The sequence below is a fragment of the Daldinia loculata genome (genome assembly GCF_022478755.1).
Source record: "Daldinia loculata strain CBS 113971 unplaced genomic scaffold F4817scaffold_15, whole genome shotgun sequence".
In the NCBI taxonomy this organism is placed as follows: domain Eukaryota; kingdom Fungi; phylum Ascomycota; class Sordariomycetes; order Xylariales; family Hypoxylaceae; genus Daldinia; species Daldinia loculata.
In genome coordinates this window covers 66-111,538 of record NW_026054869.1, presented here as the reverse complement: position 1 = coordinate 111,538, position 111,473 = coordinate 66, and the positions used below count along the sequence as shown (strand labels likewise).

Sequence of the window (111,473 nt, the reverse complement as noted above, 5' to 3'; positions counted from 1 at the left end):
TGTACATTTCTAGGCGAAAGACGAAAGGGGGAAAGAAAAAAAGAAAAAACCTCTGGAAGAACGAAAAGACTGGACAAGTTAGAGGGAGTAGGATATCGCTCGCACATCACGGCCGTCCACCCACGGCGGTGAGTCCGTCGTCAGTGTCGGCAATCACCCCTTTATCTCCATCTGCGGACTATCCTACATAGTCTCTTGTCTAGGCTCCCGGCCGCCTAGGCTTTTGTAAGAGTAAGTGACGTGACGCCACACACCCCTGGATCTTGTATTGATACGAAGCTGCACCTGCGTATGCGAAGTGGTGTTTGTACAACCTTACCGGCACCGCCGTACATTTTGATAATTTTTTTACCCTTCTTATGCCTCTGGGCGACGAATCTGTTGCTGACTACGTAACCTCACCCTTTTTAGGACTACGAGAATGGCTGATTACACATACGACCAACGGCGATATGGCCCGGCCTCGAATAATCAGCGAGATGCCGCATTCTCCAACATTTTCGGTTCCGCCCCCCCTCCAGGACGAACCGGGACTATGACCTCGTCGTCGCAAGGCTACACGCCGAACGTGCAGCCGCAAGAGGGTAGAACCCAGACTATGTCGTCCGTGTCGAGCATGCAGCATGATATGCAGCGACGGCCCCCTCCACGACCCCAACAGCAAATGGGCTATGAAGACACTGGCCGAACTAGAACTATGGATACGAGTATGGCCAATGGTTACTACCAAAGTCAGCGAAACCCTTCTGGAGGTTATCCCCCGATGCCAGGGCAGTATGGAAGACAGCCGCTTCCAGGACCGAATCAAAGGCCTTATCCTGGCCCTCCGCCCCAAGGACAGCCTCGATTCGACTCGAGGGGACCTGCCCCGTCTGGATATCCTCCGCGAAACCCAGCTCCCCGAATGTACCAGGGAGGACCGGGGGCTGCCCCTGCTATGCGTGATGACCCGTATAGATCTCAGTCTCTCGCCAGCATGCCACGGCAGCCGGCATATCAGTCGTCGCCCGCCCCCTATCAAAACCAACCGAATAATTTCCGGGCTCCTCCGCAGACTACAATGTCGTCTCGCACAACCGCACAAGGTCGAGTAGTCCCCGAGCGCCATGACGATCGATCGATGTCGATGACTGGCTATCCTCCCGATCGTGATGCTCATCAGATGATGAGCGGCCGAGTGATTCCCAACCGTATGAGGGCACCTTCGAACGAGGCTCCGGCAATGAATGGGAATGCGGGCGGATACCCCACGTTCAACGGATACACATCTGCGCCGGGTACTGCAACGAGGACAATGAGCATGGCATCTTCGACTGTTGCCGGAGACCACAGTCGCACCATGTCAATGGCTAGTACCATTGTCCCTGAGACTTCCGAGCAAGCTCGACAACAGCTTCAGCAGCAGACACAGCCGACACGGCAGCTAGTTCACCGGCCATCCCTATCGAAATCAATTGAGGGTGAACGACCTCCTACCGCTAAGATCCGGCCGCCGTTGGTTTACCCTGCCCTTCTCTCTCGAGTCGCCGAATGTTTCCGCCAAAAGATAATCACGGGCGATCGGACGAAGAACGAGTTGACGTACAAGAATGCTTTTAGCGGTTCTGAGGCCGTCGACGTCCTGTCGTATATCATTAGAACTACAGATAGAAACCTGGCGTTGCTCCTTGGTCGAGCTCTTGATGCGCAGAAGTTTTTTCACGATGTTACTTATGAGCACCGATTACGAGACTCGTCGTCTGAGATGTATCAATTTAGGGAGACTCTTATGGATGAGCCAGAAGAGAAGCACCCGGTCAATGGTGTATTCGTCTTGCTCTCCGAATGTTATTCTCCGACATGCACAAGGGACCAGCTCTGCTATTCGATCGCCTGCCCACGAAGATTAGAACAGGTGTCTCGACTTAACCTCAAGCCACAGGTTGGCCTCAGGAAAGACCAGGACGCTACTATCAACGACGATGCGGACCAGACAGACGAACAGAAGCTCTGGATTAACACCGTCCCCAAGGAGATTGCTGAGAGTGTCGGTGACAGGGAAAAGAAGAGGCAAGAAGTTATTTCCGAAATTTGCTATACCGAAAGAGACTTCGTCAAAGATCTCGAATATCTTAGAGATTTCTGGATTTTGCCGTTGCGCTCGAAGGGTTCGCCTATTCCCGCTGCAAGGAGGGAAAAGGTTGTGCAGAATATTTTCAGCAACATTATCGATCATCCTAGCATTCACTCTGTTAGTTCCAGATTTGCCAAGGCTTTGACAGAGAGGCAACAAAAGCACCCTGTAGTCAAGAACCTCGGTGATATCTTCCTGGAAATCGTTCCTCAGTTCGAGCCGTTCATCTTGTACGGTTCGAAGCAACTTGAAGCCAAGTTCGAGTTCGAAAACGAGCGATCGAGCAACCCCTATTTTGCCAAATTCGTCGAGGAGATCGAAAGGAGAAAAGAGTCGAGGAAGTTGGAGTTGAACGGTTACTTGACTAAACCCACAACACGTCTTGCTCGTTATCCCCTGCTCCTCGAGAACGTCTTGAAATATACGGAAGATGGCAGCCCCGACAAGGAGGATATTCCGAAAGTTCTTGTTACGATTCGTGACTTGCTGAGCAGAGTCAATGCCGAGTCTGGTAAAGCTGAAAACCGGTTTAACCTACGCCGCCTACACGAGCAACTGAAGTTCCGCCCTGCTGATCGTGTCGACCTTAAGTTGACAGAAGACGGCCGCGAACTAGTATTCAAGACCCAGTTCAAAAAGTCACCTACAGATCCTACGGATATCACGGCTTTCTTGTTCGACCATGCTGTTCTCCTGGTGCGGATAAAGCAAGTTGGCAAGGGCGAAGAAGTGAAAGCCTATAGGAGAGTAAGTAATTGGCTATCTCTAATGTGTCAGAATTTAGTGGCTAATCTTAACCATCTAGCCAATCCCGCTAGAGCTACTCTCCATTAAAGAGATGGACGAAGTCATTCCTCAGGCGGGAATAAAACGAGCGTCCTCGAATTTACCTTTCCGCGGCAAAGATTCCGATAAGAAGTCTACGGAAGGTTGGCCTATCACCTTCCGACATCTAGGCAAAAATTACTACGAGCAAGTTTTGTACGCATCGAATCAGACAGCCAGGAAAAAGTGGCTCGAGTTCATCGACTCAGCTCAACAGCGTCTCCGAGCACGAGCCGACTTCTTCAACGTTAACACCCTCTCTTCCAATTTCTTCCAAGCTGGCAACCTTGTCAACGCTGTGACGCCTTTCGGTAAGGAGTGCATGATACGCCGGATGTTTGACCTTTGCTAACTAGACTAACAGATGGTGGTCGTAAACTAATCATCGGCACTGATCATGGCATCTACGTGGCTGATCGTAAGGCTAAAGACCAGGTGCCTAAGCGTGTCATCGAAGCGCAGCACGTCACGCAGGTTGATGTATTAGAAGAGTATGGTCTCTTACTAGTCTTATCGAACAAGACATTATCGTCATACTCGCTCGCAGCGTTGGATCCTAACGAGCCAGCACTTGCGAAGAGGCCTAAGAAGATCCAAAGCAACTGTAATTTCTTCAAAACAGGTATCTGTCTAGGTAGGCATCTGGTCTGTTGCGTCAAGTCTAGTGCACTTTCGACTACGATCAAGGTGTACGAGCCAAATGACTCGATGAGTAAGGGCAAGAAGCAGAAGGGGTTCGGCAAGATGTTCAACGCCGGTCAGGATGAGTTGAAGGCGTTTAAGGAGTTTTACATCCCAACAGAATCGTCTTCGGTTCATTTCCTAAAGAGTAAGCTCTGCGTGGCATGCGCGAGAGGGTTCGAAGTCGTCTCTCTCGAAACGCTTGAAACGCAGTCGTTGCTAGACCAGGCCGATACGTCGCTGGACTTCGTCGCAAGGAAGGAAGGTGTGAAACCGATCCATATAGAACGGCTCAACGGAGAATTCCTTCTCAACTACTCTGAGTTCTCGTTCTTCGTCAACCGGAACGGTTGGAGAGCGAGACCGGAATGGCGTATTGATTGGGAGGGAACGCCACAAGCATTCGCACTATCTTACCCGTGGATTTTGGCGTTCGAACCAAATTTCATTGAGCTCAGGAACATTGAAAGTGGAGCGGTCCATATCGTCCCACATAAGAACATCCGGATGCTACACAGTAGTACACATGAGGTGAGTTACAACTGGGTTAGTTTAATGAGGTACGAAATTACTAACTCCTATGTAGATCCTGTTCGCCTACGAAGATGAAGCCGGCGGCGACGTGGTCGCGGCTCTCGACTTCTGGAAAAATAATCGGAAGTCTGAGATGCTCGCGCCTTGATCTCTGTTTCCGTACTATACCTATTAATCAAGACCTTAAAGCAGGCGAAATGCCTGCTCGTAAGCCATGCCTAGCTCTCATCTGATCATTTGGGGTTTCAGCTCGGCCCGGACCGTGTAGGACCAGGGGATACTGGATAAGCATGCGAATTCATATATGCGGCCGGGGGTTTGTCTCGTCTATCTGGCCAGCATATTTCATTTTCCTTTCTACCTCATTTTTGAGAATGTCTTCAGTAGCGAGGAAATAGTTTTTAATTGTGCCTTAAGCTTCCGGATTACAGGTCGGCTGCGGACTTTGGATTTTGCTGGGGCCCTTAGCAACTAACTCTCTAACTTGTACTTAGAGGTGAAGAAGAATCCGGAAGGGGGGGCTCGTTATATGCCACAGTCTGCGCTGCGTTAGGTGAAGTTGAAGTTACGACAAGTAATAGCGAGCAGCTTGTCGTAACATAAGAAAGAAAGAGGAGGAAAGACAGAAGAGGCGACTCGGGACGTTCGCCTAGGATTGTGAAGGGAGAGGGAGAGGGAGGATGTGCCTAGAAACTACCTAGTAGGAAATCCCTACCGTAATCACAACAAGACTCGAAGACTATGGACCCAACCCCAAGGCTTAGGAAGACGGTGCTACTACCTCTTTCGCTCGTGTTCTAGATCTGTGCTCGCGGAGTTGTTCGTGTTTGGTCCTACCTAAGTGTAAAGCTTGCAAGGCTGGATTCCTTGCTTTGGCCTACTGACTAACTGGGGTTTCTTAATTGTCCAACTATGTCTTGCTCCCTATCCGAGAGGTGTGCCTAGGGAATGTTTATCCACGGACTCGAAATCGAAATTGGTCTAGTTGATTTCCTGACTCGAGTGCCAACCAGGCCACCGGAGACTGGACTAGAAACTATCTGCCGGGAACGGCGGGCTAAGATAGGTAGGTGTCTAGTATTTCATATATAGGTAGGTAGTTCAAGCGGCAGAGGCCCGACGATGATGTTGGTCTACGGGAGGCGAGTTCCGAGGATCACGCTATAGAAACGTCGATCTTGAGCTTAAGCTTGACGAGGTTCAAGTCTTAAGGTTTAGCAGAAGGTTAAGGGATGGATACCCATAACTTATTTTATTATTATCTCTTTACCGCTGATATACTGTAAGAGATATGTACGTAGTGACGGGGTGAGACACGAATTTTTGTGGATTAGTGTTTTGGGCTTTGCTTCACATGCTTGGATGGTTGGTGGTTTGGTGGTATGGTGGCATACACGCGTCTCACCGAGTCAAAACTGTCTTTCGCCTCGGTAACGCAAGCCGGCACCGCAGGCATTCCCTCATCCGGCCGGTATGCGGCAGTAGTAGTGTACTAGTTAGTTTCGCAATCTATTAGGTATCTGTCTACATACCTCCTCTTCGACTTACCTATACCGTAGGTATTACAGAGATGAGATTTAAGTTTTTCTGATCTGGAGAGCCTCGTACGTTGTCTGATATCGATGTTGTGTCGCTCCGGTGCTTCTCACCCGTCGTCCAAGATCTGGGTCTAGAATCGTGGTGCAGGAGATATATGATTTTTGAAGATTATGCTAAATTAGGTCGATGGGTTGCAATAGGTACGATGCAACGCGGGAATCGCTGGACTTGTAGGTATAGGCCAGGTACGTGTGTGTATTAGGTATGTATGCACTTGATGTAAGTAAGTAATGCATGTATAGCTACCTACACATATACCTACTTATAGAAGAGCCGTTGAAACTCTGCCTTTCGATTGCAACCGCCGCATTGGGTCTACTTATCTGAGTTTTCTGCCGTGCCTACTACTCTGATGACTACTTGGAGGGGCGTCCCGGCATATAAGGGGATAGAAGCTTATCTTGACATATTAGAGCGGCATTGTATTCGATGGTACGATGTTACTCCTGACATCATCGTTAGGTTGGCCGAAGACTTCTCCTCCTAAATCGCAAGCTACGGTGTTCTAGAACATCTTTCGGGGAATTTCCTTCCAGACCGAGTAATGCAATAGTTGCCAGCAAGAATTCATTAGTTGGTTTGGTGTTTACCGTGTTACATATATGTAAATATATATAGGTGTATATGTATATATATATATATATATGTGTGTGTGTGTGTGTGTGTGTGTGTGTGTGTGTGTGTGTGTGTGTGTGTGTGTATAAGTGCTTCGAGTACGTGCGCTGATCGTGCGACGAGCCGGTATGAGATGGCGATACGGGGCTAAATCTAAATACTCCGAGAGCTCGCGTGGTGAAACCGGGCAGAACGAAACGGTTGCTTGCGGCATTCGCGCCTAGCCGTCGAATAGGTTACCTCCTGGGAGTTATTTCTTTCCAGAAGATAAATGATGAGACGAACTGGTCGTGCGAGGGAAAAGGCCTAATCCGTAGAATATGAATGCACCTACGTATAAGTATGAGTACCTAATATATACCTACATATATAGTCATATATATAGTCATATACACGTATATGTCCTTAATAGTACAACATAACCAGCTTTCCCAGCTAGGCCTGCTTGGCTGCGTTATCGGCCTAGCTCTTCTACACCGTCAGTACCTAAAGCTACTCACTCCCACTGCCCTTGCATAAAGTAAATAGTAGTACAACAATGGCCACTCGCTCGTATAGTTATAGAAAAGCAAGCTTGGCAAGCAAGCGTACCTAACATAAGGTGCCGAGCTGTCGGAGCCTTTCGCGCTAACGTGCGTACATAGTACGAAGGGGCAAGAGGAATATGGACTCGTCCAGAAACCCGGAAAGGACTAGCTGGTGGAGCTACGCCCCTAAGCCCCCCAGATTTTGACTTCGACGGGACAGGGTCCGTTTGGATCGGGGGGAGAGCTCGTGTTAGTGTACTGTTGTGCAACTCTCTAGGGAAGAGCTGAGGCAAACCATCACGATCGGAGCCACCGGGGTTTGAACTAACTAGCTAGCTACCTAGCTATCTATCTATCTGATATCTATTACTTATTATATACATCTAGTATCTAGGTATTATATGTGACCTTATCTCGCGCGGTTAGCTTGTCCGGTTATAAGAAGGGGCTTCTTCTCTCCCACGTCAGAAGCTTTATGCTCCATAGAAGTTTTCTTCTTCTTCACATGCCAGATATCAGAAACTTAACTTTACTTAAACATTTTCAAGTTGTAATTGAATATTGAATACAGACAGTACTTCACCTAGACGACTCTAGAATCCATCGAGTTAGCTCTTCATATACACATCTCTTGACTTCAACACACACACACACACTTCTCGAACTTCATCTAGTGCTGGAATATTGAACATAAAAAACCGATCAAAATGCATTGCTATTGTGCAAACTACTATGTTAGTAGTTCTCGATATTTTCTCTTGTTGAAAAATAACGTCGTCATTGACAACCGAAATAGGGATCGGTCAATTGCCAGAACAAAGTCACCCATTTCGGCCAGCGATGTAAACTCTGCACAGTACGTCTTTGATCCACATATCTAAGCCATCCAATGCCCTGTCTAGACCATTTTCTAACTTGGAGGTTGAAAAAAAATAGGTATTGAACGAAGGCCACCCGGCAAAGGAAGACCTATTCAAGATAACGTCCAACGACTACGCATATGACAGCGAAGCCGCAGACGAGGACGACTCGAGTCCAGAAGAACACGGACACGAGCGGACGATGGATCATAGCAAGAGCTCCTCGAAGTGAAGTGAAGCGAGGCGAATCAGATCGATCGAACTACATTAAGACGCTTTGACGCGGTGTTACGATAGGCGGAAACGAATACGAAATTTCCAATCATCAGACTAGAACTGGGATCAACGGGGAAAAAAACAAAACTAATAACTTCGAGAAAAACAGGAGAGAGAGAGCAATGGCTGAGCCGTGCTCTTCTCTTCGCTGCGTCGACGACGGGTAATAGAAGCCGAGCACAGGGACTGCACAGAGACACGCGCAGCGGTGACGGCGCTCCGAACAGGGCAGCTGTTCTCGAATGTCTCAAATCCTTCCTTACGATAGTACGGGGCTGGGTGTCATGGGCGTTTTGGGTTGTACGGGTGAACATACATACGTACATACATGCATGTACTAGGTTGGGCAGACAGATCAGGACGGAATTTTCGATGGAGGAGATCGGGGGGAAAATGACTTGGGTCGTTCTAATGAGATTCCACCATCGCTTCTTTTTTTCTTCTTCTTCTTCTCTGCGCTGTCTTAGACTACCTGGCTCAGGTCGGAGTTTTGCGATTCACATGTGTTGTGACGTGAGCTGTGTACCGAAGGTAAGGTATGTGCTATGTTAAGGTATATATGTGTATATGTACGGATTATGTGTATGTGTATATGTGCGCGCGTGAGGATTGGCGCTGGGATGGTGGAGGTTTGGTGCTACGGGTGGTGGGTGGGACGGAGGTCTTGTGTAAGCGCGTCATGGTAAGTATTGTGTAAGCGATGATGACATGGTGTCTCGGCTAGGATGACGATGGAGATTTGGATAGTCCATGAGCTTCGAATATGTCCGCGTCGGGGTCGAGATTCAGGGGTGATGCAGGTACCATACCAATATTAATACTAATACTCATCTCTACGCGTGAACATGATTCGCATTAGGTTACCCAATCTTAACAAATATACATACATACTTCATACATACACTGGTATTATCTTGAACATATCTCACCTCATACGCCAATATACTATAGACCCCCAGAGTGGCGACTCAGCTCCAACCGCCATGTTTCACCAGCAATTCCTGTGATCAGCAGCCACCAGCATTTAGCTGCAGTCTCACTCACTCACTTATGACCTTGCAGATGCCAGTCGAACACCTTCCTAAACAGCTCCCCGCCATTCTTCTCCACAGTCTCCCCGTGGCACGGCACAATGATTTCGGGTTCCCAGGCGGCGATCCTCCGCACGCTCTCGTTGAAGCCCGCGCGATCTCCCCCCGCGTTGCTGAGCATGTACCATAGGACCCGCTTTAGCCCCTTTGCTTCCCCCGCCGTGCTGTTGACAGATACGAACATCCGATTTAATAAGCCGTGCGAACTCTTCTCCGCCTCGGGAACCCGTGAGTACTGCTCGATGGCGGGGAGGTTGAATAGCAAGTCCGCTTGTATTAGCGCGCGGTCTGGCTTGTAGAATAGCACGACTTCCTTGTTCGGGTGCGCGTCTACAAACTCGACCTCGAAGTCTGCTGCGAACTCGTCGCTGACGCCAGCGGCGTCGCGCTTATTCGACGCGTCCCACGTGAAAGCAAAGGGTTCGTGTCCGATGCGCGGGTCGTCCTTTACTTTCTCGCGCTTCTCCTGCAGACCCTTGGGTCCGAGAAGTTTGGCGTCGGGATATGCGCGCGCCCACTCGGACAGGAATATGTGGTGCTCCATGTCCCCCGCGATGATGTACCCGACGCGGCCGCCTAGCTCGGCGACTTTGGCTTGCGTCTCGGGGGTCAGGGCTACGGGGGAGTAGACTGCTAGGGTGCCGGAGGTGAGGCGTACTGGGATTGGTTAGGATATTTTAGGCTCGGAGCCGGAGTTGGAGATTTGCTTACTTATGGTGCCGCGACCGCCGATGCGGAAGATGCCGACTCGTGCGAATGGTACGGAGACGGTCACGATGTTAGGCGTGATGTTCCGGATGACGGCTACCTCGCTCGGGTTGGAGGGGACTAGTTTGGAAGACATGGTGAGAGAACGTGTGAGTTGTGTTTGTCCTGGTTGTATTCTCGTTTGTGGGTATGGGATCTTATGAGTGCTTAAGCGGAATGTATTATTGTGTTTAGTGTTGGCTATTGTTAGATAACCTCTAGATATTAACTCTTGGTGACGTCGTGGAACTTGTGTGACAAAGAATGTTTGTCTTGATGGTGGTTTACTTATAGCAATTGAACCGAGAGTGGGTTTTAATGTCCTCAGCCGAGGTTGATAAATACTCATTCTTATACGAAGTAAACTGGTGACATTACCTAGGCATTAATGAGTATTTGGAATTCAACCATATGATACCATTTGTACATACCTAGATATAGATATATGCAAATACTCGTGATTAATCTTAGGTGTTACTAATAAGGGTCACCGACGTACAGTTGACATCATGCCCTCGACAGTGTGAAGTATGGTTAAGTCGTAGTATAAATCACGATATGCACTGTACAAATTAACTTCGCCGATGGGGTGGATTCTTTTTAATTTTGAGACTTAATTCCAAATTCCAAATCAGTTCCAATATTATGCCCAAACACGATTCATTTGTCAGCTCACATCTTCACTATTCAAAAGAATACGATATACCTATCTTCTAAAAAGTGACATATAACCGGATCAAGTATTTTACGCCGAAGATAGCAAGATGAAATAAATCAAATTAAACCTCATTCATACACCGTCCATCCCGTAGTTCTAACTTAACAAATGAGCCTCGGTTTAACTCTTTAACATCACAAGTACCTAATCCCGACTAATCTTCCAACTACTAACACAAACCCCTTATAGTAAACTCCCCCTTTCATTTCCCATGAACAACTTTCCCGTCAAAAACGCAATGATGAACTCCCACAGCAGAGCCCACGACGGCCGCCTGAAGCAAAGTGCAGGCTGCTGCATCGTATTGACGTAGAAAGCTCTCTGCAGCGGCGCATTCGCCGACTTCCAAATCGCCAGCTCCCGCGCATGCGCCAGCCACATCAAACACGTCAAAAACAGGACGCCCAGGTTCACAATCGCCACCACGTTCCACCTGTCGCGCCAGAACAGCCCTCTCAGTCCCTCCCATCCGTCCCGCCACATCGCGCGCCGGGTTTCGGCCACGACTCGCTTCTCTGTCGCGACGTGGGTTTCGGCTTCCGCGCGCGCGATGGCGGCTCGAGCCTGGGCGCGCAGGGCAGCGGCTTCGGCTTCGGCGCGCGCGGTGGCAGCAGCAGCGGCGGCGGCGGCTTCGGTCCGGGCGGCTTCGGCGGCGGCGGTGGTTGCGGCGGCTGCCCGGCTGGCTGCCGCCTGTACGTCGCGGGCGCGTTGTGCGCCCTCGGCGAATTCGGGGATCACGTCTTCGAACCAGGCGACCTCCTTGGTGATGATGTTGATGATGCCGTTCATGCGCTCGATCTCGCGCTCGACGCCGACGACGCGGCGCCTGGCGAGCGCCGTCTCCGGGCCGTTCGGGTTGCGGCTGATATCCTCGTTCATGCGGGCCAGGCGTTCCGCGTACTGATCACGCATCTTGTGGTTCACCTCGAGCTCCCTCTCGAACATGCCTTGTATCTTTTGGCTTCGCGCGCCGATCCTCTCGGCTAGCTCCTCCCAGAACGCGGCGAGGGCCGAGCTAAAGTCGTTGGTGCTGCCCTGCTTCTCCGCGAAGTCGGCGGCGAGCTTCTTGATGCGGGCTGCGTGCTCGGCGATCAGGGCGCGCGTTTCGCGCTCGTGATCCGCGGTTTTGGCGAGTGCTTCTTTCTTGAAGTTTCTCAGCGCTTCTTCCAGCTGGGCGCGGGCTTCTTGCTCGGCTTTGAGGTCTTTTTCCGCTTGGGCGAGGAGCCGGCGAAGTTCGTCGGTCTCGTCTGACGATGGGTTCTTCTTTAGGTTTTCTTCTGCTTCGGCAAGAAGGCGGCGAAGTTCGTTGACGTCGTCTTCCGATGGCCTTTTCTTCAGATCTTCTTCTGCTTCAGCAAGGAGACGGCGCAGTTCATCAATCTCGTCTTCTGATGGTTTGTTCTTGAGATCTTCTTTTGCTTCAGCAAGAAGGCGACGCAACTCGTTGATCTCGTCTTCCGATGGTTTATTCTTGAGGTCTTCTTGTGCTTCAGCAAGGAGACGGCGCAGTTCATTGATCTCGTCTTCCGATGGCTTATTCCTGAGACTTTCTTGTGCTTCGGCAAGGAGACGGCGTAGTTCATTAATTTCGTCTTCCGATAGCTGCTTGTCCAGTTCGTCATCTGCATCAGCAAGGAGTTCGCGGAGTTCATCAATCTCGTCTTTCGATGGTCTATTCTTGAGATCTTCTTGTGCTTCAGCAAGAAGGCGACGCAGATCATTAATTTCGTCTTCCGATGGCTTATTCTTGAGTCTTTCTTGTGCTTCGGCAAGAAGGCGACGCAGTTCGTTGATGTCGTCTTCTGATGGTTTTTGTTCCAGATCTTCTTCTGCTTGCTTTAGATCTTCTTCTGCTTTAGCAAGGAGGCGGCGGAGTTCGTCAGTCTCATCTGCTGGTAGGTTCTTCTTAAGGTCTTCTAGCGCCTGTTCGAGCTCTCGCTCGAGTTTTTCGATATGCCTTCCGAGTTCGGCTTTCTCTTTCTCGCACTCCTTGACTGCGGCGTCAAGTTCGGCTGCCGGGACGACCGTCGGGGTGGTTGGTTTGCTCCCAGGGCCTCGCTGAAGCCTCTTGATCTCAGCATTTGCCCTGTTAAGTTCGTCCTCGACCTTCTTGAGCTCGTGCCCCTTGGCTTTGACTTGGGATTGGAGCTCCCTCTCGCGTTTTGCGAGGGTATTTGCTTGGTCCTCGAACGGCCTGAGGCGAGTGGCTTCCTTGTTGAGTTCATCGATCTTAGTATTGGCCTTCTTGAAGTGTGCCTCGAGGTCGTCGCGCTCTTTTTGGGCCTGCTTGAAGTGTGCTTCGAGGTTGTCACGCTCTTTTTGGGCCTGGTTGAATTGTGCCTCGAGGTCGTCACGCTCTTTTTGGGCTTGGTTGAATTGTGCCTCAAGGTGGTCGCGTTCTTTTTGGGCCTGGTTGAATTGTGCCTCGAGGTCGTCGCGCTCTTTTTGGGCCTGCTTGAACTGTGCTTCGAGGTTGTCACGCTCTTTTTGGGCCTGGTTAAACTGTGCCTCGAGGTGGTCGCGTTCTTTTTGGGCTTGGTTGAACTGTGCCTCGAGGTGGTCGCGTTCTTTTTGGGCCTGCTTGAACTGTGCCTCGAGGTCGTCACGCTCTTTTTGGGCTTGGTTGAATTGTTCCTCAAGGTCGTCGCGCTCTTTTTGGGCTTGGTTGAACTGTGCCTCGAGGTGGTCGCGTTCTTTTTGGGCCTGGTTAAACTGTGCCTCGAGGTTGTCGCGCTCTTTTTGGGCCTGCTTGACTTCTGTTCGTATACCGGACAATTCCCCGTGCAGTTCCACAATTTGCTCTTCAAGTTCCGCGATACGTTCTTTGGCTGCCGAGGCCTCGAGTTCATTGCCTAGGTTATCTGTTCCCCTCTCGGACGCCTCCGACGCACTCCTTATACTCCTGACACTTCCGCTCCTGAGTCTGGTAAATTCGGCTACTTTTGTCTCGAGCGTCGCTATTATTCTTTCTCTCTCTTCTAACGTGCTCCGGATACGTTTCTCTTTCTGGGCATATTCAGCAGCCCTTTCTTCAGCGTGACCCTGCTCCCTGAGGGCGATGTTTAGGGATCTTTCTAAACCTTTCAACCGCTGCGCCGCTTGCTGGTGTAGATTTTTTTGTGTTTTCCCCCAGTTCATTTCTTGTTTCAAGTCGTGATCTTTTATCCGGATTAGTTCCTTCGCTCGCTTGAGATCCTTGTCGACAGCCTTCTTTTCCTCGGCCAGTCTTTTAAATTCTTTATCTAGTTCGGAATCTTCTTTCTCTTTTCGTTTTAGGAACTTTCTATTCTCGCTCTTTAGATCCTTTACCTGTATTTTCAAATCCTCGACTTCCTCACCCTTAACAAGACCTTCATGTTCAACCTCTATTAACTGCCTTTGGTGCCCTTCTCTCACTTTGGTCATTATACCGTCATATTTCTCCTCAACACCATCCAATTCGGCGTTCACTGCCTTAAGGGCCTCTTCAGCTTTCTGATTCTCAACTACCATGAATTTGTAATTATCTTCAGCGGTTCTTAAAGATTCTTCCAGAGCTTTGAGTCGCGACTCAACCAAGTCGGGTACCAGGCTATTCAACAACTCGTGTATGATGCTCTCGACTTTGTCTTTATCGAAATCGTTATTAAAACTAACTGCTTTATCCTCCTCAAGCAGTTTTTCGTGTAGCCGTTCAGCAACATCTTTGAGGGCTGCGCTCCACGGATGTCCGGCTACTTGCGCCATGACGATGCTATGTGATGTTCTCAAAACAACAAAATAGGAAACTTACGGGTGCACATGGCGGGGTGGAAAGCTTGCCCGAGTTTAGCAGGACTTTTGTTCGTATTGCGACACAAAGAAGGCAGCATTAAAAGTCTGCGTCCGGCGGTGTTGTGTATTATGGCTTTGTCTACGTTTCCATGCGGATTTCCATGCGGATTTCTATGTGGATTCAAGTGCTTAAAAGTTTGTTAAGTTATCAGCGCATAACATTGGGTAGAATATATCGTCCCTTGAACTCGACCTCCAGTCTTTTCTCAAATCCGGTATATTTCTTTCACGTCATTATTAGGCTACCGAAAACGGAGGACAAACCCTTTCTATCAAGGACGTAGTATGTATAAGCAGCATAGCCAAAAGATCCTCCAGTCTTAAAGGCCCAGAATGGTATATTTTATCTCGTAGTTTGCCCCGAATTGGATCAAATCCCTTTATAAGTATCACATGGATTATATATCTAGCGAATCGCGTGATTTCTACCAGCCCTGTTCACTCTATTCAAACCTGTCGAATTTATTTGTGATATTAAGCAAGTCAGGTGGCATAATTGCATATCACCTAGTCAACTCTTGTGACGATTTGCGCCTTGTTCGTTACCGTTCAAACCGTGGGTCCCTCTCATCGGTGGTAGCTACCTATTCATAGGATAGGAATGAAGTAGTCAAGTGCCTAGAAAATTAGTTGTATTGTTGAAGATATGTATAAGTTCTTAGTTTGTAATTTCTTTACTCGTAGCTTCTAGAATTGTCTGTCCTTATGAAGGCTGTCAATGGTATTGATGATCGGAGAGTGGGTAGTATCTATACCACTGCCATATGATTTTACGCGACATCACGCCAGTCTGAACTGCATATAAATGGCCTAGCTCATATTTTAGGTGGCTATCAGCGTCTTGGAAAATATTCGCTTCTTGCTATATATATATAAATAATAGCGAGAGGAATACAATCACTGGATTCTACCGGGAACATCGACATTGGGAATATATACACAAAACGCCATCCATGATTTAATAAAGCAACTCACTTGGAACGAATAACCTATTACTTAGGCCCGTTCCTCTCAGCGGCTAACCCGATGTGCTTCGAGTGTAGCTCCTCGACGGCAGGTATGATCAAACTTTCAATCTCCATTTCGGGTTCGCCCTCCGGCAGCGTCGCCGGATCTAACGGCTTATTTTCTCCACTCTTTTGGTCTGATGCGCCGATCAATTCCTCGACGCCGCTCAATGTCTTCTTGCGCCGGTTGATGGGGACGCGAATCCACTTATCCTCTTGGTTGGGCGCTACGAAGACGACCTCCCACTTCCGCGTCGACAGCAGGTTCCCGATAACGAGGTGGTGCTGATACCGCTCGAGTGAGTACTTGGCCTTGTGGACGAGGATCGCTGGGTTGGTCTCTAGCTTGAACGAGACAATCATACCCTCGGGCGCCCAGCCGTCTACGAGATTTTTGAGGAATTTAGGCACAGGATCTAGGTCGACGATAAGACGCTTGCTCCGCGGCACGGCTGGTGATGAGTCAAAGTTGTCGAACGCTTCCTCTTCTTGGTTCGACGAATCCCTAGGCTCCTTTGTGACTGTCGTCGGTTCTTGTTTCTCGAGCATGTCTGTGGCGTCTGTGCTTTGAATCTTGTGTTCCGACATGCGTTCTTCCGGTACAAAGAAATCGCTTACCGCCGCAGCTAGATATAATAGGCCGTTAGGACCCAGCGGGCGCATGAGCTGTGCTACTGCGCGTAGCTCGTGCAAATAATCGGTGATAGTAACGAACGGGAGCATCAGTAGGAGGTTCTGTCGCTTAGCAGCGTTGTACTTGCGTAGCACACGCAGCATCTTGTCTTGGTGCGCCGGGTTCGCGACGACACTGCCATCTGGGTCCTCGTGCAGGAAGTCTAGGAAGCAGTCTGTGGAATGACTATAGTGCCGACTGTATGGGAGTAAACTGAACTGTCTATGCATGAAAATAACAGCATATCCAGACTCTAGAAAATACTCGGCCGATGTGGCACCTCTTGTTCCGGCGCTGAAGTTATCAATAAAGCGTACTGTTTGCTTTTCGAGAGGCACGGTAGTCCCGCCCGAGGTGACGAGAACGACCCGTCTGTTCGCCGCCGCGTGTTGATTTATAAATGATTCAGCGGCCGCAACATGCTGCGGTAAAGCCTTGGGGGGTGGGTTAGAGCTGAAGTAGGCATTTTCAACCACTTGGTCTGATGAAGCGGATGTGCTAGTAGTGTTGCTCGACATGGTGTCCTGACTTGAAGTGGAGGATATAGATGGCGACCTAGTAGAAAAGCGAGATTCTGATAGATTAAATGCGAGACTTAAAGGATGTGATAAATCTTGTTCTTTTCTAAGTGAGAAAGTGTGCTGGAGATCTAAGTCTAAGGTCTGTGACGCCATTGTGTTAGTGAGAATAGGATCGATCATGGTGAAGTGATGCAGCAATGAAGCGAACCGTCAACGTATAGGTTGATGGATGAATATATGTAGAATATATGTACCTAGGTAAGTAGAGTACCTAAGACATACATGTAGAGGCCGCGGGCTCTTGTGATAAGAATATGGGAGCTAGTTACTGGACAGGGGACACAATCGTAGTATGCATGTGCTACCGAAGCTGGCGCGGCATGGGGTGACTGATACATGTAGTAATCGCCGGCACTCCGGGTGATTTAGACGAGGTGAGACCGAAACCTCGGCCCCCGGCTCCCCCCCGGGTTAGCCGTGCGGAGGGCCACTTGTCCGGCTCGACATTGTATTAATAGAAAGGGAAGCAACGTAAAGCATACAAAGAGTGCACTACACCCGCTTACGGATTAAATTATAAACCTATAAGCCTATATCATGAGTAAATAGAGATAGACTTACTATAGGAATAACCTCGTGGCTGAACAGCCAGAACGAGTTTTATCGGTAATGTAGAAATTGCCGCAAAAATCGGTTGAGGGTTTTTGGTGAGATAAGACTTGTTAATTAGGTACGTATCTGGGATGATATTTCGGAGATAGATATGCACGATCATGCAGCTACATAAATATAGTAAGCTCCAGCTAGCCGGCTCGGATGAGAGATGATAATTGTATAGTCGTATAGTTGTATGGGTGTATGGGTCGTCAACAAGTCAACCATCAACCATCAACTTCGTCTTCGCCGCTGACGTGAGTGAATTCTGTGGGGTTATGCATCGGATGAAGGGAGATCAACGTCGAAGCTTAGACCCCAAGAGAGAGGAATGGAGTTTCGTGCGGAGATCCCTGCAGCTCTTTTCTTTTTCTTTTTCTTTTTTCTTTTTCTTTTTCTTTTTAGGTACGAAGTACATCCTTGCTAAACGCTATTACATGACGAACCATGTTCAACCTTATTCTATTATTATGTCCTTTCAATTATATGTACCTAGGTACCTATACGTGGGTATATGCCCGTATGTATGAACTTGTGGTCCTTTCCATCCTACGCTCCACTTCACATGTTAGATTAGGTACCTCATATCAATATATTTTTTCTCAACATTCACTTATATGCAAGTACACTAACCCTAGTACAGTAAATACTCGATATAACGAATCGCAAAAAACATGGGTTCAAATTCGTTATATACTGAATTCGCTATTAAGCAGAAAAGATACATTGATGATGTACCTCCCAAAAAGGTAAAGTGCTTAGGCACGGGCTTACAATTATAAGCTTAAGCGAAATTAAGCAAAACTTTTCCTAAAATAGCTAAATGCTAAGCTAAAAAAGGTATAACCTCACATTTTATATAACGAATTTGGTGGTGACTAATCACCAAAACTAACGAATTTCGTTATATAAAAAAATTCGTTAAAATACATACAAATTCTTAAAAACATAGGATCAAATTCGTTATATCCTAAATTCGCTATGTAGTAGATTCGTTATATCGAGTGTTTACTGTATATCGCTTCAACCCTGTCGCTTTATTTCCGTCTCCTGTTTTTCTCTATCTACCTTAGGTATGTATAGAGATACCCGTAATTATGAATCCTCGAGTCCAGCGATCGCCTGTGATCGCCTGTCTAAGACTACCTCTTAGATGTTCTAATATGACCTTACCCATTAACCTTTAATCCTTAGAAACCCCCTTCGCAGCGGAGATACGTACATGTATAGACAAAAACACGGGAAACCCCAAGTATCTGCCAAAATACATACAATGTTCATGAACCAATTTCTCTAATAATCCCATAACTTTTCCGGTTCCTCTCTATGTTTATGTTGTGCCGTACCCCAAAATTCTATTCCCAAAACCGGCCGGATACCTGATACCGAGGAATTTATTTCGAGGTACTCAGCCCTTCATGCCACCCAAGGTGATAGAAAACCTTAGATGGCCAAACTCGCCTTAGCTAGAAGTTAGCGGAAAGTGACCATCCCACTTTCTCCGCCCTAGCCGCGTACATAGCGACGACAGAAATAACCTGGGTAAGCCCCGTAAATACGATAAGACCCCAGTAGTTACCATCGGCAGCCTTGACGATGGAACCTGCAACGGGAAGGCCGAGTAGGACAGCAATAGAAACAATAGTGTAACAGGTAGCATAATATCTACCGTAGTTCTGCGTTTGGCATAACTTTCCCACGCAGACTGGAGTAATGCTAATGTTATTGCCCGTCGAAAAACCAAACATGACGGCAAATATGACGAGCCCCGGAGTCGTGTGGCCAAACGGCAACCAAACGACATAACACGCAAATATTGTGGCGCAAAGAGAGATCATATTTGTGTTGAAGGCACCGATTTTATCCGCCCACCACCCGGGTAATGCACGCCCAAACACCGACGCCGCATTGAGAATAGGCAAAATCTGGAAGGAAAAGCTTTCACTAAAGCCGTTCGCGAGTGCGTAACTCGAGATGTAGGCGAGCGGGATAAGAAGCCCGAACTCCAGGAAGAAAACGCTGATGGTAAGGAGCAAAAAAGACTTTTCCTTTAGAATACGAAAGTCCGGATGCGGGCTTGCGTTGTGAGCCGGAGGCAACCGCCTCTTAACTAAAAGACCGGCAAAAGTAAGTAGGAAAAGGCAAATAAAACCTAGGATGCGGATTGTCCATCCCCATCCCACCCTGTCGAAGAGACTTTGCATTATCAGTGGAAAAATTACGCCGCCCAGTCCACCGCCGGTACTTGCGAGCCCGGAGGCAAACCCACGGCGCTCATTAAAAAAGTGCCCAATGGCTGTGAGACACGGAGTGAATAGAAATGATGTTGCTATTCCATTAAGGATGCCCCAGCTGAGCATAAAATGCCAATATTCTACACAAAGTTAGCATGAATACTCTTTCTATAAAGTAAGATGGAAAGAAAAGGGGGCAACATACCTGTACAGATGCTCAGCAGCATAACACTTGCGACAACAATTATACCGCCTGGCCCAACTAGCCATCTAGGCCCGTATTTGTCAAAAAGCGGTCCGATATACACGCCGCAGAGAAAACACAATGCTGTATATAAAGAAAAAATCCACCCAACGATACCCTCATCGTAGTTGGAGAGCTGGTGCGTTGCAACGTACGTCTGAAGCGTTGCAATGCTGTTCATCAGCCCCAACGAGGCAAGAAGACCACACCATGATCCAAAGACGACAATCCATGCCTCTAACCCTCCTTCTGGATATGTTTCATCCCCGAGGAGGGTCTCACGCCCGGTGTTAGTATTGGTCTTGTCGACGGCCTGCCCGTAACCCTGTGCAAACAAATCAGGCTTCTGGTTTGCGTCGAAGTATCCTTGATCCTTTTCAAGGTAAGTTGAACCAGGGGTTTCTGTGGCAGGGGTCTGTTGTGGAAACTGTTCGGCTTTTTCTATATCTTCCATTGCGCCGCCGAGTCTATCTTATATATAAGCAAGACTGGTGTTATCGAGTGGTATTGAAAATCATTAAGAATCCTGATTTTTTTTTTATAGTTGGGTACGCCTACAAGCTTTTTTATAGTAGCTACAGCTACAAATTGTTCGGGACCCAAATGTTGGCACATTTTAACATCGATGACTATCTAGATCCACATTAGCGTTCGATCTCGACCGAAGGCCAGGAATATCAAGGTTACCATCCGTGCTCGGAGGCAACAGACCGCACTTTTCCAACCCCGCCAGAACCCACTTTGGCCAGTCGTCGAGCGGCAAGGTGTGAAAGACGTGATATCGCACTCTTTTTGCATATAGATTACGTCTCGAAAATTCGTACTACACAGCCGCTAGAGATCCATTCCCATTCACCTCCACAAAACCTTTAAACTACCGGTCTACCCCTGGCTAGAGTGATACCCAATGCTCCAGACTTAGGTATCTAGAACCAACAGACCTTTTGATAAGCTATATTTCTTACCAGGAATCGGTCTCTGGCTGCAGGCACCAGCGACGAAGGGACGGCACGTCCCTCCTTCAGGAAGCAGGGGAACACTACCTAGGTTGGATTTAGCCAAAGTGTAACAACCAAGCTCTGCACTTTATCAGCTTTAGCTAGGAACCGCCGCACTTTCAACTAATAGGAATGGACCCGACTCTAACGGCCACCCGCGAGAATAAGTTAGATGGTTATTGAATTTCGATAGGCTCAATCTTGATCGTCTTCCACTTCCTCCATCGAAACTTTCTGGGGCCCTGTCGTCGTTGTGAGTTCTGACGCGTCATTTTGGGCTGGAGTAGTTTTGAGGTAGCCTTCTTTCTCCAAACGGTCTGCTTCTTCAGGCTCCATTAGACCACCGTGGCCTTTGCTCTTTTCCATCTTCATCCGAACTGCCGTGGGCACGAATGCGCTAACGGCTTCCTTACGCAAATCGCGTACTATTGGTTTCGATTCATATACCGTCTTAGATTCTACCGGCGCGGTTGGCGGCGGTTGCTTGTCTTGACCGCCCAGCGGTGTATCGTTTGCATTTCGTGCCGCCCTGCGTTTCGCATACCATTTGTCTAATATCTCCTTCGGAATTGGCGGCGGCGTGTCTCGTGGCATAGGGATACTTTTGACATCGTCTGGCACGTCGCTATCGCTGCTTAGGCCGTCATCGCCGCCTCTTCTTCGCTTGCCTAGCACATTATTGTTCCCTTGACCGTCGCCTCTAAAGCCACCACTACGGCCAAAAGATGGCGCCTTGTCGCCCAGTGCTTCCCTAGCTTTATTAACTGCTTTCAGGTCGCGTTCCAACCCTTCTAGTACCGATTCTTCGTGCTTAGTGAGTTTGCCGCCGCTAGAGGTAATCTTCTTCAGGTCGTCGATCTGCTTCTGTAACCTCTCGGGGTTTCGCTTTGCGAGCTTCTCATTTCGGCGGGCGGCGGCTTCTGCCTTGCCTACGAGTAGACTGTTAGTAGGTGTTCAATATCGTCGTCGAACGTCATGATAGCGATACGTAATTACCTTTCTTGAGCGCTTTGGCCTTGTCAGCTTTGCGCTGAGCTTGCACTGGGTTGAAATTCTTCTCCTTCGGCATGGTAGTCAAATAACAAGGTATATACAGCTACTGCAAGAGATTGATGGTCGTTAGAAACTGCGTTGCACTTCAACATAAATCGTGTGGAAACGCGCCGTTGGGGACAGGGAACATTGAAGTAGGTACGTAGGTAGTTATGAAATATGGGTTCTTGCAGGATATTTGAGCCTTGTGCAGCGCTATTGCATCACATCAATGCACAGTGTGATACTCGAGCAATTTAAACGGTATCACTATTCCCCATTGATGATAAGACGAGCCGGACGATAAGCAGATAAAGTTGACAGGGGATAGCGCCAGGGCAGCCGGGTCTATTCTAGCTTGAGGTTAGGTGCATACGGTACGTACATACTGGGTAACCAACCGTGGCACGTAGCAGCCGTAGCAAGGGAAGGGGAGATCTCAGCAACCAGGTGCGTACAACAGAAAGCTTAGGCGTTTCGTAGTCTAGCGGCTGCCGGGGTGACAATGTTGACTTTTGACTTTACATATCTCGATTTACATAATTTGAATCTATTATTGTGTCTATTATTATTGTTCCCCAAGAATTCAAGACCCCGCCATCCTCTCATTGCAGCCCAATTGCGAACATATCCCACATATCCCACCTTTCATTCTTCCAACCGGCATGTAATAAAAACAAGCATCATTTGGTTGCTAGTGATCAACCATCGTGCATGGAGTTTGGATCTTTCTTCTTGCATCTTGCATAATCCCTCGAACGAGAATTGGTCTTATACTTTATCAATTAGATCCATCTTCATCTTTCTGCCAATTGCTCCCATAGCGAGCCCCTCTCTTACCCCGGGCTTCGTGTTTATTCGATCGTCCTTCGACGCTCCAACGCTTCAACGCTTCAACGCCAGAAATTACTATAGCCTTCTTCATCGGTGTCTTCAGCTATGGCAAGCTTCCTTTCCACCATGTTTCCCTCTCCAGGCCCAAAAGACGCAAAGTCACCCGTTTCAGACCTTCCAGGCACGCCGACCAAGAACACATTCATCACTCCCATATCAACACCTCAGGGTAGCCCGAGCAAGAAGACGATACCTCCAGGAGCCAACGAACTTCCTACTACATTCGATGCATTGAAACTCAACCCAGTTTCTCTCGATAGCCCTGTTAGATTTGGGAGACCTCAGAATGGAGCTAGCCCTCTATCGCCGGCCAAAAGCAACATCCAACCAGCTGATGATGGATACCTTCCGACTGCATCCCCCACTGTGGATAACAGCATCGTTCATAAGACTGGGGAGCCCGCGGGAACTCCCTTAAAGAAGCAGGGACAGGAGAACACGCCACCGTCTAGAATCCCGGTGCGAGACTCCGTCTATCAGCACAACCAAGCTGCAATATCGCGTGCAGAACTCTACCAGCTCCGAGGCACTCGGCCAATAACGCCTACGACTAAGAGATTTAACACCTCTCGCGGTCTTACTCCTGAAGAAATGGAGCTTCTGAAGAAGCCCAACGTTCGCCGTCTAGTTAACGTCACGCAACTGTGTAAGACCATCTTGCCTAGTTAACCATGTTTCCACTACTGACTGCTTGAAGACTTCCTAGACTACTACTTCGACCTGCTCACTTATGTCGGCGCCAGACAGTCACGGCTAAACGCCTTTAAGGCTGAGGTACCAGCGCCTCCGGAAACTGACCAAGAAGAGTACAATCAGTTGTGGCAAAGGTACACCGGCAGAGAGCGAGCAAATCTCCGCAAGCGTCGTATACGCCTTCGACAGGGTGACTTCCAAATCCTGACCCAGGTTGGTCAAGGAGGCTACGGGCAAGTGTTCTTGGCCCAGAAAAAGGATACCAAGGAGGTGTGCGCCTTGAAAGTCATGAGCAAGAAGTTGCTCTTCAAGCTGGACGAGATCCGCCATGTCCTCACGGAAAGAGATATCCTTACCACTGCCAACAGCGAGTGGCTCGTCCGCCTCTTGTACTCGTTCCAAGACGACAAGAATATCTATCTTGCCATGGAATACGTACCTGGTGGAGACTTTAGAACTCTCCTCAACAACACCGGCGTCTTATCCAACCGTCATGCTCGCTTCTATATCGCCGAGATGTTCTGCTCCGTGGATGCACTTCACAAGCTGGGCTATATTCACCGAGATTTGAAACCAGAAAACTTCCTTATTGATTCTACGGGCCACGTCAAACTAACCGACTTCGGCTTGGCGGCTGGCAATGTTGCATCTTCAAAGATCAATTCGATGCGTATCAGACTCGAGAAGGCTTCCGAGACAACTGTACCGTTTGGTAAAGCTATGGATAAACGAACCGTGGCAGAGCGCCGAGAGGGTTATCAAACCATGCGTGAGAGGGACACGAATTATGCGAAATCCATAGTAGGATCACCAGATTACATGGCTCCGGAGGTACTCCGCGGCGAGGAGTACGACTACACTGTCGACTATTGGAGCCTGGGATGCATGCTATTCGAAGCCCTCACCGGATTTCCTCCCTTCGCAGGTTCTACGGCCGATGAGACGTGGCATAATCTGAAGCATTGGAAAGAAGTGCTTAAGCGACCGGTCTGGGAGGATCCGAACTATTTCTTAAGTACCCGTACCTGGAACTTCATCACTACGTAAGTTTTGTGCGAGTATTACAGTGAAAAAATAAGGCTAACCAGCTCTAGGTGTATCAATTCGAGATCCAAGCGGTTTTCCAATATTAAGGATATCTTCGAGCATCATTATTTTGCCGAAGTAGATTGGAACACGCTGAGAGAGTCGAAAGCCCCGTTTGTACCCGAGCTGGATTCGGAGACGGACGCCGGGTACTTCGATGATTTCACCAATGAAGCTGATATGGCCAAGTACAAAGAAGTCCACGATAAACAACAGGCTCTTGAAACCATGGCCGATCGAGAAGAGCAGATGGGCAAGGGCCTCTTCGTTGGATTTACGTTCCGTCATCGAAAACCTACCACGGAGGACGGCAGCCCACGGAAGCGGATCCAGACTGACGAGACGTTTGGCACGATGCTCTAGGGTAGGCGTCCGCTGTCTAAATTCAAGAGGCAGTGACCTGCCTCGTTTTAGGTTGACAGTTTTGTTGTTCGCCGCCACATGATATCCACATGATTTGATGGCGATGGGTAGTTTTTAGACAATACCCAAGATATCGTCACACGATAACGTGGTTAATGCCACATTTTCTTTGTTTTTCGGTCAGTGGCTCCTCGAGGAGCTATTTATTGATTCCAAGAAGGGCGTTTTCAGGTTTTATGCATATTGTGTTAGGAGTTTTATTGAGGGGGTTTAATGGAGGGTATACGCGTCTAATCCCAGCACGGTTTGTTCCGAGGGAAGCCATAGGGCTTCGACGTCGAGAGGCAGGGGAGTAGCACCAGTCGTGTACAACAGTGTCGCAATAGACTGGTTTTATTTCAGCCTCAGGTATAGCCTACTATGTACCATCTTTGGTGCCCTGTTAAATTTTCTGTCCCGATGAGCATATGCTTACGTCTTCAATATTGAAACGTCGAAGTTGATCGGCAGACTACACGTCAGTCATCGATATGGACATTCCAGGCTTTCTATAATGAAGAAGAAGCTTGCTTTCAGGTGCGTAAAAGCTCGATTTTACAATACTGTTTGTTACCTAATCCAAATTCAAGTCGGGCTTTGAAAGAGAAAATATTCGGCATGAAATAAATAAGGTTAAATCTTGTCTAAAAATACAAGAGAGCAGTAAGCAAAGAAACTCGCGTGATTTCGGTACCGGAAAGCTGCCAGACTTGCCCATTTGAGGACTACCAGACCACCGAGATCACCGCTAATTGGTCATAAGTATGCTTCACCAAGCTCTCGGACGTCCCCAATGCTTAACCCCGCGCAAACAAGCCTCCATTTACAAGGCACAACCTGGCACTGACGAAGCTTAATAGTACCTACTTAGCCACCTAGTTCCCGGTAGAGGAGAGTGAATGATCGAATGTGTCCACGGTTGATCTAGGATCGTACTATGTATACCGTCATGCTATGTGAACTAGGTGTGGGAAAGTCGATCGACAAGTTGCCTTGCATTCAGTTGCCTTAGACACAGATTGGCTACTCCTCACGGCGATATACTGCGTGTCGGTAGGCCGAGCATGGGCGATTACGACTCCTACGGTACCGGCAAGCCTGAAGCTAATACATAGGTATAGCCAGCCCAGCTTACGCGACCTACATAGTACGTACGTCGTGGCTCTTGTCGGACGGCATATCCCGAGCCGGTCCTCCACCAACCACGTTCACGCTGTCTTCCCCAGATATGGTCGTACATAGACGCCATGTATCTATTCTCTTCTCTCGCGGGCGGCGAGCTGCTGCGTGGACGCGCGGCTTCAGCTGGGCTCACGCGTGTAGGATCTGCAACTAGGGAGAAAGGTCTTCTGGAAGCTTACATGTCCCGCCGCGAAACTCAGCCCGAACTTGTCCTAACCTTATTTTTTTCTTCTTTTTTGCATCTCTTTCCTTTTTCCCATCTCCGCCCCCGAGCTAAGGTTTGTAGGTATGTATGTAGTAGCCGAGCCAATGTTCGCAAGTGCGTACTTGGAGAGGAGAGGAGATGATCACACGTGCCGAAAATTAAGGGTACTTGGACAGCAAGCAAGCAAGCAGACAGACAAAGATTGGTAGGCGAAGGCGAAGGGGAGGGCGATGACGAACGGTCTTCGCAGCCCTGGTGTTGGACACGCTCGTCTTGGTTACGTGATGGCCCTTGACATACATGACACAAAAGTCTCGACTGCTGATCCATCCGGCCTTTGTTCGGCTACCTAGAGCTAGCTACCTACCGGGGAGAGAAGCATATAAGTATATGCTCTCGTGTTTTTTTCCTCGACTCTGTATGCTTTCTTCGGTTCTTCCTATCTCCACGTGTGCTCGAAGGCTTCCTGGCATCTTAGAGTAAACACTGTTGGTCTTGGAATATAGAAAGTAGATATACATTCGTTCGTACATACATACATACATACCGCTTATACGAGTCCGCTTGGGGAAGATGAAGACATCAACCGTCGCCATCGTCTTGGCACCTGCGGCCGCTTCTGCGCAGTGGTGGAGAGGCGCTCCGGGTTGTGCTGTGAGTTCTTCTCTTTCTACTCTCTTGCCTGCTCCTCTAGTCCGCCTGCTCACTATACCCCTTCCCTCCTACTGTATACGCCCTCCCTACTTTACCCATTCCCTATCTAACTACACTCCTTCATGTGCTATTCAGCCCAACCCACTAACATTCCCCCCCTAAAGCAATCTTGTCTCTCCACTGCCTGGTCTAGCTCCACCGCCACCGTAACCAGCGACTGGCCCGCGCAGTCCGAGTACTGCGACTCGGACCACGGCAGCAGCATCAACTCGTGTATCAGCAGCGCGTGCGCCACGTCATCCTCCTCCACCGCCTTCGAGTCCTACACCTCGCTCTCCAGCTCCCTGTGCTCCCGGTACTCTGAGTGTACGTCCGCCGGTAGCACTGGCGTCCGCACAGTCACGTACTCGGGCGGACCCGTCACCTGGGCTGCGCCAGGAGGCTGGGGCGGCGGCGCAAAGGCGTTTGGCGGCCCCTTTGGCAACGACAACGGGCCCCCGAACGCGTCGGCTATTTCGTCCGCGGTCGACTCGTATAAACAGTATTGGAGCGAGTGGGCGTCGGCCTTCCAGTCGTCGCGCACGTGGACCGGTGGCGTGGCTACCGTCACGGGCTGCACGTTCGACGGTTCCCCGTGGTATGTAGGGCCTGGATGTGGTTGGAACGGGGTAGGCGGGTTTAACGGTTGGGTTGGTTGGGGATCGGGCTGGAGCTGGGGACCGACGACTACGGAAACAGTCACATTTACGACTACTGATACCGCCGGCGCTACGATAACTGGGACGGGACTCGCGGCTGTGGCGCTGGCCGTGAGCGGTACGCTGACTACGTCTACGACGCTGGGGACGCCAACGGCGACGGTGGGCACAGAGAGCGGTGCGGCGCCGGTGGGGATGGGACCGGGTGCTGAGGGCTCGGTTGTTACGGGTATGATGGGGATTGCGCTAGGGGCGATATTGGTTGTTGCTGGTATGCTATGAGGGAACTTATCTTTATCTATATACCTCTTGCTGGATATAGGGGCTAGGTTTGCTTAGATTGGTCTTCAGAAGGCATGTCTACGTGAGCTTCATTCCTTTCGGATTGATGAGGGAAATGAGATGGCGTCTTGGGTATACGAATGGAGTTTTGCTACTTTGATAGGTATAATACAAAATGAGGCGTTTAATGTATGGAGCTACTTATAATGCGATAGGAAGAAAAATGATTAATGATTACCTACGCTTAGACTACGTGAGAGTGGTCAGTTTAATGTGGAATTAAGTATATCGATTTCTTCTGTAGTGGTTTTTCATTACTAGAGATCTAAGAAAAGGGGAAGAAGTATGTAGAACACAACGCATGATATTGTTGGCTTTGCTACCTACGGTACGCTACGCTACGCCTAATTCTCATCATCTGATGGGAACAGAATACTCGTCCCAACCGTATTCGTCGATACAGGCGAAATTTCCGGTCCTTTTGCCTCACCACTGCCGTTGACAGGCCAGTCTTCTTCTTCTTCTTCTTCTCCCACCGTGTAGATCGTATCCCTGTTCGATCGAGAGTTAGATTGTCCCGCGGGTGTGCTAGGCGGCAACAGCTGCATTCCCGCTTCTCCTATTCCTTCTCCGCTCGTTTCCTGTCCAGTTCCTACTAAGCCTTCTTGTCGAGAATCCTGAAAATCCCTCTGCGTTCGCGGTATCGTAGGGGAGTCCTTCAGCGGTGGCGCTAGTGTTCCCGAATCCTGGCCCGCTGGCCCCACGAGCCCAAGGGGTAATGCCGTAGGCAATGCGGCGGCGCGAGTACCCTCTTTCTTCTTGCTATCATCATGCTGGCCAAGACTAGCCTTTACCCTCGACGCGGGCGTAGGAGTGAAGTGCACCGAGTCAAGAGCCCGCTGCTGCTGCTGTCGTCGAGGCGGCGTAGGGGGCAGCGGTATAGAAGGAGGTCCGCTGGCCGGTGGCTGGAACGTCGTAGATACCTTGCGCCTGTGCCAAGCACGATCACCAAGGGTGGCTTCGGGACGGGCAGCCGGTGTTGGGCTCGACACGCTGGGCTTGGCGTTGAAATCGAAATTGAACTGGCCGGTGGATGCTGCCGACGGCGTCAGGGGTTTCAGGGGATTTCCTCGCCACTGGACTGACGAACTTGTTGCGGATGGAGGCGGGCTGGATGGCGAGGGGGTCGCTACTGGCACAGAAGGGCCGCCGCGGACTTCGTCCATTAGTTTGTTGTACAGGGTGTCACTTTCAGAGGTTGGCAATGAAGCTGTCGTGAGACGCGCGGAGTGGTCAGGATGACGGAGACGGGTGCCGGACTCGAGAGCGGGTGTGGAGGGCATGAAGTATGCGCCGTCTGTTGATGCGCCGGTACTTAAGTCTTCATCCCTTTTACCATATCCACGTCCATAGCCGTCCCCGGCGACAGGTCCGGTTCCTTTGTTCAGATCATGAAGTTGATGTCCCGTAGTATCGATCGCGCTTGGGACTGGTCGTCGCGGGGGTTGCTTGTCATTGTCCTCGTGCTGCTCCTCAGGTATAACTATAACCTCTTTACGTGCGGCCTCCTGGAGCTTCTTCCGCTTATAGGCTCGGACACATAGAACTATGAACGCTGCTAGGATGATGGCGCTCGAGACACTACCTGTTATCGCGGCTATGGTAGGCCCGGTGGTTGGCGCATCAGGAGGATCTGATGGCGTTGAAGATGGAAGAAGTGATGACGAGGGTATGATTGCCTTCCCTGATGTCTCCTGTGAATCTCCTATGGTTTCGGTTCCTGTAGGCTCTAGGCCATCTGTAGCTTTGAGAGCCGCACTCGTATCGACAGTGGAAGATAGTGAAGTTCCTGTAGGGGTGTTCCCGCTCTCGTCTCCTTTCTCATCGCTCTGGCTGCTATCCTGGGTTTTGGCATGACTTGTAACCTTGTCGCTCTCGCTAGCAAGAATGAGAGTATATACGGCGACCGTATCCGCTCCTCCACATGATAGCCCTGAATCGCCGGTACAAGGCATGTTGCAATCCCCAAGAGTAAGTTTACGAGCTTCTGCCACAAGTTTCAATCCGCAGAAGCACTCTCTGGTACCCGATTCATTAGTATCACGTATAGGTACAGGTAGAATAGCTTGGAGATTGCTAGTAACGCAGCAGGGTATGATCGTTTACCTTCCATTACTCAGTCCAACAAGTCCATAATGATCAGAAGTCTTCTTTGGCGGGTCCAACTCGTCACAACCTTCAAGGCAAGCCCGTATCGTGAACTGGTCATCAGGCACCGTAGTGAGGACTACATAGTCCCCTTCTTTTCCGAAAAGATTTCCTTCCCGGTTGCCGGCTCCGGCCCCGGCCCCGGCCCCGGCCCCTCGTCCGTAGCACCCTAATAACGAATACATCGAATCTGGTGGTGCTGCAGCAGGGTTGTATGCTATTGTTGTTGTGATCGTGATAGTTAAGTGGACGATGGGTGGACCTAGTATTCCCAGTTCTGAAGTGCTTCCACCTGTCCATTCATTGTCACATCTTGATTGAAAGAGTAGACCAGTCCATAACAAAGTTTGAAGGCAGGTCCGCTTAAAATTAAAGTCTGCCGAGACTATCGCCAACATCGTCCTGACGATGTATGTTTATTTTGCAATGAGCCATTATGCCTAAGTGCCCAAGTAGAGCAGCATATTCCATAAGTTCCCGTCAGTCCCCATCGCCGTTGAGTTGACCCATACACAAAGGGACCGTTGACAACACTAAGTCGAACAAAGAGCCTTGCCTCGCTTGCGGCTTTGTGAGGCCATTTTGATCAATTGAGAAAGCCATTTCTCATCAGCAGGATTAAGCCTCATAGCTTAAGAGTTCCAATCTTCACCAATCTTACCACAGGAGTGAAACTCTTATTCGGTGGCTCTCAAAGCTAATAGCATGGAGGAAACAGTATCAACAAGAGGATCTAAGACGGAACGACAAAGATGGATGGCTTAGCAGCTTTATGAGATTGAATAAGGCTTAGGACACGCAGATGTCCGTGTTCACATTCCTCAAGATAAGGCAGAGATTGCGTGATAGGGGGAGATAAGAATAGATCGACAAGAGGGAGAGACTCTTGCTGAGACCCCTACCGCTTCGAGCAATCTGGCGGTCGAGTTGTCATAGATATCTCTATCTAGATCTACCCCAGATACGCCGCCAACTATACTCATGCATATGTGTGTCTACCCCAGATACGTATGTCAGATATCCAAGGACAAGATAGATTCAATCATGGCTGATGTTTCTCAAGCTCAGATAGGAGCTGGGATTTACTTTTTTGGTGGAGCAGGACCTTGATGGCGCAATTAGACGACATTCTGACTTGGATTTGCGACTTATTATGTAACAAAATGCCCAGTAGCTCTTGTGACATGTTACCTAAAACAATATAAATTCTATGCCTATCCCATCTAGCTGAAAGCTAAGACTCTGAAGCTCTGTGCTATCTGGTGAACTTCTAGAGTAATGTAGAGTAACAATAGAGGGCTGTATAACCCCTGGTCACCTGCCTCATTCGAACGCCCATCAGAGATAGGCAAATGTGGTCACTTACAAGATACTCAAGGAGGAGGACTCAGATCTACCGTCTATATCTTTTAGGAGGCCCCCATTTCGTCAGACAAACGTGTTCGACCTCTCACGCATTAAGCTTACCAACAGCTCTCATTGCCAATGCCGTGGACGATAAGGGAAAGTCGTATACAAGTTGGAGTTCGCTGTCGCATTATTTACACGCCCGCGATGATTGGTCAATGGTTCGACTATTTGGCGCGGGGTCTTACTTGAGGGATCAGCGTTTGCGGTGACGCTCGAAGGAACGACAAACATCACCCGCTCGAAGCCACTCCATGCTTGTCTGACGAGAAGCAGGAGATGATGGGTAGCACGACATCATTCTTACGCGGGAGATCACTCAAATAGTAGCCAGATGACCTCACCATCAACCGGGCGCTTTTTCTTCCCTTAACCCCATCTTGATTCCTCGCTGCTACTTGAACTCGACATCACCTTTGCCTCCCCCCCCCGCGCCTAGTGGACCAGCTGACGACCCTGCCGCGTCTCTCCCCCTTGGGAAACCCCCACGCCGAGTCATTTCGTTTATTGGACGACCCCGGTCTAGCTACGAAGCTGTCGGCGGCTAGAATGGGAAACCGAGGCCGGCTACACGAGGGAAGAAAAATTGAAAGAAGGAAAAGAAATTTTCCAAAACCCGGAAAGGATGCCTGTTCACGTGGTTTTTGGCCTTTTGTGTGCCTATCCGTCTCGGTCAAATACTTCAATGCCTGTTCTGCTTGCATTGGGTGTTTGCCAACACTAACCAGTTCTAGACTGTTCAAAAATCGGGCCGCCTGTTCGTCTTTTGCCTCTGGAAATATCTTCAAGTCGGCTGTCGAACTTCCGAGCGCAGCCGCGGGGACATCCCCTAGGATTTACAACGCCTCGGGCCGGGAGTAGGAAATGCCAAACCCGGGGGAGGGAGGACGAAATCCAGAAGGCGGTCGATTTAGTACCACCGAGATCACCGGGAGGGACCTAGAACCTAACCTCTTAACCTAGCAGTTCGGTACCGGATTCTAGTATGTAAGTGCTGAAGTGCGGTTGTTGGTAGTTTGGCACGAAGTCTCGCTGAAATACAGAGTATTGATTGGTGGTAAGCACTCGGTCTTTCTCAACTGTACTATTGGTTCTACGCCTCCATCGTACTGTATTTGTAAATCATCCCTGTGTTCAAGAGTCCAACAGCTCGGTAAGACTAGACTCTCTTAGGTGTGACTTATTTACAGCTGGGTATAGCACAAGCTTAGTTAATATAATGTCATCATACTCCTCACCTTAAGTAACCTCTACTATGTATGTAACAGCCCACGATGACCTATTTCGGTAGTGCAGCCGAAGCAGAGGGCCTGGATAGGCTCAACTTTACCTTCGCGGCAACTACCGGCCCTAGTCTGGACCAAAGAACCAGTGGAATCGATTTTGATTACATCAGGTGTGTTATACATACCATGCGGTATACTACATAACTGATAAGGCCCCCCTGGGAACGAAGCCGTCATTAGCAATTGAGGCTATTTTGGACAGTCGACCCACTCCGCCGGGTTTTCAGGGTCCTAGCAAGTTCACGAACTTATGAGATGCAGGACCTGCCTGGTCTAGTGTAGTTGCTCCTTGAAGCACTCCGTGATATTGCGCTACGACAAACGTGGCGATCCCGAATTGCAAGTTGCGACGGTCGCATATTGGGAGAGAAACACTTGTACGGATTATACGACCTGCCTTATGAGAGTTGCAGACAAAAAGGGAAATATATGAGAAGCCGACTTCGAAAGCTTCTGTTACAGCGAATCTGCATGATTCCAGACGCAGCCAAGTCGTCGAATGAGAGACATTGAATAGACATCAAATATATTAATAAGGATATGCGATAGTCGTTATAATAGGCGCTATATTTATGGTCCCATCTTACTTACACCGGGGATGTAGGTGGAGGGTATTGGTACTATGTATGTAATTTCAAGGATTTGACATGTGACAGAGTTCTGGTCCTCAATATGCATCTCGACTTGCCGTTGGGCGTCTAGACAGGGAAGTGACACGACGCGGTAGCTCATATCCCACACTTTAACGATAAAAGCTGTTATGCATGTATATATTGCAGTAGGAATTTAATTCACCTACGAGTGTCCGGGTTCCAAGTTCCTGCTGTTGCGCAAGAGAAGGCGGCGATCTACGCCTTGGTCTTGCAACGCTGAAGATTCCAGGCTCGATCCTAATCTGATTCTGAGATGATGACTGGCTACCCTACCAGCTAGCCCACTACCAGCCTCTTCTTCAGGTGACGGACGAACTTGACCAATGCAGCTAACGATCAACTGAGGGGTGTCCCGGCCCACTACCACGCGAACGAAAAGTAACCGTTAGACCTTAGCGGCTTCACTAAAGGACTTAGCCATGACAATAATGGCTAGCGAGTTAGCGGATGGTTTCGTCATTATCGTTCCAAACGACGGGGAGCCGGAACCATCCTCCAAAGAGGCTTGTGTGAGAGGAAAGCCGCGAGGCTGAGTGAGTGTTCTTTTCTGCCGTGTTGGTTAGGCCGTTATTTATCGAAAATGGGCAGCATTGAAGTTAAGAGAAAAAGAAAAAAAATTGAAAAAGAGGGCAGTACCAATGGGACATCAGATATGGCCATGGTATAAGAGAGACGCAGGTTCATACGAGATCTGTTGACCAAAAATAGAATGAATGCTGCTGGTATGGTGGAGTTCGTAATTCAACTACATAGTATGGTAGCGGACGGCTATTAAGCAACTCCAGTAGTGTATGTACTGAAGCAACTCATGGTCAGTAGTGGTGTACCGCGAGCTTGTCAGCTTTAGATGATCCATTAGCCACGGTCTCTCGCTTGCTGTCTCCTACCACACTTGGTGAAAGAGAGGCTTGAGTGGGGATTAAATGGCCTGTGGGCTGGGCCCTTGCTTGACTTGTCTTGCGACATCTTGTCAGGGTTCGTACAAAAAGTGTGGGGGTTCGTTCATCTGGTCCATGTAAGACTAGTGTAGTGTATTTGACCCTTGTTCTTCTAACCCTTGGTCCTTGGCTCGACCCTTGGCTTGGACCGCATTGCGCGTCCCGCGTACCCTTTACTTTACCGGTACAGAGCACAGCTCTCATCCGTTGCGAACCCTTTCCCACATCTGCAAAACTGTCGAGGTGCAAAGATGCTGTGACTGACCTGGTCCCTTCGACATCGGAACTCGCTGGCCCGGTTCTAGATCGCAAGCTTAATCCCCTCTTAAGGCTCCGAGTCCGACTACATATCGGACCATAGTATAGGCTAGTGTTCAATCTTGTGCTAGAAATCTTCCGTTTCACGTAGATACCAACGAAGGATTTTTTATTTTGTTTTACCAGGACACTTCCAAGTATCGCGGAGACGAGACGAAGGAATATTTGATGTTGTCCATGTGATCTTTTCGTCTTTTACCGTGTGAGCTATCACTCTCAACAATGGGAACCCCCACCTCGGTGAAATTCTCGCTTCTCGACGGGATGACGACCTGTCTCCCTAAAGACGACGTTGCTGTAATACATCCCGCGGCGGGCGTTGGAAAGTGTTGGACCTAGCGGACCGAGGGGACGTCGGTTACTTAAGTTAGAACGTCTAGAGCTGCCCATGTAGTTTGAAGAGCCCGCTAGGTTAAATAAATACATTGAGAATCAATTCGCGCCATCTATGCTTGCTTCTATGCTGCTTGGTCATCCTGAGGCTGGTGACACAACCTCATGCACAGTTCTTTGCCGTCGAATTGGAAAATGGGACACCTTTCCAAGTTACCCTCCTACATTATTAATGGACAAAGCCAACACCATCAATGGATGACAGTACGCTTTTAGAAATGAGCTTTGCAATTGCGGCTTCGGAGCTCAAGCTTGCTAGCCGCCCATAGGCCATGGCAAGTATGAGTGAGACAAGAGTTGCTATCCCCATCCCCGTGTCTTTGTGAGTATAACGCTCGAGTCTCTAAGCCGTCCGTAGGACATCTTCTTACCGGCTTTTCCCGAGACCCATAAAGACTCCTTACCAAGTGAGCATAGCGTCGATACTAGCCTACCTGTAGGGTCCGAGTACCTACAACTCACTAGGATGTTAAACACTATTTAATGGAGATGTTACTTGAAACAGTTAATAAGTATTATACTATTTCATTTGTATGGCAAAGTACAAAGCTCTTAGAAGATTCTGGCTTAATCTTTACTTAAACCGGTAATTTTAGATGATAAAAGTCTTTCCGAAACACGAGATGCGTATCTTGCCATAATATTTCGAGTGTCCTGATACCTCGCTCTTTTCAGTAACATCTCCACTAAATAGCATTGAAGATCCTGGTGAGTTGTAGTGTAGGTAGGTATTAAGAATATCTGAGCCGCGAGGCAGCGAAAGCATATGAAGCTTTTAATTCGAGTCTAACGAGTTTAACTAACTAGCACCTGAGCAGCGTTGTTTCTTTCCCGCCGCTCCACAAATCGGCGTTAGACCGGACGATACTCTCACGATAGGTATATCACGATCCGAACGAGGACCATCCTTACCTTATTTCTTTAGCGCTACAACGTCCATGCAGATTGAAGTTACCAAAGGGTCGACTAAAACTGACTGATCTTACATTTTCATCTTGGATGTTGACGTACCTGACGTCTTAGCAGCGCTCGTCACTTAACCAAAGCAGATATATACATACTTCCGATGTAGGTATTGATCGTATGGGACGGTCCGCTTCGATGCTGGTGGTAAACTGTACCGGATATTTTGCTACTGTGTGTACAATGTTAACTGTTAACATGACTTGAGGGACGCTGCAGACTGCAGTTGGACAATGAACGATGAAGAGAGAAAAAGAGAGGGGCGCGGTCGCAAGCTGGAGGAAAGCGAAGGTCGGAAGTATTTGGTACGCGGCGAATACCTTGACGCAGCACTGCAGCTGCTAAATGTAACATAATTGTACCTAGCACGGCCGGGATGTACAATACGGAAAATCATGGCTTGGGGATCTTTCCATGGACCGACGCACAAGTCACGGTCACAATTCTTTTTTTTTTTTTTTCTTCTTCAATTTTGCCTGTATGTTTCCCCCGGCGTATAACTAGCATTATTTTTACAATTCTTACATACCTAATATACCTCTACATGTACGTAGTGGCCCTCGTTACTCGTGTCATCAGTTAATGGGCAGTCCTTTACGTGCGGGTAATTGCACCAACTTGATCTGTCTTAATGTTAGTATTGGTACTTGGGGTACATGTAGGGCTACTAATATATTTGGATAGAGCCCTGTGTAAGGGTATGCCTGGTACCACAGTAGTGTACAGCACTTTAAATACCCACATATAATCCGTACATACGTACCTGTTGGTACCCTACAGATATGTACATAGGTACCTATGTACCTAACATATGTAATCGCCTAACCTTGTCGCATAACCCATAACCACCTGGGCAAGCTTTTCTATGCAGCAATGTAACTCGACAATGTCTCTCAAATCGTCTAAATGCAGACTTTCTACAACTCCCCCCAAGACCCCACGCCTGATCCGGAATATAGACATCAAGAATTATAACATATCATAACCATCGTAATTAATAAATCACAGGAGAGAGTTTTCAAACGCAAAGACTTGAAATACTTGAAATAGTAACCACCTTCAAATAATACCCCCACTAGTCGAGGTCTCTTCTTCTTTTTAATTTCGGTGCAGATCCACCCCTCGTCAGAACTCGCTTCGGCTGCATAAGAGCTTTTGGGGTCTTATGTGCGGAGGTAGTCGAAGGAATCCCTCGAGCTCCAATTGTCCTTGTGGGATTGGTCCAGGATCAGCCATCAAGAATCATCAATCCCAAGCCCTCCCAAGCCCTCCCAAGCCTTCCTAACACAACAAAGCCGCAGAAGCACCCGTTGCCCACTGGGGTCGCTGGAACCGTGGATCGCCGGGTCCCATGGATGCTAGCACCGGAATCATTCCAAGCCTAGCCTAGCCCAGTAGTAGCTCTGCTGTATTCTGCTGCTGCAACGAGAGAGAAAAACCCAGGCCCTACCTGTCCTGCCTGTCCAAGTGTGGTCCCCCCCTTCGTTCAAGGAATTACCAGCATCTGCATTTGCACTTGCATCCACCTCCATTACAAAGTCTGAGGGTGCACCCACACCCATGTCACCTAGGCAAAGCCGAACCAAACTGCCTGATGAGTGACCATCCAATCCACCCAACCCGCTCTGTGGAATTGTAAAGGGCAATGCGACAGTGAACTGCCCGAGTTGCTATTGTTGTCGTTGCTTTGCTCTGCTGTAGTAGCTGTCGCTCTTACTACCACTCCTCCGCCCTCCACAAACCTCTACCGGGAGGTGCTATACTTCACGCTTCTCCAATCTTACAAGGACGAGAGAGGTCGAACGAGCTAGCTAGGAAGGGAGAGAAAAAAAAAATAACTAATTGCGCCCTCAACCTGCAAGTTTAGCGCTGGGCTTCTACCGTTTCCATTTTATCTCTGTTCGCTATCCTCAAAGGCGCTAGGACCCGGGGGCACAAACTTTAGGATATAGTGTTCGGCTTGTGAAGGAACTTGGGCTGACAGTCCAAACCTTGGAACGTGGGGAAACTTGGAAAGTGATCCGTAATACGTACGAAATCACTTCTCCAACGACCCCGTACAAAAAAAAGAAACAGAATCCTCGACCCGAATTTCTTTTTTTTCTTCCCTTTTCGGCCCCTCTACGACATGGCCGCCAGCACAGTGTCGCCTATAGCGACCTCGAGTCCCTCGACAGCCATGAATCCCACCACGACAGAGCATGACTTTCGCTTCCCGCGAAGGCCCTTTGAGTCGGCCGCCGAATCGGCCCAGACGAGTAAGAGGAATACCGACGAGAGCAGTCCTGGTGACTTGCGCATACATGAGCTTAACTTAGATTTTACAAAACCAGACACCCACCCGACAATATTCGATTTTCTACAATCCTCGACATCCCCGAGTCTTCAGAATGGAACAACCGGAAACGACGAGAGTTTAGAGCAGCTGCAGCGAGACGATCCGCTCGCAACGCAAGTTTGGAGGTTCTTTCGTAACACGAAGCAGAGCTTACCCAACCAGGAGCGCATGGAAAATTTAACGTGGCGCATGATGCACTTGAATCTACAGAAAATACGGCGGGAAGATGCTCGGTATGTTGGTTGTTGTATAGTGTTGTGTAGGCGCATCGCGACTCTAACAGTCTCTACAGTCGCACCGCTTCTTACGAGACCGACAACACCGCGATGAACATTGCCAATGCTCCCAGTGGTATCGCACAACTTCGAAAGACGTCAGATCAGAACGTTGTACATACGGATCCCATGAATCTTGACGATTTTATATTTTCCGAGGGCGTCGCGACTCCGGCCGGATTCACAGCGACGCCTTCTCCAGACGCGAGCAAACAAGAGGCGGAGAAGGTGGCTCACACCACGGCCGCTGCTATCCCTATCAAATCCCGCAAAACACCCTCGCAGCATTTCGTCCCCCAGTCGGTTCCTGTCCCTGCTCATCAGAGAAATCAGGATGAGTTTGCCTACGTCACTCGGCACCATCGGAAAACCAGTATCGACGAGAGACGAGTGAGTAAAGCTGAGGCGCCTTTGTTTGCTGTACTAAAACAAAACATAATACCCAATCCCTTTACTTCTCACCTTGATTTACTGCGGAATTCCTATTCTCGTGCGGCAAATATATAGAGAGAGCTAATGATAATGTGATAGACTCGAAACTTGAAGCGTCCTGCTAATTTTTCCCCTCACGTCTCTGCTCTTAACAGCAATAATTATGTCTCTAACGAGATGGATGCCGATTCTGATCTCCACGAATACTCCTTAGACAACTCTCATACAAACGGCAATACCCATATACCTCACCATCCAAGTGTTCCCTTTCCTCTTGACACCTTCCCCGTGGAGAACGACCCTATCATTACTTCAGCAGGACCTTTCCAGCAGGGGTTTTCGTTCTCGCCATCGTCATCGCCAATGGTTCCTCACGGCCCCTTTTCAAACTTCTATAACCCTCACGGTGTTGCGTCCAACTCAGTCAATGGCGCAGACTACTATTCCCCACCGGGATCTGCGTATCAGTCGGCTGTTTCTACACCACATCCTATGGTAGAAAATGAGAACTTGTTTTTCGGGTCGATGGATATGCGCCATCAACGAGCACCAAACTTCCGTCCAGGACCGGCGGGGTCTATGAGGGGTCAGATGAACCAGCAATTTATGCACCAACATAACGGTAACTCTATGTTTCCACCAACCACTACCGGAGCAGATTCAAATGCCTCGTTTACGCAAACCCTTAATTTCGGTCATGTCGATCCAAGCCAAGTCTTTCAGCCGGACCACCCAGTTCGTTCTCCAGGTGTTGGCATGGCACATGAGAATATGTTTAACTTCGGTGCTGATTCCGATAACGAAGATGAGGAGGGTGGTGCGTTCGCTGATCGTAACATGGGTATTCAATTTTCACCTGAAAACGAATCAGGGATGGACATGGGCAATCAAAATTCTATGGGATGGGATGCTTCTTTGCCTGGTCAATTTAGCACACAAGCAGCTCGTTATCCTGGTGGACCGCCTCGAAAGCAAGTCACTATCGGAGGCACGACAACGGATTATTTAGAATCGGGTGATTGGGACGGCCAAGGCAGCCTACCGCGGTCCCAGTCGTTTCGATCGGCCAGCGACAGGCGTCAGAAGATCCCTCGTACAGCTTCGACGCCAAACGCCAACATGGGTGGCCGTGGGAATCCGTTCGACAAATTAGCTCAGTCGAACCCGAATTCTCCGCCAGCAGACGTGTCAGGTAATGTCTCGGGCTTCTCTTCCGTGGCACCCAGTCGACCTACTTCCCCGCCTGGTTCCAAACACGGGTCCACGAGCAACCTGCAAGCTGCCGCGGGAGGGCAGGGAGATGGAAGCACGCCTACTACTTGTACTAACTGTTTTACACAAACTACACCGCTGTGGCGTCGAAACCCAGAAGGCCAGCCCCTGTGTAACGCTTGCGGTCTGTTTTTGAAGCTCCACGGAGTCGTGAGGCCTCTAAGTCTAAAGACCGACGTTATTAAGAAACGCAACCGTGGATCTGGCACGAGCCTTCCTGTTGGCGGAACGAGCACGAGATCTAAGAAGAATACTGGCAACGCGGCAGGGACTGCCTCTGGACCCGCCTCCCGAAAAAATTCGACGTTAGCTATCTCTGCCACGAACAGCGCAACGCAGGTGACTACGCCACCATCGGTGACAAACAGAGCCGGCAGCGTCAACGAGGGCGAAAGTCCTGCAAGCGGCGCTGGCGGTTCCGGTGGTAACACGGCAGGAAGTACGCCAACTAGTTATGCGGGCTCTGCTACTGGTGCGGTGGGCGGCAAAGGTGTTGTGCCAATTGCAGCAGCTCCACCAAAGAATGCACCAGGACCGGGTGCCGCCTCACTCCCGCGAAATATCGGCGCCAACGGTTCTTCCAAGCGTCAGCGCCGTAGTAGTAAAAGCACTGGGCCAAATGAGTCATCTAACGGTATGGATGTCGACAGCCCTGAGAATTCGACAGGCTCGAATGAAGCAGCTCGTTCCATTAGTTCTTCGAGCGGATTCACTAGCATGTCGAACCCAGGAAACCTGGGTCTTGCCAACGGTTTTGGCATGTCTCAAAGACCGATGATGGGACACAGCATGACCGGAATGTCCGGGGGCTCTACTGGTGTAATGAACTCCGGATCTGGAAACGGCCCTCAAGAATGGGAGTGGTTGACTATGAGTCTCTAATCTTATTTTACCCCGAAGGATTCTGGTATGTACGTCTGTACTAGGTACTATTTACGACACAGTTCTGGGATTCCCGATTTACGCATCTGCTCAAGCGCTCTCGCTTGGATTCTGCATGGAGGTTTTCTGGCTTCGACTAATCGTGTCTGACCTAAGGAGCGAATGGCTGGACCGGTTTATTGTGAACAATGGCTCGGCTAAACTCTCTACGGCATGGATGACGAATTTTCACGACATCACATATACGGCGGCGTTGGATTCTCTAATTTTTATGACGGAGCGACCATTACTTTTTTATATACCACCACACACCCGACACTTTCGCCAGTTCTGCACATGGCTTACTGCTGCGGTATCGGGTTCTTGGCCGCTCACATAATTATACACCCAAACATTGAGATTGATTTTTTCCATCCACATGGTCCAAAGGCTACGTGCCGGGAGGAATTTATATCACAATGCTATATCACGAATTCGATAGCAATTCCACCTCAGTTTGGATTACTTAACTCTATACACTTACGAAGAATTTGCACTTGGTTCCTCTTGGCACCCGTCTACTACCTTTAATACCTTAGGTACGCAACAGGATCCTACTCGCAATACCACAAGATTCTAAACGAAACTTGGTTACGGGACATGCCGCGGCAGTTTATTAGTACGACAGCCATTTAGGACAACCCTTTACTTTGCGAGGAAGTGGTTCGGTCGGATGTGCCACGAATTTTGCGCTGTATTTTCTTTGCCTTGGTGGCTAGGACTCGGATAAGGGGTCTGTAGATACGGGATTGATACCATTGTTGTTTCTAGACAGGCACGCAGGTCACCTACGGACCTAGGAAGCATAGGGGAGGATCATGGCCACCAGACCTAGCTTTATTAAGCTACCCGTATGGACGAGTGAGCAGACTAGCAGACAGATGGATGGGGTACAAGGACAGGTCAGGAGTCAGTTGTGCTACTTCGTGGTTTAATGACGACGCTATAAGATAAGGGCATCTGAGGCGCCCACACTCTACCACCCCAATTCCTATGAAGCAGATCTTCAACCCTTTGCGGACACAATGCTGCTATTACGAATGTCTGCTCGCTTGTATAGGTAGATGCTAGGATAGAGGAAGAATATAATAAGACTAAAGCCATGTACAAAAGAACCCTATTTTTGCTAGGACCTAAGAGGCTACAACTCTTTCCTGCCTAGCACTAGGACTTGCAACGCTACAGGCAGGTGGACAGGTAAGTAGGCAGACACTGATGCTCCCTGTCCCGGCCCCGGTCCCGGTCACCCCATACCCATTGTCAGAGATGTGTATGTACGTATTTTACCCGGCAAGAAATGAAAAAGAGGGAGGCCTTGGCGTATAGTTACCTCGAGATGTACGTCGAATATCATAGGTACATCTGCATATTCCTTTCATACATCTCTCCCTTTGCTAGCTAAAATACCTCCTTGGGCATATAAATCCAGGTTTGGGGCAGAATGTATTAGGATTAGGAACTATAAGACGTGCCCCTGTTCTTCCCGGCCCGGCTTGTTTGTCAGGTAACGGGTACCTTAGGTACCTAAACAAGCTAGGTTATGTTAAGTTAGATATAGGGGTTCTTGGGGAGGTAAGGGATACTTAAGTGGTGTTGGGCATTCCATGCATGGCTTGGTTTGGTCTTTGTTCTTTCTTAGAGATCAAAGCTTGGTTAGGGGGGATAGCTGTTTCTCTGCTTTTCTTTGTTTACTTCGTCCTTGGTGCTTAAGAGGCTCAAGCCGATGGTAAGCTGGATTCGTGTCGAGGGGGTGAGGGAAGGATATTCTTAGCTCGGCTTGTCTGTCTGCCGGGCTTGTAGGCTAGTGTAGCTGAAGTGTATGTAGTTTGCTGTCTGTTTAAGGTGTTTGCATGTGATATCGAGGATAGCTAGGGCGAGTACCTTTTAGTACTTGCAGCTTTGCTATTTTTATCCGTGTTAGGTTTTTGTTCGTTTCTACGTGTTATTGGAATCTTAGAGTTGTGATTATTCGAAGCCAGGCAATATGTTTAAGGGTATTCAAGTATAATAATACGAAGGCAGAACTATTACTAGTACGTATCTAGTTAAGGGGAAATATTAACACGATTATTTAATACGGAGTATCATCACGTCTATCAAGGGGCATTTCTAAGAGTAGGGTTCCTTTATACTTGAATGATCTACTAAGTCGCTTGCTAACATTCTGATATAGTTAGAATCTTGCCGAGTGGTAAAGAAGTTTGATATGCCTAGACCTAGGTCTAATTGGAGCACATATATCAAAATGTTGCTTATTGCCTCAAGCCTATTTCTCAAGTATAACATCTAGGTTAACTAGGGTATCATCATAGGACTTATATGTCCTAGAGGAATTACCTTAGCTTATATACCCAGGTGCAGATAAGCTTGAAGGAAGCATGATAACTTGTTCTTAAGTTAAACATAATAATAATACCACCACAATATCAACCAAGGCTAATATTTGGGCAGAAGTGGAAGAGTCAGACATATCTCTAAGATCCCAGTGAGCATGTCAATAGCTAAACCTGTAAATATTCATCTTCTTTCTAGAGATAGTTGTCTTCATACATGTTTACCATGTCTGGTACCTGTTAGCTCTATAGCGGTAGAGCACACCAGGGGAAAGTATCCCGAATAAGTACTAGTATTCTATACGTATATAAAGGAAGTAGGAGTCTAAATAGACGACGAAGGGGAGAAATCACCAAATTTCCTCAGTCCCGCCTCTAGGCTAAAGGGGTATTTAAAAGACTCGGTGTCGGACACTGTTGGCCGGGATAAGACATCAGTAATCGTGTAATATAAAGATGTTATTTGCTAATAGATAAGTGGCTATTTTACATATCTCGGCATGCTTTCGTTATAAAGCATACCACGGTCATATGGCATCTAGAAGGAAGGCCTGTATCGCATTCATGACAATATCCTTTTATCTTATTTCGTAGAAAACCGTTGGCAGCCAACTCGATGGTCATATATTTCATTACTAGGCTGTTCATACGTTAAGGGTATGACAATCCAGAGAAAAATAATAGATACAGCTAGCATGATTTACGTCCGCCAGTATATCCTAGTAATACGTATAGACAATCACAATCACTTTTACCAACAACGAGCTTTGCAGAGAAAATTACTGTCCCCTGTATTTCTGCCTTTTCCAGGCGATACCTGCGTAAGTACAGACGAGAGGCCTGTGGGTAATGACCAAGACCAAGCCAGAACGATGATGCCGTATGACTCCCTAACGAAAGATGCAAATCCGTATGCATCCGTAACCTCCGTTTCATCCATTCACTTCCGATCATAATAGAGCAGAGTGTGCTTGCCTGCCATACGTAAAAGAGGTGGACGCTCAGAGCTAGACCCTGTCGAATGTCTGCTCGTCCATCGCCTTCCGAATCCTCCCGAGTACGACACGGGCTGCCCTCAAGAGGGTGGGCGCTGCGTTGCGCTTATGTGCCAGGGTTGGGGTTCATCTACTAAGGTGTTAGTATAGAATCCAGATGGATCTGGTTTGGAAAAAGATGCGCACCTTTCGCTTGCCACCAGTCAGGGTGACGTTGACGAAACGGCGGGTGTATGTGAGTCTCTTCTTGGCGCGGCCCTTAGGGGTCTTGGGCTTCTCTTGCTTCTCGACCTGTTTTAATGTTGTTAGTTTCCCGTACTACTTTATCCTTGATGATCATGTCTAAAGCAAGTGCGTATTCGATGAAAGAAGCGCGCGCATTAGGATAGCAGACGATGTAGTCCCTCTTCGGAAGGTTCGGTTGACGTGGTATTTTCGACAAAGCAAGTGGCAAATTGTAGATTATTTTGCTGCGAGTCGCTAGATATTCGAATAATCGGTTACGGTTGACGACACGAATTGCTTAAATCGTACGCGCGCTCCTTGATCGCTGATCGCAAGGATGGAATTTTCGGAATACTGGATGAACTAACCTTAGGGGTCTGAGACTTGACCTTACCTGCAAGATATTGTCAGTATATTTCCATCTCGCATCATAAATAACATGCATCAGCATTTCAATCGGAATAACGTACCGGCACGGGCGAGAGATCCGTGAACTTTTCCCATCTTGAAAGATTGTGCTGTAGATTGTTTGGAAGTCGATGAAGTTGGTAAGAGTGGAAGAAATGGGTCGATGTGGGCGGGTTTTGCTGATGAATTCGCAAGTCTTGGCACTCAGAATGATGTTGTGAGGGTTTGGAGTGGAAAGAGTCACACCGAACTGAGTCTGGCTTCGTCAAAATTTCCATAAAGGGCTAAGTAAACCCTGGTCATGTGACTACGCCTTAGCTGCATCTCCGAAAGCCCCGCGTCAAATCAAAGTTTATTGCATAACCCGGATGAGGCAAGATTCCGCGGGTATTTATCGGTACAGCGGTATTGTAGATTTTAGCGGGGATAGGTAAGTTCAGGTAAGTTCAGGTACCCTGTCTAGTTCAAGTGCGACTAATCGCATTAAGGTAAGCCCCAGACGGCAAGTGACCCACTCGACGCATCATTTCACATGGGATCGTTTGACTTCAGACCGGTGACCGGCCACTCTGCCACTGGCCTCATCTTCATCCCGTTTGATGAGCTCTGGGACAGACCGCTAAACGCCATCAAACAGACGGTATGGAAATGTAATTTCAGCTCTAACTTTAATATCTTGTAACCTTGGAGCTTTATAACTAAACTTAAAAACATCCTCTTTCCTTGTACTCTAACGCCCTACCCGTCCTTGCCGAAGTCTAGCTGCACGGCCCCTACGCACTTATACGTACACACTCTTTCGCAATGAGGTTCCTACGTAGCTTGCCTTTCGTCTCTCTAGCTGCGCGTTCCTGCGTAGCGGAACCTACCTCGGAGCCGCAGTACATCCTCAGCAACCCTCCCGCCTCGGAATCAAATTATCGGATTCCGACTTCGTATGAGTCTGCCGTGCTCGGTCGACGCATCCTAGCTCTTACTCCACTTGGCACTCTCGCCACAGTCTTCCCGGACTCGTCCCGCGGACGCCAGCCAGATGGCCTCGGCGGCGTGCCTCTCGGACTGATGGAGTACGTAGCGGATTGTGAGGAGGAGGGCAACCCTACCATCCTGGCTATTAAGATCGGGACTACCTTCAGGAATGTGGACAGCGGTTCCAACATCAGTCTAGCCCAGGAATGGACTCCCCCATACCCACCAGACAAGCGCATCAAATCCACCTTCTTCGACTGGCTGTTTGGACGTGATGCCGACACCAAGGACAGAGTGCCGTACAGCGCTGTCAATCTTCCGCGTTACAGCCTGCTGGGCTATATAGAGAAGATTGATTCGGCTGATGCTAAGGCATTGTCATCGTGCTTCGTAGATACGCATCCCGACAGCAAGTACTGGCTCCCCGGGAATGAGATTCACGAGTCCGAGTTCGTGAGACTTGTCGTTACGCAAATCTACTGGATTGGTGGCTTTGGCGACAGAGCCTATATCGGCTGGATCCCTGTCGATGAGTGGAAGAATGTCACCAGGAAGGAGTGGGAAAGTGTGAGACTACCTGGTGAGAAGAAGGGCTGGGACGAATGGAGCACTTCGGATCTATGAGTACTGGCTGCTCATATGCAGAACATGTCTGCGCAGCTTCTGTTTTCAATACCATCCGACAGTTATGTCCATTGATTTGGTAAGCGATGAGTTTGGGATATGAGTTAGGATCTTGATGGTACTATGGTAGTAGTTACATGTCCATACGCATATTTGAGTGAAAAGAATAGTAAATAATATTGATACCGCTGAAGAAGAAAAATCCCACTAAATGATATTAGACAACTCTGTGGAACTTCGTTCTTGTAACCAGAATCTATCTTTTTTGCAGCGAGTTTTCCCGTTACTGACATCAGTTAATTTCGTGGTTGAGCCTGTAATTTTCTCGTAAGAGCGCACATGTCGCATTTGAAGTACATACTTAATGTTGGTTTTCTAGGTAAAAAGGTATAATAAGATACAGCGATCCGTTATTTATTTATACTGGAAGTGCGCGAATACTAGTGCCCATCACTAGTACGAAAGACCAAAAAACCACCACAAAAAGTTTTTGACAAGAGTGGGACTTGAACCCACGCGGATTGCTCCATGAGGATTTTGGAATTAAGGTGACCTTAACCTCACGCCATAACCAACTCGGCCATCTTGCCTTGGTGGACAGGTTCGTATTAGGGTCTAATGAATAAACCGTGGATTCTAGGAATGCCCTCAATTCTTGTGGAATCTATCGTACAGGATCACAGTCCCAGGTAGGTTCGCCTCATTAGGTACCTAGTTAAATAAAATAAAATCATTACTGAAAGGAGTACGATGCGCCTACTATTTGTGATTGACTGTCCGTGAAGTTATACGCTTAGTATCAAACTAGAGTAGAGTCTACAAACGTGAGAGTAAAATGCAAATAATTTGACAGTTATTGGTTATGAGCCAGCATGCTTAGCACAGGGTTGGAAAACACAAGATCGGATTTTGCGAAGGACTTTTTAGAATCTCTATTATGCTATGTAACTATGTCTATGTGTCCCTAGGATAATGAAGAGAGTCTTTAAGGTGAAATTAGATATTAGAACCCATGGTAATGAGAATTGGCTATGATACGTTATATCCAAGCTTCAGTCTGCTATAATGTATGTATCAAGGCGGCTCAAATACGACATTAAAAATACTCATGAGGAAGCGCCATTAAACCTCCAGCAAAAGCGATGGCCACGCCTAGCGACCATCAACCGTTTTTTGGCTGGCGAGGCTTTGGCCGTCCTTTAGGCTCGTACCATTATCGCCATTAGGAGGACTCACCTCGGTTACCGGGCCTTCTAAGTCACGCCCATACCCGTTCGCCTCAAACAGCCCTTCTATGTAGGCAAAAATCGACTGTAAGCCCTCTGGGCCTTGAATGGAGTCAATCATAGATTTGCGGATGTCTGCGATGGCTTGTCTTAAAGCCTCAACATTACCACCCCCTGGCGGCGAGTGTTGGAGGCTGATCAAAATGCTGTCCGCGGCAAGGAACGCAACGTCTGCCGCGTACCGAAAGAACTTGATGGCCCAGTCCTTACCTAGGCACAACTCGATCTGGTTGAATAAGGTCTCAAGATGGACACGATGCCTCCATTTCCAGACGATAGATGGGAGACTATGCCACGTCTCGGGGTAATTGAATGCGCCGAAAGTATAGAGGTCACTGATTAACTTCTTGAACATCTCTACGGTAAACATCTCTGGGGGCGCATCGTAAACCGCCGAGAGGGCATCGCGGACGCCGCAGAGGTCGGCCAACTGACATTCTGTACATTGGATATCGACATCCCTATATCTCTCCTCGAAGAAGCCTGTAGGGCTGAAATAGTAGAGCACGATACTAGGAAGAAGGTCATCTGTTATGAATGCTTCGCAGTCCTCACAGATTCTGGGGAGAGTTACACTCAACTCAGACACGCTTATGTTGGAATTCTCCATGATGGAATGTAATGATGTTTACGTTCGTGGATGGTAATATCGTTAGAAAATTATTTGAATAAGATCCAAGTTTGAGCTCATTCATATGGATAAGGGGAGAGGGATATTTTATTTAGTATTTATACTTGACTCTAACCAAACAATGTCTTCTTACCTATTAAACAACCTTGTCCTCCTAATGAAAGCCTATATTTCAGCATCATTGTTCGGCGGTGAACAATATTGAAAAGAACGAACTAGGTTATTGTAGAGCCGGGTCATCTTTGTATGGACGTCGAACGAACAATATGGCTGGCTTAGGGTACCTATTTCATTGTATCTTACATAGCATTCCATTATCGCCATTGGTACTTTTATATGGTAATAAGATAAAGATGCGCCTGCGCCTGCGCCAAACTCCGGCCAATCAACGACTTCTTTCAATCCGATTTGGGGAATATTCACCCAAGCAATTCCACTCTATTGTTGAACACCCACCCATTTCGTCTGTCACCTAACCTGGAATGATCTACTACGAAATCCATAATATATGTACTAGATGCCAATAGCTGAACTAGTCAAAGATTTTATTACTGACCACTAGATAATGGTAAGCCCTGATGTTCACCTTGGTTGCAAATACGCCTACGCCCAAAAAACAAGCTAAGATTGCGACCACTAACGATGTTTGACAATATTTCTATTTCCTATCCATATTGTACATATAGACTACATGCTCACTAATATCCCGTTACCGAGATCCAGCCAACCTCCACGCCCTTAATGGTAGAGTTTGCAGTACCAGAACCCTCTTTCTGATATACAGAGTGAAAGTCAACACTCCTACGATGACGCAGAGGACGTTCACAATATAAAATCCGTCATGTAGGGTCTCGCACGTACCACCGCCGTGCTCGCATCGCTCTCTCTCGGCTTGAACGGCGCAGGAGAACTCTTGCGTTACAAGCGGCCCCCTGAGCGCCGAGCTATCAAGCTTCTGTGTCGAGGGACGGCATGTGGCCTGTGTAAAGGTATCCACTAGACCTAAGACGAAATATCTAGGGAATGTACCACCAAGATTGGAAACCCTGATATTGAATGTTAGCTAAGATTGACTGTGATTTGGGACATAGTACTTACGTAGCAAGCAAGGTCATATAAGTTCCGCCGATTACAGGATCGGCAACCCGAGCGTGGAATGCAGAAACAGCAACGAACATGATGGTTGAAGTAAACGTCGAGAAGACGTGCTCGCCAATGACGAGAAGAAGATACCAAGGCTGGACGCCACCAGCTGGGAAAACACTGACGGTGACCTGAGCAAAGATAGCAGCGATCAGTCGACCCACGAAGCCCCAGCACCAGAGGCGCATGGGTGTATACTCCTGAGACCACTTGCCGGCATAATAACCCAGGCCTATCTCGAAAGGAAAGTCAATGAGGACCGTCAGCGCCAGATTTTCTTTGCCAAATCCCTTTTCTAGCAACTTAAGGTTCGTCACGGCATCGTTGGCTTGAAATCCGATCTTCGAAATGAGATGGACGATAATTATGGTCTGGATATTCCGTAGCTTCAAGACATCCCACATGATCTTGTAAACATCCCAGATACCATCCTCATTCCTTGTCTTTTCTTCCTTCTTGAGAAGCGCAAGTCCAATGGTGATTGCAATGTAAGCCCAGCCCCAGAAGGTCAAGTAGCCCCCTAGGCTTAAGAGGCCCTCCTCTGACGGCACGGAGCGGAAATAGCGGTTGGCAAAATCGCTAGAATTAAAGGCCAGGAAGACGGTGTAAGATAGGAACTGGCCGGCTGTTAGACCGACCGTCTGCGCCGTCGAAGCGTAAGAAACGTTTCCCGGCGTCAGCAGAGTGAGGGCCCACCCATCAACGGCGATGTCCTGAGTCGCGCACATAAAAACCAGAAAGAACCACCAACCCGTAAAATTCCAGATGCTCGGGCCGCCTGGCTTACCTGTCGTGGCCATCAAACCCTCAATCATGGACCCAAGGTATAACATGCTGAATCCAGATATCAACTGAATTGGAAGAATCCAGCTTTTTCTCCTTCCGACTTTGGGACTCCATACTGCATCTACTATCGGGCTCCAGAACAATTTTAACGAGTACGGATATGATGCCAAGCTGAAGACACCGATTTCTCCAAACGAGAGATGCTCTTTGAGAAGGAATGGTACCGATCCACTCGCAAGACCCATAGGGACACCTTGTAAGAAATATAGCAGCACAAGTAACATAAAATTCCTCTGATCTTGCACGGGAAGCTCCCAGAATCCATGATTGTTCACTGAGGGCGTTTTCGGAATATTATCGTCGAGGGAGAATGATTCACGGCCTATGAGGTTTGCCGCGACCTGACCTGACTCTTGCGGCGGGGCGGTTTTCCGCCGCAGCTCTATATTGCTCATGTCGCCGTTCGAGTGACCATTTATGCGACCGCTCGTCGAGACCGAAAGCTTATCTCGTTTCTGAGATTTCGACCGTCGAGTTTCGACACCCATTCGTACTTTAGCGCGGGGCAGTGGGAGTGTTCGGTTGCTTAAAGCTAGCGGTTGTATTCTTGTCAAATCTCTAGTGATACAGTAGAACGATAAATGGCTGGTAGTAGAAGAAGCGTCGTTGGACTTGTACAAGTATGTTAATTATATGGTTCTCGTATATGATTTGTGGAAAGTCTTTGATCTTGTCGAATAAGTCAACAATAAAAATAAAATAGAAACCGTGGCCTTTTTAGGATCGCGTTGGAACGTGGCGAAGTGGACCCTGAATTAAAAATAAGACGAGTAACGAGTGGTTAGAATGATGGTAGAAGTCGAGAAAGCGCCAAACCCCAGATATGATTATTCCCCGGTTAGTCCATCATGGCTAAATAGTATTGCGGCTTCTTGGAGCACAGATGCAGGGAAATATGTGGACGTGTCCAAATGAAGCTGAAGCTGAAGCTTTGACCCAATGGAGTGGGAAGGAAAAGTAAATCCCTGATCGAAATGACTAATCATCATAACTAGTCTAGAAGTGCCCCACCCAGATCTAGATCTCCCCACTCATGTGCTTTATCTTCTTATCTTATCGCTATCCCCATTTACTAACACGCGTCGGCGCGTCTTCACTGAATGTTAAATTAACAGTAATGTCGGCAATTCATAATATCTATAGTAGCATCATCTTCAATCTTATATCTTATAAACAAGCATGGCTTCCGAGGAACCACAATCACAAGAACTGTCCATTGCAGAGAAGTTGGACAATGAGATTGCAACTTTGAGAGCTCAAGGTAACTGTTCATTCAGTATTATTGTCTTATGATATATGAAGTTAATGCTAATACCTTCTAGTGGAATCACTAAAACGAGATCTCAAGTTGCAAACTGCTACTTTAATAACATCAGACTCGACGCTTCAGATATTGCAAGCTGATTTAACGAAGAAATCAGGTTCAAAAAGGTCAAATGACAGCTCTAGGCTTCAGGAGCTGTTGACAAGAGTTGACGAGCAAAATGCCCATAAACAGCAATGTCTCTACCGAACATGTGCTTCTATCACGACTTTTAAAGTGCGCGACCCGGATCCTAATGCAGTAGACGGGGGTAATGTTTTGGGTTTACGATTCGAAGTCATGTCCAAGTCTCGGTTCCTTCGACCTTATTATGTTATGCTAAACCGGCCCTACCCGAATTCCCGGTTTCTGCGTGTCCACCGGCATACCGTTCCCCAGTGCATACCACTTTCTGGATTAACGGCTCGGTATCTCCCTCCACCAGCAGCCAGCGACGACGACAGCGATATGCCAAAGAGGCAAGATTTGTCGAGCTTCGTGCGGGGGTTAAGGCGGGAGCTGGTTCGCTACCACAATCGTACAGCCGTTATCGGGGATCTACGGAGCATGGCAGGTTTAGAGAGTAAGAAGGGGAAGGCTAAAGAGTTGGAGGTTCCAATCACCGATATCAGCGCGGCTGACGCACAAGCAAAGCAAATCCGTGTCGAATGGAGCGATGGGCGCTCGGGACGGCTGGTAATGGATGACGACGGCGACATCTTGAAGATGGTCGTACAGGGCGAGGATGGACAGGACCGAGAAACTATGAGACAATTTCTAGGCGGGAGCCTCCGCGTCGAAGATGTCGTCAAACAACTTGAAAGTGCATGAGCCTGCATGGTCAAGATTAAAGCGACAAGCCACACAGCCTTCCTAAATGTGACAGGTCATCTATACCTTACCAGTCAATATATTACCGGCGGTATAAACTTAGTCACAAGCTTACGACAAAATACCTCGGGTGCCACAACAGTTTCGACCAATCTCGGGTTACCGAACTCAAGACGGATCTCCACAAACAGATTAACCCATGGGGTAGTATTGGGCAATATGAAGATAACGTTACAAAAGAAACCCCCCCTAATGTGAGGACGGACTTCAATAGTAGTCGTTATATCTAATCAGAATCGGTAAGACCTTAAGGGTATGGTTGTGCGTGCCTAACAAGTTAATGCATGCGATCGCCAAGGTCAGAGATGCAAACGTTTATCGGCCCTCGATCCTTGGTCTTTAATCTTCTAATGTTCCAGAAGGTCGATTCTATATCTTTGGGTGCACGACGATAGCCTCATTCTAACCCCCACATTAATACTATAGGGAGCATTCTTGGTCGGATTAGGTAACCCTACCACTTATATAAGATATATAGTAGTTGGGTTTAATCATACGGTTGAGTTTATTCCTCGGTATACATTCGGTTATTCGGTCAAGCCCGGTTTCTAAAGGCAGCGTAGCGCAATTAAACAGTGTATACAACAGTAGTAAATTATATCTTTATACTACTACTAAATACCCGTTCAACAGTTTCCAGGACTAGCTATGCCGTGATGCAAGATAACAAATAAAAACACGTGTGTTTAGCAGTGACTGTAATTAGGGCAACTCTCCAGAGCCTTGTCCCGTACGTCTTGGCCGTGATCGCATACGCTATTAGTTGGGCTTCGCCGCACTTCGGTCCTGGTCCTCCTAAGGGCTGGAAATCCTACTTCGTACGGTTGTAAGGCTCCAAGAGTGGTTTATCCTCTATCTACAGTAGTAGAAACCCCTGGCAAGTACCAATCATAACCCGAGTTTCACTCTTTTCAGCTATAAAGAGCGTATGCAGGTATCTTATGATACTAGTATTTCTTGCATATATTACTTCGAAAATTACCTTAGAGAAATAAGCTGTAAGGCTATTCGCTATCCTCGTAAAATCGCTCGGCTCGTAAAATACAGAAAGATAAGTATCTTACTCTTTGCCATCTCTTTTAAGTCCATCGTTCTCTTTGAAGTTAGCCATCTATATGATTATTCGTCTGCTTCTTCTCCGATACTCAGGTATCTAGGCACATAAAGTAAATTTGATACTATTTTATCTAAGGCTGTTGTGCTTTTTCGTCACTATGGCGGAAGAGGGGAATAGCAGTTTCTCTCGAAATCATATTTCAGGACAGGCCAACAAGTCCCTGTCCCGACCTGCTCATGCGCTAACTTGTGGGCAACTCATTCTTGAGCTGGGCGCTGATGGCGTGAATGGCTTGTCAAGCAATGTCGCAGGGCAACGCCTAGATGAACTCGGGAGGAATGAGCTTGGTAATAAGCTTAGTGAATATGGCGTGTCTGTGTGGAAAATCATAGTTGCGCAAATTGTGAACGCGATGACCATGGTATAATAACCCTTATGACTTTTCACGCGAAGGGATCACTAGTGCTAAACTTTTTCGAGGTACTTATACTGGCAATGGCTATCAGTTACGGTATCAAGGCATATATTGAAGGCGCCGTCATTACTGTGGTCATACTCCTTAACATCATCGTCGGATTTTTACAGGAGTATTCCGCCGGAAAGACGTTGGACTCTCTTCGCTCTCTTAGCTCACCTACTGCTCATGTCGTACGCGACGGGGATACTAAGGTTATCCCTACTGCTGAAGTTGTCATAGGTGATCTAGTTGAATTGAAGACTGGTGATACTGTTCCGGCTGACATCCGGTAGGTTGATCCCAAAGGGAGTCGTCTCCGTAATAGTTACTGATTTAAACCTTAGGGTCATCGAAGCCTTCAACTTCGAAACAAACGAAGCGCTTCTGACAGGGGAGTCATTTCCAGTCCGTAAGGACGAAAACTCTACGTTTGATGATGCTACAGGGCCTGGAGACAGACTAAATATTGCCTTTAGCTCTTCAACGGTGACGAAAGGCCGGGCCAAAGGTATAGTTTTTGCTACTGGGGCTTACACTGAGGTCGGTGCTATTGCTACGGCGATTGGACAAAATGGTTCAAAAATACGACCCGTCAAACGGAACCCTGATGGCTCCGCCAGGCTTCACCATTACCTGGAGGCCTATACATTAACATTCATAGATGCCGTTGGCAGCTTTTTGGGTCTCAATGTAGGAACACCACTCCAACAGAAGCTATCAAAGCTGGCAATCCTCCTCTTCGGTATCGCTATCTTGTGCGCCATAATCGTTCTAGCGGTTAACGGATTCGTCTCTCGACAAGAAGTAATCATATTCGCAGTTGCTACTGGTTTATCGATGATTCCCGCTTCATTGGTTGTCGTGCTAACTATCACTATGGCCGCTGGAACAAAGCGTATGGTAGAGCGGCATGTCATAGTACGGAATCTCAAGTCCCTAGAAGCTTTGGGCGCCGTAACCGATATATGTTCCGACAAGACTGGAACATTGACTCAAGGCAAGATGGTAGCCAGACGAGCGTGGATTCCTGCCATCGGCACTTATACCGTTGAGACGTCTTCGGAGCCTTTTAACCCTACAACTGGTATGATACTACTCGATACGCACCAGCCGTGGCAGATTAACGTCAGAGAAGACGAGCTTGAGACCAGCTTAGCTGAACAACCTTTTCAATTACTAAAAAGCAGCAAGCAGGCATTGTTTGATTTTTTATGTGTTGCATCTCTCGCTAACCTTGCTACTATCTCTCTAAAGAATGGAGTATGGCACGCGCGAGGCGACCCAACCGAGATCGCAATTCAAGTTTTTGCCTCGCGCTTCGATTGGAACAGGCTCAAGCTCACCCAAGGTAAAAATGCAGAGTGGACTGAAATCACTGAACTGCCTTTCGACTCCGAAATCAAGCGCATGTCCACCATCTTCAGAAACAGTCAGACTAAGCAGCTCTCCGTTTTTACCAAAGGCGCTGTTGAGCGAGTCATAGCTATCTGTACGAAATATTGCGAACACGATGACCAAGACGCAATCGATATAGATGAGAGACTCCGTGCTAACGTCATGAAGAATACGGAAGCTCTTGCTAGCACTGGCCTACGGGTTCTGGCGCTCGCGAGCAAGACATTCCAAGGTCCCCTGGAAAAGGGGGACGAGGCAAACCGGACAGACGTAGAATCAAACCTGATATTTCGCGGTTTGATCGGCCTATACGATCCACCACGACCCGAATCGGCTCCCGCAGTTCTTAGCTGTCACAAAGCAGGTATATCGGTACACATGCTGACCGGCGACCACCCCGAAACGGCAAAAGCCATTGCTCTAGAAGTCGGCATACTTCCCAGTCGTATGGAGCGATTCAGATCAGACGTCGCAGAATCAATGGCAATGACTGCCAGCCAATTCGACTCGTTGACAGACGACCAAGTCGACAAGCTCCCTGTTCTTCCCCTAGTCATTTCCCGATGCGCTCCGAACACCAAAGTCCGGATGATCGAGGCGCTCCACAGACGCAAGAGGTTCTGCGCCATGGTAAGTTAGGAACCACACACCCACCACTCCCATCATCAACTTGATAATGCCTCTCTTTCTCGACTAACACCCAACAGACCGGCGACGGCGTAAACGACTCGCCCTCCCTCCGCCGCGCCGACGTCGGCATCGCAATGGGCCTATCCGGCAGCGACGTAGCCAAGGAAGCGTCCGACGTCGTACTATCGGACGACAACTTCGCAAGCATAGTCGCCGCGGTCGAGGAGGGCCGGCGCATCTTCGACAACATCCAGAAATTCGTGCTGCACGTGCTCGCCGAGAACATCGCGCAGGCCGGCACCCTGCTCGTGGGGCTAGCCTTCAAAGACGAGCACGGGCTGTCCGTGTTCCCGCTCGCGCCTGTCGAGATCGTCTGGATCATCATGGCGACTTCCGGCATGCCGGATATGGGGCTGGGCTTCGAGCGCGCGGTCAAGGATATTATGAACAGGCCCCCGCAGAGCTTGAAGACTGGGATCTTTGATACCGAGTTTTTGGTTGATATGGTCGTTTACGGGTTGTGGATCACGGCTCTTTGCCTGTCGAGCTTTGTCCTTGTTGTGTACCGGTTTGGCGGCGGGAACCTGGGCAGAGGCTGCAACGAGGCGTATAACAATAGTTGCGACACCGTGTTCCGCGCACGCGCGACTACGTTTGCATGTCTTACCTGGTTTGCGTTGTTCCTGGCCTGGGAAATGATAGATCGTCGAAGGTCTTTCTTCTCGACGCAACGGCCCCAGCCCGGCAACTCCAGCAAGTCCTGCACTATAGCGAGATGGGTTCGCGATATCAGCCAGAACAAGTTCCTCTTCTGGGCCATTGTCATCGGCTTCGTGACGCTGTTCCCAACGCTGTACGTGCCGGGCCTCAACACCATCGTATTCAAGCACGTTGGTATCTCGTGGGAGTGGGTCGTGGTATTCGTTAGCTCAGTGTTATTCTTCGGTGGCGTCGAGGGCTGGAAGTGGGGGAAAAGGGTCTACTTCCGGCGCGCGGCTTTTTCCAACAAGAAGGGGGCGGCGATGGCCTGGAAGGATATGGACGTCGAGCAGCGCGCTTTCGCGGAGTATCTCGATTTTTCATCGGGCGGTAATGAGGTTTACAATGACGAAGAGTGGGTGAATATAGCAGCAAATTCGACAACTCAGTTAATACCTTAGCATCTGAAAAGGGGTTGTGGTAGCTGTGAAGATTGGTTGAAAAGTGATGTGCCTGGGAGGATATAACACAACGAACGGATTTAGTCTGGGCTTGCTGAGATAAAGCGGCAAGCGGTCGAGTCCGTACGGTTATTTGGCCTAACTTAACTCATCGAACTCGCTGGGGTAGGGTTGGGGGACGTTAGTGATTGGTAAAAGGGGGGGAATTCCCACATGGTATAGGATAAGGGATCGAGGTTGGGGGTAGCGAGATGTCGAGGGGTTAGTGAGCATAATAAGGGCATGGGAAATTTATTAACAGCTTTACCGTTAGTTATTGAAATTTTGGCTCTATTGAAAGAGATACAACAGTCATTACCAAGTTCGAAACAAGGGGTGGACGACTCCGCGGGATGAGACGCGAAGTATACTACCAGTCATAATCGCTCCTTTAGCTTGTAATAGACTATTTGAAATCTTTGACATACAGCTATCACCGTCGAGATCCCCTGAGTCCAGTATATTAATATCGATAGATGTTCTCAGATACGTCCCACAGGGGAAGTCCAATGTTCGTAACTAAGCGTACCGTGCTCATCGTCGTGATATTTCATCCACTGCTCTACCTAGCAATTTGACTATCTTAAGCGATGTAATGTATTTCGTATAGAGCTGTTTTACAATATAACAATGTGACGTGAACGGGACACAACGCAATAGCATACGATTTTCTTCAACTTAGGATTGACTCATCGGATTAAATACAGTAGATCGAGTATATTTTATCCATTCACCCCTTTAATCATATATCAAATCATCGACACATTCTAACTAGTATCGCCACCCGTTTCCACCTCCCAACTAAATCGATGGCGCCTTCGATACCGAACCCCGTTCTATATCTGAGTCCTTCCCGCTGCCTGAGCTGCCACTCACGGCTGGTGTCTCGATGCCCTCTACACTAGGAAGGTTTTGATGAAGCATATGGTGCTAGTAATTATCGTATAATTAGATTTCGTGGACTAATTACGATAAGGAAAGAGGGTGGTAGTTTGGCCAGACTTACCTCAATATTGATCTTGGGTCCCTTAAACCACTTGTGAGCATCCACGAAGAACCATATGAGGATGAACAACATCGGTGCACCCTAATACAAAAATCAGCACCGATTCCAAGCTTCTTCTCCGTCTGTATTTTTGAATCCCAGCTAGTAAATTTGGCATCATTTTAAGTGAGCCTAAGGGGGGCGAGGAACTCACATAAACAAGCGCAGTCCAATTCATCTCGTCCAAGGTCAAATTCTCACCGCGCACACTGGGGAAGCACAGGATAGGCAGCATAACCAGAACGAAACAGCAGGCGGCGATACCCGAGGGTAGACTCAGGGGGCCGAGATGCCAGGGCCCACGGCGGAAGCGGTTTCCAACGATCGCGATCTTGAGGAAAATAGGCGTCGCGAAGGCGACGTATGCTGCGATGGCACCGATACTAAAAATGGCATCGATAGCCGCTCCCCCGAAAATCAGCAGTACCAATAGGATCCCGATCGACGTATTAAACCAAACCGCATTCACCGGAGTCAACGTGTATCGGTTAACTTGCTTTAGCGGTCGGCTCACTACGCCGAAGCAGTCATCCCGTGCGTACGCGAAGCATACGCGCGACGCAGCTACCATACATCCCTGCCCCATCATGTAAGCGCATACGATGGTCATAGAAAGGACAGCCAGTGCCACATTTTGCGGTAGGATTTGGATTAGGTACGCCGCGAACGGTTGTTCCTAGAAAGTTTAGTATAAGCGACGTATTCGCGTATAAGTCCTTACCAAATCGCTATCCAAGACTGCTCCCACATCCTTAATCGTATACGCAATAATGGCGTTCAATACGAAGCCAAGAATCGATCCCGACCCGGCGGTCATGACGATAGACCTTGGCGTAGCGACGGCCGCATTTGAGCATTCTTCGGAGAGGTGGAAGCTAGCGTCGTAGCCGGACATTGTCCATATAATCGACAGGAACGACATCAGGACGGCAACACCATCGGGCCAGTCCGTGCTATTTTGGATTCCCCACGCAAACTCGTTCGGTTGGAACTTGGGATCGCCCATCGCCGCGGTTGGGATGATTATGATGGTAATCAGAAGGCAGAGGAGGTTGATGGTCGTACCAACGGAGTTAAAATTCGCAATCCACAGCGTCGGCATGCTGCTGATACAGGCGTGGGTCAGCATGATTAATACGGTCAGGAGAAATGTCTGGTAGTTCTCTGGTTTATATTCGGGGTTCACTATCGACGCCGCGGCCAGGATCATAGCAGCTTGAAAATAGGTAAGGGGTTAATTTCTATAACCCAGAAGCGAGCGCAAAAGATCGCGACTCACCACATCCATAATCGACACTCGGCGCTCCTGTGACCTGAACGAACCAGTTGCTCCAGCCAGTTATCCAAGCAGCGAAAGGGCCGTACTTAGGGCCAGCCAGCACCGCTGCCGCATAATAGAGACCGCCAGAAGTTGGCATACTGCTCGCCAACTCTGCCATCGAAGCAGCAACCTATGGGAAGAGGTCAATTCTGGTCACGCTACAAGATTAACTAGGCAAGCGCTTACACATAGAATGAAGAAGACCGACAATAACCAACCCCAAGTATTCGCCGCCGGCCCGGCTACATGATATCATCAGCTCTTTATTGCCTTTACCGACGTCTTTGGGTGTTATATCCCAGGAAGCAGCTCACCATAGCCGAGTCCGTACCACATAGTGGTAGCAATGCTCGGTAACAATCCCATCACGGCGAAGCTAACAGCAAAAGTCGTCCAGGCCGAGAATTCGCGCTTGAATTCCTGCTTATAACCGAGCGCCGCGAGCGCAGCCTCATCTTCTGACATCTCTGCGATGTGATCTGGCATATCTCCCTCGGCGAACACGGTTGTGACGGCCGGGGGTTCTGATGCCCGACGGTGCCCTTCGCTTGCTGTCATTTTGAATTTGAGGAGGTCGCCACCCAGCTCTTATATATAAGATGTTCGTCGCGCGGTTATCATAGGCTAGCAATTCCCTAGTTGAGATAGACAGGACAGTCGCAATTGTTAAGATAGCGATTTAAGTACTCAATGTTCACTCAACGAGCCCGGATTGATAGTTGAGAATTTGCTAAGAGAACCATGACAGGCCACTTTCAACAGAGCTGAAAGGGAAATGTGTAACGTCGCGCAAAGTTGACGCAGCCATGTTTATGTACTGTAATGATGATCCTGATACCTAGATACCTGTTAGTCAAGATTTTTTATCTGCTTTATCTCTGCATGCTACGGGCTGGCTGGGCGTTGGAGTACCTACCCTGGCCTGCCTATCTGCTGCGTATCATTCGTGGGGTACAGAAGCTTTGTGTCGAGCTGGATCTTCGGAGCTGATATGCATATCGCATCGCCTATTCGCCGACAGCAATGGGAGACCGAGTACAAGTCCAGCCACAATCAACGTACCTAGTACCGAAGCATCGCTCTCCTGCCGATAAGGGATTTGTACGTCAGAAGGATCTGCTCCAGGGGTTGTCTTATGTATTGATAACCCTAGAACAAAATTCATACTACCTACTTCCAGTAGTGCTAAGATAAGTGAAATGCAATCGGTACAATGATGTTATAATTGAGCTTGAGTCAAGGCACACTCGGTGATCTAAGGAAACCTTACAATGCATTCGTAAATGAGATACCTTGTAGGTATGTAGGTGAGGCTTGATTCAGGGCCGAGTGATTGATCAAATCTAGAGCTTAGCTAGAGAAAGTAAGTGCTCATCCATCCATCTTATCTATCCGTAATGTATAACTACTTGATAGATCCAAAGTGTCGAGCCAATTTGGACCTAATGTCTGTGTGATTTCGGGGTTGATTAACAACAAATTTTTGGCGTTGTGATGGGACCATTTAAGAAAATTTTCCTATCAGACACCCAGTAGTTAATATGTGTATACCCGGCGACAACGGGATAAACTGAGACTGGATTCATTCTTTAATCATTAGACTGACCTGAAACGCCAAACTCGTATTGCTGATTTTGCCGTTGTAGAAACGGAGGCCTCTAATGAAATCGCGGGCCTTCACACGACGGTAGGTTGTGAGACGATTGCGTAGATATATATAACCCGAATCTTTAGAGGCGACTCTTCCAGTTCTAGTTCGATGTCTAGTAGAGGCTTGGTTTTCGGCAGACGGTTGAACAATGCGAGAGTTTTGGCTATTCTTCACCGGAAGGTTCTCTCCATTCAAATTATCATCTTTGATTTTGCTTTCTTTTGTTTTGCTTGTGGTTGTATCTGAGCCGACATGTTGGCCTTCGTACGTGGTGGGTCGAGCATTGGCGAGTCTAAGAAGGGGATTTGCCGGATTGTCGTGTTCCTAACCTGGGGGTACATCTGCTGCTGCTCCCCCATATTCTTCGTTCAGCCAACACATCTTATCGTCTTGCCGAGGCTCGAATTCAGCCATTGATAACTAATCGTCAAAAGAGCTTGCTACTTGGTCTTCGACGTTGCCTTGGTCTTCCATGCCTATGGTGAAGAATGGTTTACTTCAATGCAATAAACTGAGTGGCGTATAGGTGTATACTTGTGAAGCAATGTATTCAGACATGTATGCCAGAAGATGTATGTTGGAAAGTGTGAGAGAACGAGTACCTAATGATGTATATGTGTATTTGCATTGGGCCAGCTTGGTTAAGTTTTCTGCAAGGTCCACCGGAAAAGGCTTGACTGAAGGAGCTGTCCTTTAAAGTTTAAGCTGCCTAGGTACCTACCTAGGTATGAATTATTAAGAATTAGGTATTAGGTAATATAAAATTGTAAACTTCTATTCATTAGAAGTTCAATAATCCGCTAGCAGCTGCAACTTGCCGGTGTAACTGCACCTTACATAGTATAATCAGGCACAGCATCGTACCTGTGGTTGCTATAGTTGCTATGATTGGCTAACAAAGTTAGGGGTAACGTAGATGCGGTAGGTGAAAGCTCTATTTGAATTCCCGAATAGCGATGGTCACCGCATGATGAGATAAGGTAAGACGTTACTCTTGTCTGATAATACGCAGATCTGAATTGGACAGGCTCGGAGATCCGAGCTCGAGTATACAGTTCTTCTGAGTTCAACTCATTCCGTCTTTTGTTAAGGTGTTCATGACTTCGTGTTTGTGTGTATGTAATGTAGGGCTGCACGTAGCACTGGTCGGCTGAAAGGGGTTGTTGGTGGGGGATATTGAGCTGTCTGTCGCGTTATCGATTCTTGTGACTACTTTGATGTACATTATCATTAAGCTCATGACCCTATCACTGCAAGCTCTTTAGCCATACCTATAAGTACCTAAAGTGGTATAGACATGGCCATCCCTTTTATTAATCTGTTCTAATTTTCCTTTAATGCGAGCCTTCGTAGATTAAAAATAAAAGAGCCTTAGCTTAAGATGGGCGATTGCTAATACGATTTGAGTTTAGACCCTTAAACGCCCAAGACCCAAGGTGGCATGAAGATCAGATATGTACATGTACATCTAGATACACGTACACCTTATGACGCAAGTTTACATGTTAGGCTGTTCCCCTATTGGCACCTAGTGCCTTGAATGACGGAACAATAAGAGATACTCCATACATACAAGAGGTATGTAGTTGACCTCCCAAATAGTCCAATGTAACAACAATTGTCTCATGAATTCCTCTTATTATTATTTATATAAGTATTTAATTTCTTCATTTTCGACAGGGTTGCAGGGGTAGAGTTTATAATTATCACTAGGCTAGTGGAGTTATATTGCCATTTAGGTACCTTAGGTACCTACATGTATTTAAGATAACGTTCCTGATAGGCACCCAGCAGATCCGCCTGAACGGTACAACGATACATGCCTAAATCATTACTACCGTAATTTTCTTTTCTTAGCAGGGAACGACACGACGCAGCCTTTAAACAATACACCTCACCTCGTCAACTCAACCGTCTACGCTACGGCCAACTTAAGCCAACTCGGCTCCAACACCCGCACCACATAGTACATCTATCACACATTCAAAACTTCGAATCGATTACTCATGCAAAGCTAATTTCTTCTTCGTTGTCACACCATATATTCGGTGTTCCGACCTTAATCCCCCTTTCCCGTGCTGACTAGGCTTCTTGCGCACCGCCGGGCGCTATGAATGCCATACAGCAGAGATGTCGTCCGAAGCACCAAGTTTTGGTTCTCAAGTGCTATCCTAGCACTACAAAGGGGGCTGTCGATGTTAAACCGAACTCAAGCGAACTAAGTTATCTTTTGTTCTATGCCACGTCGCGACGATCCAAGATCCAGAAGGTTGGCCAATTTCTCGAGAAAAAGACAGCTAGCGATGTGTGGAGGGTGCGCATTGGGTAAGTTCACCGCCCCCATTACAGTACAACACGAATAACTTTCATTTCCCTTGATTTGGATATAGATGTACCTAATTCATCGAATTATCTATAATTGACCATTTATTTAGAAATGTCCAAGTCACCCTGCAGATTCTAGCTGCTCTAATCGAGAAAGCCCCCAAAGATCTCCCCCTATTCGCACAGAACGTACTGAAGATTTTGGACCTCGTTCTTCGATCCGATGATATCACTATGGTCGAGGCGTCGCTGCCTACATTTCGAACTTTCTGCGAACACCACGATGTCTCGTCGCTTATTGCCGACCAAGCTTACCTCCACCAGTACGAGCAAGTCGTACGCGCTTATGCCGCATTCGCGTCAACTCGAAAGGTTCCTGGTAAAGGCACACCCAGCAAACCTGTTGCCCTGAGATGGAGAAATGCAGGCTTAGAAGCAATCAAAAGCGTTGCCGAATCCGAGGCGTTGTCATCCGTTGCTGGACGTCAGCTCGACGTTATAGTGCCTATGATTCTGGAGAACCTGTGGACCGACGATGAAGAGTTCCTTAGTATACTATCGCAGCGTGTCGAGGTAGAAGAGAAGGATGATTCCAATGCCCTGCTACGACGGAGAACTAGTATTTCCACTATCAAGACAGCAGATACTGGGGGCGATGCGAACCCCATAGCCATTTCGGGCACATCTGTTGATATCGACAAGCTCGCCGAAGAAGACATCGGTGTTGTAGCTATGCAGTGCCTGAAGCAGATATTTGTTATACCCAACAGAGCACAGATAAATGGGGCGACTACGGGGTTGCTACGATTCATCAGAGAGCGTGTTCAGCAGAAGGAGTCGGTGATAGTGCAATCTGAAGATGGCAGTGGACGTTACCATGGTTGGGCAATCAAAATCTTTGAGCTTGCAACAAGATGGGCCCCGGTGCAGGACCGTTATGTTATTATGATTACTACCACTGATACGCTCCTACGAACCCCACCGACCGAGGAGAACATGGCGGATCAAATCGTACTTACCGCCATTGTCGGATCTCTATTAAGCTCTGACATCAACTTGATTGGATTAAGTGTTATGGATGTGCTTTCGGGTTTGATACAGCATATGAAGAGAGTCTTGAAACACTCAGCGAGCTCAAGGGGAAGCGGCGGTTCTTCAGGAGATGAGAAACCCCCTTCGGTTATCGATCTCTCCCTGCACATCTCAGTACCATACAGAGAACTATTGACTCGGATTCAGCAGTCGATTGGTAATCTGGCTACTCATGTTTACTACGCGGACCAGATTTCCGACATGATTTCTACTATTCTCTTGAGACTTAAACCTCATCCGAGTACGGCGGCGAACGCGACACCGGCCCCGGAAAAGACGGAAGCTTTACCTGGAGTTTCTGCCGGAAATATTTCGGACGATCAGTCTCATCTGGACAGTTACTTCGCGTTAGATCTGGCTAAGACCACTGCTCTCCGAGCTATCAAATCTATCCTCCTTGTTGCTAATCCGAAGACAAAGGTTAGCGGAAACGTCAGCCTAACGAGAAATAAGGTTCCTATACATGTATGGGAGGGTACGCACTGGCTTCTGCGCGATCCAGATGGACAAGTCCGAAAGGCATATGTTGATGCTCTTGGCACCTGGCTCGACCGAGAAACGACGAGTTCCGACTTAGAAGCACGGGACGACTTAGGCCGGAAACCACGAGCAAACAATCGAGAGATGCCATCAGGTAGTGTTGCTCGTCGAGCTGTTTCGAGTGCCTCGAATCGGGATAAACCTGCTAGAGCTGCCCGGTCCCGCTTCTTACAGCTTCTTCATCTTGCTATTTATGATAGTGCTCTGCAGTTCGTGGAGGATCAGGCGGATATTACTCTTCTCCACGTCTTGTTGACTAAATTGGTTAATAAACTCGGTGTCAATGCTGCCAGGTACGGTCTTCCAATGGTTTTTCGGCTCCAGGAAGATATTTTAGAGGCAGAAACGCCAGCAGCGAAATTTCACCTTGGATGCCTCTGCCATGGCTATTTCTGGGCCTTGAGTGAATATTTCGAGTTTCAAGCATCACCAGTCGGCCGCGCGATCCATAATGAAATCGTTCGGAGGAGAAGCAAGCATTTCTGGATTGAAGGTGTCCACGTTCCGACACCATCACTGGAGGTTTTAGAAACGCCTGGTTCGCCTAAATCGCAATCAAAAGTGCCTACACGCGAGGTAGAGTCAGAAGCGTTGCTGCCCTTCGACGACCGTATTGGGATAGTAGACTGTATTTGCGCGAGCTATAAGGAGAGAACTATCTCCCCTCCCACCAGTCCCTCTACATCACCTGGTCGCGTATTCTCGCACCCAATCCTGGGCTCTACCCTGAGCAACATTCCACCGGCCGACGATGAGCGTGAGTTACCCAATAAGTTCAGAGAGGAAATGCTGGCGGAATGGAATCGAGAGGCCGTCGTCATTGCACTCCAGGCGGAGAGTAAGTCCGCTTCTCTAAGCGGGTCCAAAACCGGGACAACTGCTACCAAGGGAAACCATCTTACTGTTAACGGACCCTCGTCTAACGGCTACGCGGCTAGCAGACCAGAATCTGCTTATGCTCGCCAGAACAACTTGCGGCCTACTTCACATGCTAGTCATATCGCTGCTTTACGGAACTCTAGTGTACAGAGCCACGGCTCCGGGAGGACTGCTTCTGGTCGAGGCTTCGTCGCTTCTGTTGATCAGCTCAAATCGGTGTTAACCGGAGATCCAGTTCGGCCAGCCACGTTCCAGACATTACAAGAAGACGGCGACAGCAGCGATAGTATGGCGAGCTACGAGTTCACACCATCGGAGCTTTCGTTCAATCCAAACCAGGCAGATGGCGTCGATACCAATGACGCAGTCCTTACACGTTTGCGATCGAAATCCCGGGAGCGAAAGGCGTCTGGAGACTCGGGAGGCCCTCTGACTTCTCATCCTACGGAAGGCGAAGCCGAGGATGAGGGCGTGCCGCCAGTGCCGCCGCTACCGGCATCATTAGTGGGGAAGTCGCCTCCACCTGAGATCAACCTTGAACGTATTGCTAAGGTCTCAAGCCAAGACCATGCCGTCAAGATTCCTCAAAGGAATATTAGGAGCCGAGGGGGAGATAGCATCCTTTCGAGTAATTTTTCAAACGCCGGGGCTGCCAGCATGGATTTACAAGCGATGCTCAAGGGCATCGACAGCAAGTCGAAGCAAAACACTCTTGGAAATTTAACGAAGCCCCCTTACTAACAGTCTACACTGTACTAGTGCTCATATGTACTTTCTTAACTACCTATATTTAGATTTAGTGGAAACAAAAAGATGGAAGTTGACTCGTAATGATACCCTCGGGGTAGAGGGTAGTTTGTCCGGATGAGGTGTTGTATACTATTAACGCCGGGGAATATTACACAGAAGGGTTGACAGCATGAAAAGAGGAGGAAAAGGGCAATAATGAAAAAGACTACTGCGCGGGGCAACTCTATCTAAGATAAACACATGCTTGTATATATTATACGTCCGTTTGTACTTGCGTCGGCCTTTCGTTTTTAGCATGGTTGATGATTTTAGTTTCTTGAGGGGTTTATTGGCCATCTGTTAGCGATAGAAAGAAGGAGCATATCAATTTAAAAGCAAAAAACGTAGACCAAAAGTTGACGATACGTTTGTCTATCATAGGTGTTAATTTATACTATTTAATACTATAGATGCCTAGGTGCATTTTTTATACTACAAGAGGCGGACTGTACTGTACAATACAGATGTACAGTACAGTACAGTACAGTACAGTTTAGAGCGTGCTATTCTGGTTCTGATTGGTCAACTGAATGTCCAGGATATTAAGCTGTTGCATAATCGATAACAGACTCCAATGCTCAAATTTATACGGCAAATTCCACTCCTCGAAGTTAACCGCAACTTCCAATTCATAAACGTGAAAACAAATATATTCAAGATGAAGCCGCCTACCCGAATAGCGCTGCAATCGGCGATACGCCAACACTTACAATCTACACACCCCACTCCAACAACCCTTCCCTTAATAATAATAACACACCAACGTCATATCCACATCACTCCCAACGCACCCGCCACAGTCTCGCCAATCCACGGCACCGGACCACCGCCCGAACCCCCCGTCCCCGCCGCCGACAGCGCCAGTTCCCGGCTCGAGCGCCGCCGGAAACATGCCGAGCTCCTCGAGAAAGCTCGAGAGATCCGGCAATCCGAATCCGCGCCGAGAGCATCCGCGAAGAAGACTAAGGAAACTGCGCGGCGCAAGAGGTTCTGGAAAGATGTACATGTGCACGAAGTCGACGGGGCCTGGGAGGTCCATCTAGATAAACGACCGCTGCGCAGACCAAATACCAAGGACATCGTTAGACTGCCCCTGAGCAAACCCTTGCTCGCGAACGCCCTGGCTATAGAGTGGGACATGCTAGTTTCCGTGCAGCAGACGACGCGGCAACACCTTATCCCGCTGACGAGCCTCGTGTGTCGCGCGCTGGATATCGCGGACGACGATGCGGCGCAGTCGGGGCGCGAGAGTCTTCGCGAGGGGATTGCGAAAATGCTGTTAAGGTACCTCGATACGGACTCCTTGCTGTGCTGGGCGCCGCCGCCGAGACCTCATGATTCGCTGGCTGAGGGCGCGGATACCCTGCGCGACGTACAGAAGCGCGCGGCGGAGGAGGTCGTCGGATACTTGACCAGCCGCGTGTGGCCGGGCATCACGATCGAGCCGGTGCTCGACGGCGAGAGCATCATGCCGCGCAGCCACCCGGAGATCACGCGGCAGGTCGTGCAGGGGTGGATGGCGGGGCTCAGCGCGTGGGAGCTCGCGGGGCTGGAGCGCGCTGCGTTGGCCGGAAAGGGGTTGCTAGGTGCGGTGAGATTACTAGTCGAGTGGAGCGAGGGGCCGGTCGGTGGTGCGAGCTCCGGGGAGAAGAAATTCGGTGTTGAGGAAGCGGCTAGGCTGGCGAGTATAGAGGTTGATTGGCAGACGGGGCGTTGGGGCGAGGTGGAGGATACGCATGATGTGGAGAAGGAGGATCTTAGGCGGCAGTTGGGGAGTACGGTGTTGCTTGTGACGGGGACGGGGAGGAAGTAGGTAGGTACCTAGTCTGGTTGGAGGTGAAGAGAGGATTAGATATATATTATTATAAATGTATATTACCGCCCAATGATGCTCTTCGTCTTACACCTCGTGAGGGCATCCGGCAGTTTGTTTAATTCAAATCTACCTAGGTTAGGTAGAGAGAGACCTTGAGGTTTTATGAAATATCAGGCTGGTAGTTCATCTCCTGGAGTCGAATCACCAAATAGCTAACCATTGATAGGGCAGATAGAGAGAATCTCTTGTATAAGATGATTATCTATAAGGTGGTTATTATACCTTCTAAACTGGTTGACAACTACACCAAAGCTCACATATCAAAGCTTAACTTAACTCCCCCTTTTACCCTCCAATGTCTAATATATACATATTAGACATATCTAAATTTCTTGGGTTGACAGCTGCTTTACGCTCTTACATAGTATTCCGCGGTACTTCTAAGTATAAAGCAGCACCTACGATTGTCAGCTGATTGTAGCAGCGTAAGTATAAGGTAGGTACCCATACATAAGGCACGGGTTCGGAGTTACCTATTCTTACACACCATCTCAGCCACCGGAGAAGTGTTCTAGTTAGCGCCCATATTTTTTCCTCTAACATCATTGGAGGGTCTCGATTATATTACCATGAAATATTACATGACTAGGAGATACGTTTCTATGTTACGCAGGTATTCTGATGAATTTCTTGTTCCGCCGTGGGGGGGAATACGCCTTACCGTCTCCTAAATCCCCAAGCTGACAATTATATCAGGGGGGTTGATCCTTACGGTCCGGTGTATGTTATTCTTGTTTCGGCACCAATGAGAGTGTTCCTAGATTCTGATTTTGACGCTTCGCCCGTGAATCGTAAGTCCGTGACGGTACAATTAAACCCCAGCTTAAGCATGTTGAAGTCTATACTAAGATTTATGATTTATCTACTATCCAGTAAGTCGTTCCAATATCTCGATTACCTGGTATATATTAACTACGTCTTCCTACTATTTCAACTTAAATTCAACAATGATCCTTCGTATTATTAAACATCCCTGTTTTCCTCATTCCTATATTAATAGCCTGTAACTTCAACTACAACAATGCCAGGCCAACCACCATCACGAGAACTCTTCGTCTTCAACGAAGGCAAGACTTTCATCGCAAATATAGCAGTCCGTACTGACGGTACCCTTCTTTTGAGTACATTCGAGAACGGTCGTCTATACTCGCTGGATCCACGTGCCGCTACGCCAAAAGTCGAACTAGTCGCTGAGTTCCCCGGCGCCAATGCAATAAGCAGCGTTGTCGCAAATTCACCTGACGTCTTCACTGTCACCGGTGGTGATCATAGGCCATATCGGTATGCATTGGGGACAATGAAGGTGTACACCGTTTCCTTCCAGCGGCCCGGCCAGCCTGCGGTTGTGAAGACGGTAGCGGAGGTACCTGACACCGAGATGCTCAACGGAATTGCTTCTCTCCCCTCTAAACCTCACGTAGTCTTGAGCGCCGACTCGGTCAGGGGCCGAATCTTTCGCATCGACACTATCACTGGCGCTGTAGATGTTGCATTTTCCGACCCAGCCCTGGAGCTAGACGAAGCAGTTCCGATAGGTGTTAACGGAATTAGAATCTTCGGGCCACACCTTTACTTTGTAAACTCCGCCAAAGGATATTTCGGTCGTATCCCCATTGGGCCGGACGGCAGCAAAACGGGAGATGTCGAGATCATTGCTCGCACACCCGAAGCGATAAGCCAGAGCAGTGCTTATGACGACTTTGGTATAGCAGAACCCGCCGGTGGGAATCCCACGGCCTACGTCACTGCCCATACGAATAAGATTTATTCCATTGACCTGGTGACTGGCGAGCAGAAGCTTTTCTTCGGCGGAGGAGACAGCACTGCTCTCAAACGCCCGACGAGCGTTGCTGTGGCCAAGGATGGCAAGAGTATTTACGTTACTACCGCAGGGTTCGAAACTCTAGGCGGATCTGCTAAGGGGCAGGTTGTAGAGATTCCAATCTAGTGAACGTTGGAGATGATAGGGGACTAAATTGGAGATTATTACTATCCTGAATACTTGTGAACATTAGGTACTTAGCTTACGTTTCAATAACAAACCCAGATTAAGATATCCATTCTTAGAATATCGCTTGCGCGTTCGGTGGTGACGATACACCACCAGGCATATTAATAGGCATAGAGGTGAAGAAAAAAGACCACCGATTCAGTTCCTTACATATCTCAGAAAGCCTCTCCAGGTCAAACAATTCGCCTAAATAAAAGCGTTAGCTAGCTAGTTTTCTCACAAGTAAGTCTCAAACTTACCAATAGGCATGCCCCATCCAGCAAGAAGAATATCGTGAAGAAACATATCACCTTGTGGAGGATATACTTCCCACGATAAAGCGTCGCCAGCCACAGCAGCGAATCCAGTATCCCATAGCCATTTTAGCACTTCCGGTGTTGCCTCTACTCCTGCATGCTTCGGTGAAAGTGACGAAGAGTAGGCCATCTTAGCTGCCATGTCCATTTTGTCCTCCCATTCTCTAATAACACCGATTCGTACAAGTAATATGTCCCCTCTCTCGAACACAATGTTGTGTTCATAGGCTATGTCATGGATATCCTGGAGCTTGATGGTATGATTAGAGAACGTAGAGTACTGGATGCCTTTCTTCTGTGCCCACGACACATAATCTATCAGCACACCGCGGCCGGTGATACCCTCGCGGGCCCAATGCTGGGTACCTATGCGATCATTCGATCTGTCGAGTATTTCCTCCTTGGTCGTTCCGCCGTAAAATACACGTTCCCGCTGATCATCTTCGCCGGGTGGCTTGGCGCTCCAATGGCGTAGACCATCCCACTGACTGCTTTGCTCTGTGATTTACGTTAGAGTAGGTGCAAATTATAGGTAGCAATTATCAACACCGCACTTACGGGGATTCATCGTGTAGATATCATCGAAAGCGACGCCACCTAAAATCGGTGTTATTTGATGGTCGAAAGGAGCTCTTCCGATATTTGGATACTCCAATTTCCTGACGTCCCAATTCAACCCGATACGCCGGCCTGTTCGGATTTCCCGAGCTGCCGCGTTACGGACACGTTCTTCCGTCAGTAGAATAAGTCGCCCGAGGCCCTCCTCGTGGCTACCCGGCTTCCCAACCCATACTCGTTTAGGATCTGGAAGCTCGTCGAACTTTAGATCCATAAGGGATCTATGTTCAGTCATCTTGGTAGGTATTTTGCGGATATGCCTAAGGAACTTTGCGGAATATAGTTCAAAAGGTAGTTTGAATATGAGACGTGCATGTATATAATATATAAGGCTGCTTTGTATTCAGCTTCTGTTGACATTATTGCGTAAGTGTCTCAGATCGGCGTTTCCCACACGACGCGATAGGCCAAACGTCGTGCGTCAGGCAAATAATGCCGTCAACTGCAGAAAACAGAAGCGGGCCTCTACGGGAGCTTGCTGGTCGAATCGAGCGATAAGCAACTAGAAAAGCTTCCGAGACCTCTTGTGCATGAGTAAAGGTTGCGATCGGCAGTCACAATATATGTTGCAACGGTATTGGGGGGTCTGAGTAACACGACACTGCCCAATGACGTTCGTTTTTTGATGTCATGCTGACCATGAGGCTTATGCGAGTTAAGGAGACGTAAGTTCTCCAATATCTATCCCGTTCACATAAACTGATATATATAATGTCTAATAAACTTGTCTCGCAACGGGATCACTACTATTGACAACAACTGAATTCGTTTCCTCTAGGTGCTAGAAATGTCTGGGGTGAATCTCGAAGAACCTAGGTATGATTTATCTTATAAACAGGATACTCTACTGGCTAGTACTCGAGTTGTGTCATATCTTTCTCTTATCGACTAACTATAGCAAAGTCATATATACTATAGAGCTAGTGCTTAGATATCGAGATATACACAGTATATTAGCTTAGATAAAAATAGCATGTCCTCTCTAACTTGACTGTATGGGACTAATCAAGGTGAATGCAGCTTCTATTAGGATTTTCACTAGACTTGTTTGAAATTTCATAGTGAAAACCGTAGCAGATGACTCTATACTTCCCGTTCTTATCGTATTTCCCCAGCTGGGGCGTGAAAGCTCCTTGTTGGGTTTCCTAACTAGAAGGGAGATCCAAATTGTGTTGCTGTATAGAATTATCAATGACCAACTCTTAATCGTAAAAGCTTCTATAGTATTGCTAAGGGATCCATGATATATTTTTCAGCTATCACATAGTCTCCACATCGGCATATATGTTTACCTACTACTCATGTACTTTCGTCTACATTGGGTATTCTATAACGTAACGCATGTATTCATATCTGCACTAAAAGGATGCCTGTCGACAGTGTTGTAAATGAATCCCGTGTTCTCACAACTCTACGTACGGCTATGGCAAACTAAGACTAAAATAAAAAGTAGTATATTGAGGCCGTCGGCGCTATCGGATCCAAAGGACAGGGCTAAGTCGGATTTGTCTAAGGATCTACTTTTTACAATTGTCCCTTGCATAATTATTTTTCGGTGCTGACATTGGTCCGACTTCGTATAGAAAAGTCCCCGAGGCCTGCGCGGCACAACGATCACCAATGACTACTTACTTTAGAAGCAAATTTTACTATTTATATCAAAGGACGTATATTCGAAGTGCTAGTTTGAAATCATTATCGCCTCTCTATTTTGTAACAGGGTCCCCAAGTTCGCATTACCCTTACGTAGGTAGGACCTAGGTATCCAATAGTCACTAAACTAGAGAACAAAGAATATCTTTAAAACCTAAACCAAAAAAATGCCACCGCAACTCATCTTCGGCACCGCCGGCTTCGGCATGGACAAGACGGAGTTTCACGACGCAGAATCCGTCAAGGCTACACTCGCTACGGTCCGGAGCGTCGGGATCCAGCGTCTAGACACAGCAGCGCGGTACCCGCCGCTAAACCCGGGGCGGTCGGAGGAACTGCTCGGCGAAGCGCGGGAGCTAAGCCGCGACTTCGCAATCGATACGAAGGTGTACACAGATACGCGAACAGACGGCAGCGGGGACCTGACGCGCGATACTATTAGGAAGTCGGTTGAGGTCAGCTTGCAGAGGCTGAAGATGGACACGGAGAAGGGGGAGAGTATTAATGTACTGCACGTGCACCGCGCGGACCCGGCAACGCCGCTTGAGGAGCAAATTAAAGCGTTTAACGAGCAGATTGAGTTGGGACATTGCAAGGCCGTAAGTCCTCTTCTTTATTCTCTCTATCACCGTCTCCTTTTCCACACTTTACATATAAGACAAGAACTAACCCTCCCAGTGGGGCGTATCCAACGTGCCCCCCTCCACCCTCTCGCAAATCCTCTCCCTCTGCGACGAGCACAACTGGCGCAAACCAGCCTGCTACCAAGGGGAATACAGCCTAGTCTCCCGCGGCGCCGAGACCAAGCTCCTCCCGATCCTGCGCGCCCACGGCATCCGGTTCAACGCCTTCCGCTCCGCTGCCTCGGGACTACTAACCGGCAACGCGGTGCGCGGACACGTACAAGGAACACGCTTCGCACCCGACAACCCGCTAGGCGGCGCCATGCAGCGGGTCTTCGGGGCGCCGGATCTACAGGACGCGGTGCGGGAGTTCGACGCCGGGGTTCGGGCGAAGGGGCTGACGCCCCTGGAAGTTGCGATTCGCTGGGCTGTGCACCATTCCGCGCTAGGGGAGGAGGATGGTGTGGTGTTGGGGGCGAGCCGGACGGCGCAGGTTGTCGAGACGGTGGAGTTTGCGCGGAAGGGCCCGTTGGCGGATGATTTGGTGAGGTTGGCGGAGGAGCTGTGGGATGCGGTAAAGGAGACTAGGGGGGAGATCATTTAAGTAATTGATTGGTAAGTACCAGAAACGATTATATGAAAACTGAATGTTCAAAATCGTTATTGACTGGCTTAGTCGGCTGCATCCTGGTTGAATAGGGTTGCGTACGACCAGCTGGTTCTACAAGAAATACCCAATACCAAAATCCCACCATCTCTTCTACCGTAAAAAAGGTTACCCCTTCTAATGCGCCGGGTCTGTGCCGCCTATGCCTTAGGCTCGGGCAGTTTCATTATATATAGTATATGTACACGTTGAAGTAGCCAGGATTGATTCAAGGACGAGCAAATGTTTTCATGCTTCCTTCGTATCTTCAATTGCCACGGCCGCCCCTAGTTTGCCGTCTACATTAGCGGCACCATTTTCTCCGGCCCGCTTCCTTAAGACGTTCTCGATGAAGGCCTCGCCAGCTTTGTAACTACTCCTGACCAATGGTCCACTGGCCACGTATAGGAAGCCCATATCGAGGGCACGCTGCCGCCACATCTCGAACTCCTCGGGCGTGACGTACTTCTCGACCTGAAGGTGGCGCTTCGTCGGTCGCATGTATTGGCCAAAAGTCACCACGTCCACGTTGGCCTTCCGTAGCTGCTCTAGCGCGTCCATGATCTCGTGCTCCTGCTCGCCTAGCCCCAGCATCATACTCGTCTTTGTGATGATGCCATTTTGACCCCGGACCTTCTTCACGTGCTCGAGCACCTTAAGACTTGTCTTGAACGTAGCGCGACGGTCCCGCACGTACGGCGTGAGACCCTCAACGGTTTCAACGTTATGCGCATACACGTCCAGCCCGCTCTCGGCCACAACGGCCACCGAGTCCAGATCACCCCAGAAGTCACTCGTCAGTGCTTCCACGAGTAGACTCGGCTTTTTGGCCTTGATCTTGCGTATCGTCTCGGCGAAGTGGTGCGACCCACCGTCGGGCATGTCGTCTCGGTTGACACTCGTCAGCACCACATAGCCTAGGCCCCACCGAGCTAGGGCCTCAGCAGTGTGCTCGGGCTCATGGGGATCGAGCGGCGGGGGAGCACGGTTGGTCTTGACAGAGCAAAAGCGGCAGCCGCGCGTGCACGTGTCTCCCATCAGCATGATGGTGGCGGTGGCGGCATTCTTATTGCTACCGCCCCAGCACTCCGAGATATTCGGACAGCGGGCTTCCTCGCACACCGTGTGTAAGCCTAGCCCGCGTAGGTCCGACTTAATCTTCTTATAGTTATCGTTGCCGGCAGGGATCGGCGTCTTGAGCCACTCGGGTAGCCGGGTGATGGTGCGCCGGTTCGACGCGGGCCCGACCTCGGCGGTACGCAGCTGATACGCATCGCTAGCAGCTAAAGTAGTTGAAGACGAGCTAGATATAAACTCGTCTAAAGAGGCGACTGTCGTGTTCTTGAAGTATGTCGGACGGCGTGCTGGCTTGTCGGACGAGGAGAGAACTGGCTCTGGTGTATTTGTTGGGACAGTGGCGTAAGAGCGAGATGAATTTCGAGAAGCGTTTGAGATAGCACGCTGGACAGGCGCCCGGAGGCGGTTCAGCGAGGCCGATGAAGATGCCATGGTCAACCAGTAACTACGTCGGCCACGAGAAACTTCACAGGGCCAGTGTGGCGGATAGGTAGGAAATAGTTTGTTTGAGATAAAATCGAGGGACGATATCGATTGATTACAATTGCAATCCCCAACTTTTAGGTGCCCCGCTATTGGCTGCAAATCCACTGATCGGTTAGTACCGGAGGTTTTTGCCGCTTGTTCTTTATCGGCGGTTGCAGCTGGCATCAACTGAGACATCCGTCCTCCAATCACCAATGTCGTCATTTACAGATTAGGAAGGCCTAGGTGAACATACCGGGAACCTTGCTAGTATAACAAGATATAGTAGGTAAGTGCTCTGCAGTGAGGAATTATGAGATGTGTGTAGATATAAAATTATTGGCTAAAGAGACTTTAAAAAGCAGCACCTAGATATTCTTTTCTTCAGGCTCTAAGATACTTCAGCTCATAGCAAAAGACTTATACCAAAATATGTTCCATGTATAAACACTTCAGCGAAATACCCAGCCCAAACATATTAAACAACTATCAAACCAAGTTATATAGTTACTAGAAAGGCTAACCGATTAATATCTCGTTGTGATTATAAAAGTATATGAATATCCTACGCAAAACATTGTTTACATTGGCGGCAGGATATTAAAGCACACGTTAGTTTGCTTTGCTAGCAAACTTGGCCCTTTCGGAAATATTAAAATACCTTAACTGTTTAGAAAAAAAAGAGCAGGCCGGTTTATTTTATTTTACAAATAGAGATAATTAGCGTATATAACACAAGCTTAGCTAACAGTGAGAATGGTATCGTAACTGGTTGAGCACTAATTACCCCCTTTACTACGTTGCGAAATATATGCACAAACCCTTGAACGCATACAAACTAGTATATACAAATAACAATAGGTCAACAACTGCTCAATAATACATTCATATCACATATACAAAGCATAATGACATAGTGGCTTCAAAAATTTTATTGAGCTAGCTTTTACGAATATTTTCTCTTTCGCGCAACGTACTAAGCCAGCAGCCCCTTTTTCCTTTTCCAAGGACCGGAGGGAAATCCTGAAGCGACGAAATGGAAAGCGCAACATTTTTAGTTTGGTAAAATGAAGGTCAAAGATCAGCAGACCTCTCACATATAGTGAGTATATGATAGTTATTTACAGATATAACCATATCCTCCTCGTCCGCAATTCCACCTCAGGCCGTTCTCGCTCGGCGAGAGTTCAACAACGGGGTATCTCAAGACAATACGGAGGCAGAAGAATGTAAAAAAAGATAAAAAGCAAAGGGTATGAAGGTGCCTCCGTTGGCTCCTATCTCGTGGCTCATAACCGAACTCCGCGATAGAATATAGAAAAATGGGTATTGTTTTTGAAGTGAAGATGCAAGTCCAGCCAGCAACACACTCTCGATACCAAACAGGCTCTCTCATTCCCAGCCCAACGTCCAAACGGCGGTTAGAAACATGTAAGGTCTTGCAGATTTATGACCAGCCCCGAGACCGACAAGGGGTATCGGAAGGTTGTGAATTCGTGATAAATGTATGAGATGAGAAGGATAAGGTCAGGTCCTTCGGGGTCTGCAAGTCCATTCACCCGGGAAGAGAAAGGCGCGATATAACGGTGATAGTAATCGATGATCCGAGAGCGTGCGATGTAACATGCTCGCCGAGGACGCATGTTGCCGGTTCATTGATACATTAAGGGGGGTTTACGAAGGATATAAAACGGCACCAAACGCTCAACACCAGAAGAAAGGTCGAGGAGAGGTGACGAGGGGAAATGGTATTTCATTCATGATGAATGGCTGGAACTGGCGGAATACGCAAAAGTCAAGGCATCAAGACATCGTGGTTGGTTGTTGACGAATGCCATTTCGCGGACTATTGCCTTGTCGCGTATAGTGTGTAGCCAGATAGTGCTGAAAACGAGGAATGCTGATTTTTGACAAAAGAAATGAAGTAGATGACGCTCGTATCGAATAGGTTTAATTTTTGTTTTTGTCGTACCCCCTTGCCGCTCCTCGGCCAAGTTGCGCAACACGGCGCAACTTACATCAGCGCGGCGACAACAATACCAGCCAGCCCCGCAAGCGCAACATGGGCAGAGCCAAGCGATGCGCCGCTGTTGTTGTTATCGATGGTAGGGCTGACTGTCGGCGCAACAGTTGTAGGCGTACCATCAGAGCCAGTCGTTGTCGTCGCAAGAGCGATACTAGAGGAAGAGTGAAAAGAAGAAGAAATGGTGCCGGTAGGCTGGTAGACGGAAGTCGAGTTTGCGCTGAAGATACTTGAGGTGGCAACAACCTTCTGAATAGTGATGTACTTTGTCATCGTCATGGTAGACGTGGTAGTAGAAGTGTCTGCTACCGCCAACAAAGGCAGCAGCGCAGTTGCGACAATCGTTGAGATCTGCATTTTGATATCCGTTGGGTAGAAGATTTGTATCTGTAAAAGCTGATCTTAGAATGTGATAACTCTACTTTTCAAATCGCTTTCGACTATTCGGTGCGTTTCTCGTTATAAATTCGTAGATACTGATATGATGTGTGTGTGATTCAAAGAAGGATAGTTGAATACTCGGTACTCAAGGTCGGTTGGGACTTATTCCTCGTAATGTCGTGAGATGGACTCTGCCAACGAAGCCCTGTGAGTTAAAGAATGAACGTGCGGGAGAAGTGAGTTTACGAAGAGGGTGAGGGTATCAGGTCGTTTAATGAAGGAGTGAGGAAAAAGGGTGTGGTCAGAGGAAAGCGGGCGGGAAGCCACGATCGTTCTGTCATTCTAGGGACCCTTGTTGCGCAAATGGTAAGATCAATGGCGATAGAGAATCAAAGCAGGGTACAAATTAGTGTTGCACCTATTTCTTGCGCTAGTCTCCGCTAAGTCGGCAAGGGGCCCCTGGGGATACAAGGCCAGCAAAGCGTCAATATGCACCAATCATCAATAGCGGTTGATCCCCATTATGTATTCTCTATTGCCTTGTCTACCTTTTGTGAATGTATTTGGTTGCTACGCATACGCATGCCAAAGAATACACGCAAAGGAATTGTGAGTTTAGATAAATAATCTTTATATTGTTTAAAGCTACATTTACTAGGAGTTTAGACATAGCTAGAACTAAGGGATTTATGCCCGAGTATATACCTTCTGATACTAAATATATTAGAGACAAATTCAATAAGAGGCGTAAGGGAACGTGTTGTACAATGCCTTAGTTAGGTACTTAAGTACTTCCATAGGTACCTAAGGTAGTCACAACCAAAATCTCACTTGTGATGGATTGCGGATCGCATCCTCCGATTGCACAGGGCAACGGAAATTACATAGGTACATTAGCAAACGGAAATATGGCTCGCTTGGATAACGCAAGGCTAATTAGCAAGTGCCCCTACCCAGTACCATTCTTTAGTTATGCGGCCCTTGTAGTTAGTCCATCACTCAAAGAAGTAGGGAACTACCAACGTCTATGCCCAATTCGGGTTGCCCATTTTTTTTTGGCTTTGGGCTATTGTAGACTGAATAGGTACATGCATGTACATGATGCATATGAGTACCTATGTACCTATTAAGTCAACTACAATATTGTCGAAAATATTTGATATATAGGTTCTGTGGATGTGGTGTTTAGAATCTTTTAACGATGGTTATTTTGAGATGATTCTTCCTTTAACTTAGGTACATACTACGCTCCTCGCGTTAGACAAACCATTATTCCCTCATAGCTACCTCTTAAACTAAATTGTACTGCAGCGTCGTCTAACAGATCCCACTTACATCCAATCCTCCATCGTTCGTGGGGTCTTCATAAAATTTACTAAGATTGCATAATTTCTGCCCGACTAGGGTCCACGCGAGATGTGTGTCAGGTTAGGTCTGATTGGTTGTAGTGATTGGTACCTGCAGCTTTAGGTTCTCTTTGTTCCTGACTAAACCCAAATGAGAAAATTCTGTCAAAATTCCAATTTTCCCCCAGACTGGTCCGAGTGGTTCCATCTTCTCCAAGAGACACTATTCAATGGTTTTGAGATTTCTGCGGAGAAGATCTGCCCTGGATATCTCTTCCAGTTATCTATCTAAATTATCTAAATTGATCTTACGGAATACTCTTGGCTACTTTGGGATCTAATAAATATTATATTCCGTACCCAACTCCGAACCTCGACGTGGAAACGCCCACGGCAATCATAATCAGGGCGCGGAAGATAACAAACGTAGGGATGTAGAGCTTGCTAAGTACCTAACATAGTAGTGTACTATCACGGTCCTTGTGTGCGATCGTCGCGTCCTATAGTTTACATAGTTCGGGTCAAGCCCAACATCTAGTAAGCCGTAGCGCATCGACATGTGTCGCGAACAACAATGCACCACGTCGGCTTTGGATCATCACTATGAGATGCACTTGAACTTTGAACCGTTTGCATCCCGGTCGCGACCGGTATACATGGAACCTATCATAGGGTTCCACGCGGTGCATCCTGTGGGACCTCCGACCAAGAATAGCGGTGTCGGTGGTCATCATGGAGCTGAGGTTTTTTTCCCTTTTTTTTTGTTTTTTTTTTTTTTTGTTTTTTTTTGTCTCCAGGCCTGCTCTACCCCTTACTCCTGTACACCGACACAAACTCATCCGTCTCGGTGATTTTTGAGCTGTCCCATTTACGTAAGCCCGAAAGGACCCCTTGGCACCAGTCTCACCATCGAAACCACTAGGGTAGCCCTAGCAATTCATTTTCACGACAACCTCAAAGCATGTCCTATAGCTAACGATTTATTTCCCTCTACCACAGCATTCTCAGGGGCTAAAGCTCCATAGCTACCGTGTTCGCCTACACTTTTGGCAGCGCGATTTTGCTAGATGGAGCCACCATCCACTTAACAATTGAAGAGCCTCAGAAGCATGAATAATCCCTGTGAGACGACAACCGTTTCCGGTCTCTAGGTCGTAAAACTCGCCCACCCGAAAAGAAATTATTGAGAAATTTAATGCAACACTACAAACAAACCATTGCATGGATAATGGCGCGGTATAAGTGATATATATTTGCGTGAATTACAGCTCTCCTAATAATGGCCCCTATGCGAGGCTTGCCGATTTCAAATCTTCATTTGTTATTTGTTCTACGAAAAAGTGGAATTAGACCGATCGTCGCAGGGTAACAGCCTTATTGTCGAACTGCTGATCTATTGCATCAGCTTGTCGCAGATCATCGTCATCTTCGGAATGTAGGCTGAACTTAGCCGCATGCTTCTATTAACGATAGCTCATTATATTTTCAAATACATATGGCTACGGATACGTTCAAAGCGCATGTAGGCGTTCAAAACTTTGTGCCAATGATGCTTATTATTAAAGAAGCCTTAGTTTATCTTAGAAGTTCCTATTGCCTATAGCACTAATAGCCAATCTACAACTACCATGGCGTCTAGTACGGCTAGTAGAGAGACGCCGGCTATATCCTTACTCTTCCCGGAAACCACCTTTAAGACGACGTGGTGCTCTGAGATAAAACTTATGGTGTCGACAGGGCAAAACAGTCGCTAGGACCGCGAGCGAAGATTATCTCAGGAGACATCTACTTGCTTTCCAGAGCTGGGTATCAAAATGGCTTTGGCCTTCTTTCTGCATTGTTTCTGATGAAGAGCAATATTCGCAGGATACCCTAAAGATGGCGGATCTTGAGCTATTAGGTTTGCGACTACCAAAGGAACCATAGGCCATCATACTAGACTGTTTACCAGACTGTCATATCTGCAACGAGACATACCGGCGGCGCTTATCACGCGCATACTTGCTTCGGTTAACCTCAAACCCATGCGGATTGTTACCTTATCATCTCGTCCTAGCCGACGGGGGCCATGCTAAAGTCATAAGTCCCTAGTGAGAGTGTGGAATGAACAAGCGTTCTCTATGAGTCGAGGACTACTTACTCATTATGTTCGATACGAACACCCGGTGTGGTTTTGCAAGTCATCTATATGAAGCAATCCCAAAAACGTTATAGAAACTTGCAAGTGAAGCTTCCCGTCAGGTGAGGAAAGGGATATACCGATAGCACCATACGATTGCTCCCATGTCTATCTCTGGGTTATTCTCAATCATGAATGTTAATCTTGGTATTTGTCTTTTTAATCCTCTGCTATATGACCCAAATCCATTAAGCACTGCCATTGTTTATTAGCAAACATCTCGACCGGCCATAATGTGAATACAAATCGCGAAGAATTATTTAAGCATAAGCTTCCATAAATTATGTCAGAAAAGGCATTTCGATGCAGCCACCCGCGAGGCCACCAATTACCGTCGAGTATGTTCAACATTCAGGAGGGGAAATGGTTACCATTATGCAGGTGATCGATCATGAAATTCGACTGATGACAGACAAGAGGAGTAACCTAATGATATTTCACCTAATAAGAACATAAAGCAATATCGCTGGAAAGGGAAATTGTACGTTGACTCTTGGAGGAATTTTGACTTCTCAGCAAACGTGAGCCCAGACATGGCGCTTCCTGCTAAAATCCGCGCCGAAAGCATTGCAGCTCTACACTTTCTTCATCCTATTCCTGTCCAGCCGTTATCCAATCCAGTGACGAGCATTCAATGTCGGAGAGAAGATTATACCTTATCTTTCGAAAAGGAGCGCAGCCTTTGTAGTACACTCGCTTTTCTTGCGTATGCAAAGGATGATAGTAACAATATCCCAGCAATATGCCTGGAAGAGGGTATTGGCGCCGCATATTTGAACGTTCTGCTTGCCATAAACAAATTCGAGCACGATGGAGGAAACCAGGTTCTTGAGAGATTGAAGACGGAATTTGAGAGGATTTTCTCTCTCCTCGCTCATGCGGACGGTACTAAGTCTAAGTCAACGACTTATATCTTATTTTATTAACTAATACGTTGGGCCAGATACCACATTGGGCGTGGAGAATGATATATTCAGAGCCATCGTTTCTATGTGTTCAGCTCGGATCCTTTACCGGTTAAGCCTTGTTCGAAATCACAAAAAAAGTCAAAAGCGGTCAATTAAAGAAGGCCTCCAAATTACATTGGAATATCTCAAACAGAACGCAATCCGCAAACACGATCCTTCATCTCCTCTGTACTCATTCATCGACAGAGCAAGAGATGTAATAAGGCTCATCGATTCTTGGGACAGGCATCAGATGCAGCCTGAGTTAGAGGAACTGGTTGATAGTATTCGCCACCTCCGGCAAGTTAGGGACTTCTATGTTTTCATCAACAGCATACCCGACCGAGACATGGAGTCGAACTCGAAGGCTCGTCTCATAAACACGATAAGTAAAGTCGCGCGATACCGTGAGGCAGCGAGGTTGCTATACCGTACAGCTAAAAAGATCCCTCTTGTTCGGAATATGCGTCTCGTTATTATTCAGTTACCCCAAAAGGTGTTCGATAAAGATTTAGGCAGTGGCTATACGTCGAATCTTAGAGATGCTATCCCACTAATCGGCAAGCTTAAGAAGAAAAATTATCTGGAGCAAGTCTGTCATTTGTTAAATACCACCAAGGAACAAGCAAATAAACGATTTATTGAACAAACACGGAGGACTTTGCAGGAAGCGAGGATCCATGCCGAAATCCAGCTTCTTTATTACTGCGAGTTCTATATGTCGCCTAATGCACACATGCCTCGAGTCGTGTGCTCAAGCAAGGATGCCTGTTGGCTATGCAACGAGTTTATTCTCATGTATGAGAAGATCCACACACCTAGATGTCATGGAAAGCTGTATCCCGGGTGGCGACTACCGACATCGTGCGGGCCCAAGTATCATGATTTGGCAAGGAGATTTAATATGCAGCTTCAGGGCCATGTTAAGAACGGCCTGGAGAGATTATTTGCGAAACGGGAGAGGACTGTGTATCTTGATCCGAACGAGAGCACCTTACTCACATTACCTTGGTCGTCCTCGACATTGCCCACTCTGACATCTTCTCCTTTAGACGCATCAGAAACTTCAAATACCGTGAACAAGGATCCGCAAAAGATTTCACTTCCTTCCGAAGAAGCATCAACTCATATGTCTGTACTGGCCGATAATCAGGAAAGCAAGAAAACGCCAGTAGAGGCGGAAGAAATAGCACACGAGGATTCTTCCCATTTCAGCAGAGAAAACAGTAGCGTTCTGGAAAGCCCAGGAAAAATAAGCACATCAGTGGCTTCAAGCCTTTTAGAGAGCAATTTGACACTCGAGCTAGGTAAGGTCAGGTCAAAACAAGTTGAGATCGGAAAGACTTCTTCACTATACAAAGCAGGTCCCTTAGAAGTACAGATCGAATATGCCGAGAATTCAAACCCAGAGTCGCGAGGTGGACACCAGAAGAAACTCTCATATGCTGTAGAATGGTTGGCACCTGAGGAGGTCGAGAGGCTGCGAAATGGACGAGAGGGTCTTATTATTGACGCAGGGTCACTTGAAGGTGAGATAGAACATAGTACGGATAGAGATGGGTGTGTGTACATTTCTAACGGCGGTGCCGTGGTGAAAATATTCATGCAACCAGTAGCTATGGAGTAATGGCGTTAAATATCTAGATGGCAGCCAGGCTATGATTTTCCCGATCACAAAGCCAGATATCTAAGGAATACTTGGAAGTAATATGGAAGGGTAGGTAATTGTGCCTAAGATTTCACGCCTCTTGGGGCGTATGGCGTTGGCTTCGATTTAATTGATTCCGGCTCGAGAGGCTGGTAAGGAAAGTGAGCATAGCTATAATCTAGAATTTATAATGCATATAACAGGCACCTAATATAAAAAGCCGTATAATCCACAACTATGAATTATCCACTCGGTACCGAAGCTCTAGTACATACCCTATTAAGTAGGTGATGGAGAGACCCCTGTCCCAACTTCGTAGAGCCTAGTGTACTGACGTAGCATTGGTGGTCTAATTGATAGGTAAATAGGAGATGTTGGTGTCGATGTTGGAGTTGACGTACATCCAACATATTAACGGCCAGCGGTCCACCCAGCAAACCCAACAGCAGAAAGCAAGCCGGAACTCACAAGGCGGAAAGCTGCCTTACGAGGATTCCCCTCCTTCCACACGACATAGCTATCAACCAGTCCCGCATAGGCGCCCAGGACGGCGAGGATGGTATCGCACGCGACTAGTTCGCGGCGAAAGTAAAGAGTATACATGCAGATGCCGAAGGAAGTGGTGCGGGCGTTGTTGATAAGCATCACTGCAGCAGCGGCGGGCGTGCTGGCAATGCGATCTGGCAGGCCGAACTCGAGCATGGCGGCTCGCGCGTCTAGAAATGACCACATCCCGCCAAAGGTCATGACGGTCGCTGTGAAGAGTGCGGGGATATGGCGCGGCTCGAAGTGCTCAAACATCGTGATGAGTTGGAGATAACTTAGGTGCGTTTACAGTATAGCTTGGTGTTTCGATAACGAGCCTAGTAAGAAGATGTTCTCTGGTTTCTCTGTTTGTTGGTTGTTGTTATGTTGAAGATGCCAATGTTTAAGGAGGGATGGTTAGTATAGCAATATATACCAAGTCACTACTAATCATCCCTGTTTGGGGGCCAAAAAGGACATATGAACCAACTAACGTGAAGAAGAGCTGGATGAATAATTGAGTGCCAGACAATGACATTAACCTCCAAACCTACCTCCTATTAATCCATTTCTAGTAATAAGACTGAGACCTTACTACCTGTTAGATCGCCAATTCGCCAAGATGTTTTTCTGGACATCCAGCGATCCTCTGGATGCGGTCATGTAATGTCCACTGGCTACCTAGCTAAGCTTCACGTCACAGTCTCAGGGGGCTCCATTCTGTATCGATGCCCCCAAGAAACGATACTGGGTTGTCTTATCACGGAGTCATATCGAGGAAGTAGTTGCAGTGAGAAAGCTCCTCTAATCTAAGTATACTATAAGGAGCGTTAACTACCTGGATAAAAAATAAATAGGGAACTGAAGGGGCAACGTTGATCAGGATGCTGTGCAACTATCTTTACGATATCCCCCCTGGTCTGTAGAGCTGTCGCCTACTTAATATCTTTATTTCCTTCGTTAAAGAATTGTGCAATCCAAACTCGTTTCTATGCGATTCAGAAGCCCCAAGTCGAGTTTATAGAGCGAAACACGGAATCCATCAAAGCTGGTGTCTCTATAGTTGAACATACCCTCATACTCCTCTGATACACTCCTTCTACTAGAAATTACCGCCCAGTAAGACTTCGAAAAGGATTAGTGCGCTGATTCGTTACACTTAGTTTAGTTTGTAAATTACTAGCTAGCTGGTTGAATTTTGGCGATATTGTATATAACACTTTGGAGCCCGTGGTTACACGAAGTGTTGAAGAGTGAGACTACATAGAGCTAGGATATGATATACCGGAGCACGTGAGCATGCGAGTTCCTGATCATTAATAGACCATAACATCACTCAATCCTAGGCTGATATAATTGGTATACTAAGACTGTGTCCAATTAATCATAGACAACTCCCCTTATACGAAGCCGTGTGATATGCAACGAGCTGTCCACGAAACTACTGCCTTGTGGTACGAATCTGTCTACCTAATATAACGCCAGTGGTAAGCTTCGTCCTAGAAGCTATTCCACCATATCAATACTAAATACTGCTTCTACAGTCTATCTACCTTGCCCTTTATAATCAAGAAGAGTATACCCAGCCATTGAAAAACAAACCCAAAAACATAATTAGGGTGAGAATCCTTTGATAAGTCTGGCGGTAGGCTTTTCCCCACTATGGACATTTTCATAAAGGAGTCAACCCGACTAAATCTAGTTAAATGTAGTTTGTCTCATATTATAATAAACTCAACACCATCACCGAGTAACCGATGGCGACCACCAATGAGCACCCGGCGGAAAGCCTTAAACCAATTCCATCTCAAAGACGGCACGAAAGTAGAAGTTGGCTAGCGTATCTATTCCCGTCTCGTAGTCATGAACTCGGCTCCAATCTATCATGCATATCCCGAAGAATTCCACGACCTACAGTTTCTCCAGCCCGAAATACTTAAGAAGTCTCTATCTGAGATCCCGCCGCACAACTTCAAGATACCTGAAGGTCAAAATCCATCGCAGTTTACCGATAGGTCGGGTTTGTCCATATGGGGAGCTATACGCATGCATACATCCTGTCCTCCATCCTCCATCTGCATCCCTCCGTTAACGCATCCCCTATACGTAATACCCTCGCACCCCATTGGCCCGGCTCGAGGGTAGTTAGCCAACAATAACCGGGTCCTAATGTATACGGCTAGATGGACCCTACGTGCAGCCGCTTTTCAGTTTTCCAGCATTTAGTGCGATCCACCTTGATGTCTCTTCGGTACTACGGAACTAGGTGATTGGTCGCTGATCCGAATATACACTATATATAAAATCTACTACAGTACTATGTAAGGGTGAGGATAACTAGGCCTCGGTTAACAACGGCAGATGGACATATGGAATATTCGGCTTACCGAGGAAAATTCTTCGGTGCCGACTTAGCTACCACGAATGGCGTTAACAAACAAACATATGTCCACAAAACCCCATCTTAAGGGGGGAAATAGCGAAACAGCTCTATTGCTAGTATAGAGTCAAATCTATGTACGCGTATATCTGATCTAGCATCTAGTCGTCTAGACTAATCCCCCCAAAATCCAACGCTATATTCCCAGTCCCCCTATACTCCTCCCACCCGTTAAATCTAGCCCAGTTAAATGGAGCCAGGCGTATCGCGCTCGTGTAGTTGAATAATTCACACCCACCAGTGTCTGCCGTCCCAATGATGATGATGATGTTGGTATAACCAACCAACTATTTGCATGCAAAAGACCTTATCGCTGTTGAATGGTTCTCTCCCGAAAACGCCTTGTGCCTAGAAGAGTTGGTGAAACTCCGTGTCGCTCTGACCCCGACTCTACCATGTGTTGAAGACCCGTGTATCCGCCGTGCGCCTTTTTCCTCTCCATGATGTTGAAAACTGGATATCATCTATGCGTTGTGCCGGAAAGATGCTGCTAGGAAAATCATTTACGTAGTGTCCTCGACTGGCGGACAGGTGCAGAAGAGGTTTAAGTCGCCGTATGCTAGGTACTATAGTTAGCATATATGGTTTTAAACCTTAGATGAATGTAATATGTGCAGCAACTTACTGTCGTCTACCCTCGTGACACTCGGCCAGAACTTCTTCTCCTTAAGCCACGGCAGAGGGTACGCCGCCTTCTCTCGTGAGTAGGATCTCTCCCATTTGCTACCTTCACCGCCGTCGCCCGCAATTAGGTCCTGCATGGTGTGTGGCGACATCTTCAAAACATTGCCTTCACGTGGGGCCTTGCCCTCTTCAATCTCCCGGATCTCTCCGCGGATACTGATCAGAGCATCAATGAAGCGGTCGAGCTCTTCCTTACTCTCGCTCTCAGTCGGCTCAATCATTAGGGTGTTAGCGACGGGCCAACTCATCGTCGGGGCATGGAAGCCGTAATCCTGCAGGCGCTTGGCAATATCGATGGCCTCGACGCCGGCGGATTTACTGAAGGGCCGGGCGTCAAGGATGAACTCGTGAGCGCAGCGCCCGTGCTCATTCACGTATAAGATCTGGTAGTGAGGCTTGAGACGTGAGAGGATGTAGTTAGCGTTGAGCAAAGTGATTTTGGTAGCTTGGGTGAGACCCTCCGCCCCTATAAAAGAAGTTAGCAATCCACCCGATTACGCGAAATTCAAAACATGAGTTAACTTACCCATCAAGGTGTTATACGCCCAGCTGATGAGGTTGATGCTGGCGCTACCATTGTTGGCACTGCTGACTGCATAGCCACCGCTTGTCGCCTTGCCCTCGGCGTTGGGATCACGAGGAAGGAAGGGTTGAAGACGCTGCTTTACACAAATGGGACCTACACCCGGACCGCCTCCACCGTGTGGGATGCAGAAAGTCTTGTGAAGATTCAGATGGCACACGTCAGCACCAATCTCTCCCGGGGAGCATAACCCTATTTGCGCATTCATGTTTGCACCGTCCATGTAGACTAGACCGCCGTGTTCGTGGACCAGCTCGCACACCTTCTTTATCTCAGGCTCGAACACACCAAACGTGCTGGGATAAGTAACCATGATAGCGCCGAGCTCTTCTTGGTGCTTTTTGCACTTTGCTTCGAGGTCTGCTACGTCGAGATTGCCGGTAGTCGTATTGCACTTGATTGGTACTACTCGCATGCCAGCCATAGCAGCGGAGGCAGGATTTGTACCGTGAGCAGATACGGGAATAAGGCAGATATCGCGTTTCTTTCCACCATTTCCTTGCGCCTTGTGGTACTCTCTAATTGCTCGCAGACCGGCGAATTCACCCTGTGCCCCCGAGTTAGGTTGAAGAGAGACAGCATCCATGCCTGTTATATCACGCAATTGTTCCCTGAACATGTCTAGCAAGCTATTGTAGCCCGGGACCGTCTCCTCTGGGGTATACGGGTGTATCTGGGAGAACTCGGGTAGCGTGATGAGTGACATTTCCGTGGTTCCATTGAGCTTCATGGTGCATGAGCCGAGAGGAATCATGGAGTGGACAAGCGATAGATCCTTAGACTGCAGATGGTAGATATACCGTAGCAACTCCGTTTCAGAGTGGTGCGTGTTAAAGACAGGATGCGTCAAAAAGCTTGAGGTTCGTTTGAAAGCGTCCGGGATATCTACCGAATCGGCGTTCTTTTCGAGTATCTGGCGAACGTGTGCCTCCACCGCCTCGTACGGGTACACCTTGATGTTGCCAGCCACAGTTGCAAATACTTGGAAGACTTTGACCAAGTCGTCTAGTGATGTTGTTTCATCAACCGAGATACCAATTTGTTGCTCGCCAATTTGGCGAACATACATCCCGTGTTCGTGTGCTGTGCTCACAGATTGGGCCTGGCTCTCTTTGGACCCAACATCAATGATAACCGTATCAAAGAGTACGCTGCCGCTATCATTCCACTTGCTTTTCTCCGTGGCAAACCCATTCTCTTCAGCGATGGCTTGAATGACTCGTGCTCCTCGGACAACTCGTTCGGCAATCGCTTTGAGGCCTTCGGGTCCATGATAGATCGCGTAGAGAGCATTCATATTAGCTAATAGCGCCTGCGATGTGCACACGTTACTGGTCGCCTTCTCTCTTCGGATATGCTGTTCTCGTGTCTGTAGGGCTAATCGGTAGGCCTTCCCACCCAATCGGTCTTTAGACAGCCCAATTAATCGGCCAGGCATCTTCCTCTTGTGCTTCTCCTGAACGGCGAAGAACGCAGCATGTGGACCTCCGAATCCCATCGGCACACCGAATCTTTGCGCACTTCCGAAGGCAATGTCAGCCCCCCATTCTCCTGGGGGTTTGAGCATGGTCAAAGCCAGTAGATCCGTGGCAACACTAAGCAGGGCGCCTTGCTTATGTACCGAGTCGGCCAGAGGCTGGAAATTTTCTACATGGCCGTATGTGTCGGGATACTGGACCATGACACCGACTAGATCCTCGCCAAGGTTCTCAACCTCAGTACGTGCTTCAACCTTCGTAAGGTCCAGTTCCAATATCTTGATACCAAAGCCATCCGCACGCCCACGTAAGACTGATATCGTCTGCGGGTGGAGGGACTTAGATACGACGAAAGTCTTTCCTTCCCGTTTAGCCCTCGAGGTCGATAGCGTGTTCATAGAGAGGGTCATTGCCTCGGCGGCGGCAGTGCCTTCGTCCAGGAGACTAGCATTAGCTATAGGAAGTCCCGTTAGGTCAGTAACCACGGTTTGAAAGTTAACGAGTGACTCTAAGCGGCCTTGGCTGATTTCTGGCTGGTAAGGGGTATAACTCGTATACCAGGCGGGATTTTCCAGGATGTTCCGTTGAATAACGGCTGGTGTGTGTGTTCCATAGTATCCTTGACCAAGGAAACTCTTTTTTACTGTGATATTGGACTGATACTTTTTCACCATTGCCTTTAGACTTGATTCGCTCTGTGGCCCCTCGTGAGGGGGAATGTCGAGCGTCTTCTTAGATAAAATGTTAGGTGGAATGACTTGCTGAACGAATTTATCCAGATTGTCGACAGGCGGTGATAGGGCCTTTAGCATCTCAGCTGTATCGGCCTCATCAGGACCAATGTGGCGACGAGGAAATGTATCCAGGTCAGCATAACTCGCAACCTGTGTCCGGTCAATGGTAGTGAAAGACCTTCTCTGGGTAGCCGTCGCTACGGCCTTATAAGTACAGCCATGACATATCCATGGAGCTGTACGCTGCAAGCGAGAACTTGACGAAGTCAAAGCTCTTAATTGAACTGCTGATCGGCCTAAACGAGGTATAGCCCTCGCAAAAGACGCCATCTTGTACAAAGATGCTCTTCCTCGGAATTCACAACCAACGTATCGGCGAAGCACGGGACCTCGAATGAATGCTGGGCCAAGCTTTATGCAGTCATGCTGCTCGAAACGTTGCAACTATGTCAGTTAAATGAAATAGTTGAACAAGCAGTAAGCAACAAATCGTGAATTATAATGTATTAGATAAATATTAGGAAATTGGATTGATTACTAGTTTTTTAGCTCAGGTACAATTAGGTATATATGTATTACACAGACTAGGTACATACCTCTTTGCCTTAGAAGGAATCGCCGTCATCGGTCTAGCAATTAGCTCGAAATATGCGAGATAACAAAAAGTTGCGGGTCTTTTCGGAGGAGTCTCAAAGCCGATAACGTTTTGCTCCGGACCCTTTCTATGTGATCTCTACCCTACCTTCCCAACTTCCCTACCGTAGCGTAGTACATGTACATACATGTAACACCTCATTCTGTAGTGGCGGGTAGGTACTTTACCCACCTAGCGGTGTACATACTTAGGGACGTTAGGTTAGCTGATTGGATATACATATGTATGTAGTGAATGGAGAGATGCTGCAAGTGCTCTTCCCTTTGAGTCTGGCCAGAAATGGTACGATGCATGTGGCTACGCTGTTATGTAATACGCATTTGCTGTTCCTGCTTATCGCTTTAACATATGTACCTAGCACCATTACACGACTTACAGGGGTTATAATCTTTATTAAGCGGCTCAAAATGGGCGCCGTATTGTACATATCGTAGATGTGGGGAAATCTGCTTTCAGCTGCTAGTCGTCACCAATTAAAAAATTTGGTGACACCGACGAATCAATCAATACTATTCGCCATCTCCCGGTGACGAAACTTTTGCTCCAAAACAACAAAACAACGTCTCTAGTCCACCACGCGGAAAGAAGAGTAATTTCAAAATGTTTGGCGGATGTAAGAGAGCCTCGTAATAGAATCTATGCTTATCTTCCGTCGCTAACAAAAGATACGATAGTCGCACCACCCCAGTTCTCAAAGGAGGAGCTCGAACAGCACGAGACTGAAGCTACCTCCACGGTCCAGCTCTTCTTCGGCGCCGCCGTCTTGCTCTACTTCTGTATGCTCCCTTCGATTCATAATCTCAACCATAATCGCATAATACTGACGACATATTCTATTAGCTCCCTTCGCCGTTGACCTCGTCTCGAGCGTATTTTAATCTCGTGGGCGCATGACTTTTGTACAATTATGAGACACGGTAACAATGGTCCGGTTCTTGAGATATGAACTATAAGGGCTGGATGGGGTGTATGCTACTATACATATGGGATACCTTTTCATAAGGGCGACTGGCATGTTATCCGTTTCGGTTGTTTTAGCATCACAAGGCTGAGGCATCATGCTTATCGCACTACGGCGTCTTCGGGTGTCTAATACTTATAGAGGGGTGTATATGGCTTGTTACGTCACCGCATAATATAAAGGCCCTACGGGTTTTGCATCTTCTCTCATGCGTAAATTAGTTTCACGTTCCCAAATGCTTTGTTAGTTTTCTTAGAAACCCACGGCATTCAATGTCCGAGGATGAAAGAAACTCGGAAGGGACAAATCGGGATATTATCGTCTAATATCAGAAGCAGACGTCCCCAAACGCCGGGCTTTATGCGGTTTCCTACAGCCAGCTAATATCTGTACACCATCCAAGTTTCCCAAGACCCGAGAACCCACTCCTATTAATGAACTTCATCCCTCTGTCTCATGCTATCAGAGATCGTTTATGCATTATCCTCCTAAGCGTTATCTACTGTCTAGGAGGTGGATTCCTCTCACACCACTCGTCATAATCCTTCTGAACCTGCTCCAGCGCGGTTTTCAAGGACTGCAGTTGCTTGTCAAACTTCTCTAATATCTAAGGTCGCCGAATGTTAGCACTGCTCATATGATCACAAAGACCGAGAAATAAACTTACCTCCTTGGCTTGGGCCTCATTCTCCTCCCCTATCCCCTCCTCAGCATCCGTGCCACGCTTGTTAATCTCGTTCTGTAGGCTATCCGCATATCCCCTCAGCATTATAAGACGACTCCACAGTTCCTCTGTTCGCGCACTTAGAGCCGGGTCTGACACAGCTCGATCGAGGGTCTCCAACTTCGTCTTCAATTCATCTTCTTCCTTGTCGAGGGAGTATCCGCGGTTGCGCAAGACCTGTACCTTTGTTGCTAAGGCCAGACATCTCTGTCGTAGCAGTGCGTGCTTTCGTCGGGCATTGGCTGTCCGCACGCTGGTTTGTAAGTCGTGTTGTGAGAGAATTGCGTCCAAACTAGAGTTAATAGAATGTAACGCCACTCTGAAATGCCCTAGAACCTGTCTCTGCATCTTAAGGCGTTCGCTAACAGCTTGAAACCCGGTAGCAAGGGCCGGCATATATCCGGGACCGGGCTTATCATGAACAGCTTGCTCCCATTCTCGGGGATCTTCTGAGGGAGAGGGTTGATAGAGAGGGATGCGCGCCTGGTCGACCTTATTGTAGAAGTAGTACTTGAATACCGTGTTTGGACTTTCGGGAAGCCACTTCTCGAGCATTCCTTCGATTTGCTCCGTAACAGGCTTGTGGACTAGGATCGAAATAGTCAGCCCAATGTCAAAGATACGAACTTAAGTGATGGTAGACTTACTCAGTGACTCTCGGCCTGGCTCCCAAATTAGGCTGGAGCGTTGCACCGGTGCCTGGCTTGCGTTCATGAACCCAGAAGCTCCAAGCTGCTGCTGAGGCTGTTGCTGCGCCTGGGGTTGACCAAGAAGGCTCGCACCAAACGCATTGGTCGATGGTTGGCCAAGTGTACTCCCACCGAGTAGACCTCCACCAAGTGCACTGGACTGCGGCTGGTTCTGAGTCTGCGACTGGTTTGCGGTCTGACCAAAACCAGTAGTGGTTGTGGATTGACCGAAGGGAGTTGTAGACGCCCCGAAACCCGAAGGTTTGCCCCAGAGAGACATGGCTAGAGCTGGGAAGCCTGTATACTTCAGTAACCGGTGGGGTTGTTTAGGGAAAGGGAGCTCGAAGCCGTAATCTTGCGACAGAAGGTTTCGCGAAGATAAGAGTCGCGTTTAAAGTGGGTGGAATGAAAGAATGATTCAGGCTTCAACTCATGGCGGTACTTTAGATAATATTCTGCACAAGATACGGGGGTCGATATCTTGACGTGAATTGAAGAAGAAAGAAGAAAGAAAAAGAAAACCCTTAAGAAATACCAGATGTATCAGATGTTGCTGTCGGGTGTCCTGGTGTTTACTGGTCTTGCTCAAATGCATACACTAGAAATTCCACAAACAAATCCTAGCTTCAAATTCATTAGCTTCAGCCTTAAGACGGTGTGGCTAGGAGCTGGAATAAAGTCTACCTACCTAGGTATTGTATGTACTCAGGTACCTAGCTACCCGAATCATTCACGAATCTAATTGGCTATAGTGAATTCTAGCAGCTACATTGCTGACCCACTCGTCTGGTCTATCCAGTCTATCCTAGCCCAATGTGGCTGGAACCAATCAGCATTTCCAATTTGCTAACCACCGGATTCCGTCACTTCGCCTGTCGTCAAACTGCTCCATTTCCGAAGCTCACTTCAAAACCACGACATCCCGCCGAGAAACCCGTCCGTATCGCAGCCATGTCGGCCCGGAAGCCAGTGTATGTCCTACAAACCGTTTTCCTACTCAATAATAAAATATAATAAAATACGAATTGGCATATCATAGACCTTCTTTATGAGCCAATTACATATTACATATTTAGAGAGCGCCGTCGCTAACTTGCTCTTAGCTTCAACCACCAGGTTCTCTACGATACCACTCCCCTCCCGGACTCCATCCCCTCGGTCAAGGAGGTCGGAGCTACGTCTGCGCCTCTTCTATCGGCTTCGTTCTTCATCGGCGCCCGGTGCCGCCCTTACAACGATGACTTCATGCAATGCAAGACCGAGAACCACGGCAAGGGCGAGTTTGAGTGTTTGAAGGAGGGCCGACGAGTAACCAGATGCGCCGCCAGCGTGATCGATGACATCAACACGCACTGTCTAGACGAGTTCCGCAAGCACTGGCAGTGCCTCGACAATAACAACCACCAGCTGTGGCAATGCCGGAAGGACGAATGGAAGCTTAGCAAATGTGTATTTGATAACCTAGTATGTTACTTACCTCTTGTAGCCTCCTTTAAGAGCTATTTTACTAAACCATGCGATAGAAACTGGAGAAAACCATCCCCGATTCTCCCAAGGACAAAGCCCCGGTCCACCTCCGGACGAAGCAGATCTACGCCCACTACCCTATCTTAAGAGATCGCGGCCAAGCGCCGTTCGGCAAAGCTATTGACCCGCCTTCAGCACAAGCTCAGGCTGATGCGCCGACATCATGAAATGCCCTAGTTTAAGTAGGGGCTCAAAATGACAAGATAGCCGTGTAAATAAACAAGAATTACAATCGGGTTAATGTTTCGCCTTGTCTAAGGTCTCCTCTTGCAACTGGCCTATTTTGCTAGCTTGCTTGCTATAAAATATGAATAGCATACCCCCTAAAGATTAAGGGATATTTGTTCAATGGCTGATAAGTTACTCACGCTTAGACACTTTACACTAGGCAAGGCGTCTGTACCCTTGGGGATACTCCCGCTGTCAGGCAAATCTCTCTTTTATAAGTACCTGCATCTATCGTATAAGCAAGTGATGAATTTTAGTGGCAATTATGTTGCCATGTTTCTCGAGATATTTAAAATCGCTAGAGACCAACTAGTGTTAGTCATATAAGCAGGGAAAGACGTGGGATCGTCGTATTCCTAAATTTGCCACATTCTGATAAAATACTTACATACTAGTCGAGTGATAAGGCAATACTTACGAATCCAGTTCTATATTAACAATGATTGTGATTAATCAACACGACTAGGTAGACAATTAGACCGGCTTAAACTAATCTACGGCTCAACTTAGTTATATTCAAACTATGGGAAAGCTCACAGCTCTAAGGCGCCTCCTAAAGGAAGATATTCCTATAGTTCTAACTTACAACACGACTTATTGAAGCGCCTTTCCGCTCTGTGAAATACCAAGCGGACTCCGGATTAAAATACTTCGATTAAAATACTTCGTAGTAATAACCTAACAATAGTCCCTCTATCATCTTGTAATGGAAACGGTGCCGTACAGGAGGTTCCGACAAGCTCAAGGTCCTCAACCTTCATCATCCCGTAGCTACATCACCTACTTCTTCCAGTTAACACAGGGCGTGATCATATGCAAAGCCCCGAATATCCCCTCATGTTGCCTTCAGCACCCGCACACGGCAGTTACGTAGCCGTTCGCTTGGCTGCCGAAGGAGCCAGCAGCCAGCCGACGCAGGAAAGCTCTTCGTCTGCCCTAAATCGATGACACATACACAAACGCGGGGGGACACCAAATCTACATATGCAAGCCGGCTTATAGTTTCGCGGACATAGCTCTATTGGCCATCGAACGCCTGGGGCGATAAGGAAATCAAGATTCGCTGCCGTGCTCTGCGTCGACTAGCTCAACCTGCTGCGACATATCGTGATAGGGTTGCAGGTGATGTGACCTGTTACTATATATGTGCGTCTATGTGCGTCTATGTGCGTATATGTGCGTCTGTTCAAGAAAGGCATGTCGGATAGTGAAGGCAACTAATATATTCGGAGTATAGAATCCTATTTGACAGTCTTGGCAGCCTTCGCTAATCAACGCCCGGTTACATTTAGGAAGAATGTGCTCCTCGTATATTCGACGACGCTGTCTCCTGCACTTCCTATCCGTGGGGAAAGTCTTTCCGTCTTTTCGCCCGCATCGGACGTATGCCGACTGGCTACTAGCATTGCCTAGCATATCCGCCTTCGCACGAGTTAATCTGAAGTACCACTCAGATCTCCCACGGTTCTGAGATGGACTGGGCGCGGCGCGGCGCAACCCCGGACATATGTAGCCATCCAACAGCCAGGACTCAGAACGCCTCTTCATCAAGGACCGGCTACTTACATACCTAAGGTAGCCTACATCTGCGCGGGGTAAGCAACACACGGATAAGAGTCAAGTTGGGCAACGCGACGTTAAGTATGAAGTCCATCAGTAGTAGCCATAAGCTTAGTATATGATTACGATAGGTTATACAGCACGAGAGCCCTACGTCATAACAGGGGATATCGCATTGCCGCAGGATGTGGGAGTTTATCGCAGTGCTGTGACGGAGACCCCTACTGAAAGGATACACGGAAACTGCTGCTACGGAGGATGAGGCCTTCTAGAAGTGGCTAAGTTGGCGTATGATGCTGAATCGAGAGGCCCGATTGCCAGAAGTAGCCTATGCCATGTTTCGTTTTACCCCTCTAAGGCTACGGATTTTTTTTTCTCGATCCTGTATAACCCTCCAGGGCTAATCGGCTCTTCTTGATCCCTCTGTTGTTCTTGAGCTAGTTGGAAACAGTTGACCGTAACCACGATCCACTAAGGGCACACACATATCGAAGGATTCGTCCCGCAACCCCGCAAACAACTTGGGTAGAAATGTGACATGACTCCCGCGCCGGCAACTATAATCTATTCGCAACAGTGCTATATTCAGTGTTTCCTATTTGTGGCAACTGGGGGAAGCCTAAGACATGGAGCCTCACGGCTGTGTGGAGAATGTGCCTGGCCGGCGGTTGGCAGCGTGAAGAGGTGCGGGAGGTAAGGTTGTACTATATCGAGACAAATCTAGGAATCCCGCGTTCGCCCTGTAAGAATTGAGTCGTGAGATGTATCAACGTTCGCACTTTAGGTATCTTGTCTCGGTCCGGGCCTGAAAAGGACGGAAAGACATAGTATGCAAACAGGGGGTGTTGGTGAGGACAGCCGCTTACTCGTTTAGACATATGCGTCTTTCTCAGGATTACCTAAGATCCACGCGACGATAGTGTCTAAAGATGAGTTGATTCTATCGATCGATCAACTCAGATATCTGTTGTTTAGATATTGATCGCTAGACCTGGGTAAGCCTCTGATAAAGCAAACATAACTCTTGACGTTGATTACCTAGCTATGCTAAGCATATGCTAGAAAACCCGCTTACGAGCACATTAGTAGCGTATGTGCTCACCGAGACAGTGCCACGTTGAAACTTGGTGTAGGTCTCTCCGTCTTAGAATCGGGATTTAGGGGTGGCAGCCGCTGTGGCATTGGCGTACTGCCTGTCTAAGACACCTGAGACTTCATGCTAGCTGCAGAAGGCTGGCTTATCACCAGTTACCTCTTCCGCTTAGAAAGAAGTGCCTTCTCGAACTCTTGACGAACGGGAAGTGGCAGACACGTGATTACCATAGACGAAGAGGCCTCGGTATCCCTTTCTCTCCCTCACAGTCTGCATCATATATGAAAGGCCGAGAGGCAGTTACAACTCCAGTAATATATGTGTATGCTGATGCGGATAGGTACATATCGGATGACAGTTTACAATCTTGTAATACAATGATGGTCAACGCTTTACTCGCGTTAATCATCCAAGTTGGAGGAAATTTGTTGAGGTGACGGTGACCTTTCCTCTGTTGAACTCCAATATGCAATTCGCTACTTGAAGCAAGCTGCTGCAGAATATAGGAGAGCAAACCACGAGTTGGCATCCCTCGAATAGACGTGGCTGGAAAGTGAATCATGAATTCCGAAGTGATGGGTAAGTTGTAATTAGGATTCATTTCGTCAGCAATTGTGGTCCCAACCCTTACGGCATGTCTAGAGTGCTGTCTAGGGCAGTCTTAAGCTTGGACATGCCTTGTGTTACGACAGTCTACCACGATCATCGTGGAATCATGAACTCTGGTTAGGTACCTATGAATTGGTGACAAGAATTCTGATGTAATTTCCGCACGCCTTTCAGCATCATACGAGATGTTGGCTTCTACTTAGATTGGTCAGTATATCACGACCACGATGATATCATTGGAGTTTCGGTTAGCAAGCGTATATCTCACACGAAACTTCGATATCATTTTTCACATTTCGAGTTGATGAATAAAATGGGGCGCATAGTGTTTGCCACTCATAATAGGCTAATACGCAGCCGGCTTGTCCTTGCGGCTGACGGAGCATGTGCCCATTGATGGATATTGGTGTTGGCCCCTTGGGTGGCTTTTCCGGTCTTCCGAAGGACGGGACCCGTTGAAGATCGGGGGAGTTGGCTACGCTAGGGAGTTGTACAGAAACTTTTTTTCTTTTTTAATCGGCGTGGCGGCGGCCCAAACGTTTCATCCTTAGTTGGTGTTGGCCTATAGTCGAACCGTTTAAACAAGAGCGTCCTTGTATCCACTAATCAGCGGCGCGGCCACACCTACGTCCACGCAATGATCTCACGATTCTTACTAAAGAAAAAAGTAAACCTGTGGACTGTGTATGATTTGATGACACGCCTCGGGATTTGCCAAGATGAATCAAACTACTAGAACGCTTCTATTTGAGATGGCTAGGAATTGCGGGACCTCGTTGTGGATGCGGTCGAGACTCGCAGATAGTTGAATTTAGAAGATAGCAAACATTTCGTATCTAAGGTCTGCGCAGACTTTCGAGATCAAATTAAGTATCGAGCGCATTTATCACGTGTATGCCTTATTTGTAGCTATACAAGCTAACGAGCTGAATAGGTAGAATAGGAAAAACCCGGTAGACAGGGCGAGTTCATCTGATGTTTTCCCTCAGGGACTCTATGATGAGATACAAAGCAAGGACGGGTATGCAAACGAGATCGGGCTGACCCCAGGATTCGTAGTTGGTTTAAGGGGGCATCAGGGGTGTAAGATCAGTTAGCCTAAGGCATTCGCAAATCCGTAGCGGATGGAGATGGATGGGCTGGACGACCTGAGTTAGGTACCTAGTATGGGAGAATGTTTATGGGCGAATCAATGGCTTTACCGATTACCATTCTGGGGCATGCTTTACTAGCCCCGCGCTTGACAAGCCCCTCCTAGTCATGAAGGCGGGAACTGAGTGAAAATCTGCAAGGTACCAGATTTCCTGCAGGGGTTGGAAACAGACTAAAAATACTAGGGGCTTCGTCTGATTTTAGGTTGTACGAAAGAGCAGTCCATATGTATCATAATATCCGACGATATTAGATTAGCAAAGGGTAAATATAATATTTTCTGATGCCAACAGGCTTAATAGTTACCTAAACTCATTACCTGACGGAGATTTCGAAAGGGAAAAAGCAAATAATGATTTATCTCAGTAAACTCAGACTAGAATTCGTTGAATTGGCGGGCTGCGCCCGCCAACACCCGGCGGCGCCACAGGCGCCACACAAACGCCTGGCCCGTGTCATTGTATCTGTGGGTCCAAGGCTCAAAAAGGTAACACAAAGCCTGAGTTTTGGCGAATTCTAGTCTGAGACAACTCGGGCGTTTTTGGCCACGTCAAGACAGGTCCTTTTAAAAATTAAACCTCATATCTACGATGACTTTATATTCAACAACAACGTACGAAATAGCTTCTATTTTTATGACCCGGGGCTAGTACTATGCTTTCTCTACCTTCCCAGCTTTTTTATATATCCGTACGGCATTGCGTTGTGATATCGCAGGCTTCGACGTCTAAAAACACGTAATAACACCAAAAATGCTGTACCAACATCTACACCCGCGCGCCCAACATCCACATCCGCGCGCCTGCACCTACAACCACGTACAAAATAGCTTCTATTTTTATGACTCGGGGCAAGTACTATTCTTTCTCTACCTTCCTATCTTTTTTGCATGTCTATACGGCATCGCGTTGTAATGTTATAGGCTTTAACGTGGTATATTTCCAAAAACGTTGCGACCGGTGTTGCGACCGGCTAATCATCACCCCGGAACGCTCGGAACGCTCGGAACGCTCAAAACGCGTGTATTTAAACGCTTAAAAAGTCGGGCAAACGCGTATATTTACTAATAATAAGGTTAGTAAATATTTCAGATCAATTAGGACTTACTTTAAAAGCGTTGATGCTATTGTTGTTTTTAATGTTGAATGATTGCTGTGGCAAAAATCGCCCGAGTTGCCTCAGACCAGAGATTCGAGATTGTTTTTGGGGTTGTGCCGGGGTTGTGATTGGTTAAAAAGTTGTGTGGCTAGGGGAGGTACAACCGCACAAACGATCTCGAATTTGTGGTCTGAGTTCACTGAGATAAATAATGATATCTTCAAACACTTGGAAATTGTAAGGAAAGGTGATAATGTATATGACGTGTTAGTGAATTACCATAGCAGTCTAATAACCCCACATTACTGCAAAATGCGCCGAGTGCACTTGTTAGCGTTTGTACATCACCTTCTCCCAAGATTCTGATAGGCTTTCATATTCAAACAAAGTAAAAAAATGGCTTCCACCGTACATCAGGCCAATCCGGTTTCCTAGTGACAATTCTAGACCACTTCGACTACGAAAACTGCCGCCCGGTAAGCCTCGGATTTTTAGGAACTTACCTAATAAGTATCTATTCGCTATATTCCGTAGTTATAAAAGAAACTCGAAGAAAATGATTATACATAATATTAAAAAGCATCAGGTACGGAGTATACTATCGTGCGACAGTAGTCAATTAAATCTAAATAAACTAGACCCTAGTAAGGTAATAATTACCGCTGTTAGAGATTCTCATGTGTTGTGTTTGTTTAAACAAAAACAATATATCGCAACTTTACCTAGTTACTATAAACATCAAAAACATTAAGGTGGAAGGGTCCAAGTTCTCGGTTTCGTACATGTCATTATTTTAATAAACTTTAATCTCAGATAAGATGCACTTTACCACACAATCCAGTCATGTTATTTGATAATCGCCGTAGAAGCTTTCTGTGATGCTACATGTAGTAGCAATAGGATGTGGTAACAACATCGTGTAGCAGTGTTAATAGCAACACCCCCTTTTCGTAGCACGAGGCACGAGGCACGAGTCATTGCCTGTCGAAATGACGCTAGGATCGACAATTCGCATTCACCCTAGTCTAGTGCGGCAGCCGCCTAGCCACTCAGCTTTTTAGTTTGCCTTTGAATACAGGTAGGCACCTAGTTTATTTCGGTACGTACCCTTCGTGACACCCTTGTAATCCAGGTACCCAGCAAACATCGATCCTTTTCATTTTCCCTGCCATTAGTCTTCTTTGGCAGGCTCAGGTCAAGTCTTGTCCGTTCCTTTGGCGCATACATCATTCCCCTTTCCCGCCCTCACTACCTTCTCCTTCTTTTTCTTTTCTACCACCAAGGTGTTTGGCTTGATTCCGAGTTCGATACACATTCGTGAGACCCCAACTCCGACCAACTACTTCCACTCTTTCCCGTTCGCCTTGGCGTACTTTCATTCCTTAAAATACCACGAGTCTTCTCGCTCTCGTCTTCATCTGGCAACCTGCCAACACGACCTGACAAGTTCACTGTTGTCTCGAACGACTAGTCGACCCAATTCCATTCACTTGAGTCCTTCTTTACTTGGACGCCAGCCGCCCCATCACCGTTGATCGATCCGCTCTCGGAAGCACTCACTAAAAGCTCACGTACTCGTCTAACATAAGAGCCGTCAGTCCAACAGGTTGTGTTCTTGTCTAACCCACCCGATTGATATCAACTGGTCCACCGTCGGTTTGGAAATACCTTCGTGATCTCTTCCAAGTACTATAAATTGCCCGATCTTCACTACCAGCTGGAGCTGAAGCGTACATCCTTCATCCGCATCTACTATATACCCAGCAAATTTTGCAAGGTACGTGATCAAGAAGTTCATTGTCTCTCCCTACATCCCATATTCCCAACATCGAGGATCTCCTAGCTGTCGCAATTGGTTTTCCCTCTGCTGGTCCGTTGAGCTTTGTTCCTTCTTGAAGGCGAACATAGTTCCTCCCCCTTCTCCAATACAAAGCGTACCTTTTGAATAAAGGAAATTCTTCCAAATGAAAGGCGTCTAGGCCATATCTTGGAGAAGATGTCAACAAACAAAACATGAGATCAAAACCATACTTGCGTGGCTTGTTTCGACTACTCGTCGCTTTGAGTCTTTCCCCCTTCTGTTGTATAACATTATATCACTCATTGAAACTACAGTAGATCGAGCCAGCAAACTCTGATCATAACCACACTCATTTTACCTTTCTATTCCTATATACGTATTCTTGACATTGTACAGTACTCACCTCTTACAGTTATTCGTCTTTTACTAGGCTTCACATCGAGCAAAATGAGGTCCTCGATTTTAATCACCGCTGGCGCAGCAACGCTGGCTATGGGCAGCCCTCTCGAGAAGGAGAAGCGAGCGATGAAAACCGAATGGGTCGTAGACTACTTGACAGTTACCGTTACCGGTACTGAGACAGCTAAGCCAACCATCTTCTGGGGCGGCCCGAAGCAACGTCCCGCAGAGACAAACTCTCCCGCCCCCGTTGTAACCGAGACTCCTGAGGCATCAGCCCCTGCCCCTGCCCCGGAGACAACTGCGCCGTCCGTTGTGATTGTTACCGAAACCCAGGCCTATCCTACTTTTGAATCCACCCCAGCACCAGTTGTGCAGGATCCTGCGCCTACACCGTCTCCTGAATCGTCTTCTTCTGAATCGTCTTCTTCTGCATCGTCTTCTTCTGCTCCCCAGGCATCTGCTGAGCCCGCCGCGACCGATTTCGCTGGTGCGGCCGTTCAGCATCACAACTTCCACCGCTCAAACCACTCTTCCCCAGAACTTACGTGGAGCGACAAGCTTGCTGGTTACGCTTACCAGACTTCCCTTTCCTGCAAAATGGTGCACGATATGTATGTTTATCATTAACCTATATCTTTTCGATTACTGACGTCCATCTAGGGACCAGGGTGACAAGGGCTATGGCCAAAACTTGGCCAACTGGGCACAGAGCGTGGATGCTTACAAGCTAGGTGATACCGGCGCTGTCAAGATGGCTGTCAGCGACATGTGGTACAATGGAGAGTTCAACAACTTCCTTCCCGCGTATTACGGCGAGGATTCCCCTGACATGACCTTCTTCGAGAGCTGGGGTCACATGTCCCAGCTTGTCTGGAAAGAATCGACTGAGGTTGGCTGCTCTTCTCACTACTGCGAGAAGGGAACCATGTACGATGACTTCGATGCCTGGTTCACCGTGTGCAACTACAGCCCTCCTGGTATGGACCTCCCTGATTCTCGAGTTATGACTTTATGCTAATATATGACATAGGTAACGTTGGTGGTGCTTACGGCAGCAACATCCTTAAGCCTCTCGGCAAGGCTACTGTGACTGCGTAAGCTGATTCCAAGTTAGCATTGCGCTTTAGGCAGTATTTCACTGGCAAAGGCAATACATATGCCACACAACTCCCTTCGATTCTTCAGTGTATAATTCAATACACAGTTTTTACAAAACCAGCACTCGCGTATGATTGTTGACGACATGGAAAACCGGCGTGAATGGGGCACCAGGGAAAGGATGGTCCTGGATTTTTTAGCATTTCTTCGATTCGTTGTTGGGCCTTGAGCCATTACACTTTTATCTCTTTTTTGGTCAGACTTGTCATTTCTCTAGAATATGACCTTGCATTGCCCTTGTGGAGTTGATGGCTTGCCCCCACAATGCATTCAATTAAGTCTGAACTATTTAACAACAAACTCGTCTTCACTTCTTGTACCTGTCACTTTTCTTATATCACATTTCACTTTTTGCATTAAGTCAAGAGGGTAAAGCTCAAAACCGAGTGCATTACCTAGGTTCTTAAGGTCGGGAACAGTTACTTACAGACTCGCATGTTGCAGTCGGACCGATCCGGTTGTGGAATAAATCCAGACCGTGTCTTCGCTGTATGTATGTAGAACTCATTCAATGCTAACGATGACTGATGAACTACCTACAACGTTCTCATTCGATATTGGTGACATGATAGCTAATTCTATGTGAACGTTTATCAATCAACATTATGCTATCTATTTAATTTCTCAAGATTGGCCAAGAAGTATACAGTTTAACGTAGGTTGGACGCTTATCCCAGCTGGAAATTATCAGAAATGGCTAGTATATATTTCATATTACTGCTGCCTTCAAAAAGAACTTGGGGAATTTAGACTTGGAGAGTAGAAGGTCATTGCCAAGTTCGTGTCACAATTTATAGGCTGGTAAATAAATGCCTACACATGCAACGTTATACCGCAAAACGATCTACCGTGTATCTACTATCCTAGTATAAGCTCACGTAACCCTAGTTCCATGATCATATATCCCGGGGGCTGGCAATACGGGTTATGCCCTGGCACATTTATTGGCGGTCCTATACGAGCGAAGTTGTGTTAAGCTTCTTCTGCCTTGCCTTCGTATTTCGTTGCCAAGCGCTTAATAGCCGATTGAAAAGGCGAGGTTAGCTCAGATGTCCGAAATGCGTAGTATATAGCACAGTAGCGGTGGAATGGACTATGTAGATTGGAATGTGCAGGTATGGTTTGTGCGATTTGGGCTGGTTGTCTTGACGTTGCAGAGATGGCCTTACGATTACTGCTCTTGACATTGTGTTCGGTGCCCGGTGGCTATGAGACGAGAGAGTCACAAATTCGATAAGTTCTTTATGCTTGAGAACCGTCCACGACCATAGGGATACGGGATCCGATAGAATCATTTGACAAGAGATGCGAGACCCCTATGACCTAATTTCGAGGATCCTTCGTATCAGTGGTATACACAAGAATTTATCGGTTGCTAGAGGTTATCACTATAAACACGCTCGTTGCATACATGGTTAAAACATGTTGACTATGGCATTTCATTGAACTCGAGCATGATCCGAAACTTCTTCCAAGCCGTCATTGCACGAAGGGCATAATCAGTTGGTACGTTCGGCCCCTTCTCGCTAGCCGGGACGGATGATTCCATCGAAATATAACCTTTATACCTCGAGCCAAGAACGATGTATTTTGCTAAGTCCTCCATCGAATAACTACCGCCTAAGGGATTCTCGAACAGGAAACCCTTGCCGTGTCGTGACCAGCTCATGTAGGGAGTTTCATGAGGATTGTACCTTTGGGATATAGATAGTCAGCAATGTATTTTATGAAAGATAGCAGTGAAGAGGCTTAGAATATGATCCTGGTGGTAATACTCCTTGATTCGGCTGGGGCGCCTTAATTTAGCGATGTAGGTTAAGAAAGAAGTGCGAGAAACACGCCGGTAGCACATACCAAGGATGATCCACGCTTATCGAATTGATGAAGGGAACGGCACTGGAAACTTGGAGATGGAATATCCTGCTTGGCGGCACTACTTCCATCATACGAACGAGACTATTCGTGCGCCTAATGCTCTCTTCCGATCCCTTGTAAGACAAGGCTGACGTATCATCACCCAAACCACCAGCTATATGGAAGGTACTCAGACAGAGACCGAAGTTGGGGCTGTTGATCAACTTCACAACTTCCCATGCTTTCCACCATTTGTTGATAATGGTGCTGTAGCACGTAAAAGAGTACGCAATGTTGATACCTAGATCCAATCCCCATTGAGAAATCAGTTTGAGGTCTTCGAGGATAAATCCTTCAGACAGCTCGTTTTGTGGGAGATGATTAGCTGTGACTATAATCGTATTGGTGCCAAGCTTCGTCGCAATCAAGAACTGGGTTTTGAGTATATTTCTCATGGCATCGTGCCGCGCTCGATCCCGTAATCCTTCGTAGCGTTGAAATGGCCCAAAGGCTACGATATTGAGGCCGAGGCGTTGGCATAGGTCCGCGATGCGCTCTGCTGCAGCGAATAAATCCTTTTCGGAGGGGTAATCAACCTATGAAACCGTCTTTGCTTCTACTATCACCTCATCGAAGGATATTTCGACCCCCATGAAATTGTTTACGGCAGCCTTTTCGAGTTTTTCTCTTATGCTATAAATAGTGGGATCTCCGAGAGAGGTAGATACAATTGCCGGGGAGAGATGCCCTGCTGGAGAGGGACTCATTGCTGCAAATACGCCAGCGGGTTAACTGTTAGGAGATACCTAATGGGAAGAGCTATGAATTTTACCTATAGCTGCTTTTATCAGGGAGTTCTCCTGGGATAGATTTATGATACTGGAAATCTAAGAAGTATCGTCACTCGAAATATGTCTTGGCTGACGAAAGTGAAAACTTACGCGTCTATCCTGCCATAATGAACCTCCACCTTCTATCATTGTCAGAGACATGGACGAGGAAAGAATAATGTGTGCTTTACCATTCACAGGGTACGTAAGGTTAGTTTAAATATGTATGTAGGTCTTCTTGAAACCCTAATCTAGGATACCTGGATAGTCGAGAACTTAGAAAGGGGCTTGGTCTCCCCTGAGCCTAAGTCGATATTTCCCTAGAAACGACTTTTTGGTATCCTGGTAAGTTGGTTAGGTACTCATTGACGAAACCCTGGGTGCCTACTGTACCTATACTCAGATACTGTATAGAAACAAGGTTCTTTGTGATCTGATTCGTGCAAGAGTTGATTCGATGTTATTACCTAACAAAGTATGCTCGTACATTGTGCCTTTAAATATAAGTATACTAAAGCATAACGAATCAACTATGGATTTGATCAACCTTTTTGATTAACCTATTTGTCCATCCTCTTTCAGAAATGCTCATCTTTCATCCTACACACAGTCGCGCCAATGCTAATGCTAATGCCGAAGACGAGACATTCTCGGCCAAAGCTTATCGCATATGGAACCAGATCCATAAAGTTTTTGTAGTGTGGTTCCTATGTGAGAAGGTTATTTACTTTTCCGACCCCCTTTTGGAATTATTAGATTGGCTGTTCCTCGTAATTCTATTTACAATCAAAATACCCGGTCTACTTATCAATTACCTCCCAGTACCCTTCTTTGATCCAGCTATCCACATGTCAACAACTATAATGTTGGGCTTCTCTGCTATTATATTAATCTTATCGACCCCATATCGGGCCCTTCGCGCACGCACAGACGCCCTGTGGTGTTTGAAAGTAGTTTTATTTATGTATTACTTCCTTCGAGGTCGTCGTAGGATAGCACTGCGCCGCTTGGCAAGACTGAGAAGATGGCGCCGTATATCTATCTACCTCCTTTGGTCCTGCCGGTTCGTTTTTTCGGCTTGTATCTCCATGCTCAGTTGGGTGGTTATTGGCTTGCGTTTGGACTATTTCACAAAGTGGTGCTTATTCGCTTTCTTTGTTTTAGACGCCTATTCTTTAAATATTCGAATAGCAATTAGTAGTGACCTATCGTTAGCGGGTGTAAGAGCTAGTTAGAGATGAGCGCCCCAGCACTTCTTACACCGCAACAGAGTCACTAATATAGTATTAACACCTCTTAAAATATATTACGTATGCCTTAAGTTTACAAAAGATTATTATATCGAATTTTTTTTCTATAAAAACTTATCCAGATTAAGAAATGAAAATTGCTTATTTAAGATTTAAGAATTACCGGAATAAAAAAAATTTTAATTAATTTAATAAATGTTAATTAAATATATTTTAAAAAAAATGGGATTTTAATCGATTTTTAAGCAAATAATAAGCCATAACTACCGCCACAACTACGGCCACAGCCACGGCCACAGCCACAATTACAAAGATTTTAAATATAAAAGTTTTAAATATAACTTATGCGGTTAAAAACTGTTTATAAAACATTAAATTAATAAAATGTTTCGGTAAAATTAAAATGTAAAAACCAACCCGCTTACGTAACAGATAAAAATACAGCGTAAAATATTATATTTTTATTTACAAAATAATATATTAAAAAAAAATAAAATAAAATACAAAATTAAAAAATCAAATTATAAATTTAACAATTAATAATATATGGTATAATATATGGTTATATAATTATATAACTATATAATTAATTATATAACTATTAATAATATAATAATTATAAATTTAAAACTATTATACAATTTAATAAAATTACTTTTTATAAAATAAAAAATAACTTTTTAAAATTATATAATAACTTAAATTTATAATTAATTAAATTAAACAACTTTTTTATATAAATATATATAAAATTTATTAAAATATATTAAAATATTACGTTTTTTAATTAATTAAAAATATATTTAATTAATTTATTTTTTATATTATATAATATAATTTTTTTAATAATAATTTAAATATTAATAAAAATATTATTTATTAATTTTTTAAATTAATAATAATTTTTAATTAAATATAACAAATAATAAAAATAAATATTATTTATTATTTTTAAAAACTATTTATTTTTATAAAAAAATTAATATTAACGTTAATATTAACCAATTTAAAATTATTTTATTTTAATTTTATTATAATATTATTTATATTTTTTATTAATTTTTAAATAAATTTAAAAAATTTAATTTTATTAATTTTAATATTTTTTATAATTATTTTAACAATTTTTAATTTTTTTTCCATATTTTTTAATTTTTTATTTATTTTTTTTAAATATTTTTTAATATTAAATTTACCATTTTTATTATATTTTTATTTATTTAATAAATTAAAAAATATATTATTATTATTATTTTTTTTTTATTAATAGTTTTATTTTATTATATTTTAAAATTCGGGAATTATTATTTTTATAACATATTAAATATAAAAATATTTTTTAAAATATATAAAATTAATTTTTTATTTTAATTAATTTAAATAAAATATATTTTTAAATTTATAAATAATATCGATATATAAACTTTTAAAAATTAAATTATATAAAATTTTTTTTTTATAAAAATTAAATTTATTTATTAAAAATAAAATTTAATTTTTTTTAATAAATTTTTTTTATAAATTTTAACAAATAAATAAAAATAATTTTATATAATTATAATTAATTTTATTTAATAAATAATTTCAATAATTTTAATAATATTAATTAAATATATATATATATTTAACCTTTTTTTAAAATACTTTTAAATTTTTTAAATATTAAAAAATTTATAATTAAAAATATTATTTATATTTTTATATAAATATTTTAAATTAAAATATTTATAATATTAAAAAATTATTTTATAATTTAATTTAATAAATTTTTACGTTATTAAAAAAATATATTATATATAAAATATATAATAAATATAAATTTTAATATTTTAATTTAAATAAAATATATATATTTTTTTAAAACTATTTAATAATTTTTTATTAAAATTATTAAAAATAAAAAAAGTAAAAATTATTAAATAAAATATATTATAGTAAAAAATAAAAATTATATTAAATAATTTTAAATATAATTTATTAATAATATAATTTAAACCGGTTAAACGAAAAAATAAAAATAAATTTATATTATAACATTTTAAATTAATAATATATTTTAAAATAATATATATTAATTTTTATAAATTTTTAATTTTAACTTTTATTTTAATAATATTTTTACTTTTTATTTTAATAATATTGCTATTTTTTACCTTAATAACATTTTTACTTTTTACGTTAATAATATTTTTAACCTTTTTAATATTAATATTATTAAAACTTTTATAAAAAATAATTTATTTATAATTATAATATATAAATAATATTATTTAATATTAAATAAATTAAATTATAAACGTTTAAATTTAAATATTAATTATATAAGTTATAAATTAAATATAAATTATATAAA

The 111,473-nt window shown here is 46.9% G+C and overlaps 34 protein-coding genes and 1 non-coding gene across 35 annotated transcripts; 17 read left to right on the top strand and 18 right to left on the bottom strand.

The window, feature by feature from the left end:
* Positions 1-421: 421 nt before the first annotated feature.
* Positions 422-4,301, top strand: F4817DRAFT_314393 (CNH-domain-containing protein; the record flags this gene model as incomplete). Its single annotated transcript, XM_049300395.1, has 4 exons — positions 422-2,860; positions 2,919-3,249; positions 3,303-4,150; positions 4,206-4,301. 4 exons carry the CDS (start codon positions 422-424, stop codon positions 4,299-4,301), a joined length of 3,714 nt encoding a protein of 1,237 aa, XP_049160492.1.
* A 3,300-nt stretch (positions 4,302-7,601) lies between these two features.
* On the top strand, positions 7,602-7,986 carry F4817DRAFT_314392 (uncharacterized protein; the record flags this gene model as incomplete). The annotated part of the gene is made up of 3 exons (XM_049300394.1): positions 7,602-7,628; positions 7,691-7,750; positions 7,831-7,986. The coding sequence occupies 3 exons, from the start codon at positions 7,602-7,604 to the stop codon at positions 7,984-7,986; spliced, it is 243 nt and encodes an 80-aa protein (XP_049160491.1).
* An 878-nt stretch (positions 7,987-8,864) lies between these two features.
* On the bottom strand, positions 8,865-10,297 carry F4817DRAFT_332855 (uncharacterized protein). The gene is made up of 2 exons (XM_049302698.1): positions 9,833-10,297; positions 8,865-9,778 (listed from the first exon to the last, which is right to left on the bottom strand). Exons 1-2 carry the CDS (start codon positions 10,215-10,217, stop codon positions 9,075-9,077), a joined length of 1,089 nt encoding a protein of 362 aa, XP_049160490.1. The 5' UTR covers positions 10,218-10,297; the 3' UTR covers positions 8,865-9,074.
* A 201-nt stretch (positions 10,298-10,498) lies between these two features.
* F4817DRAFT_332854 (uncharacterized protein) lies at positions 10,499-11,165 on the bottom strand. The gene has a single exon (XM_049302697.1). The coding sequence runs from the start codon at positions 11,067-11,069 to the stop codon at positions 10,770-10,772; it is 300 nt and encodes a 99-aa protein (XP_049160489.1). The 5' UTR covers positions 11,070-11,165; the 3' UTR covers positions 10,499-10,769.
* A 4,226-nt stretch (positions 11,166-15,391) lies between these two features.
* Positions 15,392-16,597, bottom strand: F4817DRAFT_314389 (DFP-domain-containing protein; the record flags this gene model as incomplete). Its single annotated transcript, XM_049300393.1, has 1 exon — positions 15,392-16,597. One exon carries the CDS (start codon positions 16,595-16,597, stop codon positions 15,392-15,394), a length of 1,206 nt encoding a protein of 401 aa, XP_049160488.1.
* A 2,123-nt stretch (positions 16,598-18,720) lies between these two features.
* F4817DRAFT_314388 (MFS general substrate transporter) lies at positions 18,721-20,186 on the bottom strand (the record flags this gene model as incomplete). The annotated part of the gene is made up of 2 exons (XM_049300392.1): positions 18,721-19,628; positions 19,694-20,186. The coding sequence occupies 2 exons, from the start codon at positions 20,184-20,186 to the stop codon at positions 18,721-18,723; spliced, it is 1,401 nt and encodes a 466-aa protein (XP_049160487.1).
* Positions 20,187-20,925: 739 nt separating this feature from the next.
* Positions 20,926-21,799, bottom strand: F4817DRAFT_357749 (WW domain binding protein 11-domain-containing protein; the record flags this gene model as incomplete). Its single annotated transcript, XM_049305950.1, has 2 exons — positions 20,926-21,659; positions 21,727-21,799. 2 exons carry the CDS (start codon positions 21,797-21,799, stop codon positions 20,926-20,928), a joined length of 807 nt encoding a protein of 268 aa, XP_049160486.1.
* A 902-nt stretch (positions 21,800-22,701) lies between these two features.
* F4817DRAFT_314386 (kinase-like protein) lies at positions 22,702-24,798 on the top strand (the record flags this gene model as incomplete). The annotated part of the gene is made up of 3 exons (XM_049300391.1): positions 22,702-23,302; positions 23,354-24,392; positions 24,444-24,798. 3 exons carry the CDS (start codon positions 22,702-22,704, stop codon positions 24,796-24,798), a joined length of 1,995 nt encoding a protein of 664 aa, XP_049160485.1.
* Positions 24,799-26,797: 1,999 nt separating this feature from the next.
* F4817DRAFT_314385 (uncharacterized protein) lies at positions 26,798-27,858 on the top strand (the record flags this gene model as incomplete). Its single annotated transcript, XM_049300390.1, has 2 exons — positions 26,798-26,878; positions 27,043-27,858. 2 exons carry the CDS (start codon positions 26,798-26,800, stop codon positions 27,856-27,858), a joined length of 897 nt encoding a protein of 298 aa, XP_049160484.1.
* A 404-nt stretch (positions 27,859-28,262) lies between these two features.
* On the bottom strand, positions 28,263-30,464 carry F4817DRAFT_314384 (uncharacterized protein; the record flags this gene model as incomplete). Its single annotated transcript, XM_049300389.1, has 2 exons — positions 28,263-29,937; positions 30,025-30,464. 2 exons carry the CDS (start codon positions 30,462-30,464, stop codon positions 28,263-28,265), a joined length of 2,115 nt encoding a protein of 704 aa, XP_049160483.1.
* A 7,405-nt stretch (positions 30,465-37,869) lies between these two features.
* Positions 37,870-41,330, top strand: F4817DRAFT_53673 (uncharacterized protein). Its single transcript, XM_049307607.1, has 3 exons — positions 37,870-38,595; positions 38,655-39,027; positions 39,169-41,330. The coding sequence occupies exons 1-3, from the start codon at positions 38,153-38,155 to the stop codon at positions 41,221-41,223; spliced, it is 2,871 nt and encodes a 956-aa protein (XP_049160482.1). The 5' UTR covers positions 37,870-38,152; the 3' UTR covers positions 41,224-41,330.
* Positions 41,331-41,979, top strand: F4817DRAFT_53668 (uncharacterized protein). The gene has a single exon (XM_049307606.1). The coding sequence runs from the start codon at positions 41,437-41,439 to the stop codon at positions 41,791-41,793; it is 357 nt and encodes a 118-aa protein (XP_049160481.1). The 5' UTR covers positions 41,331-41,436; the 3' UTR covers positions 41,794-41,979.
* Positions 41,980-44,074: 2,095 nt separating this feature from the next.
* On the bottom strand, positions 44,075-45,467 carry F4817DRAFT_332795 (ribosomal protein S30). The gene is made up of 4 exons (XM_049302696.1): positions 45,286-45,467; positions 45,184-45,209; positions 44,777-44,881; positions 44,075-44,720 (listed from the first exon to the last, which is right to left on the bottom strand). Exons 1-4 carry the CDS (start codon positions 45,317-45,319, stop codon positions 44,697-44,699), a joined length of 189 nt encoding a protein of 62 aa, XP_049160480.1. The 5' UTR covers positions 45,320-45,467; the 3' UTR covers positions 44,075-44,696.
* A 255-nt stretch (positions 45,468-45,722) lies between these two features.
* Positions 45,723-47,018, top strand: F4817DRAFT_332793 (pyridoxamine 5'-phosphate oxidase-domain-containing protein). The gene has a single exon (XM_049302695.1). The coding sequence runs from the start codon at positions 46,028-46,030 to the stop codon at positions 46,814-46,816; it is 789 nt and encodes a 262-aa protein (XP_049160479.1). The 5' UTR covers positions 45,723-46,027; the 3' UTR covers positions 46,817-47,018.
* Positions 47,019-47,307: 289 nt separating this feature from the next.
* Positions 47,308-47,406, bottom strand: F4817DRAFT_t62. The gene has a single exon. It is a non-coding gene; the product is annotated as a tRNA-Leu (tRNA).
* Positions 47,407-47,968: 562 nt separating this feature from the next.
* Positions 47,969-48,712, bottom strand: F4817DRAFT_364158 (uncharacterized protein; the record flags this gene model as incomplete). Its single annotated transcript, XM_049306719.1, has 1 exon — positions 47,969-48,712. One exon carries the CDS (start codon positions 48,710-48,712, stop codon positions 47,969-47,971), a length of 744 nt encoding a protein of 247 aa, XP_049160478.1.
* A 595-nt stretch (positions 48,713-49,307) lies between these two features.
* Positions 49,308-51,656, bottom strand: F4817DRAFT_332792 (MFS general substrate transporter). Its single transcript, XM_049302694.1, has 2 exons — positions 49,832-51,656; positions 49,308-49,779 (listed from the first exon to the last, which is right to left on the bottom strand). The coding sequence occupies exons 1-2, from the start codon at positions 51,208-51,210 to the stop codon at positions 49,443-49,445; spliced, it is 1,716 nt and encodes a 571-aa protein (XP_049160477.1). The 5' UTR covers positions 51,211-51,656; the 3' UTR covers positions 49,308-49,442.
* Positions 51,657-51,808: 152 nt separating this feature from the next.
* Positions 51,809-53,581, top strand: F4817DRAFT_332791 (Cenp-O kinetochore centromere component-domain-containing protein). Its single transcript, XM_049302693.1, has 2 exons — positions 51,809-51,983; positions 52,045-53,581. The coding sequence occupies exons 1-2, from the start codon at positions 51,902-51,904 to the stop codon at positions 52,854-52,856; spliced, it is 894 nt and encodes a 297-aa protein (XP_049160476.1). The 5' UTR covers positions 51,809-51,901; the 3' UTR covers positions 52,857-53,581.
* A 321-nt stretch (positions 53,582-53,902) lies between these two features.
* Positions 53,903-57,838, top strand: F4817DRAFT_332790 (potassium/sodium eff). Its single transcript, XM_049302692.1, has 4 exons — positions 53,903-54,394; positions 54,454-54,719; positions 54,775-56,455; positions 56,533-57,838. Exons 1-4 carry the CDS (start codon positions 54,131-54,133, stop codon positions 57,613-57,615), a joined length of 3,294 nt encoding a protein of 1,097 aa, XP_049160475.1. The 5' UTR covers positions 53,903-54,130; the 3' UTR covers positions 57,616-57,838.
* Positions 57,839-58,308: 470 nt separating this feature from the next.
* Positions 58,309-60,730, bottom strand: F4817DRAFT_53535 (amino acid transporter). Its single transcript, XM_049307605.1, has 7 exons — positions 60,335-60,730; positions 60,207-60,262; positions 59,979-60,150; positions 59,421-59,914; positions 58,854-59,375; positions 58,661-58,741; positions 58,309-58,584 (listed from the first exon to the last, which is right to left on the bottom strand). The coding sequence occupies exons 1-7, from the start codon at positions 60,576-60,578 to the stop codon at positions 58,456-58,458; spliced, it is 1,698 nt and encodes a 565-aa protein (XP_049160474.1). The 5' UTR covers positions 60,579-60,730; the 3' UTR covers positions 58,309-58,455.
* A 2,575-nt stretch (positions 60,731-63,305) lies between these two features.
* Positions 63,306-67,660, top strand: F4817DRAFT_332786 (uncharacterized protein). Its single transcript, XM_049302691.1, has 2 exons — positions 63,306-63,996; positions 64,107-67,660. Exons 1-2 carry the CDS (start codon positions 63,782-63,784, stop codon positions 67,246-67,248), a joined length of 3,357 nt encoding a protein of 1,118 aa, XP_049160473.1. The 5' UTR covers positions 63,306-63,781; the 3' UTR covers positions 67,249-67,660.
* Positions 67,661-67,852: 192 nt separating this feature from the next.
* F4817DRAFT_332785 (ATP12-domain-containing protein) lies at positions 67,853-69,366 on the top strand. The gene has a single exon (XM_049302690.1). The coding sequence runs from the start codon at positions 67,871-67,873 to the stop codon at positions 69,107-69,109; it is 1,239 nt and encodes a 412-aa protein (XP_049160472.1). The 5' UTR covers positions 67,853-67,870; the 3' UTR covers positions 69,110-69,366.
* A 692-nt stretch (positions 69,367-70,058) lies between these two features.
* On the top strand, positions 70,059-71,177 carry F4817DRAFT_53503 (uncharacterized protein). Its single transcript, XM_049307604.1, has one exon. The coding sequence runs from the start codon at positions 70,194-70,196 to the stop codon at positions 71,118-71,120; it is 927 nt and encodes a 308-aa protein (XP_049160471.1). The 5' UTR covers positions 70,059-70,193; the 3' UTR covers positions 71,121-71,177.
* Positions 71,178-72,613, bottom strand: F4817DRAFT_53502 (uncharacterized protein). The gene is made up of 3 exons (XM_049307603.1): positions 72,038-72,613; positions 71,423-71,977; positions 71,178-71,369 (listed from the first exon to the last, which is right to left on the bottom strand). Exons 1-3 carry the CDS (start codon positions 72,330-72,332, stop codon positions 71,236-71,238), a joined length of 984 nt encoding a protein of 327 aa, XP_049160470.1. The 5' UTR covers positions 72,333-72,613; the 3' UTR covers positions 71,178-71,235.
* A 966-nt stretch (positions 72,614-73,579) lies between these two features.
* Positions 73,580-75,123, top strand: F4817DRAFT_53495 (putative oxidoreductase). Its single transcript, XM_049307601.1, has 2 exons — positions 73,580-74,349; positions 74,429-75,123. The coding sequence occupies exons 1-2, from the start codon at positions 73,918-73,920 to the stop codon at positions 74,975-74,977; spliced, it is 981 nt and encodes a 326-aa protein (XP_049160469.1). The 5' UTR covers positions 73,580-73,917; the 3' UTR covers positions 74,978-75,123.
* F4817DRAFT_53499 (Lipoyl synthase) lies at positions 75,122-76,659 on the bottom strand. The gene has a single exon (XM_049307602.1). It carries the CDS (start codon positions 76,526-76,528, stop codon positions 75,269-75,271), a length of 1,260 nt encoding a protein of 419 aa, XP_049160468.1. The 5' UTR covers positions 76,529-76,659; the 3' UTR covers positions 75,122-75,268.
* A 1,725-nt stretch (positions 76,660-78,384) lies between these two features.
* F4817DRAFT_53492 (uncharacterized protein) lies at positions 78,385-79,074 on the bottom strand. Its single transcript, XM_049307600.1, has one exon. It carries the CDS (start codon positions 78,939-78,941, stop codon positions 78,576-78,578), a length of 366 nt encoding a protein of 121 aa, XP_049160467.1. The 5' UTR covers positions 78,942-79,074; the 3' UTR covers positions 78,385-78,575.
* A 3,949-nt stretch (positions 79,075-83,023) lies between these two features.
* On the top strand, positions 83,024-85,064 carry F4817DRAFT_314368 (uncharacterized protein; the record flags this gene model as incomplete). The annotated part of the gene is made up of 2 exons (XM_049300388.1): positions 83,024-83,375; positions 83,434-85,064. The coding sequence occupies 2 exons, from the start codon at positions 83,024-83,026 to the stop codon at positions 85,062-85,064; spliced, it is 1,983 nt and encodes a 660-aa protein (XP_049160466.1).
* Positions 85,065-85,254: 190 nt separating this feature from the next.
* F4817DRAFT_53467 (uncharacterized protein) lies at positions 85,255-86,009 on the bottom strand. The gene is made up of 2 exons (XM_049307599.1): positions 85,487-86,009; positions 85,255-85,434 (listed from the first exon to the last, which is right to left on the bottom strand). Exon 1 carries the CDS (start codon positions 85,884-85,886, stop codon positions 85,497-85,499), a length of 390 nt encoding a protein of 129 aa, XP_049160465.1. The 5' UTR covers positions 85,887-86,009; the 3' UTR covers positions 85,255-85,434; positions 85,487-85,496.
* A 1,957-nt stretch (positions 86,010-87,966) lies between these two features.
* F4817DRAFT_332773 (glycine dehydrogenase mitochondrial precursor) lies at positions 87,967-92,124 on the bottom strand. Its single transcript, XM_049302689.1, has 3 exons — positions 89,261-92,124; positions 88,676-89,200; positions 87,967-88,609 (listed from the first exon to the last, which is right to left on the bottom strand). Exons 1-3 carry the CDS (start codon positions 91,857-91,859, stop codon positions 88,554-88,556), a joined length of 3,180 nt encoding a protein of 1,059 aa, XP_049160464.1. The 5' UTR covers positions 91,860-92,124; the 3' UTR covers positions 87,967-88,553.
* Positions 92,125-92,772: 648 nt separating this feature from the next.
* On the top strand, positions 92,773-93,498 carry F4817DRAFT_53389 (mitochondrial outer membrane translocase complex, subunit Tom5). The gene is made up of 3 exons (XM_049307598.1): positions 92,773-92,797; positions 92,859-92,960; positions 93,025-93,498. Exons 1-3 carry the CDS (start codon positions 92,785-92,787, stop codon positions 93,060-93,062), a joined length of 153 nt encoding a protein of 50 aa, XP_049160463.1. The 5' UTR covers positions 92,773-92,784; the 3' UTR covers positions 93,063-93,498.
* F4817DRAFT_53379 (nucleoporin complex subunit 54-domain-containing protein) lies at positions 93,445-94,967 on the bottom strand. Its single transcript, XM_049307597.1, has 3 exons — positions 94,517-94,967; positions 93,813-94,456; positions 93,445-93,752 (listed from the first exon to the last, which is right to left on the bottom strand). The coding sequence occupies exons 1-3, from the start codon at positions 94,836-94,838 to the stop codon at positions 93,645-93,647; spliced, it is 1,074 nt and encodes a 357-aa protein (XP_049160462.1). The 5' UTR covers positions 94,839-94,967; the 3' UTR covers positions 93,445-93,644.
* Positions 94,968-95,509: 542 nt separating this feature from the next.
* Positions 95,510-96,252, top strand: F4817DRAFT_314363 (NADH dehydrogenase, alpha subcomplex, subunit 8; the record flags this gene model as incomplete). The annotated part of the gene is made up of 3 exons (XM_049300387.1): positions 95,510-95,529; positions 95,662-96,022; positions 96,082-96,252. 3 exons carry the CDS (start codon positions 95,510-95,512, stop codon positions 96,250-96,252), a joined length of 552 nt encoding a protein of 183 aa, XP_049160461.1.
* Positions 96,253-104,073: 7,821 nt separating this feature from the next.
* F4817DRAFT_314362 (PR-1-like protein) lies at positions 104,074-105,126 on the top strand (the record flags this gene model as incomplete). Its single annotated transcript, XM_049300386.1, has 3 exons — positions 104,074-104,639; positions 104,689-105,005; positions 105,059-105,126. The coding sequence occupies 3 exons, from the start codon at positions 104,074-104,076 to the stop codon at positions 105,124-105,126; spliced, it is 951 nt and encodes a 316-aa protein (XP_049160460.1).
* Positions 105,127-106,988: 1,862 nt separating this feature from the next.
* Positions 106,989-107,807, bottom strand: F4817DRAFT_314361 (xylose isomerase-like protein; the record flags this gene model as incomplete). Its single annotated transcript, XM_049300385.1, has 2 exons — positions 106,989-107,636; positions 107,706-107,807. The coding sequence occupies 2 exons, from the start codon at positions 107,805-107,807 to the stop codon at positions 106,989-106,991; spliced, it is 750 nt and encodes a 249-aa protein (XP_049160459.1).
* Positions 107,808-111,473: the final 3,666 nt, after the last annotated feature.

What these genes read in the sequence shown, in the direction of transcription:
- F4817DRAFT_332854 (XM_049302697.1), bottom strand. Translation starts at nt 11,069, where the DNA reads ATGTGGCGGGACGGATGGGAGGGACTGAGAGGGCTGTTCTGGCGCGAC.
- F4817DRAFT_332785 (XM_049302690.1), top strand. Translation starts at nt 67,871, where the DNA reads ATGCTCAAATTTATACGGCAAATTCCACTCCTCGAAGTTAACCGCAAC.
- F4817DRAFT_332791 (XM_049302693.1), top strand. Translation starts at nt 51,902, where the DNA reads ATGGCTTCCGAGGAACCACAATCACAAGAACTGTCCATTGCAGAGAAG. An exon ending in TGCAACTTTGAGAGCTCAAG is followed by an intron (nt 51,984 to 52,044) that starts GTAACTGTTCAT and finishes AATACCTTCTAG; the next exon opens with TGGAATCACTAAAACGAGAT.
- F4817DRAFT_53379 (XM_049307597.1), bottom strand. Translation starts at nt 94,838, where the DNA reads ATGTCTCTCTGGGGCAAACCTTCGGGTTTCGGGGCGTCTACAACTCCC. An exon ending in GCCAGGCCGAGAGTCACTGA is followed by an intron (nt 94,457 to 94,516) that starts GTAAGTCTACCA and finishes TTTCGATCCTAG; the next exon opens with TCCACAAGCCTGTTACGGAG. An exon ending in ATGAGGCCCAAGCCAAGGAG is followed by an intron (nt 93,753 to 93,812) that starts GTAAGTTTATTT and finishes CGGCGACCTTAG; the next exon opens with ATATTAGAGAAGTTTGACAA.
- F4817DRAFT_53503 (XM_049307604.1), top strand. Translation starts at nt 70,194, where the DNA reads ATGCCAGGCCAACCACCATCACGAGAACTCTTCGTCTTCAACGAAGGC.
- F4817DRAFT_332773 (XM_049302689.1), bottom strand. Translation starts at nt 91,859, where the DNA reads ATGGCGTCTTTTGCGAGGGCTATACCTCGTTTAGGCCGATCAGCAGTT. An exon ending in GGCGTATAACACCTTGATGG is followed by an intron (nt 89,201 to 89,260) that starts GTAAGTTAACTC and finishes CTTCTTTTATAG; the next exon opens with GGGCGGAGGGTCTCACCCAA. An exon ending in TGTCACGAGGGTAGACGACA is followed by an intron (nt 88,610 to 88,675) that starts GTAAGTTGCTGC and finishes TATAGTACCTAG; the next exon opens with CATACGGCGACTTAAACCTC.
- F4817DRAFT_332855 (XM_049302698.1), bottom strand. Translation starts at nt 10,217, where the DNA reads ATGAGTATTTATCAACCTCGGCTGAGGACATTAAAACCCACTCTCGGT. An exon ending in CGGCGGTCGCGGCACCATAA is followed by an intron (nt 9,779 to 9,832) that starts GTAAGCAAATCT and finishes AACCAATCCCAG; the next exon opens with TACGCCTCACCTCCGGCACC.
- F4817DRAFT_332792 (XM_049302694.1), bottom strand. Translation starts at nt 51,210, where the DNA reads ATGGGTGTCGAAACTCGACGGTCGAAATCTCAGAAACGAGATAAGCTT. An exon ending in TATATGACCTTGCTTGCTAC is followed by an intron (nt 49,780 to 49,831) that starts GTAAGTACTATG and finishes ATTCAATATCAG; the next exon opens with GGTTTCCAATCTTGGTGGTA.
- F4817DRAFT_53389 (XM_049307598.1), top strand. An exon ending in CGCCGTCTTGCTCTACTTCT is followed by an intron (nt 92,961 to 93,024) that starts GTATGCTCCCTT and finishes ATATTCTATTAG; the next exon opens with CTCCCTTCGCCGTTGACCTC.
- F4817DRAFT_332786 (XM_049302691.1), top strand. Translation starts at nt 63,782, where the DNA reads ATGAATGCCATACAGCAGAGATGTCGTCCGAAGCACCAAGTTTTGGTT. An exon ending in GTGTGGAGGGTGCGCATTGG is followed by an intron (nt 63,997 to 64,106) that starts GTAAGTTCACCG and finishes CCATTTATTTAG; the next exon opens with AAATGTCCAAGTCACCCTGC.
- F4817DRAFT_53467 (XM_049307599.1), bottom strand. Translation starts at nt 85,886, where the DNA reads ATGTTTGAGCACTTCGAGCCGCGCCATATCCCCGCACTCTTCACAGCG.
- F4817DRAFT_53535 (XM_049307605.1), bottom strand. Translation starts at nt 60,578, where the DNA reads ATGACAGCAAGCGAAGGGCACCGTCGGGCATCAGAACCCCCGGCCGTC. An exon ending in CGGTCTTCTTCATTCTATGT is followed by an intron (nt 60,151 to 60,206) that starts GTAAGCGCTTGC and finishes CTCTTCCCATAG; the next exon opens with GTTGCTGCTTCGATGGCAGA. An exon ending in GACCCAAGATCAATATTGAG is followed by an intron (nt 58,585 to 58,660) that starts GTAAGTCTGGCC and finishes GATAATTACTAG; the next exon opens with CACCATATGCTTCATCAAAA.
- F4817DRAFT_53499 (XM_049307602.1), bottom strand. Translation starts at nt 76,528, where the DNA reads ATGGCATCTTCATCGGCCTCGCTGAACCGCCTCCGGGCGCCTGTCCAG.
- F4817DRAFT_53495 (XM_049307601.1), top strand. Translation starts at nt 73,918, where the DNA reads ATGCCACCGCAACTCATCTTCGGCACCGCCGGCTTCGGCATGGACAAG. An exon ending in AGTTGGGACATTGCAAGGCC is followed by an intron (nt 74,350 to 74,428) that starts GTAAGTCCTCTT and finishes TAACCCTCCCAG; the next exon opens with TGGGGCGTATCCAACGTGCC.
- F4817DRAFT_332793 (XM_049302695.1), top strand. Translation starts at nt 46,028, where the DNA reads ATGAGGTTCCTACGTAGCTTGCCTTTCGTCTCTCTAGCTGCGCGTTCC.
- F4817DRAFT_53673 (XM_049307607.1), top strand. Translation starts at nt 38,153, where the DNA reads ATGGCCGCCAGCACAGTGTCGCCTATAGCGACCTCGAGTCCCTCGACA. An exon ending in ATACGGCGGGAAGATGCTCG is followed by an intron (nt 38,596 to 38,654) that starts GTATGTTGGTTG and finishes CAGTCTCTACAG; the next exon opens with TCGCACCGCTTCTTACGAGA. An exon ending in CCAGTATCGACGAGAGACGA is followed by an intron (nt 39,028 to 39,168) that starts GTGAGTAAAGCT and finishes ATAATGTGATAG; the next exon opens with ACTCGAAACTTGAAGCGTCC.
- F4817DRAFT_332790 (XM_049302692.1), top strand. Translation starts at nt 54,131, where the DNA reads ATGGCGGAAGAGGGGAATAGCAGTTTCTCTCGAAATCATATTTCAGGA. An exon ending in ACTGTTCCGGCTGACATCCG is followed by an intron (nt 54,720 to 54,774) that starts GTAGGTTGATCC and finishes TTTAAACCTTAG; the next exon opens with GGTCATCGAAGCCTTCAACT. An exon ending in GCAAGAGGTTCTGCGCCATG is followed by an intron (nt 56,456 to 56,532) that starts GTAAGTTAGGAA and finishes AACACCCAACAG; the next exon opens with ACCGGCGACGGCGTAAACGA.
- F4817DRAFT_53502 (XM_049307603.1), bottom strand. Translation starts at nt 72,332, where the DNA reads ATGACTGAACATAGATCCCTTATGGATCTAAAGTTCGACGAGCTTCCA. An exon ending in TATCTACACGATGAATCCCC is followed by an intron (nt 71,978 to 72,037) that starts GTAAGTGCGGTG and finishes CGTAAATCACAG; the next exon opens with AGCAAAGCAGTCAGTGGGAT. An exon ending in TGGATGGGGCATGCCTATTG is followed by an intron (nt 71,370 to 71,422) that starts GTAAGTTTGAGA and finishes GCTTTTATTTAG; the next exon opens with GCGAATTGTTTGACCTGGAG.
- F4817DRAFT_332795 (XM_049302696.1), bottom strand. Translation starts at nt 45,319, where the DNA reads ATGGGAAAAGTTCACGGATCTCTCGCCCGTGCCG. An exon ending in CGGATCTCTCGCCCGTGCCG is followed by an intron (nt 45,210 to 45,285) that starts GTACGTTATTCC and finishes AATATCTTGCAG; the next exon opens with GTAAGGTCAAGTCTCAGACC. An exon ending in TGACTGGTGGCAAGCGAAAG is followed by an intron (nt 44,721 to 44,776) that starts GTGCGCATCTTT and finishes ACACCTTAGTAG; the next exon opens with ATGAACCCCAACCCTGGCAC.
- F4817DRAFT_53668 (XM_049307606.1), top strand. Translation starts at nt 41,437, where the DNA reads ATGGATGACGAATTTTCACGACATCACATATACGGCGGCGTTGGATTC.
- F4817DRAFT_53492 (XM_049307600.1), bottom strand. Translation starts at nt 78,941, where the DNA reads ATGCAGATCTCAACGATTGTCGCAACTGCGCTGCTGCCTTTGTTGGCG.